Below are 106702 nucleotides of genomic sequence, written 5' to 3'. Positions count from 1 at the left end.
CAAGCTTCTTGTTGGAGCTGCACTCATCCAAGCAAATGGGGGGGAGTATTTCATTGCACTCCTGGCTTGTGCTTTGAAGATGTGTACAGGCTTTGGGGAATTATGAGGTGTGTTAGTCAGTATTCCCAGCTTCTGATCTGCTCTTGTAGCCAATGCATTTATGTGGTGAGTCCAGCTGAGTTTCTGATCAATGGTAACCCTGCTAGGATATTGATAGTGGGCAATTCAGTGATGGTAATACCATTGAATGTCAAGGGCTGTGGTTGGATTGTCTCTTACTGGTGAAGTTCATAGCCTGGAATTTGTGTGGTATGAATGTTACTTGCTATTTGTGATCCCAAGTGTGGATATTGTCCAATCTTTTTGCATTTGAACATGGACTGCTTCAGTATCTTCTGAACAATCATTGGCAACCATCCCCACTTCTGACCTTGGGATGGAAGGGAGATCATTGATGAAGCAGCTGAAGACTGTTAGGCCTAGGACATCACCCTTAGCAACTCCTGCAGTGATCTCCTGGAGCTATGGTGACAGACCTCCAACAACTACAATCATCTTCCTATCTGCCTGGTATAACTCTGAGACCAGAGAGTTTGCCCTCTCATACTCATTGATTCCTGATTTGCAAGGGCTCTTTGATGCTACAATCGGTAAAATGCAACCTTGATGTCAAGGGCTATCACACTCCTCTAGAATTCAGCTCTTTTTTTTTTGCCCATGTTTGAACCAAGACGGTAAGGTGATCTGGCCTTGGCAGAACCCAACTGGACATCACTGAGCAAATTATTGCTGAGCAGAGTGCTGCTTGATAGCATTGTTGATGACACCTTCTAATGTTTTACTGATGATCAAGAGTTGACTGATGGGGCAGTAATTGTTTGGGTTGGATTTGTCCTGTTTTTTTTTTATGTATAGGATATACCTGTGCAATTTTCCACATTGTGGGGTAAATGCCATTGTTGTAACAGTAGTAGAACAGTTTGACTGATGAAACGGCAAGTTCTGAAGCACAAACCTTCAGTACAATCGTATTGTTATTCAGTACTATTGTACTATCCCGCTTCTGTGTTGTTACCTCTGGAGTACCTCAATTATCTGCCCTTAGCCTGCTGTCATTTCTCTAACATACTGACTTGATAGAGGTGTACAAGATGTTGAGAGGCACAGGTGGATAGCCAGAGACTTTTTCCCATGGCAGAAATGTCTATACGAGGGGCATAATTTTAAGATAATTGGTATAAGATTTAGTGGAGATGTCAGAGGTAGGTTCTTTACTACCACTGCTGGCAGTGCATTCCACACACCCACCACTCTATGGAGTCAGATGCATTAGGGGCATTTAAATGACTATTGGGTAGGCAAATGCAAGTTAGTACAATGAAGGATATATAGATTTGTCTGATCTTAGAGTAGGATAAAAGGCCAACACAACATCAAGGGCTGAAGGGCCTGTACTGTGCTGTTCTATGTTTTACACTGAAGTATCAGTGGCACTATCCAAAAACAGTCAACGTGTATGCTGATAGCACCCAGTGCTGTCTTACTAGCAACTTATTTAGATGGTCATACTACTTATGTTACACTTGATTCTGGGTGAGTGGAAATTTCTCCCACTGAAATATTGGGAAGATTAAAACTATTTTCTTCTGTGCCAACGCACAATATTCCCTCTTGCTGACTACTGTCATCAATATTGACCCAGACTGTTTATCCAAGTTAAGTCAGATGTCAAGGTTGTATTTTATCTGATACACTTATTGTTCTAGTTAATGTTAGAGTTATGGGAACATAATTCTAATGAAGAGAGAGTTAAGAGCAAAGAGAGAACCTGAGCAGTCTTTAGCAAATAGAATGCAGGAGAACACTAAAGCTTTCTATAGGTATGTGAGAAATAAAAGGATGACTAGGGTAGAAGTAGGGCCAGTCAAAGACAGAAATGGGAAGTTGAGTGTGGACCCTGTGGAGATCGGAGAGGTGCTAAATGAACATTTCTCATCGATTTCACTCAGGAAGAGAAGAATGAGGTACCAGATATTTGACTAGAAAGGATTGAGGTTAGTTACAAACAGGTGTTACCAATTCTAGAAGGAATGAAAGTAGACAAGTCCCCCGGGCCAGATGGGATTTATCAGAGGATTCTCTGGGAAGCTGGGGAGGCGATAGCAGGGCTTTGGCTTTGATATCAGAGTTGTCATTGTCTACAGGTTTAGTGCCAGAGGACTGAAGGATTGCAAATGTGCCCTTGTTCAAGAAGGGCAGTAGAGATGACCCAGGTAATTATAGATCAGTGAGCCTTACTTCTATTGTAGGAAAGACTTTGGAATGGATTACAAGAGAAGATTTATAATCATCTAGCAAGCAACAATTTGATTTCAGATAGTCAACATGGGTCAAGGGCAGGTCGTGTCTCACAAACCACATTGAGTTTTTTGAGAAGGTGACCAAGCATGTAGATGAGGGTAGGGCAGTTGGTGTGGTATGCATGGACTTCAGTAAAGCTTTTGATAAGGTTCCACATGGTTGGCTGTTGGAGAAAATGCAGAGGCATGGGATTGAGGGTGATTTAGCAGTTTGGATTAGAAACTGGCTTTCTGAAAGAAGGCAGTGAGTGGTGGTTGATAGAAAATATTCAGCTTGGAGTCCAGTTACTAGTGGTGTGCCACAAGGGTCTGTTTTGAGACCACTGCTGTTTGTCATTTTTATAAATGACTTTGACGCTGGCGTAGGGGAATGGATTAGTAAATTTGCAGATGACACTAAAGTCGGTGGAGTAGTGGACAGTTTGGAAGAATGTTACTGGTTGCAGGGGGACTTGGATAAACTGCAGAATTGGCCTGAGAGGTGGCAAATGGAGTTCAATGCAGCTAAATGTGAGGTGATGCACTTTGGGAAGAATAGCAGGAAGGCAGAGTACTTGGTCAATGGAAAGATTCTTGGTAATGTGGATGTGCAGAGGGATCTTGGAGTCCATGTACATAGATCCCTGAAAGTTGCCACCCAGGTTGATAGTGCTGTTAAGAAGGCATAGGGTATGTTAGGTTTCATTTGTAGAGGGATTGAGTTCCGGAACCACAATATCATGCTGCAACTATACAAAACGCTAGTGCAACCAAACTTGGAATATTCTGTACAGTTCTGGTCCCCATATTTCGGGAAGAATGTAGAAGCATTGGAAAAGGTGCAGAGGAAATTTACCAGGATATTGCCTGGTCTGGAGGGAAGGTCTTATGAGGAAAAGCTGAGAGACTTGGGTCTGTTCTCATTGGAAAGAAGGCTAAGAGGGGATTTGATATAGAGACACAAGATGATCAGAGGATTAGATAGGGTAGACAGTAAAAGTCTTTTTCCTAGGATGATGTCAGCTTCTACAAATTGAGGGGTGATAGATTTAAGACAGATGTCAGAGGCAGGTTCTTTACGCAGAGTGTGGTAAGGGTGTGGAATGCCCTACCTGCCAACGTAGTCAACTCAGTCACATGAGGGGGATTTAAACAATCCTTTGATAAGCATATGGATGATAATGGGATAGTGTAGGGGAACGAGCTGAGAATCGTTCACAGGTCGGCGCAACAGTGAGGGCGGAAGGGCCTGTTCTACACTATTGTTCTATGTTCTATAACAGTGCTTAATGGGAATAGGTTGGGAAGTGTAATGGCATAATCTAGAAACAAGCTGGTGCACATTTGTTGTCTACAGGGACAATAGGGTTCTTGTCTTAATCTGAGTTACAGCACAGGGAATAAATGAGTAATCGTTTAATAATAAAGAGGCATTAGGTAAAAACCTTTTAAGAGTTCAGTACAGAATCTGCTCCAAAGAAATCTTGAGTACTGTCTCAGTTTTACAAACAGGATTCTGGAGCAGGGGTCAAAGTGTGGCACTGGGCAAAAGTAGATGAGGCAGCATCCGAGGAGCAGGAGAGTCAATGTTTCGGGCATAAACTCTGGAGGAGAGCCAATATGCGTGGGAAATCATGTCTCACAAACTTGATTGAGTTTTTTGAAGAAGTAACAAAGAGGATTGATGAGGGCAGAGTGGTAGATGTGATCTATATGGACTTCAGTAAGGCGTTCAACAAGATTCCTCATTGGTGACTGGTTAGCAAGGTTAGATATCATGGAATGCAGGGAGAACTAGCCATTTAGATACAGAACTGGCTGAAAGGTAGAAGACAGAGGGTGGTGGTGGAGGTTTGTATTTCAGACTGGAGGCCTGTGACCAGTGGAGTGCCACAAGGATCAGTGCTGGGCCCACTACATTTCATCATTTATGTAAATGATTTGGATGTGAGCATAAGAGATACAGTTAGTAAATTTGTTGATGACACCAAAATTGGAGGGGTAGTGGAATGCGAAGAAGGCTACCTCAGATTACAATGGGATCTTGATCAGATGGGCCAATGGGCTGAAAATTGGCAGATGGAGTTTAATTTAAATAAATGTGAGGTGCTGCATTTTAGGAAAGCAAATCTTAGCAGGACTTATACACCTTAATAGTAAGGTTCTAGGGAGTTTTGCTGAACAGAGATCTTGGAGTGCAGGTTCATAGCTCCTTGAAAGTGGAGTTGCAGGTAAATAGGATTGTGAAGAAGGCGTTTGGTATGCTTTCCTTTATTGGTCAGAGTTTTGAGTACAGGAGTTGGGAGGTCATGTAGCAGCTGTACAGGACATTGGTTAGGCCACTGTTGGAATATTGCATGCAATTCTGGTCTCCTTCCTATCGGAAAGATGTTGTGAAACTTGAAAGGGTTCAGAAAAGATTTACAAGGACGTTGCCAGGATTGAAAGGTTTGAGCTATAGGGAGAGGTTGGACAGGCTGGGGCTGTTTTCCTTAGAGCGTCAGTTTATAAAGTCATGTGGGGCATGGATAGGATAAATAGACAAAGTCTTTTCCCTGAGGTGGGAGAGTCCATAACTAGAGGGCATAGGTTTACAATGAGAGGGGAAAGATATAAAAGAGGGTGGTATGTGTTTGGAATGAGCTGCCAGAGGATGTGGTGGAGGCTAGTACAATTGCATCATTTAAAAGGCATCTGAATGGGTATATGAATAGGAAGTGTTTAGAGGGATATGGGCCAGATGCTGGCAGGTGGGACTAGATTGGGTTGGGATATCTGGTTGGCATTCTGTTTCCGTGCTGTACATCTCTATGACTGACTCAAGACCCACAGTGATGCAACTGACTCTTAATTGTCCTCGAGAATAGCCTAATAAGCTGCTACAAGTCTCACATGGGAACAAAACATATGAACTACCTAGACACTGGAAACAAAATGTCAAACATAGTTCTATCAACCACACAAAGTACTCCTTACTAAAATCTGGAAATGAGAACTAAACTGGGAAACTGTTTTGCATTGTAGTCAAGCAACATCCATCATTGTCATACTCGTACATATCACTATTCCTAGAACAGAAGTACACAGGACAGAGTTGCTCTGGAAGTCCTCAACATTGGTTATGGACCCCATTAAGTGTCAAAGCATCAGGGCAGACCCATTGATTATCACGTACATCTCAACGCCACCCCCTCCAACCGCACCCACACCCCCTTCCCCAACACATGCATATGCACGCAAGTACACAGATTTTAGGTAGTCTACCCGTCACCTGCCCTCCTGTGTTTTTCATTGAACCAGTGTTGGTCCACTAGCTTAATGGTTATTAGATTAGATTAGATTACTTAGTGTAGAAACAGGCCCTTTGGCCCAACAAGTCCACACCGACCAGCCGAAGCGCTACCCACCCATACCCCTACATTTACCCCTTACCTAACACTACAGGCAATTTAGCATAGCCAATTCACCTGACCTGCACATCTTTGGACTGTGGGAGGAAACCGGAGCACCCAGAGGAAACCCGCTAGGGGTGGGAATATGCCAGGCCTTCAAGTGCAGATTGTGTTTGAGTCCAACACTGCTACTGTTGCTGGGTCATAGGACCTTATGTTTTGTGTTGCTAGATCTGTACAAAATTTATCCCATTTAACATGGTGGTGATGCTACACAATGCAACAGAAGGGATTATCATTGTGAAGAAGAGACTTCATCTTCACAAGCACTGTCATGGGCAGGTGCATCTGCTAAAGGTAATTTGGTAGTAGGCGTTACCACCTTATTGATTCCCTCATCACTTCCTGAAAGCCTAGTATAGTGTTACATCCTTTAGAACATGGGCAGGTCAGTCAGTAATAATTCTACATTCTGCACCCTTGTCCCCCTCCATGCTTCTTCCAATTAGTATTGTATATGAGGAGTACAGATTTGTTAGCTGAGGGGGCAATGCGTGGTAATAGCAGGAGGTTTCATCACCCAAGTCTGATTTGTTGTAATTAGGCTTCATGGGATCTGGAGTCCAACTTCCACCTGATTGTACAGTACTGTACTGCCATCTGTCATGAGTCTTTTCTCTCAGTGGGACAGGACATTCTGAGAAAAAGGGATGGGCTGTGACATCATTCATACAATATGATGCCGTGTCTGACTCGTCGGGCTGTTGACAATATATGGACAGCTCTCTCAGTTATAGCACAAGCTGCCAGACGTCAGTAAAGAGGACTTTGAAAGGTCAACAGGGCTGGGTTTGCTGCTGTCTTTTTCAGTGCCTAGGTCATCTAACAGGAAGTAGTGGGTAAGAATCAGTACAGGCTGGCAGGATGTCACAAGTGGTGTACCACAAGAATTAGTCTGGGGCATCAACTCTTTACAATTATAATAAATGATTCAGGCAACTGAAGGTTTGTAGCTAAGTTTGCTGATGCTACAGAGATAGGCAGGAAAGTGAGTTAAGAGGATTTAAGGAGTTTATAAAGGGATATAGAGAGGTTAAATGAGTGAGCAAAGATATGGTAAATGGAGTACAGTATGGGAAAGTGTGAAATTATCCATTTTGGCAACAAGGATAGAAAATATATTATTTAAATTTACAACTCTGAGATGCAGAGATATCTGCAGAGTGCATAATCAGAGGAGATTAGTATGCAGGTGCAGCAAGTAATCAGGAAAGTTAATAACATGTTATGTCTCATTGTGTGGGAAATTGAATGCAAGAATAGGGAAGTTATGCTTCAGATATACAGGGCACTGATGATATGGCATCTGGAATATTCTGTACAGTATTGGTCACCATACTTACAGAAGCATGTTAATGTGTTGGAAGCAGTTCAGAGAAGATTTATTCCACTAATACCTGAAATAAGTGGAAAGCCTAATAGGGAAAGCCTAGATAGGTGTCCGGTGAATGTAATGGGGTGAGCGAGGTGGACCTCCTAGAATATGAGTTCCTTGATTGGGGCTGTTAATATGTTCCAATCAGGGAGACCTGGCTGACATACAAGAACAGGAGTGTCAAACATCCTGTTCACTCTGAAAGCAGAATCTGAGGAAGTTGGATCACTTTCAAGTACAATGCAGGTGTAAATAAAGAGTGACTTGATGACAGGATACTGGCCTCTATGGGGTTATTTCCGTGGCAACAAGAGAAAAACACGCTCCTGAAGAAATTTGCTTACAACAGTTGTCTTTGAGTTGGAGTAAGCATTTCTGGCATCATGCTGTTATTTGGAACGCTTGACTCATTTGAATCTGTCATCGAAGACTGGGCCCACTTTGTTGAAAGAATGCATTATTTTTTTCGGAACAAATGACATTGGAGCAGATGAAAAGTAATGAGTAATTCCCCTGACAACTTGTGGACCCGTATCTTTTTCAGTTATTAGGAGCTTAACTTTCCCTGAGGCATCAGATACTAAAATCTTTCAGGAGTTGACAGTTTTAGTTAAGGAATATTATGACCTCAAGCTGTATGAGGCAAAATTGCTTGAGAAAGATTCACCTAGATTGGCTCAACATTTTCAATTAAAAAATGGCTGCCTCAGTGAGGTCCTAATTAAACACTTGGACGTTTTTCAGGGAGGTCTAGGGACTATCAAATGAGCCAAGGCCACCTTGCATGTTTACCAGGAAGCAATCCATGATACTGCAAAAGTAGAGGCAGAAATCAGGAGGCTAGAAAGTGAAGGAATCATCAAATCAGTCCAGTTTGCAGAATGGATAGCACTGGTTGTACAAGTGGTGAAGCCCGATGGGTCAATTCGCCTTTGTAGGGATTTTAAACAAATTTTCGCAACTGGATAAATACACAGTTTCTCGCATTGAAGGCTTACTGGACATATTGGAGCTCAGATCTTTCCTTGGAGAGATGAATTATTGAGGAAAGTTTAAACATTACCTGGCCTCCATCCTGACACCTTTGTATCAACTCTTAAAGAAAAACCAGCCTTGGAAATGGTCGGGTAGCCAAACCATAACTTTCAAGGAAGTGAAGAAACAGCTATTATCCTTTAAGGTGTTGGAACACTGATCCTAAGTGAGATTTTGTATTGACAAGTGATGCCTGCCGTACGACAGTAAGCAGTACTACCTCAAAGGTGGCCCAATGGAGAGGAACACTCAATTGCATACGCATCCAGGACTTTGGATAGAGAAGGAAGGTTTGGCATATTTGGAGTCAGGAAGTTCCACCAATGCCTTTACGGATGTAAATTTGTAATAAAAATGGATCACAAACCGCTGCTAGGTCTACTTAATGAGGGCAAGGCAGTGCTGCCCATAGCTTCGGGTTGAATTCAGAGGTAGGATCTCATATGAAATGCATATAATTAGAAGTTGAAACACCATCTGGGGGGCCAAGTAGCAAATGCGGATGCATTGAGCTGCGTCCTTTTGGCAGATGGAAATGGAAATGTCCATAATGATTTTAAACTTTCTGGACACACATCCAGTTACAGCTGACAACATCAGGCTTTAGATGCAGAAAAATCCAGTCCTGACAAAACTGAAACAGTTAGTGCTGATGGGAGAAACCAAAGGGCCATCACAACCGGAATTGAAACCTTTTTGGACTCGGAGAGACCACATCACAGTAGAGGACGGCAAATTATTATGGGGAGCAAGAGTGATTATCCTAAGCAAAGGTCACTGCCAGATACTGGCTGAACTCCACCAGGGCCTTTCAGAGGTCTCCAAAAGGAAGATGTTGGCGAGAAGTTATGTCTGGTGGCAGGCCTGGATGCAGACATAGCCATAGTAGTGCAGCAGTGCCCAGAGAACCAGTGATGATCTATAAGTCACTTGGTTCCATGATCGGTCAATTAACACACCTGTAAACGACTCTTTGTCCAATATGCAAACAATCGTTTATTGTATGTTCCAGCACTGGGTTGGCAGACTCTGATTTGCCCAGAAGTATGAAAACTTCTTGGCAATCAAAAGAATCCAACAACCTTACAAAGTTTGCTTAAGGTTTATATACATTAATTATCATCAGACATGGAGCATGATTGCATAATAACAACCAATCAACAATTATAATCACATCATGGGCAGTAGCTTGAACCAATGATATTGATTAAGTTGTAATGGCTTTTGTCACCTTTTCAAAGATTCAAAACTTGCAAAATGCGGTTTAATATTTCCTCATCTCACAGCTTGCAAATGTGGTTAGTACTTCCTCATCTGATCCATCTACCTCTTCATGCTGGTGGTTTATATTGCTTTAGGTATTTAACTGTAAATTGTCATGTATAGGGAGCCATTTGTCCCTAACTGCTTTGCAATTTAATTTAGCAATGCAGAAGCCATTATGTGCAGCTCCTTTATCCATTTTGTCCTACTTCCCAGAGACCCATATCCTCACCAGCAAGGACCAAAATTACTGCTAGCAGCTCCTCCACATTGCTGGGAATGGCTGGGTAAACACTGGATTTGATTACACACTGACTATGCAGGTCCTTTCACAGGCTCATTATAGACACCCACACAAAATGGCTGGACATACAAAGAGTTAATTTGTCAAACGCGGGATAACAATAGAAAAATTGCATGCATCTTTTGCATTACAGGCACTCCCTGAAGCATTGGCCACAGATAACAGGCCATCATTTACTAGCAGAGACATTAAGTAGTTTCTAAAGTTGAATGATATTTGACATATAGGAACAGCTCCATACCATCCATCATCCAAATGTCTGGCAGAAAGAGCAGTCCAAACTTTGAAGGCAGGCTTAAAGAAACAACTTACAGATTAACTAGATACCAAACTGCCCCAGTTCCTATTGTTTATTGGACCACTCCTCATACAACTACAGGGATAGATCTAGCAGAGTTGCTAATGGGGAGAAGACTCTGCACCAGGTTAAATTTGATCTTCCCAACCTGGGTGGGGAGGATGAAACAGCGTCAGGAACACCAATGCCAGCAAGGTTCAGCTAAGTTTACTTCAAGAGACGAAGTTTGGGGTAGAAACCATGGGAATGGCATTGCATGGATAAGAGGCATGGTCAAAGTTAGGTCAGGTGCAGTGATGTATAAAGTCTGGGTAGGTGTGATAGTCTTGAACAAGCAGGTGGACCATATGAAAGCCACAAATGTGCAGGAGCAAATCATGCTGGATCTTCGACAGCCTTTCCGACAATTCCGGAACTTGTCGTGTTCTCCCTTTCTATCAAGCATTAAAGATACCTTGGAACCTTTAGTGGATGTCTTCACCGCAGAACGTTTGCTTCCAGAAGAAAATTAATTTCTACCGGGATGCTCCAGGTACAAGAGACAAGCTTTTGTGTGTTACACGCCACCCGTATTAGAAGCAAAGTTGGAGGAACGTGACCTGGTGCTAAACGCCCCAGGAGGAGCTGCAAAATAAGAACTGGCCTATGTCCTTGCACTTTGAGAGGGACGGATGCCATTTCTTGTTATTTTTCTCAGGGGGCAGTAAATGGGATCGAAGTCAATGTGCTTGTTGATAGAATTGAACAATGACTTGGATCCCATTTACCAACCCCTGAGAAAAATAATAAGAAATGACATCACCACAGGAAATCATGTCACTGCAGGAAATGATATCACCAGCCCAAGGAAACATAAACGCATGGCTAGAAAGCAGGCCAGGCCACCAGTGCTTCATCTGGAGACTCACTGATGATGTTACCTAGTATGGTGACAAAACGTCTGAAAATGAACCTTCTAGCTAAGTGAGCAAACCTACATCTAGAACCTCAACCCGAGCTACAAATCTTCTCAAAACCCACTAATGTAGTGATTGTAATGAGGTCAGTCAGCCAGGTGGACTTGGCTGACAAGTTCCCTAATTGGGACTGTTAATCTGGCCCAATCAGGGAACCCTGGCTGACAAGCTAGAAAATAAGTGTCAGAGGTTCTGATCACTCTGAGATCTATGAGGAAGCTGGATCAGTGTCAAGGACTTTCCAAATATAAATATAGGGTGACGTGTTGACAGCATACCAGCCTCTTATTTCAGGTTAAGCCTGTATTTTCTGGAATTTAGGGGAGTCAGGGGTGATTTAATTGCAACATATTAGATCCTGAGGGGATTTGATTGAGTGGATGTCAAAAGGATGCTTCCTTTTGGGGAAGAATTTAAACCAAGGGGTCATATTTTAAAAATTAAGAAGAAATTTCTTTTAAGACGCAGTGGATGCAGAATCTTTAAATATTTTTAAGGCAGAGGTAAATAGATTCTTGATTAGCAAGAAGATGAAAGATTATCAAGGAGATGCAGGAATGTAGATTTGAGGTTAAAGTCAGGTCAGCTATGACTTTACTGAATGGCAAAGCAGGCTCGAGGGGGTCCATGACCTATTCTTGTTCCTCGTTCAAACATCGATGCTAGGTGATCTGTCAAGTTTCATTCCTTTTCTTAGTCTTCATAACAATTTGGTACAGTGAATTTGATTGCTAGACCATTTCAGAAGATATTTAAGAGTTAATTTTATTTGTGTGGGTCTGGAATCACATTTAAGCCAAGTGAGGATGGCAGATTTCTTTCCCTAAAGTGATTCGTCCATTCATGCAAATCAACTCTTCAACTAACGCCAGAGTCAGTAATTGAATTCAAATGTCACCATCTGCTGTGGTTGGACTCTGAACCCATGTCTCCACAGGATTAACCTGGGCCTTTGGATTCCTACTTTAGTGACATTACCAGTATGCCAGACTAGTGTTCTTTTGTAGATTGTCATTTTTTTTACAAATCAGAGATTTCGGAGAGGAACAGATTGATGTAAGTGTTTAGATTTTTGAACTTTAGATGTTTCTACTCCCACTCACCCATCATTCTAACCCACGAGTAGAACACACTTAGGAAATCTGGAAGCAGATATGGGGACATTGCAGTACATGTATGAGAAACTGAAGAAAGCAGAATCAGGCAGAAAATGTTAGTTATACTGCCAGCAAAGTGTACCATATTTCAGGGAATTTCTGAGGCCGCTTCTGCCACCTAGGTGGAAGCAAAATATCCTAAAGGATTATTTCAAAGAAGTTCAGGGGAGTTGTTTCCAGTGACCACAGGAGCTGAATTCCGGTGTAAAGTATGTGTCATTGTCCTTGATAACAAGATCACATTTGACTGAGTGTGACATCAAGAAACTTTAGCAAAATTGGAGACAATGGGAATCAGGAAGAAAACTCTCCACTGGTTGGAATCATATCTGAAACATAGGAAGATTGTTGTGGCAGTTGAAGATCAGTCATATTAGCTCCAGGATATCTCCACAGGCATTTCTCAAGGGTTGTGTCCTTGGTCCCATCATCTTCAGCTGCTTGATAAATGACATTCCCTCCATCATAAGATCAGAAATCAGGACATTCACTGATGACTGCACAATGTTCAATACCATTAGCAATTTCTCAGATACTGAATGCAACAAGATCTGCTTGGGCTGAAAAAGGGCAAGTGATATTTATGCAACACAAATGCCAGGTAATGACCATTTCCAACAAGACAAAATCTAACCATTGCTCATGGAATACAGGGAGACCTAAACATTGGATACAGAACTAGCTCAAAGGTAGAAGACAGAGGGTGATGGTGGAAGGTTGTTTTTCAGATTGGAGACCTGTGACTAGTGGAGTGCCACAAAGATCAGTGCTGGGTCCTCTACTTTTTGTCATTTATATAAATGATTTGGATGTGAGCATAAGAGCTATAGTTAGTAAATTTGCAGATGATACCAAAATTGGAGGTGTAGTGGACAGCGAAGAAGGTTACCGCAGATTACAGTGGGATCTTGATCAGAGGCGTCAATGGGCTGAGATGTGGCAGTTGGAGCTTAATTTAGATAAATGCGAGGCGCTGCATTTTGGGAAAACAAATCTTAGGGACTTAATGGCAAGGTTCAAGGGAGTGTTGCTGAACAAAGGGACCTTGGAGTGCAGGTTCATAGCTCCTTGAATGTAGAGTCGCAGTTAGATAGAATAGTGAAGAAGGCGTTTGGTATGCTTTCCTTTATTGGTCAGAGTATTGAGTACAGGCATTGGAAGGTCATGCTGCGGCTGTCTTCAGGACATTGGTTAGGCCATTTTTGGAATATTGTGTGCAAATCTGGTCTCCTTCCAATTGGAAAGATGTTATGAAACTTGAAAGGGTTCAGAAAGGATTTACAAGGATGTTGCTAGGATTGGAGGATTTGAGCTGTACGGAGATGTTGAATAGGCTGGGGCTGTTTTCCCTGGAGCGTCGGAGGCTGAGGGATGACCTTATAGAGGTTTATAAATTTGAGGGACATGGATAGGATAAACAGACAAAGTCTGTTCCCTGGGGTGGGGAGTCCATAACTAGAGGGCCTAGGTTTAGGGTGAGATGGGAAAGATACAAACTTCTTCATGCAGAGGGTGGTACTTGTATGGAATGAGCTACCAGAAGAAGTCATGGAGGCTAATACAATTGCAACGTTTAAAAGGCATCTGGATGGGTATATGAATAGGAAGGGTTTGGAGGAATATGGGGTGGATGCTGGCAGATGGGATTAGATTGGGATATCTGTTGGCATGGACGAGTTGGATCGAAGGGTCTGTTTCCGTGTTGTACATCTCTATGACTCTAAAGCAGAGCAGTGGTGATATCCTAGGGTCGAAGTTTGTGGTGCTGGAAAAGCATAGCCGGTCAGGCAGCATCCGAGCAACAGGAGAGTCAACGTTCCAAGCATAAACTCTTCATCAGGATATGAAATCCTTAGGGTCAGGTCAATATTAATATCTCAGTCAACGTGGTCCACAGGATTATCATAAAGCAGAGCAGGGAAGATACCCCTGAGTCCAGGTCAATGTTAAGAACAGCAGGGGTGATACCCCTGAGGCCAGTCAATATTAGCATCTGAGTCAACATATCCCACAGGATTATCATAAAACAGAGCAGGGAAGATATCCCTGGGTCCAGGTCAATGTTAATCTAGCACTTGCAAATAAATCTGTTGGACTATAACCTGATGTTGTGTGATTTTTCACTTTGTCCACCCCAGTCCAACACCAGCACCTCCTCATCAATATTGGGACCTTGGGTTCATGTCACATTACAGGTGACCACCATTGCACTATACACACACACACAGATACTCCTACACACACACACACACTCTCACACACACAAAGGCACTCCTATACACACATACACACAGACACACATATACACAGACGCGCAGACACCCACACACACCCTTACAGACACACACACTCCCACACTCACACATGCACCCCCTCACAGACTTAAGACACTCTGCACTCACTACACACACACACACACACACACTTTCTCACACTCACAAACCCCAACCCAGACAGACACACACACACAGACAAAGACCCACATGCACACATATGTTTTGTGGGGTGAATTTGTACTTGCAGGGTTACATTGTATTTTGCTCAAAAACTGCATGCATTCATGTAGACCTCTGAGCTCAAAAACTGCATGAATTAATGTAAAACTCTGTTATCTCACTTTTTAGATTAGAATCAATCTAAACATCATGGCATAGACAGAGAACACAGGGGTGAAAATGTGTTGCTGGAACAGCGCAGCAGGTCAGGCAGCATCCAAGGAACAGGAGAATGCTCCTTGGATGCTGCCTGACCTGCTGCGCTTTTCCAGCAACACATTTTCAGCTGTCACCTGGTGTTGTGTGATTTTTGACTTTGTACACCCCAGTCCAACACCAGCACCTCCTCATCAATATTAATCGTGTGGATGACGTGAGGTGGGGCCTGGCCTTGACGTGCTGACGTTATCGCGCCGGGTGCTTGCCTGGACGGACCCAAGATGGCGTTTACTTTCGCGGCCTTTTGTTACATGTTGGCGCTGCTTCTCACCGCTGCACTCATATTTTTCGCCATTTGGCATGTGAGTTACGAAAATGATATACGATTTTATATCTGTTTCGAGTTTTAAAAGAGCGTCCAGACTTTTGCTAAGGCGATTTCTGCTGACTCGGAGGGGGAGGGGAGAAGCTGATGGCGGTAGATTTGCCGGTTGGCCCTAGTTATCAGGCCCGAGGCCGGCACTGAGGGAGGGTGTCCGGGCGGTCCTTCCGTACAAGGAGCCCATTTCTCTCTTTCTCACGAAACCTCTGAAATATCTTCTCAATCCGGTCGTTTTATTGAAAACAATAATCATTTCTAATGCTCTTGCTCTCTTTGAATACATTCAGAGAATTGGGTTGATTGTTGCCAGACTATTCAATTGTTGTCAACATACTGATTAATTCCGTACCGCATACTCAAATTTTGCCAAGTGTAAGGGTGGTTATTACAACTTTTTGATGCATGCAATGTATTTTTCATTTCGCATTTAAAATCCTTAGTAGAAAGAGTGGAATATAATAAAGATTACATTGGATATATATTTTTTAGTTTGATGAATAATCTAGGTCAAACAGTTTGTGCAATTGCAAATGAAGAAATCCACAATTAAATTGCGCCCTTATGCGATGTACTGTTTTTCAGATTATAGCATTTGATGAACTGAAGACTGACTACAAGAATCCTATAGACCAATGTAATACACTCAATCCTGTAAGTGAATGAGATTATTTTAAATATTTATGGCTAAATATTTTGCTTTATATCTAGACTTCCAGTTTTTTCTACTTAGAGGACTTTTTATTTGAGTCTATTGATTCACGCTTTCTCTGCTTTGTATTCTGACTGTTATTAATCTGCAATGATCTTGTCAGCTGTCATACTAACATTCTTTCAATCTGCTTTTGTCATTTTTTCGGCACAAAGACAGTTGTAAAGGTCAAAAAGATTAAAAGAGTCAAATTGGCATTAAAGGTTCGTACTAACTTCTAGTTAAAATGCCTTTTGTTTTAATACCTTTTTCCTGGAGGTCATATGTGAATGTCTTTCAGATCATAATTGACAATATATGGGGTAAAATGAAAACCTGTTCACATTTTCAAAGAAATTGGCTTAGTACTGCATTGGAAAGAAAACCCATAGTTTCGGGGTGTTACAATTACATTTTAATTTGTAAACCACACTGTCAGGGCTGATTGTATCATCAAATAATTTAGGATTTGGAATCAGAAATCATTTTGAAATTGAAGCATGCAGTGTGTGTTAAACTTTTACAAGCTCAACTGTTGTAATTTTTAACAATGTAATAAATCCTTTGGAATGGTTAAAGAATCTCAACTTCAGTTGCTTAAGTTGCTTAACTGAAAGACTATTGTAAATGACCCACCTGGCATCATCAAGCATATAAGCACGTTCTTGTGCATAAAGTGGAACGTTTATTGTTGGTGATCAGTATTTATCTCAATATTGAGATTTTGGTTGGCAATCTTTCAATGAATAAAAAGATACATTGAGAATATATATTAGTTAATTATTGAACAGTCATATGGTCAATTCTAATCATATATGCTAGCAAAATGGCAACCTTTTAATTTGTAGTTTATTGGCTGAAACACTATTCACAAGTCAAAAGAATTGTAGAATAAGGGTCAGTTTGGCAATATTCATTCATCCAGCCATAAAAACATGTCAAGTTCTCCTTTTCTGCTCATAATTGTGATCTGCAGTTGTTTCTTCAAAGAATCCTGAGTGTTTGCCTCCCTGCCTCTATCTGGAGTTTAATTCCATCTGTTGCATGACCTATGTTTGCTTTAACTTTATTGCTGGAACAGCACAGCAGGTCAGGCAGCATCCAGGGAACAGGAGATTCGACGTTTCGGGCACAGGCCCTTCTTCAGGAATGAGCAGAGAGTGTTCAGCAGGAGAAGATAAAAGGTAGGGAGGAGGGACTTGGAGGAGGGGAGTTGGAAATGTGATAGGTGGAAAGAGGTCAAGGTGAGGGTGATAGGTCGGAGTAGGGTGGAGGCGGAGAGGTCAAGAAGAAGACTGCAGGTCAGGAAGGCGGTGCCGGGCTGGAAGGATCCGGCTGAGACAAGGTGGGGGGAGGGGGGATGAAGAAGCTGGTGAAGTCCAAGTTCATCCCCTGCGGTTGGAGGGTTCCCAGTCGGAAGATAAGACGCTCCTCCTCCGACCGTCGGGTTGTTGTGGTTTGGCGGTGGATGAGTCCAATGACCTGCATATCCTCGGTGGAGTGGGAGGGGGAGTTGAAATGCTGTGCCACAGGTTGGTTGGGTTGGTTCGTCCGGGTGGCCCAGAGGTGCTCCCTGAATCGCTCCGCAAGTAGGCGGCCTGTCTCCCCAATATAGAGGAGGCCACACCGGCTGCAGCGGATGCAGTAGATGATGTGGGTGGAGGTGCAGGTGAATCTGTGGCGGATATGGAAGTTTCCCTTGGGGCCTTGGAGAGAAGTGAGGGGGGAGGTGTGGGCGCAAGTGTTGCACCTCCTGCGGTTGCAAGGGAAGGTGCCGGGAGTGGTGGTTGGGTCGGTGGGGGGGTGTGGATCTGACAAGGGAGTCGCGGAGGGAGTGGTCTCTACGGAAAGCTGATAGGGGAGGGGAGGGAAATATATCCTTGGTGCTGGGGTCTGTTTGGAGGTGGCGGAAGTGACGGCGGATGATGCGCTGTACATGGAGATTGGTGGGGTGGTAGGTGAGGACCAGTGGGGTTCTGTCCTGGTGGCGGATGGAGGGGCGGGGCTCAAGGGCGGAGGAGCGGGAAGTGGAGGAGATGCGGTGGAGGGCACCGTCGACCACGTCGGGGGGGAAATTGCGGTCCTTGAAGAAGGAGGCCATCTGTGTTGTACGTATTTTGAACTGGTCCTCCTGGGAGCAGATGCGGCGGAGACGAAGGAATTGGGAGAATGGGATGGCGTTTTTACAGGGGGCAGGATGGGAGGAGGTGTAGTCCAGGTAGCTGTGGGAGTCGGTAGGTTTGTAGTAGATGTCCGTGTTGATTCGGTCGCCTGAGATAGAAACAGAAAGGTCTAGGAAGGGGAGGGAGGAGTCCGAGACTGTCCAGGTGAATTTGAGGTCGGGGTGGAAGGTGTTGGTGTAGTGGATGAACTGTTCAACCTCCTCGTGGGAGCACGAGGTAGCGCCGATACAGTCATCAATGTAGCGAAGAAAAAGATGGGGGGTGGGGCCAGTGTAGTTGCGGAAGATGGATTGTTCCACATACCCTACGAAGAGGCAGGCATAGCTGGGGCCCATGCGGGTGCCCATGGCTACTCCTTTTGTTTGGAGAAAGTGGGAGGATTGGAAAGAAAAGTTGTTCAGGGTGAGGACCAGTTCGGTCAGTCGAAGGAGGGTGTCGGTGGAAGGGTACTGGGTGGTACGGCGGGAAAGGAAGAAGCGGAGTGCTTTGAGTCCTTCGTGATGGGGGATGGAGGTGTACAGGGACTGGATGTCCATGGTGAAGATGAGGCGTTGGGGACCGGGGAAGCGGAAATCCTGGAGGAGGTGGAGGGCGTGGGTGGTGTCACGAACGTAGGTGGGGAGTTCTTGGACTAATGGGGACAGGACCGTGTCGAGGTATGCCGAGATGAGTTCGGTTGGGCAGGAGCAGGCTGAGACGATGGGTCGTCCGGGGCAGTCAGGTTTGTGGATTTTGGGCAGGAGGTAGAAATGGGCGGTTCGGGGTTGTGGGACTATGAGGTTGGAGGCGGTGGATGGGAGGTAGACCATCTCCCAGACCGTCCATAACCTCATCACCTCAGGGGACCTCCCATCCACCGCCTCCAACCTCATAGTCCCACAACCCCGAACCGCCCGTTTCTACCTCCTGCCCAAAATCCACAAACCTGACTGCCCCGGACGACCCATCGTCTCAGCCTGCTCCTGCCCAACCGAACTCATCTCGGCATACCTCGACACGGTCCTGTCCCCATTAGTCCAAGAACTCCCCACCTACGTTCGTGACACCACCCACGCCCTCCACCTCCTCCAGGATTTCCGCTTCCCCGGTCCCCAACGCCTCATCTTCACCATGGACATCCAGTCCCTGTACACCTCCATCCCCCATCACGAAGGACTCAAAGCACTCCGCTTCTTCCTTTCCCGCCGTACCACCCAGTACCCTTCCACCGACACCCTCCTTCGACTGACCGAACTGGTCCTCACCCTGAACAACTTTTCTTTCCAATCCTCCCACTTTCTCCAAACAAAAGGAGTAGCCATGGGCACCCGCATGGGCCCCAGCTATGCCTGCCTCTTCGTAGGGTATGTGGAACAATCCATCTTCCGCAACTACACTGGCCCCACCCCCCATCTTTTTCTTCGCTACATTGATGACTGTATCGGCGCTACCTCGTGCTCCCACGAGGAGGTTGAACAGTTCATCCACTACACCAACACCTTCCACCCCGACCTCAAATTCACCTGGACAGTCTCGGACTCCTCCCTCCCCTTCCTAGACCTTTCTGTTTCTATCTCAGGCGACCGAATCAACACGGACATCTACTACAAACCTACCGACTCCCACAGCTACCTGGACTACACCTCCTCCCATCCTGCCCCCTGTAAAAACGCCATCCCATTCTCCCAATTCCTTCGTCTCCGCCGCATCTGCTCCCAGGAGGACCAGTTCAAAATACGTACAACACAGATGGCCTCCTTCTTCAAGGACCGCAATTTCCCCCCCGACGTGGTCGACGGTGCACTCCACCGCATCTCCTCCACTTCCCGCTCCTCCGCCCTTGAGCCCCGCCCCTCCATCCGCCACCAGGACAGAACCCCACTGGTCCTCACCTACCACCCCACCAATCTCCATGTACAGCGCATCATCCGCTGTCACTTCCGCCACCTCCAAACAGACCCCAGCACCAAGGATATATTTCCCTCCCCTCCCCTATCAGCTTTCCGTAGAGACCACTCCCTCCGCGACTCCCTTGTCAGATCCACACCCCCCACCGACCCAACCACCACTCCCGGCACCTTCCCTTGCAACCGCAGGAGGTGCAACACTTGCGCCCACACCTCCCCCCTCACTTCTCTCCAAGGCCCCAAGGGAAACTTCCATATCCGCCACAGATTCACCTGCACCTCCACCCACATCATCTACTGCATCCGCTGCAGCCGGTGTGGCCTCCTCTATATTGGGGAGACAGGCCGCCTACTTGCGGAGCGATTCAGGGAGCACCTCTGGGCCACCCGGACGAACCAACCCAACCAACCTGTGGCACAGCATTTCAACTCCCCCTCCCACTCCACCGAGGATATGCAGGTCATTGGACTCATCCACCGCCAAACCACAACAACCCGACGGTCGGAGGAGGAGCGTCTTATCTTCCGACTGGGAACCCTCCAACCGCAGGGGATGAACTTGGACTTCACCAGCTTCTTCATCCCCCCTCCCCCCACCTTGTCTCAGCCGGATCCTTCCAGCCCGGCACCGCCTTCCTGACCTGCAGTCTTCTTCTTGACCTCTCCGCCTCCACCCTACTCCGACCTATCACCCTCACCTTGACCTCTTTCCACCTATCACATTTCCAACTCCCCTCCTCCAAGTCCCTCCTCCCTACCTTTTATCTTCTCCTGCTGAACACTCTCTGCTCATTCCTGAAGAAGGGCCTGTGCCCGAAACGTCGAATCTCCTGTTCCCTGGATGCTGCCTGACCTGCTGTGCTGTTCCAGCAATAAAGTTTCAACAAACAAAGGTTGACTCAGTACTGGTGGAACACCGCTGGTCACAGACTTCAGTTTGAAAACAAGCCTTCACCATCACTCCTGTCTCCTACTGTCAAACCAGTTTGTATCGAATTGACAAGCACACCCTGAATCATATGTCATCTAACTTTACTCATTAGTCTACCATGTGGAACGTTGTCATAGGCTTTACTAAAGTCCATATAAACGATGTCTACTGCTCTGCCCTCATCAATCTTTCGGTTACCTCCTCAAAAAATTCAATCAAATTTGTGAGATAAGGTTTCCCTCCGACAAAATGATGTTGACTACCCCTAATCAGTCCTTGCCTGTTCAAATGTATGTAAATCCTATGTTTCAGAATCCCCTCCGACAACCTACTCACCACCAATGTCAGGCTCTCAGATCTATAGTTCCTAGGTTTCTCCTTACAGCCTTACTTAAATAAAAGTACAACATTAACTACCCTCCAGTCCTCTGACACTTCACCTGTGCTTGTAGTTGACACAAATATTTCTGCAATGGCCCACTCAATTTCTTCCCTAACTCCCCTCAGGTCTGGGATACACCTGTATGGGTACTGGAAACCTATTAACCTTTATGCTTTTTAAGACCTCCAGCATTTCCTCTTCTATAATGTGAACTGTTTTCAAAGCATCAATATTTATTTCCCCAACTTCTCCATTTCTTTCTCCACAGTAAAAGCTGACCCGCAATATTCATTTTGTATCGCTCCTATCTCCTGACGTTCAGCACATAAATAACTTCATTGATCTTTAAGGGGCCCTATTCTCTGTCTTGTTGCTCTTTTGCTTTTAAAGTACTTGTAGAATCTTTTTTGATTACCCTTAATCTTATCTGCCAAGGCTATCTCATATCCCTTCTTTGTTCTCCTGATTTCCCTCTTTAGAATTCTTCACACTGTTTATACTCTTAAAGAGAAATTCATTTTATCCCCATTTTCTTTACCTAATGTATGATTCTTTTTTTATTGACTAGAACCTCAATATCTTTATTGATCCATTGTTCCCTACTCTTATCAGCCTTACCCTTCATTAACATCAATGTAATGCCTCTGAGCTCTCATTATCAAACTTTTGAAAGCCTCCCACTTTCCACTTGTCTCTTTACCTGTGAACTGTCTATTCCAATCAACTTGTAAAAGTTCTTGGCTAATTAAATTTGCTTTACTCCAATTAAGAAATTTAACTTTTATGCTCATCCTTTTCCATAGCTATTTTAAAACTAATAGAATTGTGATCACAAGACCCAAAGTGATCCCCTACTAACACTACAGTCACTTGCACTGCCTTATTGCTGAAGAGAAGATTAAGTTTTGCTCCTTTTCTGGTAAGTGCAGTTACATCATGGCAAAGAACATATTTTTGAACACATTTAACAAATGCTTTTAACACTATGGCAGTCCCAGTCGATGTTTGAAAATTTAAAGTCCCCTACTATTACAACTCCATTATTCTTTCATGTATCTGAGATCGCTCCACATATTTGCTCCTCAATTTTCCTTGACTCTCAATCCCATAAGGTGATCATCCCTTTCTTATTTCTGATTTATGCCCATATAGTTTCACTGGATGATCCCTCAGAAATATCCTCTCTAATTACAGGAATAGTGTTTTCCTTAACCAGAAACACCACTGTGCTTCCTCTCTTGCCTCTCCTATTTTTCCTGGTCTGGTAGTATATTGCAGGAGTAGCAAACAAACCTTGTTGTAGCTAGTTATGAAATTGAATTCAATAAATTTGAGTCACTGCCAGAAAATAACCAGGAATTAGCTAGTTTTGAGAAGATTTCTAGCTCAGGTTGAGGTTCTGGATGTAAGTTTGCTCACTGAGCTGAAATGTTCGTTTTTCAGAGATTTCGTTACCATACGAGGTAACATCATCAGTGAGCCTCCGGTGAAGCACTGGTGTTAGTGACCTGCTTTCGATTTGTGTTTAGGTTTCCTTGGGTTGGTGATGTCATGTCCTATGGTGATGGCATTTCCTGTTCTTTTGTTTGGAGGGCGGTAATTGGGGTCCAAGTCGGTGTGTTTATTGATCGAAATCCAGTTGGAATGCCATGCTTTTCGGAATTCTCGTACGTGAATCGGTTTGGCAAATCCCAGGATGAACGTGTTGTCCCAGTTGAAGTGGTGTCCCTCTTCATCTGTATGTAAGGATACTAGTGAGAATGGGTCTTTTTGTGACTAGTTGATGTTCATGTATCCTGGTGGCTAGATTTCTGCCTGTTTGTCCAATGTAGTTTAGATTAGATTAGATTAGATTACTTACAGTGTGGAAACAGGCCCTTCGGCCCAACAAGTCCACACCGACCCGCCGAAGCGCAACCCACCCATACCCCTACAACCTAACACTACGGGCAATTCAGCATGGCCAATTCACCTGACCCGCACATCTTTGGACTGTGGGAGGAAACCGGAGCACCCGGAGGAAACCCACGCAGACACGGGGAGAATGTGCAAACTCCACACAGTCAGTCGCCTGAGTCGGGAATTGAACCCGGGTCTACAGGCGCTGTGAGGCAGCAGTGCTAACCACTGGGCCACCGTGCCGCCCACGGTGTTTGTTACTGTTCTTGCAAGCTATTTTGTAGATGACATTAGTTTTGCTTGTTGTCTGTATGGGATCTTTCAAGTTCATTAGCTGTTGTTTTAGTGTGTTGGTGGGTTTGTGGGCTACCATGGTGCCAAGAGATCTGAGTAGTCTGGCAGACATTTCAGACATGTCTTTGATGTAGGGGGAGAGTGGCTAGAGTTTCTGGACGTGTTTTGTCTGCTTTAGGTTTGTTGCTGAGAAATCACCAAACCACGTTCATTGGGTACCCACCAACTCAAGGAAATCTAAACACACACATAGAAAGCGGGTCACTAACACCAGTGCTTCACTGGAGGCTCACTGATGATGTTACCTAGTATGGTGATGAAACCTCTGAAAATTAATCTTCTAGCTCAGTGAGCAAACCGACATCCACAACCAGGAATCTTCCCAGATTAGAAGTTTTAAAATTCAGTCTGCCCTTTGTGGAGGAGAAATTGCAGTCTCTATCTGTTGTTCTAGACTGTTGATGAATCTTGTCTCACACTATGTAACAAAGTCATTTGTGTGGGTGGCACGGTGGCACAGTGGTTAGCACTGCTGCCTCACAGCGCCAGAGACTCGGGTTCAATTCCCACCTCAGACGACTGACTGTGTGGAGTTTGCACATTCTCCCCGTGTCTGCGTGGGTTTCCTCTGGGTGCTCCGGTTTCCTCCCACAGTCCAAAAAATGTGCAGGTTAGGTGAATTGCCCATGCTAAATTGCCCATAGTGTTAGGTGAAGGGGTAAATGTAGGGGAATGGGTCTCCGTGGGTTGCACTTCGGCGGGTCGGTGTGGACTTGTTTGGCCGAAGGGCCTGTTTTCACACTGTAAGTAATCTAAATCTAAATAATATGGAGGAGTAGCAAATATCACCTTGTCAAAGTTCTTCATTCACTCGTGGGCATTGCTGGCTTGACAGCATTTATTGTCTGTTCCTAGTTGCCCTTGAGAAGATGATGGTGATCTGCCTTCTTGAACCACTGCAGTCAATGTGCTGCAGGTAGACCCACAGTGCCCTTAAGTGAGGGAAGTACTGTGTTTTGACCTGCTGTCTAAGGATGTTTTATGATTTCTGCAGTGCACCTTGATAGTACATACCGTTGCTACTGTGTGTCTGTGGTGGAGGGAGTGGCTGTTTTGTCATGGATATTGTCAAGCTTCTTGAATGTTGTTGGAGCTGCATCCACCTAGGCAAGTGAGGAGTATTTCATTATACTCCTGACTTGTGCCTTGTAAATGGTGGACAGACCTTTGGGATTCAGGAAGTAAGTTACTCACCGCAGTATTTTTAGCCTCAAATCTACTCTTGCAGCCACTGTATTTATAGAATAGAATCCCTACAGTGTGGAAACAGACCCTACGGCCCAACAAGTCCACACTAACCTCTGAAGGGTATCCCACCCAAACCCATTCCCCATTAGTCTACATTTACTTCTGACTAATACACCTAACCTACACATCCCAGAACACTATGGGTAATTTAGCATGGCCAATTCACCTAACGTGCACATCTTTGCATTGTGGGAGGAAACTGGAGCACCTGGAGGAAACCCACGCAGACACGGAGAGAATGTGCAAACTCCACACAGACAGTCGCCTGAGGTGGGAATTGAACCCGGGTCCCTGATGCTGTGAGGCAGTAGTGCTAACCACTGAGCCACCGTGCCACCCCATGGTGAGTTAGGATGTCATGTTATGGCTGTACAAGATATTGGTGAGGCAGTATTTGGAGTACTGCATACAGTTATGGTTGCCTAGTTATTGGAAGGATGTTATTAAACTGAAGTGGATGCAAAAAAGATCTAGAAGAATGCTACCAAGATTGGAGGGTTTGAGTTATAAGGAGATGCTGGATAGGCTCAGACTTTTTAATCCCTGAAATTTAGGAGGCTGAGGGGTGACCTTATACAAATTTTGTAAAATCATGGGCATAGGTAAGATAAATAGCTAAAGGCTTTTCCCCAGGGTAGAGGAATCCAAAACTAGAGAGCGTAAGTTGAGGTGAGAGGGGCAAAATTGAAGAGGGACCGTTCACACAAGAGGTTGGTGTGTGTGTGTGTGATATATAGAGTGCCAGAGAAAATGGTACAGGTGGGTACAATTACAACATTTAAAAGACATTTAGACATGTACATGGATTGGAAACGTTTAGAGAGATATGGGCTAAATGCAGGCAAATGTGACTAGTTCAGTTTGGGATACCTGGTTGGCTTGGACGAGTTGGGCTGAAGACCCTGTTTTTGTGCTATATGACTCTACATAGTGAGTCCAGTTGAATTTTTGATCAATGGAAACCCCCCAGGATGTTGTTAATGGGGGATTCAGTGATGGTAACACCATTGAATGTCAATGGGCAATAATGAGGTTGTCTCTTATTGGAGATGGTCATTGTCTATCATTTATGTGGCGTAAAATGTTACTTGCTACAATATCCAACATCCCCCAAGAATATATAGGAAGAAACTTGACATATATGAAACTAAACCACCTGAAATATATTCCAACAGTGTCAATCATTGAATTCTACTGCAAGTACTCCTTCAAGCCACTCATTGTCCAGATTTAGACATATCTTTGTTCCTTCAGTGTTGCTGGGTCAAATTCTGGAATTTCCACCCTGATGCCATTGTGGTATACCTACACAAATGGACTTTAACGTTTCAAGAAGGCAGTACCATCTCAGGGTCAGCTAAGGAAGTAAATGATGGCTCAGGAAGTGATCATCCTGTGAATGAATAAAAGATAGCTTCTAATTTGGTAGAACCTGTACTAACTGCCAATTTCCATTTTTCTGGTGTAAAGCTGTCTATTAAGACAGGTAACCAAAATTCCATGCTGCTATGCTCTTTCTCAAGCCATATTTTTAAAGAAAAGGATTGTTTGGAAGTAACCATTTCATTCTGAAAAGTTTAACTGATTTTGGCTTACGATCAGAATACCATGAAAATCAAAGACTTCTGTGTGATTATTGGTGCATGGCAATAACTTGGAATATGATATGTACTTTTATGCTAAGGCTCTATATTAAGGCTGCCTTGGGGCTGTCTATGGATTAGTAGAACCCAAAGTTAAACTTCTGATGATATGGACTTGAATCCCACCATGACAGATTATGAAATTTCAATGCAATAAAAGCTTAATGGTGACCGCAGTTGTAAAACTCAACTGGTTTACTATATCCTTTAAAGTCCCAGAGCAAAAATCATTCTCAAGTTGGTAAACACACCCCACGTGGGTACTCTAAAGGTGACTGAAAAGTGGAATGATTAAAACAGGTATAGTGGGGATAGAGGATAAAACAGATTGAAGGAAGCTTTGCTCTCCAGCTGATTAGTAGTATCAGACTTTGGAATGTTTGATATTGAAATTAGAGCACAACATAACAAAAATATTCCACTTGCTGGAATTGATATCCTTCATGTGAGCATAAAATTCTCCTTGACGTATTTGAATGAGAAGAATGTGTTCTACGTTTAAAAAATATTCTAAATGTTTCACTTCTCTTGCTTTCTCCCCTCTGTCCTGTATTCTTAAAGTGTTGCTTTCAATTTTTTACTTTAAAGAAAATTGAAGCATGTAGCCTTTTTGTTCCTGAGCTACAAGTCCTGCCAACTCAATCTTCGAAGTTTGAAGATTGACATGATTTTAGGCCCATCAGCTCTTGACACAGGTTTTTCCTTTTGTCAAATTTGAAATGGGATCATGATTGTGCCTGGATGAAACAGTGCTGTAGGGATTAAAGGACTTTAAATGATTGCAGTATTAAAGTCTACATTTATTTTAACTATTTTAGAAAATAACATCATAATTTCTAATTTCTTAAACTTGCATGTCACGTGGCTGCTGCATACCTTGCTTTTTTCCAAACTGGTATTCCTGCTCATGCTTTGTAATATCTATGGAATTTGTATGGGATTGTTTTTTTGGAATAGTTCTGCATCATGTGTTGCACCCATTGTTCTGAATGCATCCCTGTCAATAAACGTGCAGCTTGGACAGGATATGTAAATGTTTATTCGAAAGATGGATTTGTTCATTACCCCTAAGATTCCTTGAAGTTTGTTTTTGTCTTTATCAGATGTGAACCAATTTATTTTCCCGTATTGTAAGCAATGCTGGGGAATGACACATTTTGCATGAAAAATGAAATAAAGGCAGTGTAAAGTTCTTTCAATTCTTGTGGTTTTGAGACTATTACTTTGGTGACGATTGGTGCTGGATTATGCTTAGTTTTATGGACTTTCATTCATTAGAAACTTGATTGAGAAAATTAGAAAATTGAGATTATTCAAATATTTACTTGGAACCTTTTAGATGCGGAAAAATTCAGTCCATTGCATAGGCTGGATTTGAGGTCGAGTCTCCAGATGTAAAACAATGATAGTTTACGGGGCATCATTACATGGCCCACATATGTGGAATTCCTGAGGACTGCTTACTAAATATCTATTGCTTTAATAACTGATTTGTCCTAGAGGAGTTCTAATAATTTTTAAAAATCCAAGGGGTGTTTTTTTGCTTTGGTGCAAAAGCAAATATAATAAAACATGCTGACTTTAAGTTTTTTTTCCAGCTGGTACTTCCTGAGTATCTCATCCATGCCTTCTTCTGTGTCATGTTCCTATGTGCGACAGAGTGGCTTACATTGGGTGTCAATATGCCTTTGCTGGGCTACCATATCTGGAGGTAAGTAACTGATGTCTGCAGTTTTCTACTGAAGGTATTTTAAGCATTTCCTATCGAAAAGATAATTGAAATTATGTTAAATGAGCAACACTGTTCCTGTAGCTTATTTGTTGTATTTTCCTTTCAGTACTGCATGCCTTTACCTGAAGTCTGGCACACAATCTCTCTTATCTATAAGCACATTCACTTTGTAATACAGAATATACGAGGAGAAAGTGAGGCCTGCAGATGCTGGAGATCAGAGCTGAAAATGTGTTGCTGGAACAGCGCAGCAGGTCAGGCAGCATTCAGGGAACAGGAGAATCGACATTTCGGGCATAAGCCCTTCTTCAGCAAGAAGGGCTTATGCCCGAAACATCGATTCTCCTGTTCCCTGGATGCTGCCTGACCTGCTGCGCTGTTCCAGCAACACATTTTCAGCAATACAGAATATACATTTTGCTGAGAAGAGAGTGATGTTGCTGAAATGTTTTGCCTTGAATTCATCAGGAGAAATCCAAGAATACTAAATTTCAAATACCCTCTAATTTATATTGTAAGAGAAGAGATGTCTTGGGAAAAAAAACAGTGGGGAACTATAGACTTCCCAAGCTTAGAGGCAATTCTACAAAGGTGCAAGGCTTGAGCGTATTTGTTTTATTTGGAGAATGTCTCCCTGCGTATTAGTATGTGGCAGTTCTAGCAAGTGTAAATCAAGTATGGTGCATATTTGACAGACTATCCTAAATTCCCTTTAGTTGAAGGGTCATTAACAAGGAGGCATAATTTTAGGATGAAAGAGGTTTAGATGGGATTTAAGAAAAATTGTATTCGCCCAGAGGGTGGTAGGAAACTGGAATGCACTGCCTGGGAGGGCAGTTGAGGTAGGAAACGTTTGAAAAGTTCTTGGATGAGGACTTGAAATATAACATAAAAAGCTATGGGCTAGGTGCTGGAAAATGGGCCGAGTGTAGAATTAGGGTAGTCTTGTGTCTTGGTGGATCAAAGGGCCCCATCCCATTGTATGACTCTGTGATCCTAAATTGGTGCTTAGTACAGTGAGTAGTGCTCTTGGGATTATTGGGCAACACATGCCAAATCTCAGAATCACTTGTTTTGTTACACTTTTTTTGTTAGTGTGGGATAGATGAATATATTCTGTCCTGTGACTCATATATAAATAAATGAACATGCTTATTGATTTGATTAGAAAATTGTTGGAAAAGGGGACCCATATACATAACATTGTACCAGCAATGAAATTCAGACACTCTTGCTTAAACATATGGTAAGCAGAACGTTGTTAGTGGAAAATGCCACTTGTTTGGTGTCAGGCAGATTGATTAACCTGTTGGTCAAATTCCTTGGGATGTTTTATGTTTCAAGGTAATGCAAAGTAGACTTTTCAGGTTCAAAAGTAGTATTCTTCAGCCCATTTGTGTGAAATGTGACAGTCATCTGATCAGTGTCACCTACGAAATAGCTTTGATATGCTCTATGGTCATTGGCAGTCCCTCATAGACGAGGATCATTCTCCTCCACTCTTAAGAGCAAGTTTGTAGGTGGCTGTAAAGACTGATGTGACTCTTTATCTGTGTCGAGCATTCAAGGTGATCAAATGGCTCCAAGATTTCTGATCAGACCAATCTTAGTGTGAAGCACTATACAAATCTATACAGATGTGTATATATTGTGAAGGTAGGCTTCTGGCTGACAGTAGTGAAGAACTCATCAGTGGATTTCCCAGTTGGCCTTGTTTCTACAAAAAAATCTATTTTTATGATGGAATGAGCCCTAATAACCTAAATCTCTCTAATTTCTAATACAAAAGATGATTGGTACATGATCTTTGAATCTGGCTAAGGATTTCCTTACATACCATAATGCTGACCACTCATGCCTAAATTCACTTCTGAGTTGAAGCAGTTTATTATGCTCACTTCTCTGTTAATTGAGAAGTCTGCCAATGGGATTTTGACTATCTTTGTATGTTCGGATTCATATTAGCACAGCATGCTACAAGATTTATCTTATCAGCAATCTTGTAAACAGGGGCCCTAGCCATTTGCTTATGTTACAAAAATAAAATGCAGCAAGATGGGGCAAAGATGGCAAAACCTTCCACTTTTGGACCTGAGAAATCCCAATCTACCTCTTATTATTCTGGGAAAGTATCTCAAACATTTGAACAGGATTAAGAAGTTGTTTCAGGTTGCTGTTTCCACTATGCAGTGATTACTTGAGTGGTATTTCCCACTAAGTGGGTACTGACATCAGTCAAAAAAAGCGCTCGGCCTGCCACAGAATTGAGCTGCCTCATGGATACATTTCAGTGCTGGTACAATGCCAATATATAGATTGTATATCCCAGTATTTGGATGTCCTTTTTTTTTTGTTCATTCATGCGGTGTGCGTGTCACTGGCTCAGCCAGCATTTATTACCCAAACCTTGTTGCTCCTGAAAAAATAGCTCCTTCAGGACACACTTCAGTATACTGAATAATCCATAAACAATCAAGTTGTTCTGTAGTTACATACATGATGTGTGAAACATATATGTCATATGCAGAAACATTTTCACAGCCATGGATTCATAACTATTTAGATTGTAGGGAGGATAGTGTACACCTCGTGAACTTTGTTAATTCTAATGGTTTGATGGAATACCTAAAATGGTTGATGCACTGTCTTGCTGCATTGTCTTTGGATTTCTGAATTTTGAGCATTGAAGAGAATAGGCCAGTTTGCTCAACAATGCTGACACTTCTATAAATCTTCTGAAACTTTAAAATGAAACCTATCGCATCTATTTAATTTCCCATGGGAAATTATCCAAATAAATGTTCATGATCCTTCAGAGAATTAAGCAAACTCCAGGATATTTGTTAATTCCTACATTTTAAGTATTTAGTCTTAGTTGGGTGACTGTTTCCAGTGCAAGATTCACTTAATGCTGTGGTGTACTATTGCTTTTGTTAATGTTGAGTTTTTGCTAAAGATTTTGGAATTGAGTAATTGGAATTGAACAATGCAAATAACAGAGTCAGAGTTCAGTACTTTAAAATTGATATAGTGAATTTGAAATATGTAGTTTTAATTTTTTTATTTTGATTTCTGCATTATGTTGATATTATCTTGCCTACCACTGTAGAGGAAAGATGTAGGGTGCAATGTATGTTGATAAGACCAGAAACGTTAACTGTATTTTTCTCTTGGATACTGATTACTTTGCTTGTTTCAAAGACTCATGACCCTCTGAGAGAAAAAAAGTTATCCTAATGTTAGGTTCCCTTCTTGAGATTCTTACATGCTTGATACAACTGTAATACGCTACTTGCGGAGCATTTCAGAGAACACCTCTGGGACACCCGGACCAACCAACCCAACCACCCTGTAGCTCGACATTTCAATTCCCCCTCCCACTCCACCAAGGATATGCAGGTCTTTGGACTCCTTCATCGTCAGACCACAACAAAACGACGGCTGGAGGAAGAACGCCTCATCTTCCGGCTAGGAACCCTCCAACCACAAGGGATGAACTCGGATTTCACCAGTTTCCTCATTTCCCCTCCCCCCACCCTGTCTCAGTCAAATCCATCAAATTCAGCACCGCCTTCCTAACCTGAGATCTTCTTCCCGACCTCTCCGCCCCCACCCCAGTCTGACCTATCACCCTCACCTTGACCTCTTTCCACCTATCACATTTCCGACGCCCCTCCCCCAAGTCCCTCCTCCCTACCTTTTATCTTAGCCTGCTGGACAAACTTTCCTCATTCCTGAAGAAGGGCTTATGCCCAAAACGTCGATTCTCCTGTTCCCTGGATGCTGCCTGACCTGCTGCGCTTTTCCAGCAACACATTTCCTACAACTGTAATACGCCAACTTCTGTGAACTGCCACGATTTATTTCAGCAAGCTTTGGAGGATCACTTAACACTCTTCAAGATGCTTGCGGAGCGTGTCAAGCGAGGCTCCCTGGACAAGGTTTCCTCCCCGTCCTCTCTTTATACAGAGTTTTGCACAACCCACTGCCATTCCCCCATAGTCACATGCCACCTAAAAACAATGTAAAGTGATTAGGGTATTTCCAGAAACAGCATGCGGTTAGGGTACTCCTTAAACTACAGCATTAACAGAGTATGATTAGATTGTCACCTCCTGCCTGCAAGACTGAAAAACACACACTCCCCGGGACATCCAATTTCTTACATGTCAATAAACAAATTAACCCTTTAACATCTCACTTTTCTCTACCTCTTAATTCTAAACTGTATTCCTGGTTCTAGTCTCTCCTATAAAGGCAATATCATTTTAGCAACTATATTGTGAAGTCCTCTCAGATCTTGTATTTTTCAGTAAGATCAGCTCTCCTTCTTGTAAGCTCCAGAGATACATGTCCAGTCTGACTAGCCTTTCCTGATAATGCCCCATTTCAAGCATCAGTTGAGTGAACCTTTTCTGAGTGACTTCTAATGTATGTCATTTTTTTAAAAATCAGAAGGCCAAAAATTGTGCACTGTAATCCAGATAAGGCCTCGCATGCAAAACATCCCTCATTTCGTATTCTATTCTCCATTTAATAAATGATAACACTGGTTACCTTTCAAATCATTTGCTGTACCTGCACACCAACCGTTTGTGACTCATATACTAGGGCATCCAGATTTCCCTTGACCTCAAAGCTCTACAGTTTCTCTCCATTTAAACAATATGTTGCTTTACTGTTCTTCCTGCCAATTTGAAATAGTTAATATTTTCTGACATGTTCATATTCTATTGTATACCCATACGTTTAACGATCGTTTTGCAGACTACTTAAGATCTCTTCACAGTTCACTTTTCTACCTTCTTAATGTCATCAACAAATTTAGAAACTATCCATTGTCCCTTTATCCAAGTCATTGACAGAAATGATAAAAAGTGAAGCCCCAGCTTTCCAAGTCATATCTGGCCAACTTGGAAGTGACCCTTTTATACCTACTGTTTCCTTAGTGACCAATCCTCTGTCTGTACTAATGTTATTCCCAACACCATGAGCTATGATTTGGTGTAGTAACCTTTGTGTCACCTTATCAAATGCCTTCTGGAAATCTAAGTGTACATATTCTTAGATTGACATTTGTCTCCACTGTTACTTCCTCAAAGAACTCCATTAACTAATTAATTAATTAATTAACTAACTCCATTATTCCTGAAGAAGGCCTTTTGCCCGAAACGTCGATTTCGAAGCTCCTTGGATGCTGCCTGAACTGCTGTGCTCTTCCAGCACCACTAATCTAGAATCTGGTTTCCAGCATCTGCAGTCATTGTTTTTACCTCAATTAACTAAGTCAAACATGACTTCTCTTTCATAAAATTGTTTACTCTGCCTGATTTACATTGAGATCTTCCAAGTGCCTTACCATAACCTCCTTTAAAGAAAACATTGGAATCAATCTGACAAATGTGGCCTGTAAATTCCTGTTTTCTGTCTCCTTCCTTTCTTTAATTAGAGAAATCATTTTCTTCATCTAAAGTTCTTTCAGTTAATGTTTCGCTTTAACTTTGCTTGTTTAAAAAATGACAATATATTTGATTTACATTGAGAGTTTCTATTTAATATTGTTTGCTAACCTATCTATTCTATAGATTGTCTGCTTTTAAGACCCTTTCCCAATGCTTCTGCAACCATATTTATTTCCCCTGGCCTTGTCTCATCCTCTTGTCCCTGCCCTCAGTCCCTCTTTATCCAGCTAAACCACCACCAGATCTCTGTCCTCGTCTGTAAAGTCTGTGCTGTCTGTTTCTGTCCTGGTTACCCATCTGGGCTTGCACTAAAGTCCTCGAGGTAGAAGTTTTGCAATACAAGTATATGTAGTTCTGCCTGCATTATCAGCTGGTTGTGTACTTCGGAGCAGTGCTTCCAGTTAAACCTGTTGGATTATAACCTGGTGCTGTGTGATTTTTAAGTCTGCCTGCATCAACAATGTCTGCCACTAGATGGTGTGTGTTGAACTAAAACTTTACCTGTGTACTTTTCATATAGAGTCATAGAGATGTACAGCACGGAAGCAGACACTTCAGTTCAACTCCTCCATGCCGACCAGATATCCTAAACTAACCTAGTCCCATTTGCCAGCATTTGGCCCATATCCCTCTAAACCCTTCCTAATCATATAACCATCCAAATGTGGCTCAGTGGTTAGCACTGCTGCCTCACAGTACCAAGGTCCCAGGTTCGATTCCAGCCTTGGGTGACTGTCTGTGTGGAGTTCACACATTCTCCCTGTGTCTGCGTGGGTTTCCTCTGGATGCTCTGGTTTTCTCCCACAATCCAAAGATGTGCAGGTCAGGTGAATTGGCCATGCTAAATTGTCCGTAGTGTTAGGTACATTAGTCAGAGGCAGGTGGGTTACTCTTCAGAGGGTCGGTGTGGACTTGTTGGGCTGAAGGGCCTGTTTCCACACTGTAGGGAATCTAATCTATCGAGAAGTAAAAACGGCTCTTTAAAACTGAATGAAAGAATAAAAGGTAGCCCTTGAAATGTTGTAATTGACCAGCCTCCCCAACTACCTCGAGCAGCTCACCTACTGTATTCACAGCGCTTATATATTGTATTTCTTTAAAATGAAATAAATTTTAAATGCTTTTTTATTAATTAATTTATGTACACCATTTCAATTTAATGATTTGAAGTTTTCTGCTCCGAAGTCCTGAAGTGCCAAACTGTATATATTTTATTTTAGATTTAGTGATTTATTTTACAAGTTGTATTAGCTAGGAATATGATACTGCACACAGGTTACAGTATTTCAACCTGTATGTTGTTTTTTGTTTGCAAAAAATATTTGTAAGGACCTAACTCTGGCCAAGGCCTAGTGGTATTATTGTGAAACTATTAATTCAGATACTAATATTCTGGTGACCAGGATTTGAATCCTGCATGGAAGTGAATTTGACTTCAATTTTTGAAATAAGTCTGGAATTAACAATCATTTGATGACCATGAAATTAATTATGATTGTTGGCTCTCAAATGCCCTTCAGGGAAGGAAATCTGCCATCCTCACCTGGTCTGGCCTACATGTGGTTGACTCTTAACTGTCCTCTGAAATAGCCTAGCATGTCACTCAGTTGTATTAATCACTATGAAGTGTCAACTAAGAAATGACACTGGACAGACTACCGAACGTCAGCTTAGACACTGGAAATGACTGCAGCAAAAACAACCCTGTTGACCCTGCTGAGTCCTCTTCACTAACACCTGGTGGCTTGAGCCAAAACTAGGAGTGCTGTCTCACAAACTAGTCAAGTAGCAGCGTGACATTGTCTATAAGGTATCATTCTTTGAATATGGCTCTGTCTCAGACACCATCATCGTCCCTGGATACGTCCTGTCCCACCAGCAGGACAGACCCAGCAGAGGTGGTGGCACAGTGGTATGTAATCGGGAGGGAATCGCCTTGGGAGTCATCAACATTAACTCTGGACCTTGTGAAGTCTCATGTTTTCAGGTTAAACATGGACAAAGAAATCTCCAACTGTTTACCATGTATCCATCCTCCCTTGAATCAGCACTCCTCTACGTTGATCAACACTTGGAGGAAGCACTGAGGGTGCAAAATGTATTTTGGGTGGGGGATTTTAATCTCCAATACAAGAGTGGCTTGCCAGCAACACCAATTGATCTATTCAGGTCCTAAAGGACAATGTTGCAGACCAGGTCCAGCAGCTTTTAGTTCTGATAATACTTTCAATATCATCTCATTTTCTTCCACTTTTTAAGTACCTGTAGAAACTCTTACTGTCTGTTTTTAAATTTATGTCTCTCTCTGCCTTAGCTTTTTTTTAAATTCTATCCAACCTCTGACTTGATTTTTGCAGAATTATATACTTTTTCTTTCAATGGGATACTATCTTTTCTTCCCTTAAATAATAACTTACTGTATTATTTTTGGGATCAACTGTTCCTTAGAAATGTGCGATCTGAGACATTGTCTATAAATGGATACTATTATTTGATTAAGTTCAAAAAAGTAGAGAATTCCAATATTGTCTTTGCAGCACTGTAGCTTTGTACCATTTTGCATTACCAAAACCAAATTATATCCAAAACATTTTTCTAATTTTATTTAGATTTTCAATCAAGGTACTATAAACCATTAAATTAATTTGTGCAATGACATGACCTGAATTTGATACATTGTCCATCAAGCTAATTTTATGGGTCTGCCTTATTTGGTATCAAGTATTATATGAATGATCTGGAAACAGTCTGTACTCCATTTTTGGCTTGCTTATTTGTTGATCACTACATTTGATAACAGAAATTGACTCTTTTCCACGTTTCATTTATTTGCAGGTACATGACTAGACCTATAATGAGCGTTCCAGGTCTCTACGACCCTACTACTATTATGAATGCAGATATACTAGCATATTGTCAGAAGGAAGGGTGGTGCAAACTAGCATTTTACCTGTTGTCTTTTTTTTACTATCTATATGGGTAAGTTGGTATAGAAATTAATTGTTTTAGAAATATTTTCTCAGCTTTACCACTGAGATTTATCTGCCATTAAGTTTTTAGAATGACCTTTTTGAAGTATAAAACTTAAGGTGTTGGGTTTCATGTTTTCAGAGTGGGATATTTTTTCAATTAAGAAAATTGGATTAAAAAATAAAACTGACACTGCATGTTGAAGGCTGTAGATGATAGGATAAAATAAGCAATAATTGCAATATGTCTGTGGAAGGAGGAAGAGAAAGCAGAGGAGTTGCTTCATTTGAAAACCTTAGGAAATGAACAGCAGTGGGAGACTATATATATGGTTATTCAGTCTTAAGGGTGAATCTGCAGAGGAGACTAAAAGGATATAGGAAGCAAGCTAGGAATTAAGAGTGAACTAGGTGAGAAGGTTTAGGGGTAAGTAGTATTGACAAAATAAAGATAAAAATGTTTGTATTGAAGAGGAGGAGGTTGGGAACATAAAGTGAAAATAATCTTCTATCCAGTACAGAAGAGTCAATAGGTGACAGAAGAGACTCTTTTTAATCTCTTGGGATGTGGTGACATGTAGAATACTGACCCAGCAGTGCTAAAATAATGACGATATATGTCCATGTCAGGGTCATGTATGACTTGAAGGTGTTGGTGTTTATCCAACATTGTGCTCGTTTCTGGCAGTAGACATCACAGGGGAATGCTGTCCTATTGAAGTAACCTTGATGAGTTGCTGTAGATGATGTGTATGCTGCCACAGTGCGTGTATAGTAGATTTTGTGTCTTGTGCTTTCTAGTGCCTATCTAATGCAGATATAACGAACAAAGAAAATTTACGCCCAGGAACAGGCTCTTCGGCCCTCCAAACCTGAGCCGATCCAAATGTACTGTCTAAATCAGTAGGTCAATTCCTACGCATTTGTATCCCTCTGCTCCCCACCTACATATGCATCTGTCCAAACGCATCTTAAATGACTCTACTGTGACTGGCTCTACCATCTCTGCTGGCAACGTGTTCCAAACGCCCACTACCCTCTGTGTGAAGTACTTGCTGCGTGTATCCCTCTTAAACTTTCCACCTTTCACCTTGAAAGCATGATCTCTCGTTATTGGATCCTTCACCCTGGGAAAAAGCTTGTCGCTATCCACCTTGTCTATACCCTTCATGATTTTGTAAACCTCAATCAAGTTTCCCCCCTCAATCTTCTTTTTTCTAGTGAAAATAAACCTAACCTACTCAATCTCTCTTCATACCAGGCAACATCCTCGTAAACCTTCTCTGCACCCTCTCTAAGGCGTCCACATCCTCTTGGTAATGTGGCGATCAGAACTGTACACAGTATTCTAAATGTGGCCAAACCAATGTCTTGTACAAATGTCATGTGTTATTAAGAAATAATCTATGAGAAGTATGCACATTCTGTGGCTAACTAAGTACTTGAAGAATAAAATCAAATGGAAGTAAAATGTTTACTGCAAAGATTAGGTGAAACAGAAGTTTGGGGACATTTTAGAAACCAGAAGAGGTTGATTAAGAAAATGGAAGAGGAGAATTAAGTTGGAAAATGAGCACAAGATAGCAAGAAATAATAAAACCGAGATTGAGCTTCTTCAAGTACATATGGAGGAAGAGAATTTCTGAAGCACATTTCTGAAGCAAAAGATTAGATTACTTACAGTGTGGAAACAGGTCCGTCGGCCCAACAAGTACACACCAACCCTCTGAAGAGCAACCCACCCAGACCCATTCCCCTACCAGGATTCAAAAGTTATAGATGCACCTGTGAATGACAAAGCACACTGAAATGGTTGAATGACCTGCTCCTCATCCTGGTGTTCTTATTTATAACTTCAAACAGAGTAAGGGTCATAACCCTTTAGGTGAAGGATTAGAGGCGTCCCTTAATGTGTAGCAGCAAATATTCAAGAGGTAGGAAGGATGGGCATGGAATGCATGATTGAAAGGACAGTTTGAAGACAATAGGAGGGATACCATTCATACTGGAGTCCAGAGATCAGTGTGTGTTAAATCTGACTACAGCAGTTGATTTGGTTACTTTGAAGTCAATTCTGTGATCTTATTTAATGTTGACAAGTTTACTATATTAGGTGTTTTCACAATTTTGTTTTGCAGAATGATCTATGTGTTGGTGAGTTCTTAAATAACATTTGTGAGATCCAGTGAAATTGTTTACTCCCTGCAAGAAACAGAAGGATAATGGTTTTTCAAGAACTTGGGGCCCATCAACACAACATGTAGTTCACCAAATATGAATGGCTTTGTATGTATATAGATTAAATGTTTTTCCCTATGTTTCATGGACATTTTGCCCCCAGGGTTTTTTAGTTTTCTGCCTGTAGAAAAAATTATTTCTGCAGTTTGCCTTGATCCAAAACTCAAGAATTAAGTTTGTACTTTATGTATGAAATCACTAATCTCAGATTATGTTTTAAAATGTAACATTGAATCACACTCCTATTTGCTATTTACAGGTATATTATGTAAACAATTATGTAACTTGGCTCAAATATCTTGTGTCCAGTTAAAAATAAAAGACCAGAGAAATCTGGATATAGTTTGAATCCCTAAAACTCAATGGATATTATTTACATTTTTAGTAAAATGAACATTTTATTGTTTCTTTTGGATTGTGCAAAACAGAATTTAAGTTTAACGCACAGAAAAATTATGGAAATAACCTATGATAGTCAGTCTTTACAGAGTACACAGATTAAAGTTCTTTTTACACAAATGGGTCCCTTTCCCATGCAAAATAACATTTATTTAAAAATGTTTTAGCTCTAGTAATGGTGCCAAAGTACTCAATGTTGATTTGACTGACATATTTATGTAGTTTTTATGTACTCACTACATAACGTATTTGGTTATTTTGAGCCTTAGTGTAGCAGTTGTTCTAATTATGATTGAGGTTCAAATAAAAAACTCATTTTTCATAATAGCTTTTGTTAGTTGGTGCACTCATCACTAGATGTAGTGTTTATCAGCTATGTTTACTTTTCTGCACAAAATCCTACAAATAAAAAGCTAGGAAATAAATGAACAAATGTTAAAAATGTGTGCTGAAAAATGCAACATTTAATGTTTAGGTGAACCATGGGAAACGTCAGTAATGAAATAGTAATATGGAACCTCTTGAGTTGTGTTTAAAACTACATTACAAATATTCCTGTTAGCAAATTGAGGCTGATGCTTTTTAAGAATGGACACATAACATTTTATTGCAAAGGTACAATTGTAAATGAAAAAACTGATTAAAGACTTTACCAACCCATTCCTGTATGCTATAGTACTTTTATAAGGATAGAGTTTAATATTAATGCATTTTTACTTTTACATTGAGCCTATTCATACATTGAGAATTGACGAGTTAATTGTATTTTATGTTGAGTTTGCTTTTGCTTTCTCACTACGAGCCTTATAGGAAAGTTATGAAGCGATCAGTGTTGAGTAAATGGGCATAGTTTGTTATACGACAATATAATGTATTGTTTCTTTATATATGGAATGACATGCAATTCAAACTCAAACACTTCTGGAGAAACCTTTTGTATGCTGAATGCGTGACTATTTTTCAGCAGTTTAGTGACCTAAAGTGACCACCAAAAAAAATCTGAAGTACATTTGTATAATATCTTTGGATTCACTCACATGCATCTTTCATATGTAGAAAAGTACCAACACAAATAACATGGCATTTTTTCCACTGTTCAATTTGAATACTGAGTTGTGACATTTATCGTTATCTCAGGCTAAGTTTAACCTGAGTTACACATATTATCTATGTAGACAATTGTTTGCTCTCAACATAATTTTTTGATTAACTGTTCCTTAAAACACATGGTGTAGTTATTTCTGTCCTGTTTGTGATCCAGCTGTGAAAATCAGTTACTTCACATCGTATATTAAAATGGTAACTATATATCCATGTACTTTCTGAAAAATGCCATACAATTTAGTATTTCGATATAAAACTGTAACCAGTAAATAAAAGCCCCAAACAGGTTTGATATGATGTAAGACAAATGGAAAATGCAGCTAGCAAATTTGAAATAAATTGGAAAATGCTGGAATTACGCAGCCAGCATGGCATAGCTGTGGAAGAAAGACTGAGCATTACAACTTAATGGTTTTTAGTCAGAATTCTTCTGTCTAGGTCAGATAATTGTAAAATTTATATACAATGTACAGCCTGAAAGGTTTGCTTTCTTTTTTCTATCTTGACACTGATCGGGCTGCAACATCGTCTTTTGTTGCCAGGTATGTTGCCATGTTATCCCGAAAGTCATGCAAATAGTTGTATTGCTGTCAAACAAAACAGCATAATAGTTAAAATGCATTTTAATTATTAATATTCCATTTTATTTGCTGAGTACATCCGTTATTTGATCACAGATATTCCCCCCCCCCCCCCAACACTGTGGGAAAGACTATAAACGCTAAATAATAGGAACATGTAAGATGAATATAGCAATAGTTAGGAGTGATGTTATTCTTCATGTTGATTGGGTTAATCAAACTGAAAAGGGTAGCTATGACGACAAATTCAGTGCACCGTAAGGATAGTTTCCCAGAGCAATATGTCATGGAGCCAACCAGGGAGCAGCCTATCTTGGATCTGGTAATCGTAATGAGATGTATTTAATTAACCATCTCTGATTAAAAGATCATAGAGTCATAGAGATGTACAGCATGGAAACAGACCCTTCGGTCTAACCAGATATCCCAACCCAATCTAGTCCCACCTACCAGCACCCGGCCTACATCCCTCCAAACCCTTCCTATTCATATACCCATCCAAATGCCTTTTAAAGGTTGCAATTGTACCAGCCTCTTTTATGTCTTTCACCTCTCACCCTAAACCTATGCCCTCTATTTAGATTAGATTAGATTCCCTACAGTGTAGAAACAGGCCCTTCCGCCCAACAGGTCCACACCGACCCTCCGAAGAGTAACCCACCAAGACCCATTTCCATCTGACTAACGCACTTAACCTATGGGCTACTTAGTATCTTTGGATTGTGGGAGGAAACCGGAGTACCCGGAGGAAACCCACGCAGACACAGGGAGAATGTGCAAACTCCACACAGACAGTTGTCCAAGGCTGGAATCGAACCTGGGCCCCTAGTGCTGTGAAGCAGCAGTGCTAACCACTGAGCCACCGTGCTGCCCCAACTCTCATCCCAGGGAAAAGACTTTGTCTATTTATCCTATCCATGCCCCTCATAATTTTGTAAACCCCTATAAGGTTACCCCTCAGCTCTGACAACATCTTTCCGATAGGAAGGAGACCAGAATTGCACGCAATATTCCAACAGTGGCCTAACCAATGTCCTGTATAGCTGCAACATGATGTCCCAACTCCTGTACTCCATACTCTGACCGATAAAAGAAAGCATACCAAATACCTTCTTCACTATCCTATCTACCTGCGACTCCACTTTCAAGGAGCTATGAACCTGTACTCCAAGGTCTCTTTGTTCAGCAACACTCCCTAGGACCTTCCCACCGTTTGAGTGTGAGAAACCCAGTTACGAAATAACTTTAAGTTAAAAGGAATTACAATGACACAAGAATAGAGTTAGCTAAAGTGCACTGGACAGATTAACAGGAATAACAGTAAGCAAACAGTGGTAGACACTTGAGGTAATTCATGACACTCAGCAAAAATACATCCAAAAAGGAGGAAAAGCCTCAGAGCGAGATATGGCTAACCAAGGAAGGTGAGAATTAAGTTGAATGTGGCCAAAGTTATTGATAGCCCTGAAGATAGGATAAATTCAGAATCTCGCAAAGGAGGACTGAAAGATAATAAAGGCAGAAAATAAACATAATGGCACACTGGCATGAAATAAGACCTTTAAGCTGACAATAAGACCTTTAAATACGTAAAAAGGAAGAGAAGTCAAAGTGAACATAGGCCCCTTAGAAAATGAATCTGGGGAAACAAAGGACATGGCAGAGGAGTTAAACATATTTTGCATCATTTTACAGTGGAATACACAACAAGCTTCCCATTAATATGAAAGAAAATAGGGGAGGAATTAAATATCACTAAAGAAGTAGCAGTAAATAAACTAATGGGGCAAAAGGCAGATAGGATATAAACCATCAGGGCCAGAAGACCTAAAAGAGGCAGCTACTGAAATAGCTACAGGATGTATTGGTTGTAATTTTCCAAAAATAGTTGAATTGTGGAGAAGTACCAAAGGATTGGAAAACTGCTAATGTGACACACCTATTCAAACAGGAAGGGAGACAAAAAGCAGGTAATTATATGCTGATTATCCTAACATCTATTGTTGGAAAACTATTGGCATCAATTATTAAGCAAGAAGTAGCTCATTTGGAAAATCCACCTATTCAAGCAGAGTCAGCATAGTTTCACAAAAGGGACATAGTGTCTCACTGATTATTAGGGTTTTTTGAGGATATCTCAACCAGAGTGAATCGAGGGGAACCAGTAGTTATGTTGTGTTTGGACTTCCAGAAGGCATTTGACAAGGTACTAAAATGATTAAGTCGACAGTTTTTGAGGTAGTACATTTGGCAGCGAGAGAGAATTGGCTCAAGGGCAAGAAACAGCAAGTCGGGATAAGGGGTTTGCTTCCAGATTGGCGACCCAGAACAGCGAGATTCTAAAAAGATCAATGCTGGGAATGCAACTAATTACAAAAGCTATTAATGACTTGAAGGAAGGATGTGAACATAGTGGAGCCATATTTGCAGTTGTCATTTCATTGAAGGCAGTTCAGAGAAGGTTCACCACATGATCCTTGGCATGCAGGAATTGTCTTCAGAGCAAAAGACTAAATGAGTTGGGACTCTTGGGACTAGTTTGGAAGAATGAGAGGTGATCTAATTGAAATATAAAATCCTTAAGAGGTTTGACAGGGTAAATGCTGAGAGGATGTTTCCCCTTATGGGAGTGTCAAGGACCAGAGGCACATAAAGGGGAACTAGTTTAAGACTGAGATGAGGAATTTCTTTCAGAGGATTGAGAGAGCTGAGGGGGTAGAGTCCTTGTGGTTGAGATAGCTGAGGGGGCAGAGTCCTAAAGGCTGGGATATCAATCCTTGATCAGTAGGAGGATCAAGAATTGTCAGATCAACCATCATCCTAATCAAAGACAGAGCTGACCTGACAGACTGGGCAGCCTACTCCTTTTCCTATTTCTTGTGGTCTAAGGATTTGAGACGGAATTCATTTATACCTTCACTGTTTGTATTGCTGCAGCTCCTCTCAGTTCACGAAGGTGGCCAATTGCTTCTTCTGGTAACATAGTATCAGACAACTGAAGTAGAAGACATGCTGCAACTAGGAGACAATGTAAGAAGGAAATGCTTTCAAATTGTTTTATTAACCTGATTACTTGACACTTGAGAGTTAAGGAAGCACTCTTCAATTTTTCTTTGGTAGAAAAGGGAAAGTTTACAAAGAAGTGAAAGAATAGGATATTAAATTTTGCACTTACTTAGACATGAACGTCCAAGACCTCCGTAACATCTGCAAAGATAATTAGAGTGTGTTTCAAGAAAATGTTTGGGATTCTGATTTAAAAGACATTTTGCATCAATATTATCCACTATTTTTATGTGTATATAACATGCTAATCAGTTTGCCAGGATTAATCAACCATCTAGAACATGGAGACATCCCTCAATTGAACACACTCACTAATTATAATAAATGAATATTCAATGTCCCATTTAATGAGGCACCCTTGAAGACTAGATGTCAACTCTGTGGCAGGAATTGAGTCAAAAGTGGCTTTGTAAAAGGACTTGTTTGCATTTCAGATTCGTTTGCTTAGAATCTGGAATAAAATTACATTTTAAGGGTTATCTGCTCGGACAGCCCATCTTGCCTTTTTTTTTGACTGGAAACACTTGCCCTCCAGAGAAAATGTTTGTAGCAGACCATGTGTAACTGCTTCTTCAATCAAAAACACTGACAAAACTGATACTGTCTTTCAAATCTTGCAGCAGTTTGTTGGTTCCAAGCTCCCATTCAGAGGCACCAATAATGCAGTAGCTCCCCAGAATATTCAGGATAGTCTGACATGGGAAACTCAGAATCCCTACGGTATGGAAGCAGACCATTCGGCCCATTATGCCCATTCCAGGACATTCTGGGCAATTTAGCATAGCTAATCCACCGAATTTGGACTTTGGTGATGTTAGCACTTATGCAATGTGGAAGTCAGTCTCACCATGTTACAACTAATCTGTCTTAAACAATTTCTATACTTGATCATAACTGAGACATAGTTACTTGCATTTGCAAATGATTTACCATAAAAGATTACATTTTTTACAAGTTCACAATTAACAGTTGCAATGCACTTACTGGATAAGAATTCTTTTTGCGTTTTCCAAGCAGATTCTCAACTCTTCCAGAATTTTCCAACAGTTAGCAATATCTGGAACACTACCATCAGGGAAAGGATAATGATACACTTTGAATCCCTGTTGCTCGTATGATTCCAACAAGCCTGGAACCCTGTATTTCACCATCTCTCCTTTGGTACAGAGCACAAATACATCCTGTATGTTGTGACTCTTGAGCTCTTCTGTGAATAAATGAAGAATATGGAGACGATGACTGATTAATTCCATATAAGACATACAGTTTATAACATGTAATCCCAACTACAGAATTGACAATGCAGATCACAGGAGCTACTGGCTTATCTAAATTGAGTTCAATCAGTAAAAGAAGGCAACAGTCTTGTATAACTACTGTGTTGATGTATGCAACAGTCGCACGCTTGATTTGCTATTCCCCACAAAAGCAAGCTTATTTCAGCTCCCATTGTTGGCTGAAAAAAAAGAAAAATCAAATAGGAATTATTCTCCTCCATCAAACATTAGTTTACAACAGCATTAGAAGAAGTCTGCAAGCAAATCTCCTGCAACAGGGTAGAAAGAAGCCCCAAATAAAGTATAAATGAAATAGTGAAGTACAGCTTCAAATGCAAAAAAGTTAAGATCAAAGTGTTATCAAAAAATGGATACCTTCCTTGAACCCAAGACCAGAAACACGATATACATATATAAATATGAATTACCTAAATCTTTCTGAAGGTTTCTTCTTACATCTTTAAATTTACAACCTGTTTAAATAAAGTAGTATTTAATAATTTTTGTGAATCCAGATTTATTAAAATGGAAGCAATATTATAACATAGGACATTTTAATACCGGTACATCATTATTTTCCTAAAGGCAAGTTTGACAAAAAAGCCATGAAATTAGTTAAGGGCTGACATCAAGACAAGTGATTGTTGCAACACTCTTATTTGGTTACTAATGATCCCATTTATTATTTTGTAGTATATATTTCCAATAAAACCTAATTCAACTGCAACAATTATCCCAACAACTGGTGCAACCTGCATGTTGCCTCTTCTATTGCATGCTGCATTGTTGTAACTGCATTATTTTCTTGACCATTGCAATTAATATTCCTATTAAATGCTTGGGTTACATGGACTGGACTTTGGAACTCAATGCCTGGGTTGAGAAAGTGAAGCAAAACTGGGGCCAGGGAGACTGAAGGATTCCTTGTGAATCCTGGAGGTTTAGTCCACAAGGGTAACACTTCTTAAAAAAAATTGTGGCCTCTTTTGTCCACTCCATGGCTTCTGTTCTTGTTCTCCTAGCGAGTTCAATCAGTAAAAGAAGGCAACAGTCTTGTATAACTACTGTGTTGATGTATGCAACAGTCGCACGCTTGATTTGCTATTCCCCACAAAAGCAAGCTTATTTCAGCTCCCATTGTTGGCTGAAAAAAAAGAAAAATCAAATAGGAATTATTCTCCTCCATCAAACATTAGTTTACAACAGCATTAGGTTGCCAAGGTTGGCCAAGCCCTGGTCTCCTGAATCTAGAATGAAGCATAATTGCTGCTTATCAGGAGTGAATGTTCCTCTTGTATGAAAGTAAAGATGATGGGGTTGGGGGGAGATAAGAGAAAGAGTTATTGTAACACTTACCTCCTATCATCTTTCTTACTGTCTAAATTTTTCCTGGGAAGGGGGGAGATTCAATTTTTCCATAAGTAGTAACAGTCCCCAGAGTTTGTGTCTGTGTTTATTTGTTATATGAAAAACTGTTTCTGAATCCTGTTGAACAATTTGTTTTTATTGTAAACAGTTCCATAAGTGTGTACTAGTTGTCCATCTATGCTACTACTCTCAGATAATATACCACATGCATGATACGTATCAGTGGTGAAAACTGTAGAATTGAGGTTATATGGAATCTGTAGAATAATGCCCATATGTGATGGGCAAAAAGTGACAAGAGGGAAGTCCATAATCTCCAGCCGCTAAAAAGGTCACATGGGCAATCTACCCTTAATTGGTGCAAAACAAAATTAAAGAGGAAATTACTTATATCGTTAAATTAAATACAGTGGTGCCTCGGAATCCGAATTTAGTTCGTTCCAGGAGGCTGTTTGGATTGTGAAACTATTTTCCTGATAAGAAATAATGGAAAGTGAATTAATCTGTTTCTGGACCCAAAAAAAAACATTTTCAAGACACTTTTAATAAAAGCAAGAAATAAATGTACTAACATGAAAATAACTTCCTTTACCTTAGTGAGGAGTGCTAATGGTGAATGCACTTATTTGCTTCACTGCTCTTCTTGGGTGCAATGGTGAATGCACAAGGGTGATAATTAAAAAAACCAGCACAAATCACGAGGTAAACTAGTGATGGATACACGACTACTTCCGGGGATGAACTGAACAAACAATGTGCCACCTGAATGGTACATGGTGTTCGGATTCTGAAAATTTGTTCGGATTTTAGGGCAAAATATTCTCGAAATAATTGTTCGGATTCCGATTTGTTCGAACAATAGGGCGTTCGGATTCCGGGGTCACCACTGTACTTTGTTGGAACTTGTAGGCTACTTCACTGTTAGCCTTATCAGTTAGAAGGGAATTACGACACTAATTGATTGTTTTCTGGTATTTAGGCCAGTTTTCAAGTTAATTCAATTTAGATAAAAGAACTGCCTGACAAATCATTGCTATGAATCTGAAGTCACATGTCAATTAGACCAGGTAAAGATGGCAGATTTCCTTCCTTAAAGGAATTAGTGAAACAAATGAGTTTTTAACAATAACTGATCATTTTGTGATGACTGTCACTGAAATTAAACAGATTTTATTCATTGAATTTAAATTGCATTAGCTACTGAGGTTGGATTTGAACTTGTGTATGTGGAAAGAGACAGAGAGGTTTAAACTTATTCTCAGACTGCAAAGATGAAGACCTGGAGAAGTTCAAAGGACTCTGAAAAATTTGCTTAGATTTAGCTAGAGAGAGAAGTTTCTAGGAACACCCACAGTAAATGTTGATTCTGCAGTTAAAAGTTTCCATTTGGGAAAGGAAAACATTGGAATTAAACCCTTGGAAGCATGGAAACATTTCGGAGTGTTTCGAGGATCCTTGAATGTTTGTTTAAAGGACAATCTAACATCTGCCAGATAGGTTTTTTTTGGTTGTTTGTGAAAGGAGTTCAGTTCTATAACTTTAAATATAATGCCTATAAAAAAGTGTTGAATCAATAGTGTTTTTCATTTGTTTGCTACAGTAAAATGGCTAATCTTGTCCTGTAATCCGTTCAGCTATTAACTGAAAGTTCAATTCCTTTGTAAAGGGCTGTGGTCTTTAATGGAAACATTAACACCTGGGATGAATTCATTAGCTTCAAAATGCAAAGAAGATAAGGGTGTGTTTCCTCTTTATTGCGGTGGGTTTGCTTAATCCTTCTGCCATAGGCTCCAGGAAGACCTTAAGTTTTTAATAAAAAGCATGATATTATATCATCTGTAACTTCAGTTTAAACTTTAGAAATAAATAACATATATTTACGTAATGTTGTTCACAATTTTAGGACACTGACCAGTCAATGGAAATTAGCAAAATAAAAAAACATAGTTGCAGAAATGAAGATCCAGTGAGTTAGCTTGTTTTTCTAATGTTGGTTGAAGGTTAAATATATTGGCTAGGATAATGAGAACTGTGAATACCACCATTGATTCTCTTCTACCCAAATGAGGGGGCATTTGCAGCCTTGGTTTAATGCTTCAATTGAACCGCCATACCTCTGACTCAATCTAGATTATGTTCTTTAGGTTTCTGGAGTGGTGTTTGAAACCAAACCTTCCGACTCAGAATAAGATGTTACCTCTGAGAAAAGACTGACACTTTCAATTATTTAAAGATTCTAATTGCTGTGCTGTCTTTTCAGCTTAGGTTGGTGCCAACTGATTATCCACTGCTGCTTGTTGTGGCTTATTCTAATTAGAAAACCAGCAGAATTTGCAGCAAATTGACAATGCCGAGATTGTTGGTAAGATTCAGAGAGTTTGGCATAAGAAATCCTATCTGTGAATTCAATTTAAAACTCAGACTAGCTTATGGAGTTACTTCATTTAAAATTTGCCTATTTTACAGGATGTTGCAGCCTCACTTTCTAAATTGCCATTGACTATTAAGGCAAATTAAAGCCACTACATTTCTGTAGCACAGTATTTCTCACTGTCTTTCCTTCCACAGAAGAAGACAATGGATTTTTAGTTAACACACGGCCAGATATGAGATGCTAACAAATACCATCTGACTGTCCATTATTTCTTACTAATGAAACCTGATTATAACGGTTATGGGGAAAATCACCAGTCTCGGTTTATTGTACAAGGAAATACCGGAGCTCTGGGGAAAGAAAGATACCAACAGCACAGTGGTCAGCTGCCATTCTTCTCTCGACCTGGAGCACATGTCAAGATACTTTTACATACATCTTGTGATACAATAGGTCAATGATGAGATTATTGTCTTTGCAACATGGTTTCTTTATGGTAATCATTGCAGAATCGTTGATAGATTTGATACAGTCATTGTCTGTTCCAGCACAGCCTTGTTAATTTCAGCGTGGTTGTTGTTAGTTTCAGCACAGACATTGTTAGTTTCAATGTCTGCGTGGAAGCCCGTTGCTGTAATAATAGGCGCTAATTGCTCTTCCTAAGAAGGACGATTACTGCATCCCTGGCTATTAGCACTCTGTAGTGAGTCCGTATCAAACTGTTAGCATTTCTATCAAAAGTGTTGGCTAGATCTAGACACTTCGGTGGGCAGTACACGCTACTCGTGTATTGTCTCCCCCACCCACCTTAAACTAATCAACTAGATTGTGAGTGCATTGTGCTGGCATTCTAGTGGCCCCAGGCAGTGTCTGCATTTGCTCTGCTGTCTCTTTCCATATTGTGGTCTGGCAGCCATCTTATGTGTCAAGTGGCCAACTGATGGCTCAATGGCCATCTTGTGTATCCATGTGCCTTATGTCACCCTGCCCTGTGCCATGTCCCACTTCATAAGCATTGTTGATCAAGGTGTTTAAAAATCAACTTGGTAGGAAAGGAGCTCCCCTTAAATACTTCTCCCATGTAGATGACAAATTCCAGAGATTTTGAATATTTCATTGCAAATCAGAATTAAAAAACGTGATTGTAAACTTGTTAAAGTTTGGGGTTAAATTTCCATTCCCTGGCCTTGCACTCAGATCCTGTGTGGTCTAGCTGGTGGGAGTATTTGTAGACATCTTTAACGTCTCCCTACTCTGACATGAGATTCCCACCTGCTTCAAGAAGACCACTATCATCCCAGTGTAAAAGCAAAATCAGGCAATGTGCCTTCATGACTACCATCCAGTGGCTCTGACATCCATTATTATGAAGTTCTTTATGAGGTTAGTAATGATTCACATCAATTCCAGTGTCCCAGATTGCCTTGGTACATTTCACTTCGGCTACAGTCGCAATAGATCCATCTCCCTGAACCTACTCTTATCCCTTGTACATCTGGATAACAAGGGCACCTACATCAGACTCCTATGTATTAACTTTAGCTCCGTCTTCAACACCATAATTCCAACCATACTCCTGTCCAAACTTTGAGACCTAAGACTCTGCTCCCCTCTCTGCAACTGGATCCTTGACTTCTTGACCCATAGACTGCAATCAGTAAGGACAGGCAACAACACTTCCTCCATAATAATCCTTAACACTGTGCCCCACAAGGCTGCATACTCAGCTCCTCAGTACACTCATTATACACTCACAACTGTGTGGCTGATGACAAGTTTGCTGATGACACTACTGCAGTGGGTTGGATGTCAAACAATGACATGACAAAGTACAGGAAAGAGATAGAGCTTAGTGGCATGGTATAAAGATAACAGTCTTCTTCAATGTCAGTGAAATGAAAGAACTGGTCATTGATTTCAGGAAGTGGAGTGCAGGACCCTTCCCTATCTCTATCAATACTACTGAGGTGGAGGTGGTCGAAACCTTCAAGTTCCTAGGAGTAAATATCACCAACAGTCTTTCCTGGTCCACCTGTGTCGATGCAACAGTTAAGAAAGCATACAGAAGACTAGTGAAATTTGGCATGTCCCCATGGACTCTCACCAACTTTTATAGATGGACCACAGAAAGAATCATATCCAGACATCACAGTTTGGAACGGCAACTGCTGTGTCCAAGACTGCAGGAAATTACAGAGAGTTGTGAATACAGCCCAGTCCATCATGAAAACCAGCCTTCCTTGCATTGACTCGATCTACTTCATCAGGAAAGTAGCCAACATAATCAAAGAACCCTCTCACCCCGTTTCTACTCTATTCCACGCTCTTTGACAGGGCAGTGTAGAACTGAGGAAAAATCGCCATCATCTAAAATACTGGACAAGACCTTGGATTTTCCTATTGTCTAAAGTGCTGGACAAAGGCCTGACCATAGGCTGCAACAAACACACACAGAGCAAGAATGATTTCAGTCTGGGACTATTGTTCAACCTGGAAATACAATGTACACCTCCTCTCCAAGAGAACAATTAACCAGACCCAACACACTAGACTGAAACTAATGTTTATACCTCATGCTAACATTTTGGAACCCAACATTCAACTTCAATCAATATTCATTCACCGAGATATCGGGCATTCAACTTCAATCAGAATCCCTTTACATATACTCTTTACATGTACTCTTTCCATTTACAAGAAACTATTTGACCTCAAAGGGAACACCAGACACAAATGGACAACACAGATTTGAGAGAAATACGGGGCACACAGGCTGTATAACTGCCAGCCCTGATCTCAATGGAGAGGAAGAGCCTTTCCATCAAAAAGCTTCTGCAGAAACAGCCTCCCCGCAGGCTTCCAGTCCCAACAAGCAGCCTTGGGACCAAGAACCATAGAGACCCAACATAGTTTGTCTTTCTGATTCAGCTTCTAAGAGCATCATCGCAACAAAGGACACCTGAGTAGGGGAATGCTAACCAAGTGCTATTCAAACAAAACTTCCGAACACAGCCTGTTCCAAGCCAAGAGAACCAACGGCAAGAACCTCAGCAACTGGGCGCAGTTTGAAACTGTGTTTTGTCAATGGTGAGCTGAAACTCCTGAGACCCCAAAGTTTCCATCCTAGCTAGCAGGGAGAGGAAGGTGGGTGGTGACGGTGCAGGGAACCCCAAGGATAGGAAGTCTGATTAAAGCATCTATGATTAAAACTGTGTTTAGCTTCTAATAGTGTTTAAACTTTGTTTAATGTTAATAGTGTGTTTAATTACTGCCCTCTGTATAATTGCAAGCGTTAATTTCACTGTTTATTACATTTGCTTTTATTTCTTTTATTATACTTACTTTTGTATGTTATAAGCACAGAGATTCTTTTGCCCTGAAATACCTGCCGACTATCTTTTTCACTTCACATTCCTAAATAAGTCCAGAGTTAGAATCAGGGATCTGGGGATAATTCACACCACCTAAAAATCAGCAAATTACTGATCGCAAACCAGAACCCTATAGCAGAAGATACAAAAGTTTGAAACCACGAACCAACAGTTTCTTCTGCATTGTTATCAAACTTGTGAACAGACCTCTCATATATTAGAGTTGATCTTTCTCTGCACCTTCTCTATGGCTGTAACACAGCATTCTGCATTCTGATGTACTTATGTAAGGTACAATTTAGTCATAGAGATGTACAGCACGGAAACATACCCTTCGGTCCAACTTGTCCATGCCAACCAGATATCCTAAATTAATCTAGTCCCATTTGCCAGCACTTAACCAATATCCCTCTAAAACCTTCCTATACATATACCCATCCAGATGCCTTTTAAACATTGTAATTGTACCAGCCTCTACCACTTCCTCTGGCAGCTCATTCCATACACGTACCACCCTCTGCATGAAACATTGCCCCTTTGGTCCTTTTAAATCATTCCCCCCTCACCCTAAACCTATGCCCTAAAGTTCTGGACACCCCCACCCCATGGATAGCACGCAAAACAATACTTTTAAATGTATCTCGTGACATGTGATAATAAGAAATCAAATCAAATCAAATCAAATGGCTTACCTGGCAGTGCACAGATTCCAAGGAACTGGTGGCAGTTCACCACTGATAAAGCCAACCTATTAAATACATAGCAAAGTATTTCTATCTATATATTTTAGCAATTTAATGTGGCCAAATGCAACAGACACTTGCAATAATAAGCATATATTTTAACAATCAGAAAAAGACAATGGATCACTGCTACAAATAAAACCTACAAAGGCCATCACTTAGGCCTATGAATTTCGGACTGGTCTCCGACACTAACCTTGAGTTAGTATTGCCAGTGATTTTCCGTATGTGGGCCTCTTCTTCCCATTATCCAAATATATGAGCAGGTTAAGATAACACATAAACATGCCTGAGAGTAGTGGACTATAATCAAAAAGCTTAGTCTAGCATGAACACTTTTGGACATGAAGGGAGTGGACGAACCAAGAGTGTGGAGGAGATGGATTGTGACCCAAAAAAGGATATTGTATCAATCATACCATAGGAGAAAGTGAGGACTGCAGATGCTGGAGATCAGAGCTTCAAAATGTGTTGCTGGAAAAGTGCAGCAGGTCAGGCAGCATCAAAGGAGATTCTCCTGTTCCTTTGATGCTGCCTGACCTGCTGCGCTTTTCCAGCAACACATTTTTAAGTTCAATCATACGATACTAATCTGGATGTAATCTGAACTCTAATTGATGGATAATGTGAACATTCACCTATAAAATATACTGTAATCATTGTTCTGGCAGTCAGAGGAGAGATGTTGCTCTGTCCTTTGGCTACCCTGCATATACTTCAATAAAGGAAACTGGGAAAAGATTCTGAATATCCAAAATGGATTACTACTCTTGCTGCATCACACATAAAATAACATCATCTGATGACCATTACTATTCTATTATACAAACTGAACATAGTTGTCCTCACTCACCCTCTACATATATTTCTCTCATTTTCTGAGAAGGTGAACTGATTAACATTTTGATAAAACAAAAATACTACTGAAATATCGGTGGGTTTTATTCTTGAAGGAAACTTGCTTCCTGAATGACTTTTTTGTGCAAACAGCTCTGTATTTATATTTTCCTCTTTTGTTCCCCAACTCCACAGCTACTCTTTGTGGTTCATCTTCTGACTTTGTTCCTTCTCCAGGGATTGAATAGTGAAGTTGTCAGTTGAACAGGTTACAGCCCTGCAGCTGTGGAGACCTGGCCAGACTACCTGATCCTGTATGGGACTTCCGTTCTCCCCAATCCTATCTCAATGCCCACTGCAAGTATTTGAAATAAGATTTGAATCCACGTCCTGTCCCAGATTAAGTGTAGCAGTATCAATGGCTGTTCATTATGGCTTGGGTGAGTTTGTTAACGAAATGATATTTTCTATGTCCCAGGATCTCCAGTTTGTGCTTATCAACCAGGTCTTCATTTTTTTGTGAACTTAACATAAAAACAACTATTCAACATTAATTATGTCCAAATTTCTTTTTGATCATGGTTGAAAATGCAGAATGAAACCCAAAATCTGACACCTCAAATTAATTAAAAATGTTGATAGAGAAGTAAATTGATTTTACGTTAATAGCTTCAGGAGCAAAAGGTCAATCAAGACACTAGTCACAATCATATGAATGCATTTAAGCATAATACTGTATCTTGAGAGTTCCTGTGCTCCTTATAACCATAAGTTATCAGGGCAGAATTGGTTCATTCAGCTCATTAAATCTGCTCTGTCATTCAATCATATCTATGTGTCATTGCAAACATAGCAACAATGCCCTCAACTTCTTCATCTAGATTGTTAATGTATAATGAGAATAGTTGTGGTCCCAACACTAGTAGACTTGAATTCTGCTAGTCACCCACTGCAATCCTGAGGAAGACTCCTTCACCCTACTCTCTGCCTTCTACTATTCAGCCAATTCTCTATGCATGCCAGTACCATGTGCCTAATTTAGTTTCTGCCTCATATCCTGACTACTGCTGTACACAACTCCCATCAGGGTAGTTGTTCCTTTGTGGTTCCTCAACTCTACCCACACAGATTTGACATCTTATGACTTTTATCGCTTCTCACTATTGATTTAAGTTCATTTCTTACTAACAAGGCAACCCCACCCCCTCCGCCATCTGCATGTCCTTCTGAGAGGATGTATATCCTTGGATGTTTAGGTTCCAGCTCGGATCCTCTTGCACTCATGTCTCTGTCTACCCAAAACATCCTACCTATAAATTTCAATCTATGCTAAAAACTCATTTACCTTATTTCATATACTGTGCACATTGAAGTACAACACCCTCAGATCTGCGCTGACTGCCCCTCGTTCTCATAGTTGCCCTTTATCTGCTATGCCTGAAGTTAGACTCCTGACCATTTCCATACCTTCTAGTTGTTCAGGAAACTTAAGTAACTTCTTCTGGGACCTCCCACTCTTTTAACTAATTTAAAGTCCTTGTGACCTCAAAATGTGCCATTAGTTCGTCTACCTTATGCATTAAAATACAAATCCTTTAAGATTGTTCTGCTATGAAGTTTCCTTGGGAGAATATAACACTCACCCATTCTGCTCCTTCCTTTTATTTTCTGGTAACTCAACCCTATCAGTTTTCCTTGACCTCTAATTTCTTCTAGGGGATAGTGTTATTGTGGTACTATTACTGAGTTGGCAATCCAGGGCAGCAGACTAATGTTCTCGAGACACAAGTTCAAATCCTATCACCTGAAATTAAAAACCACTGTCGGTAAGGGTGATCATGAAACTAATAGATTGTACAACTGTTATAAAAGCTCATCTGGTTCATCAATGTTTTTAGGGAAGGAAATCTGCCAGCCTTGCCCATCCAGCTGGATCAACAGCAATGTGGTTGACCAGTAAATGCCCCCGAAATAATTTATTTGTACTCAACTACAATAGAAAAGTCAAAAAGGAATAAAACAGGTGGTCCATTGGGCTTTGAACTAGGCCCCAGAAATGTCACTGACACATCCTTCCACTGCAAAGTCCATCTTTTTAACATCCAGGATCGTGTGACAAAGCTCTGGAGAGCCATCTTCAACAGACAACTCAAGTAACAACTTGACATAGTCCAACTCACCGAATCACACAATACACTCACTGTCTCAGACTCTGCCATTGCCAGAGGAGGCACCATGGTATACATTCAGGAGCTCTGGAACCTTTTCAAATACAGGTAAGGAAACCTGCTACATGCAACCTGCCGGTCTCCCTCAGCCGATGAATCACTCTTCCACATTAAACAGAAATTGCAAGAAACATTGAAGGTAGAAAGGACAAATCATCAAGTCTGGGATACCAGCAGCAGCATAGCTATATTGAGCCACAATCTGTAATTTCATGGTCTGGCAAATCCCTCACTTTATTCAAACAATGTAATAGCATTGAAGACAGTTCAAAAAGGGCATTAACTATGTTGATTCCTGGGGATGAAGAGGTTGACTTATCAAAAACAGCTAAACAGATTACCCCAGAGATGAGGGGTTTGTCATATGAAAAGAGATTCAACAGTTTAGGCCTATACTGTCTGGAATGATTCCTTTTGTGGGGCATTCTAGGATGAGAGGTCATAATTTTAGGATAACGGCTAGCAAACTTAAAACAGAATTCACTACCCCAAAACGTGTGGATGCTGGCACAGTAAATAAATTTAAGGAGGAGTTAGACAGATTTTTAATTGGTAATGGGTTGAAGGGTTATGGGGAGAAGGTAGGAAAATGAGGGTGAGTGAGATATCAGCCATAATCGAATGGCAGAGCGGACTCGATGGACCGAATGGCCCAATTCTGTTCCTATATATTATGAATGTATAAACTTATGAAGATTAGGCCTTAATTCATTAGAATTTAGAACAAACTTATTGAAACATACAAGATTCGGAGGGGGCTTGACATGGTAAAGGTTGAGAAGATATTTCTACCTGTGCAGGATTCTTGAACTAGGGGACACAGTTACAGAGCTAGGAAATAATTGTTTAAAATAGATGAGATGAAATTTCTTCTCCCAGAGGGTAATGAATCTCTGCGATTTTCTGCCTCAGAGTTGTGGAGGCTACATCACTGAAAGTATTTAAAGAGGAGGTAGATATAAAGGAGTTGAAGGCTATGATGAGCTGAACAGAAGAGGTGTTTAGGCCTGGGGTGGATCAGCCAAGATTTTATAGAAAGGCAGGGTAGGTTTAAGTGGTTACTCCTGCTCCTATTTCTTTTGTTCTCACAATTATCAAGCCAGGGGTTCAACAAGTGCAAGTGAGTAAGCCATTAGCAGCGATATGCATTCCTAAAAATGAAATGCCAAACTTGTTATATTGTAACACAAGGCTACATTTATGACATACAACACATAGAGCATGTGGTAGATCCAAGCAATCCCACAAATCAACAGATCAGATTTAAGCTCAGCATCCAGTCATGAACAGTGGTACATAATTGAACAACTAACAAAAGGAGGATGATCCACAGGTAAGCCAATCCTCAGTGATGGGCAGTGTGGTGTCATTGGTTTTCCTTTCTTATTGAAGATGGCTGTTTTCTGCATGGAAATTGTGGATTGCAGAGCTGCCCAGCTTTTCATAGTGTGGGCAAAGATACATTGTCTGATTTTCTTGGGACTACCCAATCTTTCTAGCTTGATATTTATCTTCAACTATTCTACTGTTTGCTATTTGTTGGAAACAATACCATGAATTAAGATAACTCCCCAATTAGTTCTTTATTGAGCTTCTCTTTCCCAATTCATGATGGACAGGCCACACTTTCTGAAGTTCACCTTCAAGGAGTAGCCTCAGCCTATTCTCCAATTTGTGAATACACAACTGCCTTAGGGAGCTCATTGTCAGTCAGATATACTCCACATTCATTCCATCTGTGCTGGGCTCAAGTGTAAAATGTTTCAATTCCAGGCATTGCTGCTGTTTAAGTGCCTCACTGTTGTGAACTTTGTCCTCACATTCCAGATTCATGAAGTTCTAAAAGTTACTTTGTACAGAACCTGTCCAACTGCTTAATACATCAAGAGTAAGTAGTCCATGCCTCGTCAACATAAAGGATAGATGGTAATATCATTGCTTTGAAAACAGCATGTTTTATTGTAAGTTTGATATCCGGTTTCCTCCACAGTTCCAAAAATAGGCAAATGCTGAGCTTGCACTGATAATTCTATTTGTCACTTAGTTATCAATGCAGACATTTCTAATGATTAAGCTTCTGAGATGGGTGGTTTATTGTATTCAGGATGTGCCATTGATTGTTAATAGTAAGTGGTGTAGAGTCAGAGTTTGGTGCTAGTTGAAGGAATGTAGCTGTTTTCTTTAAAGTGATGGTTAACCCATAGCTGTCAGTACTTTGAAGTCCACGACTCTTCAAAAACCCATGCTCACAGTGTGAAATTAGCTCAGAGTCATTACCAACAGAAATTCCTGTTCTATCATCTTCTATATCTTACGCTGAGGATTTCAACTGTTTCAGATTGAAGAGATGGCCATCTGATTTGAATTGGATGCATATTCCAAAAACACATATTTTGGAAAGGCAGGAACTAATTATTGATAGTCAACATGGCTTTGTGCGTGGGAAATAATGTCTCATGAACTTGATTGAGTTTTTTGAAGAAGTAACAAAGAGGATTGATGAGGGCAGAGTGATAGATGTGATCTGCATGGACTTTAGTAAAGCATTTGACAAGGTTTCCCATGGTAGACTGGTTAGCAAGGTTAGATCTCATGGAATACAGCAAAAACTAGCCATTTGGATACAGAACTGGCTCGAAGGTAGAAGACAGAGGGTGGTGGTGGAGGGTTTCTTTTCAGGCTGGAGGCCTGTGACTAGTGGAGTGCCACAAGGATCGGTGCTGGGTCCACTGCTTTTCAACTTTTATATAAATGATTTGGATATGAACATAGGAGGTATAGCTAGTAAGTTGGCAGATGACACCAAAGTGGAGGTTGTAGTGGACAGCAAAGAAGGTTCACAGCTCCTTGAAAGTAGATAGGTAGATAAGATAGTGAAGAAAGCGTTTAGTATGCTTTCCTTCATTGGTCAGAGTATTGAGTACAGGAGTTGGGAGGTCATGTTGCGGCTGTACAGGACATTGGTTAGGCCACTGTTGGAATATTGGGTGCAATTCTGGTCTTCTTCCTATCGGAAGGATCTTGTGATATTTGAAAGGGTTCAAAAAAGATCTACAAGGATGTTGTTAGGGTGAGGATTTGAGCTATAGGGAGAGGCTGAATAGGCTGGGCCTGTTTTCCCTGGAGCGTCGGAGGCTGAGGGGTGACCTTATAGAGGTTTATAAAATTATGAGGGACATGGATAGGATAAATAGACAAAGTCTTTCCCCTGGGGTCAGGGAGTCCAGAACTAGAGGGCAGAGTTTTAGGGTGGAGTGGAAAAGTGCATTAGAGAGACCTAAAGGACAACTTTTTCACATAGAGGGTGGTGCATGGAATCGGCTGCCAGAGGAAGTGGTGGGGACTGGTACAATTATAGCATTTAAAAGGCATCTGGATGAGTTTATGAATAGGAAGCGTTTAGAGGGCTATGGGACAAGTGCTTGCAAATGAGACTAGATTAGGTTAGGATACTAGGTGGGTATGGACGAGTTGGACTGAAGAGTCTGTTTCCGTGCTGTACATTTCAATGACTCTCTAAATGCCCCTGAAAGCCTGGTAGCAAAGATTTTGCTGATGAACACGGCGGTCAGTGTACTCGCCTCTGTCAGCAACATTGACTGTCTATCCATTATGAAACTGCTTTATCAGATATACGGCTCTGTCAGGACATACGAGTTTAGCTAAAACTTTTTACAGGCTTTGGGGTGAACGTTTAGCAGAAATCAGACAAGTGTCAATCTTGGTGAGTTGTGTCCAGGGTATCTTTCTGTGGAGCTCTAGCAAGATTTCTCAAATCTTTTCTCCAAAACCCACTTCATTATCCTTGCACCATGTTTCTATGGCACCCCACTTGTCCTATTTTCCCTCTCGCCACTCCCTCAATCTCCTGGGATTTCAAGTGCTGTCAACTAGGAGTTTCCCTTCACTATATACGTTGTGGGAGGCAAGTCAAAAAGAAATACTTCAGGGCACATAAGTGACACAGCTGATGCTTCACTGCAAATACAAGGGCACAATTTATAATTGTATTGCGATTTAAGAATCAAGGTGCACAAATTACCTGTCCTTAGTATCATTCCATCGTCGAACCTTGTCTCCTCGCAGAAATAGTTGTATCATCTATAGCTATGGGTGAGGTGCCAGAACACTGGAGGGTGGCTAATGTTGTGCTATTATTTAAAATAGGTTGCAAGGAAAGCCAGGGAAATACTTACTAGTGAGCCTAATGTCAATGGTGGTTAAGGTGGGGGGTTTGAGGGGATTCTGAGAGACAGGATCGACATGTATTTGGAAAGGCGAAAGTGAGGACTGCAGATGCTGGAGATCAGAGTCAAGATTAGAGTGGTGCTGGAAAAGCACAGCAAGTCAAGCAGCATCCAAGGAGCAGGAAAATCGACGTTTCGGGCAGGAGCCCTTCATCAGGAATCTGTATTTGGAAAGGCAAAGACTGATTAGGGATAGTCAGCATGGCTTTGTTCATGGGAAATAGTGTCTCACAAACTTGATTGAGCTTTTTCAAGAGGTGGCTAAGATGATAGATGAAAGCAGAGTGGTAAAAGGTTCTATGTGGACTTTAGCAAGGCCTTTGACAAGGTTCTGCATGGTAGACTGGTTTGTAAGGTTAGATCACATGAGATCCAGGGAAAGCTAGCCAACTGAATACAATATTGGCTTGACAGTAGTAGACAGAGGGTCATTATTCAGTCTGGAGACCTGTGACCAGTGGTAAGCCACAAGGATCCACTGTTGTTCACCATTGTTATAAACAATCTGCATATAGGAGGCATGTAGGTTTGTGGATGGTATAGTGAACTGTGAAAAAGGTTATTTAAGATTTCAATTGGATTTTGATCAAGTGGGCCAATGGACCAAGGAATGGCAGATGGAGTTTAATTTACATAAATGCGAGATGTTGCATTTTGGTAACACGAACCAGGCAGGACTTACACAGCTAATGGTAAGGCCCTGAAGAGGGAAAGATTTAAAAAGGGTCGTGGAGGGGCAATGTTTTCCACATAGAGGGTGGTACGTATATAGAATGAGCTGCCAGAGGAAGTGTAAGAGGAGTATATTTATATTTAAAATACATTTGGACAGGTACATGGGTAGGAAAGGTTTAGAGCGATAAATGCAGTCAAATGGGACTGGTTCGGTTTAGGAAACCTGGTCAACATGGACGAGTTGGGCTGAAGGGTCTGTTCCTGTGCTGTATGAGTCTATAACTCAACTCGTCCCTAAACCTCAATGTAGCCCAATACCTTCACAATTCCACATTAAACAAACACATGTTGGAAAGCATCCAAATGGTTGAAACCTTTCACTTTTATTCACTAGCATAAAAAAACAGAAAGAAAACTTGCATTTGCTTTGAAGAAACTGACAATGATCATTTGCCTTTCAAACAGCAACAAATTTACAGTCAGTGGGTGATCCCCATACCCAGCTCACATCAGTTGGAATTGAATGTCAGTGAAGTCCTTCCTGGATTGTTTTGTGTGACACTACAGCTCTCTTATCATGCAGAAGATGATTTCCTAGCCACTTAGTGTCCTCATTTTCCTCCTCAGATGACTGCTGCCATACTCCCAACTTCTGAGAGATCATCACATTCCCTGTTCCATATGGCATGTTAAGATTGTGTGCCACTCTGTCTATAATGCACTGCAAGGACACCTGATATTGATCCAAGTCTGGTCTCATCCTCAGACTCTCTTGAGAGAGTATCTGTAATTGGAAGTCACAGTGTGAAAATAGAGAGTTGCCAATTAATGACAGAGACAAAGATTTTTGTTCTCAGAGAATATTGGAACTCTCCTCATCAAAATGTGGTGGAAGAAGAGTCTCTGAATATTTATGAGGCAAAAGTATCAAGAAGATTCTCAATAAACAATGACATGAGAGGTTATCAGGGGTAGGCAGGATTGTGGAGTAATCAGATCAGTGGAGCAGAGTGAAAGGACTGAGAAAGCTACTCCTGCTCCTAACTTGTATGTTTGTAGAATACCAAAATGGGATTAGAAACTCTAGTTGAACCCTCGACAAGTTATTAATGTATGGTTCATCTATCATTGTGTCTTCAACATTTACTGAGTCTGAAGTACAATAAAAAGAACATTTCTAAGCTGTAAGCATACTTAAATAGTGGTGAGAGTTAAGCAAGTCAAGTGAAACTGTGAAAAAGGGACATTGATGAAAACTTTCTTGGAAAACATATTGATTTCTTGGAATGTGAATTTGTTACTTTTAAAAACTCAATAGACATTGAGAATGTTACAAAAAGTACAGAGTTTAAATATTGATGAGAAAAGAGACAGGTTCCTGAAGTTTTTCATCTTTTACTTATCAGGACAAATACAAAAATACGAAATTTCAAATGATCACAACAATTAAATGTATAGGATAAAATGGTGCTGATTGTTTAAAAATTAACTCCAATTGGCCAAGACATTGTCATTGAGAAAGCAATGGGGAATAATAGGTTTCCCAAGCCCCAAGGTAACTTTTTAAAATCATAAGGTCCGAACATACACCATTTTATTTGCTGAGAACAGGCCCCTATCCCTGTGTCTATGTAGCTTCTAGCAAATCTAAATGAGCCGCATTATTAAGATAATGGACCAATTATCTTAAATTGATGATCACTGTAGCTATTTGCACACAGGATTATTCAACGAGTGCTGCCCAATCATGGAATCTAATTTAAGCTGTGTTTGCTAACACTGCAGAGAATACACACTATTGCCTGCAAACATGCATCACTGAACGAGGAGGGGTTTGTGAAGGACCAGATGATTGGCTGAGATAGGTGGAGGTTGTGGAAAGAGTGTGATATTGGGTTGGAGGGTGAGAGAAATCCCTCTTGTTCCCAGCCCCAGCCTTGTCCATTCTCTCCCCCATTCACAGCCCCGCTAATTTCCATTTCTATGTCACACCCGATGCAACAATGGAACCATGAACATGTAAGTTTCCGAGTGTGTGAGCATACAAGTGCCCTGTAGTTCTAGTGTCAGCAGACACTGCCTGCCTCAAATTTAATAGCAGATGTTTTTGTTTAGGGTTTGCAGGCACAGACTGATAGAATATAAACTGTACTCAATGTATTGTGACAACTGAATGATTGGACTGTTTGATTCAATCAGCCAATTTTTTAAAGACATTTTTCAGGTCAGTCTTTGGCTAGCTTGTGTGTTTGCACAATAGACACAGACTAATGACCTGATCAAGACCATCATTGTCCTGCAGGAAAACTCTGATGCAATCTAATTCTGTGTTAACTGTGCAAGGTTAGCAAATGGCGAGTGCACTATTTACGAGATTTCAGTTAAGGCCAATCTTATAGCATGTGGAGCTACATGAATCTCAATGTGTAAACTGATTGATGAAGGCAGGCTTGTAGAAGTCAACAGTGAAGAATCCATTAATGTATTTCTCAGCTAGTCCATCGAGGGAAGACAGTGAGTTGCTCCATCTCAAATGTGAATTTGAGTCTGGGATGGAGCTTCAGCAACATGTCATTCATCTCAGCGATATTCAAGAATTATGATAGTACAGCAATTATATAGTCCCACAATGAAGAAAATTGCAATGTAATTCTTAATCTCAGTAACATTCCATCTGACTGAGGTGAGTGGTGCCATGCATTAATGTGTGTACAGAGAACAAACATATTGGCAAAGTGGTAGCAATGAATTTGGTGCAGATACTTACCAGGCTACTTGCAATGGCAATTGGTTCTGTTCTTCGGAGTCCTCGTCTGAAGAGTCAAATTCACTTGTTCTCATTGTGCCTGTCTAAAGAACATTTTTAAATGACTTTCTCGAGTCAACTGCAGTGCAAATTCATGAGGTTAAACTTAATAAAGAAAACAAATCATCTAGAATATGGTAATGTTTCTAATTCATGCTCACTAACCAGACAGCATATTATCTCGATTAGAACAGGAACTCCTACACATTATAAATAGAACTGCTTGAAATGCTGGATATTGTATCAAAACAATTTGATACTGTGTGTATGTATTTATTTATACTTTTAGACAAGGAGGCCATGCTGCAAATTAAGCTTTAATGCAATCTTGTTGAATCTGATACACCAACATTTTAGTGACTGTACCACAAAGCTGGAAGTGATCTATGGTCATCAGATTCTGGCCTCTTGAACATCCCCAAGTTTAATCACTCAACCATTGGACTCACTCCTTCAACTGCGAAAACCTTAAGCTCTGGAATCCCTTCCCTACAGATGTTCCTTAAAATTTATCTGTTGGACATTGCATTCAGGCACTAAATAAACGCAAGTTTTGTCAAATACACATTTTGTTATGCAAGTAAGTAATCTGACACGCATTGTAAATTTATCAGCATGTGTACTTACAGGCAGATGTTTTGATTCTCTCAATTATTACAAATATAATCTGAATATTTCTCTGGAGTGACAAGATAGCACATTGTGCATCTGTGCCACAGTCAAAATGGGTATTCCAATTATCGTTAGTTATAATAGTTTTACTTTGCATCTGTAGTGCAGAAAATTGGCCCCCATACTTTACAACCACTTGTAGTTATATAGTACCTAAATAAAATGTCCAAGGGGCACTTAAAATGCTAGATTTGACATAGCCAAAGGTAATCTTAGAGTAGATTACCAAAATCTGATCAACGAGTCAAATTTTAAAGGAGCATCTGTAGGGAAGGGATTATAAGAAGCTTATAGCCTTGTCACTGAAGGAATGACTACAATGGTTGAGTGATTAAATTCAGGGAGGTTCAAGAGACCAGAATTTGATGACTACAGATTATCTCATGGGTTGGGGGACTAGAACAGATTACCAGGTCAGAGAGAGACTACATAGTGGAGCAATTTGAAAGCAAGATGAGTATTTTAAGGCTAAGACATTGCTTGACTGGAAACCAATGCAAGTCTGTGAGCACAGGCATGAGAGGCATATAGAGTCTGTCACGCATGCTGTTAACTCAAATATAGTGTTAGTCATGCTGATTAACTTGACTCTATACAGGGGATTATAAACTACCTAAAGTAGTAACCAATACAAACACAACCAATCAAATCATGCTTATATAAACAATCAATGGCAAAACAGACAAATCAAATTATCAATCGACTTTTTCAAAATTGCTTCTGCCAGACTTTATTTCCCTCACTTAAGTGTATAGAACTGGCACATGAAATCTAAAATAAAACTTCTCAAATTTACACAATATGTGCTAAAAATATCCTGTCCCAAGTCTTCATCTTGTACTACTTCTTTCTTGGCAACTTCATATCTGCTTCAATCTCAAGAAAGTTCACCAGCATTTAGTGTACTGGAGACTTCCATGTTCTGTTGGTAGGAAGGCAACGTGGAAGTGTATGATTGGAACCAGGTGGACCTCATTAACTATGAAGTTCTTGATTGGGGTTGTTAACCTGGGCCAATCATGAAAGGCCTGGCTGACCAATATGACCAGGGATTACATAGCAGGCAGGGCAGCGGTAGATGTCCAGTACGTGGCCACCGCCATCCGACGCCTTAAAACGGCGGTGCTCGAACCTGACGTAGTAAAAGAGGGAAAAAAAATGACCAGGGATTACAATCTCCTCGGTTGAGGACTGACTCCAAGCTGGCTATCAAAGCCAGTGTGCTGTGCACTAGAGCATAAATGGGATCTGGCACCTATGCAGCTTTTTTCAGAGGCAATGGGAGAAAACGGGACATGCCTGAAGAACATTTGCTTGCAACTTTCATCTTGGAGATGGAGTAAGCATTTTTGGCATCGTGTCTTTATTTGAGAAGCTTGACTCATTTGATTTTTCTGGGCAAATGACATTGGGGCAGACGAAAAGCAACGAGTAATCCTTCTGACTGCATGTGGACCCAGAGCATTCTTGGTTATAAAGGGGTTAACTTTCCCAAAGGCACTGGACAGAAAACTTTCCAATAGTTGACAAAGTTGGTTGAGGTATATTACGATCCTAAACCTTCTCTATTCCTGAAAGACTATCAATTTTATTTGGGTGTTAGAGAACTTGGGGGAATCCATATTGGGATTTTTAAACGAGGTTAGCACAACATGGTTTGTGATTTGGGTTAGCCCTGAATGAGAAGTTATGAGCATCATTTGCAATACACAAACTCCCAGAAGTATTGGTCATGGACAATGGGACGTCAATTACCAGCAGAAAATTCCAATATTTCCTAAAGTCTAATGGTATTCAGAGCATTAGGACAGCTCAATATCCTCTATCGTCTAATGGTCTAGCGGAAAAAGTGATCCAAATGCCAAAGGCAGGCTTAAAGAAACAGCCTACAATGTCAATTGAAACCAAACTGTTCCTGTTCAACTCTAGGTCCACCCCACATGCAACTACATGGCTCCAGCAGTGTTGGTGATGGGTGGAAGACTCCACACCAGGTTAAACCTGATATTCCCAGACTGTTGGGGGGGGGGGGGGGGGGGGGCGTGTTGAGCAGAGGGGGAGAAGGGTGAAAGAGCAGCAGGAACACCATTGCTGGCCACATGCCTCCTTGAAGTGAGACAGACAATTTAATTCAGGGGATGACATTTGGTGCCCAAACCATGGAAATGACCCTGTATGGGTACGAAGTGAGGTTGATGTGAGGTCAGGTCCCATGACTTACAAAGCTCAGGTCAGTGATACAGTCATAAACAAACATGTGGATCATCTGAAAGCTGTTACCACACAAATGAGGCAGGAGCAAAACATGTCTGGTCCCACAGAACAGCCAGAAGGCCTGGCAGAAACCGCAGGTGCTCCCTCTCCACCTAGTGTTGAGGAAACCTCAGCATCCGAAACATTAGCGCCAGAAGAAGAGGAGACTCTTCCAAGACGTTCCGGATGCAAGACACGAGCCATAGGCCAGTTCACATCGCCAATGTCTGAGTCAGAGTTGGAGAAACCAGTCCCAGTGCAAAAGTATCACAAGAGAAGCTACAAGCAGCAGACCAGGCCTACATCCCCCGAGGGTGGGGTGGAGTGTGGGTGTGGGATGGAACTACGTTAACTATGAGGTTCTTGATTGGGTTTCCTGGGCCAATCAGGAAAGCCTTCTTTTATTTCAAAAATATACTTTAGTCATAAAATTATTTGGATCTCTTTACAATTGGTCATGCCATTCTTGTGCACACATTACATTGCTTTACATACAGACACCAAAATTTATTTTTCAGATATATAAGTCTGTACATTTACTATCCAGCTCTTCTGCTGAGGCTTCAGTGGAGCCCATATGACTGCGCGGGCCCCCTGTTCTTAAGCAGGCAGATGTTACACGGTTGACTTTCCCCACCGCGCCTTGGCGGCAGCTGCCCCAAGCTTCAGCGCGTCCCTCAACACGTAGTCCTGGACCTTGGAATGTGCCAGTCTGCAACACTCAGTCGGGGTCAACTCCTTCAGCTGGAAGATCAACAGTTTTCGGACCGCCCAGAGAGCGTCCTTCACCGAGTTGATGATCCTCCAGGCACAGTTGATGTTCGTCTCGGTGTGCGTCCCAGGGAACAGGCCGTAGGGCATGGAGTCCTGCGTCACGGCGCTGCTCGGGACGAACCTCGACAAACACCACTGCATTCCTCTCCAGACTTCCTCTGCATAGGCATATTCCAGAAGGAGGTGTGTGACAGTCTCGTCCCCCCCGCAGCCGCTTCGAGGGCAGCGTGCGGTGCGGCTGAGAGTCTGGGCGTGCATAAAGGATCTCACAGGCCGAGCCCTTCTCACAACCAGCCAAGCCATGTCTTGGTGCTTGTTGGAAAGTTCTGGCGATGAGGCATTCTGCCAAATGGCTTTGACAGTCTGCTCAGGGAACCGCTCGATAGGATCAGCTCTCTCCTTTTCCCGAAGGGTCTCAAGGACACTACGTGTTGACCACTTCCTAATGGACTTGTGGTCAAAGGTGTTTTTCTTCATAAACTTCTCCACGAAGGACAGGTGATACGGAGCGGTCCAACTACTCGGAACGTTCCGCGGCAGCGAGGCCAGGCCCAACCTTCGTAACACCGGGGATAGGTAGAACCTCAGTAGGTAGTGACACTTGGTGCTTGCGTACCGGGGATCCATGCACATCTTGATGCAGCCACACACAAAGGTGGCCATCAGGGTGAGGGTGGCATTGGATGTATTTTTTCCCCCATTGCCCAGATCATTATACATTGAGTCCAAGCCTTCACTCTCCAATATGACCAGGAGATTACAATCTCCTCAGTTGAGGACTGACTCTGAGCTGGCTGGTCATAGTCACTATACCGTGCACTAGTAAATAAAGGGTGACTTGGTAATGGGACACCGGACTCTATACAGTTATTTGAGGGAACTATAGATTTTACCCTGTCTCTGAATAAGCAGGCAAAAAAAATCCCTATTCTCTCTGGATACTGTGTGGAGAGCCACATAACTACCAATCTAGAGAAACATTCAAAGTTTGTGAGAAGATTTGTAGCTCGGGTGCTCGTTGTTGTGGTTCTGTTCGCCGAGCTGGGAATTTGTGTTGCAGACGTTTCGTCCCCTGTCTAGGTGACATCCTCAGTGCTTGGGAGCCTCCTGTGAAGCGCTTCTGTGGTGTTTCCTCCGGCATTTATAGTGGTTTGTCTCTGCCACTTCCGGTTGTCAGTTCCAGCTGTCCGTTGCAGTGGTTGATATATTGGGTCCAGGTCGATGTGCTTATTGATTGAATCACTACCAGGGACACCAATAGTATCACTACCAGGGACACCATCACACAAACTGGCTAAAGAACTACAGCAGAAACTGAAACACCTGATCAGCGGATCCTTGTTCTATATAGTCAACACAGGAATTCTTGGACATCATCAGAAATACACACATAGACAAGGAAGAAACCATGGTCTCATTCAATGTAAGGCACTGTTCACCTCTATCGACAAAACCCTAGCCAGAGAAACAATAGCCAACCTGCTGGACATACAGAACAGACAACAAGACGGGGAACCTATCAACAAAGATGGCATACTCAAACTATTGGACCTGTGCCTCACAACACACTTCACATTCAAATATATGAACAAATCAACGGTGGGCTCACCCATCTCTGGACTCCAAGCAGAAATGGTAATGCAAAGGTTAGAACAAACAGTCTTACTGCAAATTCAACCCAAACTCTGGGTCAGATACGTTGATGACACCTTTGTAATCATTAAAAACACAGAAATAGAGAACACACACCGGATCATCAAGGCCACACTCACAGGAATCCGATTCACTAGAGAGGAAGAAAAGGATAACCAACTCCCATTCCTAGACGTGTTGGTACAGAGAGTACCTAACAGAGAATTCACCACAAAGGTATACAGGAAAGCCACTCACACAGATCAAGTCCTGAACTATGAAAGCAACCACCCCAACACACGCAAAAGAAGTTGCATCAAGACACTGTTCAAAAGGGCCACAACACACTGCAGTACACCAGAACTCAAAAAGAGGAAGAAGAACACCTATACAATGTATTCGCCAAAAACAGATACCCGCGCAATTTCATCAACAGATCCCTCAGGGAAAGACAACGGAACAAGGACATGCCGCAACCTAAAGGACTAGCCACACTACCATACATCAAAAGCATTTCCGAATTGACAGCCAGACTACTGCGACCACTAGGACTCATAACAGCACACAAACCAACAGCCACTCTCAAATAACAACTCAGCAGAACGAAGGACCCGATACCCAGCATGAGCAAAACCATTGTAGTGTACAAAATCCCATGCAAGGACTGCACAAAACACTACATAGGACAAACAGGAAGACAGCTAACGATCCGCATCCATGAACACCAACTAGCCACGAAACGACACAACCAATTATCCTTAGTAGCCACACACGCAGATGACAAGCAACATGAGTTTGACTGGGACAACACTACTATTATAGGACAAGCCAAACAGAGAACAGCCAGGGAATTCCTAGAGGCATGGCACTCATCCACGATTCAATCAATAAGCACATCGACCTGGACCCAATATACCGACCACTGCAACGGACAGCTGGAACTGACAACCGGAAGCAGCAGATTCAAACCACTACAAATGCCGGAGGAAAGATCACAGAAGCGCTTCACAGGAGGCTCCCAAGCACCGAGGATGTCACCTAGACAGGGGACGAAACGTCTGCAACACAAATTTCCAGCTTGGCGAACAGAACCACAACAACTAGGGAAACATTCAACAATAATTATGCTTAATTGACCATGGGATGTGTTTACCACAGAATGTTGCTGAACAGGCTTTAAGGAACAGACCAAGTTTATAGATAAATATTGTACTACAGTCCTGTTCCAGGCTCCAAGTCCAATTTGAGCAACATCACAGCTCAACATTAAAAATAGAAACTCAAGTCTTTCAAAGATGCATGAAAAACATTTGCAGACACATAGTTTAAAGGGGTAACTTATTAGGTTCAAGAGAGAAGTTGAGAAGGAAATTAATAGAACCGATTGCGTTGTAATGAAACTGGAATGCAGCAGATGGATTTTATAGATGAACAAATACAAAGCAAAAACACTGCTACCCTTCCTTCAATAAGATTTTCTTTGAAAGCTACTTTGTCCACCATACTCCAAAATTTGAAAGTCAGCCACTGAAATTACAACTCCCATGTCACACCATCCAGTGAAACCTCATACCCCCATGTCACACCATCCAGTGAAACCTCATACCCCCGTGTCACACCATCCAGTGAAACCTCATACCCCCGTGTCACACCATCCAGTGAAACCTCATACCCCCGTGTCACACCATCCAGTGAAACCTCATACCCTCATGTCACACCATCCAGTGAAACCTCATACCCCTATGTCACACCAACCAGTGAAACCTCATTCCCACATGTCACACCATCCAGTGAAACCTCATACCCCTATGTCACACCAACCAGTGAAACCTCATTCCCACATGTCACACCATCCAGTGAAACCTCATACCCCCATGTCACACCATCCAGTGAAACCTCATACCCCCGTGTCACACCATCCAGTGAAACCTCATACCCCCGTGTCACACCATCCAGTGAAACCTCATACCCCCGTGTCACACCATCCAGTGAAACCTCATACCCCCGTGTCACACCATCCAGTGAAACCTCATACCCCCGTGTCACACCATCCAGTGAAACCTCATACCCCCGTGTCACACCATCCAGTGAAACCTCATACCCCCGTGTCAAACCATCCAGTGAAACTTCATTCCCCCATGTCACACCATCCAGTGAAACCTCATACCCCCATGTCACACCATCCAGTGAAACCTCATACCCCCATGTCACACCATCCAGTGAAATCCAATATAACACAATCCCAGCACATTTGACCCGCACTCACCAGGTTCACCATGCCTTGCCAGTTTGCCTTGTCCCACTCTTTTATTTCTTAATATATTGTCTCCTTATTCCTATCACTACCTCTTGCAGACTGTCTCCTGAAATCTCTTTGCTCTACCTCCAGTTGTCTTCCAGTGTACTCTTACTGCTGTATCTCGCAGTATCTTCTATAGTGCATTTCTACATCTCTGCTGAGTTTTCCTGATGCTCCATCTCTTGTTATATAACTTCTTACTCTTCTCTCTAACTTCTTTACTGTATAAGCCCTTCTGCTATGCCCCGTGTCAAATTTCTATCCTATTTCTGTCCTGTCTCTGTATCTCTAACTCCAGCCCTGTAACTTCTATATCTAGCTGCTCTCTCTATAACTCCGACTCAAAACGTGTATCTGTCGATGTATTCCCGTACCACTCTCTCTCTATGCCTCTCTCTCTCCCTACCACTGTTATTTCTGTCTATGTATCTCTCTGGGACTCCTGAATCTATCTGCCCTATCTCTCACTCGATTTGTATCTCTCTCTCTCTTTGTATTTCGTTTTCCCCTCACTTTCAATCTCTCTCTTATTCCTGTGTGTATCTATCTCTCTCACACTGTATCTGTCATTCCTCTCTCTGCATCTAAGTACGTATCTACCTTTTTCTATGTATATATATCTCTCTATATAGTTGTCTAAGTCTCTCACTTACCCCTTTCACAAATACGTTTACAGTCGGTTCTTTTTTTAAAAAAAACCTGTATTCCCACGGCCAGCTTTGATTGGCCAATTCCCCACATTCTGGGCGGAGACTGGATGCACAGCTTCTGATTGGCTGGCCTTTGGCGACTTCTCTGTTGTGATTGGACAGTTCCTAGACACGAGTCAGGAAGCAGGAAGCTGGAGGCTGGCTCGTTCTCCAATGCTCAGTGTGTGAGAAATAGAGGGAGAGAAATGTTTGTTGTTTTTATTTTTCCCCCTCACTGCACCCAAGAGGGCTTACAGTAATACTTACGTTTTGCTCGAATGACCCGTAGCTGTGTTTAAATTTTTTTTCTAATATACAATGACAAGACACCATTGTTTAAAGATTTCATTATTAATTTTTTTCCATCAAAAGGAAAACAGCCATATGGTTAATGAAACATTTACAAGCAAAGCCTGTTAAAGGGCGAGAGCGATTTCTAATCTCATGCAAATAAATGTGAATCGTAGAGTGGAGGATGAGTAATGTGCTATGGAGATGAATATTATTTTAAAAGGATCTGGTCAGGTTTATAACAAGGACATAGGGAGGACCCCGTATTCCATTTGGAGAACCAGCAGGATGGATGGTGAAGCACTGAATAGCCTCTTAGGCTGCAGTTTCTGTTTTCCATGTGGGTTATAATCGCAAATTGATTTTCTGAAAGAGTGATGGAAGCACCTTTAATTGTACATTTCAAAGGTAATTGGATATTTACTTGAAAAGGAAGTTCCTTTTGTTGTAATTACAAGCACTTAGACGTACAAATTAGAAATAGAAGTAGGTGATTCAGCCCTTTGAACTGCTCTGCAGGGCTGTTTTGTGTTTTGAATACCACATTCCTAGCCACTCCTGATCAATGCTTGGGACAAGGAGATACATCAGGGCCCAATAACTGGATCCTGGAATCAGTTGGGAGCAACTGTTCTCACGTCATGGGTGGGGCTACTGTATTTGTGTCAAAGGTTGGGGCTTCAAGGGTCACTGAAACCAAAAGTTAACTGATTACTCTGCACAGACGCTGACAGACCTCCTGAGCTTTTCCAGCAGTTTCTGTTTTCTCCATAAACAGATGAGTGATGTATACAAAGTGTAAGAGGCATCTGTTAGTCAATAATGAACAACTAAGACAACTTGGGTTTCTATAGCAACTTTGAAAGGGAAAAGCCAGATATTTTATAAATGATTGGAACAAGCTCCAAGCATGAGGTTTATGGACAGTGACCAAATAATTAATTTTTAAGAAAGTTTTTGAACTTGACAAAAGAAATGACTTGATAAAAGTGAGTGCAGGAATTGATGTTCAAAAAGTCTGCCATTAATGAAATGGAGAGAAAATCCTAATTAAGGAGTGTGTGAGCTATTTTGCAGAGTTACAGGTGTAAGGTAAAGAAATTTGTAAGCCAGGGTGTGCATTTTAAAATCTGATTGAGATATAAGGAACCTGTAAAGGACATTAAGGAGCAGGTGACAGTACAGAGAGAGACAGACAGACAGATAGACAAAGACTACACAGCCCCTGATACAGATTATTCCAAACAGACAACCCCTCTGACCAAAGAAATGTTTCCTCATCTCAACCCTAAATGGCTTGTTCTTTATTTTGAACTGTGTTCCCTAATTCAGGGGAAACAGTCTTGTTGCTCTGCCCTGCAAGAATCACCTCTCAATCTTTTAAACTCCTCAGAATAAAGACAGAGACCACCAACCTTTCTGCACAGGGTCAGAAATTAATTTTGTGAACCTTTGTTGTACTTTCTGTATGACAAGTACATCTTTCCACAGGGAAGGAAATCTAAACTGTGCACAATACTTCAGGTGTGGTCTCTCCAGGGCTCTATAGAAGCACAGTAAAAGATCTCTGCTTCTGCAGCCAGACCATCTAGCTCAAAAATCATTTACCTTTTTAATTGCTTGTTATAGCTGCATGTCAACTTTCAGAGACTCAAAAACAAATGCATCAAGTTCCTTCAGCCTCTCACCATTTTAGAAACACTCTCTATTTTGTTTGTCCTACCAGAATGGGTAGCCTCAAATGTCTATGCATTGTGGTTCATCTGTAAGCTGAACTTGCTTTATTTAATTCTACCACAGAAGTTTTAGTTCAGAAGCATAAATCCCAGTCAATAACCAGGCATTCAAATTTCTTCGTAAAAATGAATGGCTTTCCTCAATAACATAACCTTTCCCCTGTGTAGAATATTGTGACAAATTAACATGGGCAGCTTCCATTTTAAATATGTATAGTAGTTTGGGCAAATAAAACAAGGACAACAAGGTGGCCTCAAAATGGTGACTGAATTATGTCTAAATACCAACCCTTCCACCAAATGTCCAACTTTCTGCTTCAGTTGAAGACCAAGCAAATGTAGATGTTTATTTACACCACCAAATGGAAATTAGTCGTAGCCATTGACTGCCTGTCATTCCTACATCACATACCTAACACTAATTTTCCACCCAAAGTTCATAATTAAAATCTACTTTTGTATTTCTTGCTTTTGGTATATTTTACAGCACATTTCCCCTTCAGCAATCTGCTTTCTTATTGTCACACTTTGCTGGTCTTTCATGTTAATATTTACAATTGGGTAACTCCAAACAAATGTACTACCATTTTAGAATTCAAATGTCCACCCTTGTATTTGGCTTTGTTACTGTAGTTCCAAAATCTCTTGCCACTAGATGGTGCAGATGCACAAGGATGTATGTTGTTAAAAATCACACAACACCAGGTTATAGTCCAACAGGTTTAATTGGAAGCACACTAGCTTTCGGAGCGACGCTCCTTCATCAGGTGATTGTGGAGGGCTCGATCGTAACACAGAATTTATAGCAAAAATTTGCAGTGTGATGTAACTGAAATTATACATTGAAAAATTGATTGTCTGTTAAGCCTTTCATCTGATAGAATACACTTAGAATAGTTTCACTTCTTTCCCTGTACTATCACTGAACTATTAGTTACATCACACTGTAAATTTTTGCTATAAATTCTGTGTTACGATCGAGCCCTCCACAATCACCTGATGAAGGAGCGTCGCTCCGAAAGCTAGTGTGCTTCCAATTAAACCTGTTGGACTATAACCTGGTGTTGTGTGATTTTTAACTTTGTACACCCCAGTCCAACACCGGCATCTCCGAATCAAGGATGTATGTTACCAGCATTATGTTGCTGGACCCATTGTAACACAAGTTGCTCAGATTTGCACAAAAGTTTGCTTCCTTCCCTTAAACACTGGACATCTTTCCACCCCCGATTTCCTAACTTTTCGCATTTCACTTGATAAACTGGGTATCTATGAATCTCAGCCCACTGTCAAAGCCTTTGCCTCAGGTCATTGAATTTCTGGCTCTTTGATTTTAGGTTGAAGCTAGCCACCCGACCCAATCTGAGCTCTTTGTTTTCCCTGATGAAGAAATTGATTTGATTTGGCTACTTGTGTTACATACATGCTGGTACATACATCCTTGTGCCTCTGCACCATCTAGTGGTAAGAGATTTTGGAACTTAAGTAACAAAGCCAAATATTAATTTGAGGCTCAGCCTATCTTTTCCACTCAACCTTTGATTTCCTTGCTTGTATAGTACAGATAGTAATACAGGTATCTTATAATGCCATAGTTTGATTCCCGTGCGACCTCGCTTTGTAAGAAAATCATGCGATACCAGTTCCATTTAAACTAATGGGGCCAGAATAGTGTTATAGCCAATACAGGTAAGGAAAGTTAATGTTCTATAAATTTCGGTCTAAATTTGGCAATCATGTTATAGCCAATTCGTGTTGTAGAAACACATGCTGTAGGAGACCACCTGTATTTAAATGTGCTCACGTACCACTTATCATCTCAAGTTATTGGAGAACACTCAAATCTCCAACATCTCATCTTCCCATGTCTTCAAACACCATCCACTGCATATCTGACAGAATTTGCAGATGGTGTATTGGACTTAGCATCTCAGGACCCACTAAACTGGAGTGGAGGGAAGTCATTGTTGATCTCGAGGGACTGCCTAACAAGAAGACAGCATATCGATTAGATTGTGATAGGTGAACCCAAATCTTGTTGCCTCAATGCCAGAAGCACCTGACCTCAATTCTCATCTTTCATTTCTACCCCCAATAACAATGACTAGCAGGAATTTCAAAAGGAAGCAAATATTTACATAATGGTACCTAATGATGTAAGAACTTGTATGAAGTCCCAGTGTTAAAAGCAGAGAGCTGCGTGTTCATATTTTTAGGCTGTGTTTTCTCAAAGGTGATTCATTGTGCCCAGTCTGCCAATGCTCAGTGACTTCTCTAATACAGCCTTCTGCTCTTCCCTTCATAAATTATGTCAACAGCCAAGGGCTGTCTTCAGGGCCAGAAGAGGGAACTATTTTTCTCAATGTCAAGATTCAGAATTTTTAAAATTTTCACTGTATTTTCCCAGCTTTCTCACCATGTTGCACAAGAGAGTGGAAAATTCAGCCCGTAGTAATATCAAAATTGACATTTCTACTCAAGTACTTTTAATGTTTGAGGTTAAATTGCTTTGGAAAGTAAACTCTTAATGAAAGTCAATTATTGGGTCTGGGGTCATGAAGCAACAGTAATGACAGCTAGAAAGGGCATTAATTCTGTTGCACCTGCTTATTTACATTGATTTATTCATTTCTTGTAACCTTCGTAATTTATCCAGTGCGCCATGAATTTATTAGTTTATTGGTGCCTGCTCTTCATTTGTTGACTTGTCGGTATGCTCAGTTCCAAACTTATGATAATTCAAAGTTGTTCTCCTACACTTTAAAGAGTTGAATTATTCACTAATTTGAATTAAGCAGTTTTGGAGATGAGTCACCCATAGAGCCAACATACTGGATACTTAGAGTATTGACTGTATAAACCTTCACAGCCGATTTACAAACAGAACATTGTCACATATGGTACGTACAGAACATTCCGTACCATTGACAGGAGATAACACTTTAAGATGATAGATCAGGAGATGGCCTGTCAAAGGGAAAATATAATTATGAGTATCTTATCCATATGTATGCTTGGAAAGACCCAAAACTAAGAAGGAGCTGAATGATGTGAGCTGAGTTGGATTTAATGCCACACTGATTTTTTTTTAATTTCAAAAATATACTTTATTCATAAAATAATTTGATGGTCTGTACAGTTGGTCATGCCATACATATGTAAACATTTACATACAGAGATCAGAATTTATCATTTTTATACACAGGTCTGTACATTTATCCATCATATGTCCATATATTTAGCTGAGGCGTCAGCAGAGGCCAAATGACTGCTTGGGCCCCCTGTTCTTCGTTAGGCAGGCAGATGTTACACGGTGGTCTTTCCCCACCGCGCCTTGGCGGCAGCTGCCCCAAGCTTCAGCGCGTTCCTCAACACGTAGTCCTGGACCTTGGAATACTCCATGTCTGCAACACTCAGCCGGGTTCAACACTCAGTCCTTCAGCTGCAAGATCAACAGGTTTCAGACTGCCCAGTTTGCGTCCTTCACCGAGTTGATGATCCTCCAGGCACAGTTGATGTTCGTCTCGGTGTGTGTCCCGGGGAACAGACCGTAGAGCATGGAATCCCGCGTCACGGCGCTGCTCGGGACGATCCTCGACAAACACCACTGCATTCCTCTCCAGACTTCTTCTGCGTAGGTACATTCCAGAAGGAGGTGTGTGACAGTCTCGTCCCCCCCGCAGCCGCTTCGAGGGCAGCGTGTGGTGTGGCTGAGAGTCCGGGCGTGCCTAAAGGATCTCACAGACAGAGCCCTTCTCACCACCAGCCAAGCCATGTCTTGGTGCTTGTTGGAAAGTTCTGGCGATGAGGCATTCTGCCAAATGGCTTTGACAGTCTGCTCAGGGAACCGCTCGATAGGATCCGCTGTCTCCTTTTCCCGAAGGGTCTCAAGGACACTACATGCTGACCACTTCCTGATGGACTTGTGGTCAAAGGTGTTTTTCTACATAAACTTCTCCATGAAGGACAGGTGATACGGAACGGTCCAACTCAGAGCGTTCCGCGGCAGCGAGGCCAGACCCATCCTTCGCAACACCGGGGACAGGTAGAACCTCAGTACGTAGTGACACTTAGTGTTTGCGTACCGGGGATCCACGCACAGTTTGATGCAGCCACACACAAAGGTGGCCATCAGGGTGAGGGTGGCATTGGGTGTATTTTTTCCCCCGTTGCCCAGATCTTTATACATCGAGTCCCTTTGGACCTGGTCCATCTTTGATCTCCATATAAATTGGAAGATGGCCCGGGTGACTGGGAATAGGCCAGACCTGTGCCACGTATAACAGCAATGACAGTGTCTCACACCTGATGACCAGGTTTTTTCCCGCGATGGAGAGTGACCGTAGTTTCCATCTGCCCAGTTTCTGCCTCACTTTGCTGATACGCTCCTCCCAAGACTTGGTGCACGCCCCAGCCCCCCCGAACCAAATACCCAGCAGGTGGTCAGTCCTGACAGTGAAGGGGATCGAGGATTGGTTGGCCCAGTTCCCGAAGAGCATGGCCTCGCTCTTGCCTCGGTTTACTTTGGCCCCCGAGACCCGTTCGAACTGGTCACATACGCACATCAGTCTGTGCACGGACAGCGGATCCGAGCAGAAACGGGGCAACATCATCCATGTACAGGGAGGCCTTAACCTGCAGGCCCCTGCTGCCAGGAATAGTCACCCCTCTCAGGCTCGCATCCTTCCTGATGGACTCGGCAAATGCCTCTATGCAGCACACAAACAAGGCAGGAGAGAGAGGGCAGCCATGACCAACTCCAGATTGACTGGGAAGCTATCTGATTCCCACCCATTGATTGAGACTGCACTGACAATGTTGGTGTAGAGCAGTCTGATCCATTTGCAGATTCCCTCCCCAAAGCCCATTTTGGAGAGAACATCCCTCATATATCTGTGTGATATCCTGTCAAAAGCTTTCTCCTGGTCCAAGCTGATCAATAGACAATAGACAATAGGTGCAGGAATAGGCCATTCTGCCCTTCAAGCCTGCACCACCATTCAATATGATCAAGGCTGATCATCCTTAATCAGTATTCTGTTCCTGCCTTATCTCCATAACCCTTGATTCCACTATCCTTGAGAGCTCTATCCAACTATTTCTTAAATGAATCCAGAGACTGGGCCTCCACTGCCCTCTGGGGCAGAGCATTCCACACAGCCACCACTCTCTGGGTGAAGAAGTTTCTCCTCATCTCTGTCCTAAATGGTCTATCCCGTATTTTTAAGCTGTGTCCTCTGGTTCGGCGTTCACCCATCAGCGGAAACATGTTTCCTGCTGCCAGAGTGTCCAATCCTTTAATAATCTTATATGTCTCAGTCAGATCCCCTCTCAGTCTTCTAAACTCAAGGGAATACAAGCCCAGTCGCTCCAGTCTTTCAGCGTAAGGTAGTCCTGCCATTCCAGGAATTGACCTCGTGAACCTACGCTGCATTCCCTCAATAGCCAGAATGAGTTTCCTCAAATTTTGAGACCGGAACTGCACACAATACTCCAGGTGTGGTCTCACCAGGGCCCTGTACAGCTGCAGACGAACCTCTTTGCTTCTATACTCAATCCCTCTTGTTATGAAGGCCAGCATGCTATTAGCCTTCTTCACTACCTGCTGTACCTGCATGCTTGCCTTCATTGACTGGTGTACAAGAACACCCAGATCTCTTTGTACTGCCTCTTTACCTAAATTGATTCCATTTAGATATTAATCTGCCTTCCTGTTCTTGCCACCAAAGTGGATAACCATACATTTATCCACATTAAACTGCATCAGCCATGCATCTGACCACTCACCTAACCTGTCCAGGTCACCCTGTAATCTCCTAACATCCTCCTCACATTTCACCCTGCCACCCAGCTTAGTATCATCAGCAAATTTGCTAATGTTATTACTAATACCATCTTCTATATCATTAATATATATTGTAAAAAGCTGCAGTCCCAGCACTGATCCCTGCAGTACCCCACTGGTCACTGCCTGCCATTCCAAAAAGGAGCCGTTTATCACTACTCTTCGTTTCCTGACAGCCAACCAACTTTCAATCCAAGTTAGTACTTTTCCCCCAATACCATGCACCCTAATTTTGCTCACTAACCTCCTATGTGGGACTTTATCAAAAGCTTTCTGAAAGTCCAGGTACACTACATCTACTGGATCTCCCTCGTCCATCTTCAGAGTTACATCCTCAAAAGGTATCCAACCCTCTGTCCTGCACGTAGGCGATCGTATCCCTGAGGAGTGCGAGACTCTCAGTGATCTTCCTACCCGGTACAGCACAGGTTTGGTCAGGGTGAATCACCGACCCCAGAGCAGACCTGACCCGGTTGGCGATTACCTTTGACAGAATTTTGTAATCCGCATTCAACAGTGAGATTGGTCTCCAATTTCTGAGTTTCTCCCTTTCCCCCTTCCACTTGTAGATGAGGGTGATGATGCCTTTCCTCATGGATTCACTCATGGTACCTGCCCGAAGCATACTGACATACACCTCCAGCGGGTCCTGGCCAATCAAGTCCCACAGAGCAGAATAGATCCCGACCGGTAAGCCGTCGCTTCCGGGAGTTTTATTCTTTTCGAAGGACTCGAGGGCCTTGGTCAGCTCGTCCAGAGATAGCGGCTGGTCCAGCCTCTCCCATGTTCTGTCGTCTAAGACCTCCATGATAGAGGACAGAAACGACTGGGAGGCCGCGCTGTTGGTCGGCTTCACGTCATACAGACTGGCATAGAAGGATTTGCTGATCCCCATGACGTCAGCCTGAGATGATGTTATCGAGCCATCTTCTTCCTTCAGGCTGCTGAGCACGGAGCTCTCTTTGTGCATCCTCCGGAAGAAGAAACGTGAGCACGTCTCATCCTGGTCCACGGAGCGGACTCTGGACCGGAAGATTATCTTGGAGGCCTCCGAGGCAAAGAGCGAGGCTTGCTGGCCCTTCACCTCCTTGAGGTCCTCCGTAACATCCACCCCCATCTGCACCCCGTGGGCGGCACGGTGGCACAGTGGTTAGCACTGCTGCCTCACAGCGCCAGAGACCCAGGTTCAATTCCCGCCTCAGGCGACTGACTGTGTGGAGTTTGCACGTTCTCCCCGTGTCTGCGTGGGTTTCCTCCAGGTGCTCCGGTTTCCTCCACAGTCCAAAGATGTGCAGGTCAGGTGAATTGGCCATGCTAAATTGCCCGTAGTGTTAGGTAAGGGGTAAATGTAGGGGTATGGGTGGGTTGCGCTTCGGTGGGGCGGTGTGGACTTGTTGGGCCGAAGGGCCTGTTTCCACACTGTAAGTAATCTAATCTAATCTAATCTAATCGTCTGCAGCAGAAGCAGGTTCTGCATACTTTCCTGGAGCTGGGACAGTTTTCCCCACCTCTCTCTCGCCTCCTGAACACCTTTGAGGATGAAGAACCTCTTGATGTTCCCTTTTACTGTTTCCCACCAGTCCGCTGGGGACTCAAAGAGGGGCTTCACGGTTCTCCAACCTGCGTAGTCCCTCTTGAGCTCCTCAATGTTTTCTGGGGTCAACAGCTTTGGTTCAGCTTCGACGTTCCCTTACCTGCCTGCTGCTCGTCCTGTAGGTGACAGTTGGCCAGCAGGAGGCAGTGGTCAGATAGGAACACCGGCTTGACGTCGGTCGATCTGACCGAGAGCGTTCGGGACACAAACAGGTAATCTATCCTTGAGCGGATAGACCCGTCTGCCCGTGACCAGGTGTATCTACGCTGCGCTCCGTCTGCAGGGGTGCTGAAGACGTCGTGCAGCTTGGCATCTTTTACCGTGATCATCAGGGCTCTGGACGTGGCGTCCAGTTTACTGTCTCCCCCGCCGGATTGTCCATCTGCATCAATGATACAGTTGAAGTCTCTGGCCAGAATGACCGGCCTGGACGTAGCCAGCAACAGTGGAAGCTGCTGCAGAACGGCCAACCGTTCACTCTTACCCACTGGGGCGTACACATTAATCAGTCTCAGGGGAGCATTCCTGTACATGACGTCGGCGACGAGGAGGCGCCCGCCCACCACCTCCTTAACCTCGGAGATGGTGAAGTTGCCTCCTCACAACAGGATACACAGGCCGGAGGCGCGGCTATCGTTGCCCCCCGACCAAACTGACGGCCCATGGGCCCACAAGCTCGACCATCTCCTGTAGCTGCTGAGGTGCGGTATCCCACACTCCTGCAGAAACAGGATGTTGGCTTTAACATTGGCTGAAGAATTTGAAGCTAGTAGTTAAACTAGCAATATTTAAGTAAATGATTTTGTGAATGTCTTTCCAAAGAACCTAATTTTGGTACTGATTCGGAGATGCCGGTGTTGGACTACGGATTTCTTACAGAAACTCAGCACCCATGGACCAGTTGAACCGGGAACATTCCTCGTCACAATGGACGTTTCCGCACTCTACACCAGCATCCCCCACAATGATGGCATCGTAGCAACAGCCTCAGTACTCACCACCAACAACTGCCAGTCTCCAAACACCATCCTACAACTCATCTGCTTTATCCTCGATCATAACGTCTTCACCTTTGACAACCAATTCTTCATCCAGACACACGGAACAGCCATGGGGACCAAATTTGCACCCCAATATGCCAACATTTTTATGCACAGGTTCGAACAAGATTTCTTCTCTATGCAGGATCTCCAACCAACATTGTACACCAGGTACATTGATGACATTTTCTTCCTCTGGACCCATGGTGAGAAGTCACTGATAAAACTACACAGTGACATCAACAATTTTCATCCCACCATCAAACTCACCATGGACTACTCTAGACTGTCTGTCTCATTCTTGGACACATGCGTCTCCATCAAGGGTGGACACCTCAGCACCACACTCTACCACAAACCCACAGACAACCTCACAATGCTACACTTCTCCAGCTTCCACCCAAAACATATTAAAACAGCCATTCCCTATGGCCAAGCCCTACGCATACACCGGATCTGCTCAGATGAGGAGGAACGTGACGGACACCTGGAAGTACTCAAGGATGCCCTCACAAGAACGGGGTACGATGTTCAACTCATCCACCGCCAGTTCTGACGTGCCACAGCAAGGAACCGTAATGACCTCCTCAGGAGACAGACACGGGCTGCAACTGACAGGGTACCCTTCGTTGTTCAGTACTTCCCAGGCGCTGAAAAATTATGCCATGTTCTTCGTGACCTGCAACACATTATCAATGAGGATAAGCACCTCACCAAGACCTTCCCCACACCTCCACTACTTGCCTTTAAACAACCGCCAAACCTCAAACAGATCATTGTTTGTAGCAAACTGCCCGGCTCTCAGGACAACTCCATACAACCCTGTCACGGTGGACGCTGCAAAAAGTGTCAGATTGTGGACATAGAAACCACTATTACGCGTGGGAATACCTCCCACCGTGTACATGGCAGGTACTCATGTGACTCAGCCAACATTGTCTATCTTATACGTTGCAGGCAAAGATGCCCGGAGGCATAGTACATTGGGGAAACCGAGCAAAGGCTACGACAACGGATGAATGGGCACCGCACAACAATCAACAGACAGGAGGGTTCCCTCCCATTTGGGGAACACTTCAGTGGTCCAGGACATTCAGCCTCGGACCTTCAGGTCACCATCCTCCAAGCTGGACTTCGGGACAGGCAGCAGAGGAAAGTGGCTGAACAGAGGCTGATAGCTAAGTTCAATACCCATAGGGAGGGCCTCAACCGGGACCTTGGGTTCATGTCACATTACAGGTGATCACCATTGCACTACACACACACACACACAGATATTCCTACACACACACACACACACACACTCCCACATACACACGGACACAGATACACACAGACGCACACACAGACACCTACACACACCCTTATAGACACACAGACTCCCACACATGCACCCCCTCACAGACTTAAGACACTCTGCACTCACTACACACACACACACTTTCTCACACAAACAACCCCCACCCCAGGCAGACACGCACACACAGACAGACAAAGACCCACATGCACACATATATTTTGTGTGGTGAATTTTTTTGGTACTTTCAGAGTTACATTGCACTTTGCTCAAAAACCACATACATTCATGTAGAACTCTGAGCTCAAAAACTGCATGAATTTATATAAAACTCTGTTATCTCACTTTTTAGATTGGAATCAATCTAAACATCAGGTCATAGACAGAGAACACAGGGGGCTAACACCTTCAACATATTGTCTAGCTATCACCATTGTTAACAGCTAACCCGAGAATGCAACTTTAAAAAAAGGGCTTTGTGATTTACACATAAAAGAAGTGAAACTATCACTGTATTCTAACAGATGAAAGGCTTAACAGACAATCAATTCTTCAATGTATAATTTCAGTTACATCACACTGCAAATGTTTGCTATAAATTCTGTGTTACGATCGAGCCCTCCACAATCACCTGATGAAGGAGCGTCGCTCCGAAAGCTAGTGTGCTTCCAATTAAACCTGTTGGACTATAACCTGGTATTGTGTGATTTTTAACTTTGGTACAGTTGTGTTTGTCAATTGGGTGAGTCTAAAACAATTTGAGCTACACTACGTTTTGTGTATCTCTTTCAGAATAGGCACAATACTTCTATAGGCATTATTAGTTTGAATATAATTGAAAGCAAATGACAAGTTGTAATACAAATGTCCTGCTTGGGTAAACATATCTGAGGAGCTGATACTTTGAATGAAGTAACTTTATTTCAGTGTAAAACAGTTATTTTACATTTATTCTTAATTTAAAAATAATATTTTGAAGAGTGGAAAGAACATATATCTTAGGATTAACAATGAGTCTTCATTTAATGTGTGCATTAGTATTTGCAATTATTTTAGATTGTCTGTTACTATGCTCTGCAAAAGTATAGACTTTACTATTTAATATTCGCACCATTAATACATCAATTAAGTAAAGCTACTGCAGAAGGTGTTTTAAAATTAAGAATAAGATATAAAAGTTTAGAATCAATTGAGGTTTTCTCCAGTTTTCAACAGCAATACAACACAGTATTTCATAATTCGTTATATGGAAATGACTGAATCTACTTCCATGAAAAAATGCTGAGTTAGTAAATTCCTTAAAGAGACGATTATGACCTTTGAAACCTCATTCTTTCTTGTTATTGATGTAACCTTTAAAATGCAACTGTAATTACAAAAGCAATGGATGATGACTTGAAGTACATTCTGTCAGATAATTCACTAGATTTGATCCTTTTCAAAAATAGCATTTGTGCCTGCTACAGAATACCCAGCTGGGCTGAAATATTATCTACCCTTTAGTTAACATCTGCCTGGCTTGAGTTCTATAATTAGTGTTCATTTTGCCTGAAAGTTGGGCCAGAAAATATAGCTTGTAGAAACTGCAAATGTAAGTGCTGATTATAATCTAAATTGAACCTACGTGCAATATTTGTGATATTATATATTTAAAAATGCAAATTCATGGCAAAAATGAATGTCTTAAATTGTTCCAGATGAGTTTCTTACTCTGATTCAAATAAACTGCACAGCAGAAATAGTCTATTTGAGCTTTGAGTAATGTTAGAAATATATGCAAGCCTTACATAGATAGTATAATTTAGAATTTGAACAGACTTTTTAAATTTATTCAGTTATTCATAAACGAATTTTAGACAAATAAGAACAAAACTTACTAATTTGACTTTCAATAAGTTATATCTAGAGATGATCAGCAAGTCAGTTAGTGAATATTTTGTCAAATTCACTTGTTTTATCTTGTATAAAAGTAACACAATTTAGTAGAATTCATTGGTATTTTGGATTGCTTTTACTTTTAAAAAAGGCATATGACCTAATCATTTTACTTAAATTAGTAATTATTGATCTAATGAGAAGTTTCAAATTGTGAAATTAACTTCAGAAAATGCTGATTCAAGAAGAAAATATTCATTATTGTTAAAGTTTGAAAGATGTCAGAGAGAGGTAAACCCATATTTCCAATTTTACTGAAAATAAACAAGCACTTGGCTGAAAACTTGAAAGTATTAATAAAAGTTTAACATAAAATTTTCTTCATCATGCAATTCCCATTGCCAGTTAGCCCCTCACTCAACATCAGTGTTTAATTAAGTTGGGGAGCCAACTTATTTTAAACAGCTCTTTTCATTTGAAAATAATCAATTCTGTCAGTTGTGTTCAAACCAGACATAACAGAACAACAGGAAATTTTAACTTAAGAATGAAATGAAATTTGATAAGTATGCAATGGACCTACAAAATTTGTTGAAAGTTTTTTTTTCAGTTGAAGCAAGATCAAAATAAGTTGTAACAGGTTAACTTATATGAGAAATTGTATATGGAGAGACTAATAAAGCTGAATGATCCCTTTTAAAGACCTACCTAATCAATTTCAGGATAATTGGATTCACTTGAATTAGTCCATTGGTGATCCCTACTCAAGATGGATAACCTTTACTTGCACAGCCTCAATGGGCTGCTTCTGTGCAGTCGATTTTATAAAGATAAGCTAACAGATTGCAAGATCAACATGGACACTGGAAGTGTTCCTGACTTCGTATAGGAGGAGCATTCCACTGGCTCAAGTTGCCTTGCCATGACTTCCCCTAAAATGACTCTCATTCCGTTCACTTTCTCTAGTTAAAAGAATATTAAATACATGCCAGAAAATGATCCTAATATACTCCTTGTCACAGGGTCCACATCTTGCCCATTCCTCTCAGTGATGCTGCCTGCCTGTGCTAACTGCATTATTTCTTAGTTATTTGCTCAGCTGCACAGACTTCTGAGGCCCATTCATGGCATTGATTCCTGGAACTGGACATCTGCGCTGCGATTGGTGTTGGCATGCTAATTGCCGTGCCCAGACACTTGGAGGGGTTGTACATACGCACAGCCACACAGCTTTGATGAACCATTGGTCCTCACCTCTTCTGCCCTTCTCCAGTTAGTCACTCTAGCACTGTTGCAAGAATGGAGTTTCATTTCTTTAGGTGTAATCTGTTGACAGTTTTTATAATGTAAAATTTTGTTTTGTTCTGTCTTATCGCTTCTCATCTTTCCCTCTCGCATCTACTAAATTAAATTGAACTGTACTTTGCACTTCTCCATCACTGTATTAAGCAGATTTTGATCTACCAAAGGAGTCAAAGGTTATGGAGGCAGACAGGAAAGTGGAGTTGAAGTCATTATCAGACCCCATTAAATGGTGAAGCAGGCACATGGGGCTAAATGACCCACTGATGCTCTTATTTCTTATTTTCATTGTACATTAAGTTCATAATCCTTCAATCTGATTGGCTAGGAGATACATCATTGCTTGTCTTGTGTCATATGACTGCTCAGAATCCCAATGTGTTTAGGGACACCTGAGTTTTTAATTACAACATCTGTCTTTGAAAAAATACTCCCAAAAAAATCACTGTGGCTTTAGTGGCTATCTGGAGAAGAACCTGGAATGTCACACCTGAAGGTGTCAAGGGAACATCAAACAGAAACCCTTAAAAAGGAGAGATGTAAGACAAAATCATACTACAATGTGATCTCCTGTGGTTATAGAGATAACAAGGGCTGACATTCCTGAAGAAAGCAGTCTCTTCTGGATTATGTCTCAAACTGTGGATATGTCTTTTTTTCCCCTTTTTTTTCAAGAATATACAAGAATAAGAGTTAAAAACCATTTTCTATCCTAGTTGGTGTGTGCTAGTGGGTGAATGTGTGTACTGTGAGGGTCCTAGGTGAGAAAATCCCTAGTCATCCCTGTGCTGCAGGTAAAAAGAAAATAAGACGTTAGCTTTACTGAAAGTCAGAAAACAAGTGATACTGAAGTCAAAAGGAAACATGACCAAAGATTTTCAGCTGACCTGCAAAGTGAAGCATTTTGAAATTAACAACTTGCCAACCAACATCAGTGCTACCAGTGTCACCAATATAATGGCTGTGATGTCTCTCTGTCTGACTGTTCATGGAACTCAGAGACTGATCCATAAGACTTTTCAAATCTTATCGCCTTCTTTTGGATTCACCTCTAATCTTTAGTTATGGGTGCAGTGTCATTCTTCTCATATTTAATAATGAATAAATTGTCTTTTTAGTTAACTCAAGAAAGCCTGGTTAAATTGGCTCCTTTTAAAATGCAAATTAATTTAGTTTGGGAGAAAAGCATCCATGGGGAGGAATCCTTTTTAAATTAACTTTGTTGCAACCAACCAAGGAGATGGGTGAATAAAAAGGGGAGAGAGTTCATCCTTCTCATCCTGGAATTTAACAATTTTGGATTTTCAATCTGGAACCAGATTAAATTGGGAATCCTCATCCAAGCATTGACCATAATACCTGTCCACTTAGGATGCCTTGCTGTGCTACTATCACCTTGCATTTCTAACAGCTTGCCATGCCTAAAAAAAAACCTTTAATATGTTAAGGCAAATCTGACTAATGGCAGCTACTGTTAGATGCTGAAAGAAAAATTGTGGCCCAAAGTTTCAGATCCATGGCGTCATGTCACCAGTCAAAAATGTTAGAAGTGAACAGCTTTTTTAAAAATGCAGCATCAAAGGAAAGGAAGACAACAGAATTAAATCTGTGATAGGATGGAGGGAAAGAGAGACTGAAGGACACAAGTGGGTAGTCATGGTACAAATAAAAACATAAAGGAATGGTTCCAGAGGGGGAAGCATGATGAATAGGATACGGCTTCCGTGGGGGTGGGAAATAGGGCAGGAATGTGGCACAGAAAGATGAGTGGGCCATGATGTTGTAAATCATGTCCCAAAAGCCACATATCCAGCTCAAATCTCCTCTATTCCTAGAGACTCTGGTACAACCACTGTCTATTGATAGCGCCAATACCCGAGGGTAAATGGAGGTGGTAACTACAATCAAGAGATGTTGAAATCAGAAGCCTATTGAGCACCAATTAGACGGGTGAGGTGTTGTTTCTCAAGCTTGCATTGAGCTTTATTTGGACCTTTGATAGTTTCACAGATTTTGAAGCAAAAAGTTGGGGAGCTGCATTCTTCATGTATAAATTTCCCAAATGGTTTCGCACCACTAATGGACCTTCATTATATTCCCAACTTTCATTAAGCACATGTTAATCTCCACTACTGTCCATCAATATATGCATGTTAATATTTACATTAAATTGCTCCACCTGCAAACATATGTTTATATGTATGTTTTGAAAGAAGGCAAAAAGTAAACTCTACCTAAGACAAACGTTTTTGTTAAATACATTAGAAAGAAGAATACAACTGCCTGGAGAAAATGGCAGTGGTTTGAGTGAGATGGATTGATGTTTCATTGCTGGCACAGATTAGAATTAGAACAGTAAAATTCCTATTGCAGCATGCAATAAGATCATGGATAATTCTCTATTTCAAAATCCCAATGTTGTGTTCAGTTCCTGTATCCCTTGATGTTTTAAATATGTAGAAACCTAGCAACCTCAATCTTCAACATGTTCAATGATGGGCCCTCCATATCCCTCTGGGGCAGAGAATTCCAAAGATTCACCATCCTCTGAGTAAAGAAATTCCTCCTCATCTCAGTGCTGCATTGCCTTTCTCATATTCTCTGAGACAGTGTAATCTGTTCTAGACCACTTCTGTCCCTGACCTTCCTGGCAAACTATGACCTTAGACTCAGGGGTGAGAGTATTACTGCTGAGTCAAAGCAGACATCTTAAGTTAATAAAATTGTTCTGATACATGCATTCATCATAACAGCTGATAATGCATTGATATTTCCTTAGAAATACATCTAGTTGAAGCCATTTTAAAACAGTTTTACCACATTTATCGAAAACTATGCCACAGAAATGTTCTTATCTTATGACTGGTAACTTTTGACAGAATTTCCTGTTCTTTTATGCTTCTTCCAGATTTGCAGCTTTACACTACTGGAGTTGTACCACAAGATGGAGACATCATACTTTAATTCTGGCAAACACCAGAGTGCAGGAAATCAACAGGCACTTTTAAAATGTGAGTTCAATCACTTGGTTGTGCAGGATAAGTAACATGAACGTTCAAATAAATATTTAAGATCAGTGGATAGCATGACATACTACAAGAAACCTCAGTTTTAAGCTAGTTGAAGCTCAAGCCATCAGAGATTTACCTCATTACATAATTGAGACAATTACACCAATCAGTTTGCATCTTTTAAATTTATTCTCACACAATAACTTGATGGTCTTGTAAAGTAAGCACCACTGAAGTGACCTTCTTCTCATCAGACCCTTAACAATTAACATAAAGGAAATGGATAGATCCATGTGGTGATTTGAAACATAATGGGTGAAAGGGAGTGATTATGGAAAAGAATTCTCATTAGAAGGCCATAAGTGCATATTTGAACTGAGATTATTTTCATTTTAATTCCCCTAAAGTAATCTTTTTCTTAAAAGCTTCTGACTATTTCTCTTTCTGCTCTGAAGGAATGGATTCTTGCTTGTAGTACATCACTGAAAGATCAGTCTTTGGGTGCAATTGTTAGCAGATTATTAAACCATCATAGACATATTCACATGTCCTAACCTAATGTTTTCAAATGCATACATTTATGTGCATGCACACAACCACAGCAACACTAAGGAATAGTGACACAGGTACACACACTCATAGGAACACAGGTGCATATATATACAGAAGCACACGTGTTTAGAAACACAATTATATATACATACGCTTAAGCAGAAACATAGACATATGTACATACCCATGCACCCAATTGCAGAAACAGATATACACACACACAAACACGTGTGGAAATATATGTATCAATACAGACACATACAGAAACACAGGTGTACATACACACATACATGTGGGCTGACATGCTTATGGCCTGACTAACTCCATCCCAGGATCTTAAAAGTAGTGACTAGTGAGATCATTGTCTGTGTGGAGTTTGCACTTTCACAATGAAAGCTAAAAATGTTTTGCAAGCAGTTCAGAAAAGGTTTATCAGACTAACACCTGGAAATGGGTGAAGGTTGTCTTATGAGGAAAGGTTGGGCAGGCTAGGAGTTTAGAAGCAAATGAGCCAACTTGATTAAAACATTTAAAATTTGACAACGAGGCACAGAATTTGGTTTGCAGCTCAACTCAACTTTATCAACAAAATATTCCTCATTGAAATATTATATGACCACTTCACAAATTCTCACAATATTAATTCTCTGTGTAGCTCTATCCATCTGAGAAAGGATATTAACTGCAACGATGTGTGTGTGTTTGAGCTGGGCCATTTGAATCTCTTTCCTTTCCGACATCGGGCTGGCTCTCCATCCACCCTTGCACCTGATGTTCCAGAATGTAATTCGGCCTTTGACCATTGGTGTCATGAGCTTGGTTCAAATAGTCCAATGGATCACACCGCCACCCTTCACTGGTGCACATACTCAGGCAATCAAGATGCCAGAATGTCTGATCAACACTTCTCCAATACACAATCCTTGGGCTGGTTGTGAGTGGTTCCACTTGAACTTTTTAACCTCTTTGATCTTGGTTTCCACTGTTTTCTGCATCGAAAATTCCACAATTCAGTATGCAATTGAAATTAATGTTGCTTCTTCATCAAACTATACAATATAGGACAAACAATGTGACTCTTGAAAGTACAAAGGTGCTCAGAATCAGGTCAATTTTTGGCTGCATGTTCAAATGCAAAAAACACACTAAGGTGTCTTAAACGATTCTTGAGCTGAAATTGCAGTTTTTCCTGTACTTAGTGCAAGATACTATCTTGGTAAAGGAATTGAAGTGTGGGCCTAGAAGGGCACCTTGGAGTTTTAGTTAAAGGACAGATTACCACTTTAGTTCCCTCTAGCACTCATTAAGTGATTGTAGAGCATTTGGGTGGATAATGCTTGTCCAACATTCTCTCTTTGTAGTGACAAGATGTTTAAGAATAATTGTAGATTTCATTTCTAAAACAAAAATTTAAGCTCAGAGTACAGCTGCCACCGTCTTGTGCCATATTCCAGTGCTTTCAAAGAGAAACATGATCATGATTTCACAACACTAGCTGCTTTATCCAGTTCAGCATCACAAGCTAATTCCCTTAAATAAACTAGCATCCTCACTGTTGTCCACAGCATTGATTAACCTATCCAATCGCTGGATAGACGGTGGTGAGAATTGAAGATTATTACAAAAAATCTATATCGTCTATTCCAACTGGAGGGTATCACATGCCACCAAACAATTCTCCTCTCTTTAAAATCTTATTCTATTTCTATTAAATGGAGATTAGCTTCTGAATAACTGTATATTTTAAATAAAACAGAATAATGAGAAATATACAATACAAACTGATTCATGGACCCCAACATCTTCCTTGTGAGCTTGCTTCCAAGAGAGTGGTTTTGCCTAATGTGATAATGCTTACATTAGGTTACACACAAAAAAAACTGGACTTAAATCTCACAGCATTGAAGAATCCAACAGACAGTTTTTACAAGAAACTATTACATACAAAAATGACATTCTTCAGGCACGTAATATCTGGACTAATATTAAATTAATAGTTTATATAACAGAGGAGCATGTTTCCAGTAGACTGTCATGCTTCAAGTGATCCTTGGTAAGAAGGACTGTGAGGCGCTTATACTCTTGGCTCAAATGCTACGATACAGTGATGATGTCATGAGCATGTCTCTCAATGGTATAGTGATAACTGATGTAAGACATAACACAACATCACCCCCTGTTCCAAAGATTAAAAAAAAGCTTTTCCAAACTAATTTCAGTGGTTATACATAGGCACTTGCAGTCACTTGATAATAAAACGAACAGGTAAATAGATTTTACAAGATTAACATTTCAAACTTTAGTGTAATGCTTTGGAGGTTTGATAACGCATCCTGATCTGTTTATTGTATTACTAACTGGAGAGGTACACTTTTTTTTGTAGTATTTATTTGCAAACTCAGTTGTCTTATTGCTGGTTTCTGTCACTCAACAACACTGCATAATTGTCATTGTTTAAATATATTACCTTACTCTAATCATGCATGACAGGTTGTGTTGGTTTCTGTTCCTTGGCAATGTAGCACCATGGTCAGGAATGACTTTGGAATTTCTAGGTTGGTTGCATACTTAAGAATCCTTTGTTTGTATCTAAGTATTGACATTTCTAACTCACATTGTCTGCCCAGCCAGCAGGGGATCTCTACCTGGTTACTCAACCTGTATCTATTTCATTCTCCTCTGCCTTTTTAAGAAGACTGTCCTATGTCTCAGAATTGTTGGACAATTGGTTGCTGCGCAGGCTTGTTCACACTCGCCTTCTGAGTATATGTTGTGCTGGGGATTATAATCCCTTCTCCATTGGTGCTGAACAAAAATGCAGCAATGTGAAAATCTTATTTTGTTATTCACTACTTAATGATCATTGACGTGATAGTATGTGCCATATATTGTTCGACTATTGTGATCCAATTTACGATGAAGTGTAAGATCTTTATACCGTTGGGGTCATATGCTATGATGCAGCAATGACAATCGTGAGCATATATATTGACTGTAAAACAGATACAGATTGAAAAAAATGATTGGGAACAAGAAATAGTGTCTGGTGAGGAGAACTAAGTGTTAGCAATGACAGTTCTGTGACAATAAAGCAATTAAATTAGACAAGTGACTTCATAGACTTCAAGCAATCACATGGCATTTTAAATAATCAAATCTGTGGAACTTGCCCGATATGTTTTCTTAGGTTATCTGCAAGGTAACTGGCTGTGCAATGCATCAAGCATAAAGGGAATAACTGACTATATTTGACATATCCCACGCTATTTGATAGGGAGCCAGATGGAAGCATCTGACCCAATAATTTATGAATCTATCACTTGATTATCTCTCACCCTATGTTGTGGGATGTCGACGATGAGGATTGTTGCTAATTCATCATCTCTTGCCCAAATGATACGGTGTGGCCATTGGTTGTGCATGCACATGATCAATGTGATATGATACCTTGCCACTTTGACCATGGGGACATGAAGGCAAGTTCAGAAATTGTGCAAGCATCCCACAGGACTACTGGGATTTTGCATGTGCTTCAACAACAATGTTTCTCTCTTTTACCTGTCACTCTGGAAACAGACAAAATTAATTTTGTAAGTAAAATGAATGAACTTATCAAGGGTAGGTAAGAAAGATGGAATACATTTTGTAGTGCTCAGCAATGATAATCTAACTGCAAAATTAAAAATACAGACCTGACAAATGAGTGCTAGCAGATAGATCAGAGACAGATTCCCAATGGTTATCGATATCATAGAGTCATAGAGTCAAAGAGATGTACAGCATGGAAACAGACCCTCCGGTCCAACCTGGCAAAAGTGAGGGCTGCAGATGCTGGAAACTAGAGTTTACATCAGAGTGGTGCTGGAAAAGCACAGCAGGTCAGGCAGCATCTGAGGAGCAGAAAAATCGACATTACGAGCAAAAGCCCTTCACCAGGAAGGTCCAACCTGTCCATGCCGACCAGATATCCGAACCTAATCAAGTCCCACCTGCCAACACCCGGCCCATATCCCTCCAAATCCTTCCTATTCATATACCCATCCAAATGCCTCTTAAATGTTGCAATTGTACCAGCCTCCACCACACCATCTGGCAGCTCATTCTATACAGGATAAGCCACATTTTCAGTATTTACTTCAGACACTATTACAATTGAACTGTTAAATGTAAGAGAAAGTAACAAAAACCAAAATCAATTTTTCATGCGTATATTTTGTTTGTTTTTTTCTCTTTGCCAAAGGCTGCAAATACTGATGAGTGGGTAGTGGATAAGTTCCTGGATCAATGGTGCTGGAAGAGCACAGCAGTTCAGGCAGCATCCGACGAGCAGCAAAATCGACGTTTCGGGCAAAAGCCCTTCATCAGGAATAAAGGCAGAGAGCCTGAAGCGTGGAGAGATAAGCTCGAGGAGGGTGGGGGTGGGGAGAAAGTAGCATAGAGTACAATAGTGGGGGAGGAGATGAAGGTGATAGGTCAGGGAGGAGAGGGTGGAGTGGATAGGTGGAAAAGGAGCTAGGCAGGTCGGACAAGTCTGGACAAATCAAGGGGACAGTGCTGAGCTGGAAGTTTGAAACTAGGATGAGGTGGGGGAAGGGGAAATGAGGAAGCTGTTGAAGTGTTCCGAGGCAGAAGATGAGGCGTTCTTCCTCCAGGTGTCTGGTGGTGAGGGAGCGGCGGTGAAGGAGGCCCAGGACCTCCATGTCCTCGGCAGAGTGGGAGGGGGAGTTGAAATGTTGGGCCATGGGGCGGTTTGGTTGATTGGTGCGGGTGTCTCGGAGATGTTCCCTAAAGCGCTCTGCTAGGAGGCGCCCAGTCTCCCCAATGTTGGTTTATAAATTAACGCCAGTTGCAATATTACATTTAGCAGAGTCAAAAGGTGCTCACAATTAAGGGGATTCAGTCTTGTGCTTGTGAATGTATTAAATTTGCACCTTAACTGAAGAATTTTCTAGCTCTGCAGTGTTAGACTGTATTGCGTGGGGGAATTAAGTTTACTTCATATGTGCTAATATATACTAAACTGCTGCATTCATAGAAGCATAGGATTCTTCCAGCTCAGAATGGTGAGATAATTTGATGGGGAATGACTCAGAGGAGGGTGAAGATATGTTATTGCTCACATTCATCTGCTGCCCTTGTCCCTTTAGAAAGTAGAGTTCTTAGGACTTGAAGGTGCTATCAAAGGAACCTTGATGAATTGCTGCAGTATGTCATGTAAATGGGTTTACTCACTACTGCCATTGTACAACAGCAGTGAAGGGACTGAGTTTTGAAGGGGGTGGACAGGGTGCCATCCATACAGGCTGCTTGTCCTGGATCATACTGAATTTCTTAAATGTTGGAGCTGCAGCTAACCAGACAAGTGGACAATATTCCATCCTGCTTCTGACTTGTATCTTGTAGAAGATGGGTGGGCAGTCAGGAAACATGAAGTGAGGTACTCACTACAGGATTTCTTGCCTCTCATCTGCTTTTGTAGCTGCAATATTTATAGGGGTGATCTTGCCATTGCTGGTCAATGGAAACCTCTGAGGTGTTGATACTGGGGGGATTCAGCAACAATAATGGCACTGAATTTCAAAGGGAGCTTGTCAGGTTCTGTTTTGTTTCAGAATGGTCATGATCTGGCATTTGTGTGACATGAATGTTACTTGCCATTTCTTAGATCAAGCTTGCATAGTACCCAGGTGATCCAATGTATTAGCAATTGCTTCTGAATAGTTGCGAATAGTACTGAAAATTGTGCAGTCATCAGAGAATATCCCCACGTCTGACCTTATGATGGAGGGAAGGTGTTTCTTATTCATTCATGGAATGTAGACATTACTGGCTGAGCCCATAATTATTACCTGTCTGTGGTTGCCCTGGAGAAGATGGTGGTGAGCTGACATCTTGCATCACTGCAGTCTATGTGCAATAGGTTCAGCCACAATGCTGTTAAGGAGTGAGTTCTGGGATTTTGAACCAGGAGTAACTGAAGAAAAGGTGGCATATTTCCAAGTGGTGATGTTGAGTGGCTTGAAGAGGAACTTGCAGATGGTGGTGATCCTATGTATCTGCCACCCTTGTCCTTCTAGATGGAAGTGGTCATGTGTTTGGAAAGTGTTCTCTAAGGAGCCTTGGTGAATTTCTGCAGTGTACCTTGAAGGTAATGCATATCATCTGCTACTGAGTGTTGGTGGAGTTGGGAGTGAATTTTATGGATGAGATGCCAATAAAGTAGATTGGATTTTTTTGGATAGTGTTGAGATTTGTAGATACTTTTGAAGCTGTACACATCCAAGCAATTGGGATGTATTCTTCACACTCCTGACTTAGCTTCCAAAGGTGGACAGTTTTAGGGACTCAGGAAGTGAATTACTCATTGCAGTATTCCAAGCTTCTGACCTGCTCTTTTAGCCAATGTACTATATAACTAGTCCAATTCTGTGTCTGGACAATGGCATCCCCCAGGATATTGATAGTGGGGAAATCAGTGATAGAATTCAACCATGGAATGCCAACAATTGATGGTTAGATCCTCTATCACTGGAGATGGTCATGCCTGGCACTTGTGTGACATAACTGTTACTTATCACTTGTCAGCCCAATCCTGGATATTGTCCAGAGCTTGTTGCATTTGGACATGTCCTGCTTCAGTATTGAAGGAATCATGAATGGTGCTGAACATTGTGCAATCATTGGTGAACCTCCCTACTTGTGACTTTATGAAGGAGGGAAGATCATTGATGAAGCAGCTGAGGATGGTTGGGCTCTAGGACACTACCTTGAGGACTTCCTGCAGAGATATGCTGGAGCTGAGATGACTGATTTCCAGCAGCCACAATCACCTCCCTTTGTGCCAGGTATGGTTCCAACCAGCAGAGAGGTGTCCCCCTGATTTCCATTAACGCCAGTATTGCTAGGGCTCTTTGCTGCCACAGTCAGTCAAGGGTACTCATGAATGAAATAGCTGAAGGTAGTTGGGTTTAGGACACTACACTGAGGAACTCTTGCAGAAGTCCTGGCACTGAAATGATTTACATCTGACAGCCATAACTTTCAACAAGCCATGGCACCTACCAGAGGAGAGATTTCTTTTTCTGATTTGGACACTTTGGGGTAGATAACAATAACATTTGCACTGAAGGTGAATTAGTGGCATAGTCATTGACATATTTTGTTTATTTACTGGTTGAAATCAGTTTTGGATCTACAAAGTAAAAAGAAGGTTATTGTGCCTGGTTATGACACTGCTGCAAAGTAAATATAAAGCTAATTGCATCTATTCAAGTTCCAACTAGTTTTTTTCAGTTTACAAAGAGCTAAACAGAAGTGGTAGAGAAAGCTTTCTTTGAATTTGGTTTGTTTGGCTGCAAAAGTAGGAGAGCGCCTCACAAATCCCAGGGAGAGTTATGAGTCCTTGTTGGCCATATTCAGCCCTTTCATGTTTCCTCCAAGTATTGGAGTGGAATCCTTAGTCTCAGACCCTTATTTTCCATTTTCCCATCAGCTGCAATACTGTTCCCCCCACAGTACAGTCCACAAGTGTCACTCTCGTTCACTGATCACCTCAGTGCTGTTCCAATCATTTTTGTTTCTGCTGCGAGAGATATGCTTACCCAAATCAATTTTCCTCCTAATCAGTCCCAATCCTTTTCATACCTGGCATCTTCAGCCATGTCTTCTCTGATCCAAGCCTGGATTTCCCAGCTCTTTGTGTGAACCATATCTATCCTATAAGACCCACCTATCCCACACTAATTTCCAATTGTCACTTCATTTCCCTCCTAGTTGTTCTCAATCCCTAGACTGCCTATCAAATTCCAAACCTCTACCATCCTGATCTGTTTGCTATCCCTATCCACCTGTCCCCAATTCCAGTCTATATCCCCACTCTCAAAAGTCTTAGCGCTCCTTGACCTATGAGCTACTTGAGCGATAATCTCCGAACTGTGATCAGCCAGTCCTATACAGGTATTACATCACCCCAAGGTGCTTCCCTATCTCCACATCACTTTCCAAGGCTCCTAACTGAGTGCTGATTAATTAAGCCTGCAGGATTTGCCAGGAGTGGACAGGTTACAGGATGGAGAAATGGAGAAGTGAATAAGGATTACATCATTGGGGTTGTGGAGGTGGGGTCATTGCTGATGTGTAAAATGTAGAAGTCAGTTCAATCAAACTGTGCAAAAGACTGTCTGAGATGATCATAGAGTAGAATTTAATTCCTATAATGTGTAAACAGGCCATTTAGCCCAACAAGTCCACAGTGACCCTCCAAAAGGTATCCCACCCAGACCCATACCCCTATCCTATTACATTGCCCCAACTAATGCAGCTAACTTATACATCCCTGAACACTATGGGCATTTTAGCATGGCCAATTCAACTAACCTGCACATCTTTGGATTGTGGGAGGAAACCAGAGCACTCAGAGGAAACCCACACAGACACGGGGAAAATGTGCAAACTCCACACAGTCATCCGAGGCTGGAATCAAATCTGGGTCCCTGGTGCTGTGAGGCAGCAGTGCTAACCACTGAGCCACTGTGCTGCCATTGGTCACGGCATGATAATACTAAAGCAAAGATATTGCTGACTGGGTTAAACTATATTGGAGACTAGATTAAACTGAATCTCAGACTGGATTAAACTCAGAGATTAAATCTCAGAGTGGGTTAAAATCTAAGTCAGACTGGATCAAACTCTGTCTTGGACTGTACAGCTGATGGAATTAAATTATTTCTCAGGCCTGAGATTCTGGAAGGCTTTTTAATGAAGCATAGAACTAGAGTCTTTACACAGTGTGATGGGCTTCTATAGTGACGTGCATCACAAACATGCACCTCCGAACCAGGAACTACAATTGTAGTCTCCATCTATATTGGGACCTCAAGTGAATCTTCAGTTCATGGCTACTTGCAAACAAGTAAACATATTAATATACAATTAACAGATTCCCATGTCTCTCTTTAAATAATAATCTGAATTTATACGTACAATCAAAATTCCAAAAAAAAATTCCATTAAACCTCCATAATCAGTATAAGGCATCCCATTGCAAGAGGTCCCTCACCTAAGATTCCTATCAATTTATTTTTACATTTTATCTTGGTGATTAATCAGAACCCTGAAGAGCTATGGGCATTTAATTTACTTTTAAATCCAAAATGTGTTTTTTTTTAAAATGAGAATGCCTATAGTTTTAAAAATGTCAGAATGTAAATTCAGTGCTGTCTGGCAAAATCTTGTCTGGGACCCTTGGAATGTTGCACCTATAAAATGTCAGGGGAACTTCAAACAGACAGGAAAAGATAATGAGAGAGCTTATCATCTTCCATCTCTACTCAAAAGCATCTATCAAAAAGAAACAGGACAAAAGGATTTTAACTAACCTGGAGGGAGGCAATGTACCCACATGGTTGGATTCTTTTTAAATGAACACTATTGCAACCAATCAAGGGGTAAGTGAATAAAGAAGGGGAACTAGTTCAGCTTTTCTCATCCAGCAGCTCACTGATTTGGGGTATCACATTGGGACCCATAATAACTTGGGGAACCTAACCTGCTGTCTGGTTGTTAATATGCATTTGTTTTTGTAATCCACTCATTTAATTTGAGAGGTTTCCTTTCTCTCCCACATTTGTGCCAAGTTTGCAAGCTAAATCTGTAACAGTTCCTTAGTCAGAATTTTCAGAAGTGTTCATACTGTGTTCTATAAAGAACACAGTATTTTCCTGTACTTTTGACTGTGAACTGAAATAGGAAACGGAATTTGCCACTTGCCTCAGAGCCTGTCCCAGGAATCTAAATTGTTCCCCCCCTTGCACCAACCTTCCAGTTGTGCGTTAATCTATATTATCCTGCTATTTAAATACCATTATGAAGTAGAACACATGTATGTTCACTTTAGAGAGTGTTTTCTGAATTTTTGAAGTAAATTTAAAGTACAACCCCAGCTGTAGAACAGAACAGCTAGAGATGGACTGTTCCCAAATAGATACATGTAACAAATGGCTGTTAAATGGATACCTGAGTTTTGGTTGCTGTTTTGACAACAATTCAAATTTAACCAATTACTTTATATTATGCTCAGGATACTAAAACTGAATTGAGTTTGAATTTATTGTTTTGATGAAATCAGACCTATGAAGGGTTCATGCCCGAAACGTCGATTCTCCTGCTCCTTGGATGCTGCCTAACCTGCTGCGCTTTTCCAGCAACACATTTTCAGCTCTGATCTCCAGCATCTGCAGTCCTCACTTTCTCCTAGATATCAGACCTATGGCAGGGAATGATGTTGGGGGTTTTAAAACCGGGGAATTTTGAAAATTTGGTCAGAGAGCAACTGCCAATGATCAGTAGAGCAACTGCCGTAGAGCCAGAGAGCTAACTGCCCATCTAACATCTTGCTGTCAAAGAAATTAGAAGACACTCTTTATCAAAAAGTAACTTTATAAAACATACTGGCAGTTAAAAGAAAGAAGACAACCAAGTGAGATCAGCAGACAGAAGATTGAAGACAGCGGAGAAGACAGAGACTGTGGACTTGAGATTAAGTTAGTGTAGTATTTAATAAGTGTGTTACTGGAACAACATGTTAATAGGATTGTGTTCAGTTAAGGGAAACAGTGTTTGGTTTGTTACTAGTTTTGTTTCGTGTTCACTATTAGAGTTAGGAATTTTTTTTCTTTAAATAGTGGAAATCAGGAGTTCTCTGTCACCCCCTCACCTTTTTATACATTATGAGGCAAGGCAAGCTTTTCTGGGTAAATGGTTTTAATTAACAGAGGGGTTTGACGTCTCCATCGTAACAATACTCATTTGTATGTGTTGCTGGGAGTAATCTGGAGATTACTATGTTTGAGGTCCTGCTTGCTAAATTTCTGCCTAGCGCCCTAAAATCTGATTGCAGTACTACATCCCCTTTCCTGTTTACATTGTTAGCTTCAAAGTTGACCACACCTGTAACTGATCATCCTATCACCAGAAGCATGTCCTCTTAATACTCTGAGACATCCTTGACCCCGGCATGTTTGTGATGCCTGTCTCTATTAAAGCCCATCACATGTGTAAAGATTGGCTCTAGTTATATGCTTCATCAGAAGTCCTTCTGGAACATCAGGCCCAATATATACTTTAATTCCATCAGAATGCAGTTTAATCCAGTCCAAGATACAGTTTAATCCAGTCTGAGATACAATTAATCCAGTCTCCAGCACTAGGAAGGAAATTTCTGTCTTGCAGTCATGTTGACAGCTGCAGAAATGCCTGTCTGTTTGCCAAAGTAATGAATTCCTATCATTACTAAACTTCCAATCTTCTTTTATTCTGTAAAAATGGCCCAGCCTGAAGATTCCTCAGATGAGCCAGCATCTTCATCAGCAGCCAGAATAACAAAAATGATTTTTGAGCAGGACCTGATGGAACTCCTACCTCTGTGTACTCTTCCTCGGTCTGGTGGTCAGCCATTTTCTAACAGCTTGTATGCCTCTAATCTGTGGTTTGATTACCTCTCTGGATATGCGTTTCATAAAACTGTCAACCTTGTGGATGCAGAACAGTGACTCCAGCTGCCACTTCAGTTCTGAAACCAAAAGATCAAGTCTCTCTACAGCTGGTTTTCTAGGTCACATGGCATCTCCATGATTCCCCACATGACACAGGATTGTGTTTCCACATGAGATGGAAATGTGTTGCTGGAGAAGCGCAGCAGGTCAGGCAGCATCTAGGGAACAGGAGAATCGACGTTTCGGGCATTAGCCCTTGGCCAGGCTGGCCTGCCGCAACTTACTTTTATGCCAATATCTATAATTTGAAGATTAGATATCTTTGCAATTATCAAGCGATATAACTTGTTAATATTTTAAATAAAAAAACTTATCCCTCTTGTACAGCTTTTAACTCTTTCTGGAGTCTGGCAAAGATAGAAAAGGAAAAAGAAAAAAGTACCTCCCTCCACTCCTTATTCAACTGTTTCTCTAACCAAACTCTGCTCTATTGTACTAAACCTCTCTTATTTATATTACTAAGTTACAGATGACTCTACTATTTGGCAGTTACTGAACTAGTTTAGAGCAGTTAGCGAGCTGATCTCATTTTCTCCCCAGCAGGGAGCTTGATTGGCTGTACCCAAACCTGGAAGAAACTAAAAACTCTAAGCAGTGACTCTAAGCAACATATTAATTGTAAGCAAGCAGTTGTAGTTTTTATAAAAAAATCTTAAGATTTAAAAATTACTCCCTTTCTCACCAAACTTATAGTGAATTCGCTCTGTCCCACTGATGGTCTTAAGTGCTGCTACAATGATCTCTGAGTATTCTTGGGCACTTCAGTCTTGATGAAAGTCTGTCTCCTTGCATGCAAATCATTCAAACGTGCAGAAAGATTGGACCTAATTGTACTGCCTTCTAGCCCAGAATTATTGCGCAAAGCAGAAGGCAATTTGGGATTTTGCCCATAAACTAATTGACAGGGACTATATTCTCTAGCCATCTGCAGTTAATTTTTTGCATGAACCACCAGTGGCAGGGTGTTAGTCAACTTGCAATCTGATTGATCAGCTAAAATTTATTTCATAGAGATCACTGCATGATTCCATCAGAGTTCATTACTTGAAAAGACTTGGAACTGTGACATCCATGACTATGGTGCTGATCTTTTCGCATATAGCTCTGAATTTATCCCCTCCATAACCTGTCAGAAATTTCGTTGGTGTCCCAAGTCCAATGGATTTCTCTATGGAATTCTCCATGGATTGGTTTGTTCTAGAATAACACTTTTGTCTTTAGTAAATATAATTGTAGAGAGACTAAATCTGGTTGCCAGTTCAATAAAATTTGAGATAAATATATTTCAGTCTCTGTCCTATTCTCCTAGGATCCATGGCAACTCCTTCATAAAACACAAGTCAATGGCAGGCTTGGAATAGGATCTGGGCCTGTCTTCTCCAATATTTTTGATAGATTACAAATTTATTCATGAAATCTTCCATTAGCTTTGAGTACTTTTTGTCATTTAACAGGATTTTTAACTTTAGACAAATAGGATGAACAAATTGTCTTTGTAACTTTAAGAAAATTTGATGTTTTTTCACAGATTCGTATCACTCACTGGCATTAATGTTTTTCTAGTCCATTGATGAGGAACACTGGGTTTTGTTAAGGCAATACAATAACTGTAGACCCGTCCAAAAATAGTCACTTATGGTACTCGTTCCAACAGGATCTCCTCCTTTGTAAACTGAAACTCAGGTAAAACCAATAGCCTGTCCATATGAAGCCTCTAGTGCAATCCTGTAAATTTAATTACTGGAGATTCCCAGAATTACTTTAAAAATGGAACCTCTAGTAGCAGGTGACAAGAGTGAGGTCGGACACTGAGCAGGACAGCTGGAACAATTGAACTGATTATCTGTCTTTGCTAAGACAATGTCAATGGCAGAAGGGGGGAGAAGGATGAGACACAGATAAAGAATTTCCTCAGCAAGATATAAACTGCATGAAATACTGTGTCTTCCTCGATTAACCATCATTTCCCTGCATGTGTGTAATGAGCTGATATCAGTGGAGTCAAGAATCCTTGCTTCATGTCATTTGGGCTGAGCATGTGTTATAGTTCCATATCTACAAACCAAAATTCCACAATATCATTCTGATCATGCATCATTTAATAGGTGTTTAATCGATCATCTTTCTTGTAGATTTTATCAAAGAACCCTAACAAATACTAGAAACCTTCACTGTGATACAACTAATGGGCGGCACGGTGGCTCAATGGTTAGCACTGCTGCCTCACAGCACCAGGGTCCCAGGTTTGATTCCAGCCTTGGGCAACTGTCTGTGTGGAGTTTGCACATTCTCCCGTGTCTGCGTGGGTTTCCTCCCACAGTCCAAAGATGTGCAGGTTAGGTAGTGTTAGATACATTAGTCAGAGGGAAATGGGTCTGGGTGGGTTACTCTTCAGAGGGTCGGTGTGGACTTGTTGGGCTGAAGGGCCTGTTTCCACACTGTAGGGAATCTAATAATCTTTAATCGTATAAAATACGACAGGTTTTTCTTGTTTAGAGATAATAAAGAGAAGGCTAAACCTTGTTTCCCTTTGATTGCACAGAAGCCCATAGTCACATAAACACATTTTTTTTTGTTCCACAGGTTAGATGATTCAGACTCCAAGAACATTGGAAGATAATTTTACTCAATAATTTAACTTTCTTTCTGGCATTTTCCAAAATGGTTACTAGGATTTTCGTTTTAGGGCTGAAATTTTTCTCCAACTTTAATCTTTAACCAATTATTCTCTGCTACCATGATATTGTTTCAAAAGCTTGGAGATGAAAGATAGAAGTCGAACTAATCTTTATACTTTTTGTTTATTTGCAGAGATCTACCTCCTTACATACAATAGTTGCAATTTTTGAATGTTCCTACTATAGGAGCACATGTTGATCCCCATTTTCCATTCACAATTAATATCTCACATTGGATCAAACTACATCTTGGCTCAATTTAAAATGTATCTCCAGTAAATCAAGCCATTTATCATCCAGTTGAACCTAGGTTCAAAGCACTTTTTAATCCAGCCCACCTTGGGTTCAGCTGTGCTGTGGGCTGGATTAAAAAGGGCTTTTTTTTCATTCATTCACAGGATGAGGGCATGATGGGCTAGGACAATATTTATTGCCTATCCCTAATTTCCCAAAGGGCATTTAACAGTCAATAACATGTAGGCCAGACTAGGTAAGGAAGGCAGTTTCCTTCCCTAAAAGGCATTAGTGAACCAGTGGACTTTTCTGGCAATCAACAATGGATTAATGGTCACTATTACAGTCTTAATTACAGATTGTCTTTTTCAGTGAATTCAAATTCAACCATCTGCTGTGATAGGATTCAAATCCAAAGACACAGAACATTCCCCACATCTCTGGATTAACTGTCCAGAGATAATGCTGCTAAGCCATTGCCTTCCCCATATATGGAAGTCATATATTCCATTGGCACTAATCTAATGTGTCTTTAGGAGCTAGCTTGTTCTCCACGTTGTAAATATTCCCAAGTTACCTTCATTTTATTAAACAGAGGTTCAACTGCATAGTCCCACATATGCATGCTATGATTTATACATCTTTGTCTAATACCAGTTGAGGACTCCAATAGCTTTGATCGCCAATAGTTGATCAAAGTGGCATGTAACTGAAACAAGCAATCCTAAGCATAGATTTGAATCTGTGATATTGGTTGGTTTTACATGTGGCGGTTACTGGAACTGCTACAATTGTAACTACATTGCCTGAGAAATAGAAATTCAACTTGAACTGCATGCATGCTTACGAGTGACCTTTGGTATGATCAGGAAGAATATTGAGAAAAGGGAAAATTGAACACAGTTGTATTTGTTTCAACTCATTAGTAAGAAAGATATTGCAACACAGGAGGCAAAGGCCAATTGGCTTGTTGCCATGATATTTATTTCTTCCCTTTTTCTGAATAAACTGGCATATAATGGGGTCTAGGTTCCTGACTTAAAGTGTTCATTCTTAATGGGTGAGTTCCAGACTAGGAGTAGAGATGATGAAGATGATGATCAAGAGCATCAGAGCTGAGCCTGATCCTGTTACCAGTTCACACCCACACTTCCCACTAGGGGTCACTGACTAGCTGTCAGAAGCAAGAACCCAGAGACAACTTTTTCTTTTTCCACGCCCTACCTCAGGAGTAAAATTTACCTTTGTAGTTCTTTCATCTGCCTGAGATCAACACACAGCAGGATTTCATGTTAAGACAGCTTTGATTTTTATACCTTGGTATCATAACAGCTGTACATTAACCTATTGAGTCATTATTGTGTTGCTTGTTCAAGTACTTGTGCAGAAATGGTTGTGAACTGTTTCATGGAAGTCTCCAAACTGTACGAGGTTCCTGTGCTCTCTCATGAACTGATTATGATGAGCCAC

General features: G+C 41.5%; 2 protein-coding genes across 6 annotated transcripts; one reads left to right on the top strand and one right to left on the bottom strand.

The window, feature by feature from the left end:
* The first annotated feature begins 15041 nt into the window (after nt 1-15041).
* On the top strand, nt 15042-39889 carry cnih1 (cornichon family member 1). Of its 4 annotated transcripts, XM_087989864.1 has the most exons (7): nt 15042-15195; nt 15798-15866; nt 16080-16127; nt 28028-28140; nt 36459-36602; nt 37410-37495; nt 38731-39889. In XM_087989864.1, the coding sequence occupies exons 1-6, from the start codon at nt 15115-15117 to the stop codon at nt 37489-37491; spliced, it is 537 nt and encodes a 178-aa protein (XP_087845990.1). In that variant the 5' UTR covers nt 15042-15114; the 3' UTR covers nt 37492-37495; nt 38731-39889. The 4 variants fall into 4 exon arrangements, with proteins under 4 accessions (XP_087845990.1, XP_087845992.1, XP_087845991.1 ...); XM_087989866.1 differs by lacking the exon at nt 37410-37495 and having other exon boundaries at nt 15043-15195; XM_087989865.1 differs by lacking the exon at nt 16080-16127 and having other exon boundaries at nt 15044-15195.
* Nucleotides 39890-39905: 16 nt separating this feature from the next.
* Nucleotides 39906-72185, bottom strand: cdkn3 (cyclin dependent kinase inhibitor 3). 2 transcript variants are annotated; one of them, XM_043697680.2, is made up of 8 exons: nt 71504-72185; nt 63868-63950; nt 53063-53118; nt 45686-45730; nt 44965-45187; nt 44090-44121; nt 43829-43932; nt 39906-40920 (listed from the first exon to the last, which is right to left on the bottom strand). In XM_043697680.2, exons 1-8 carry the CDS (start codon nt 71513-71515, stop codon nt 40831-40833), a joined length of 645 nt encoding a protein of 214 aa, XP_043553615.1. In that variant the 5' UTR covers nt 71516-72185; the 3' UTR covers nt 39906-40830. The 2 variants fall into 2 exon arrangements, with proteins under 2 accessions (XP_043553615.1, XP_043553619.1); XM_043697684.2 differs by lacking the exon at nt 45686-45730.
* Between the last annotated feature and the right edge of the window lie 34517 nt (nt 72186-106702).

This window comes from Chiloscyllium plagiosum, unplaced genomic scaffold (assembly GCF_037043375.1).
Source record: "Chiloscyllium plagiosum isolate Xiang-an unplaced genomic scaffold, Cpla_swu_hap1 HiC_scaffold_8, whole genome shotgun sequence".
In the NCBI taxonomy this organism is placed as follows: domain Eukaryota; kingdom Metazoa; phylum Chordata; class Chondrichthyes; order Orectolobiformes; family Hemiscylliidae; genus Chiloscyllium; species Chiloscyllium plagiosum.
The sequence above is the reverse complement of the archived record's forward strand: the minus strand, read 5'-3'. Positions and strand labels throughout refer to the sequence as shown.

What these genes read in the sequence shown, in the direction of transcription:
- cnih1 (XM_087989864.1), top strand. Translation starts at nt 15,115, where the DNA reads ATGGCGTTTACTTTCGCGGCCTTTTGTTACATGTTGGCGCTGCTTCTC. An exon ending in AATGTAATACACTCAATCCT is followed by an intron (nt 15,867 to 16,079) that starts GTAAGTGAATGA and finishes TTCGGCACAAAG; the next exon opens with ACAGTTGTAAAGGTCAAAAA. An exon ending in TTTTTTTACTATCTATATGG is followed by an intron (nt 36,603 to 37,409) that starts GTAAGTTGGTAT and finishes TATCTAATGCAG; the next exon opens with ATATAACGAACAAAGAAAAT.
- cdkn3 (XM_043697680.2), bottom strand. An exon ending in TTGCCATTGCAAGTAGCCTG is followed by an intron (nt 53,119 to 63,867) that starts GTAAGTATCTGC and finishes TGTATTTAATAG; the next exon opens with GTTGGCTTTATCAGTGGTGA. An exon ending in TGGAATCTGTGCACTGCCAG is followed by an intron (nt 45,731 to 53,062) that starts GTAAGCCATTTG and finishes TTATTTAAACAG; the next exon opens with GTTGTAAATTTAAAGATGTA.